The sequence below is a fragment of the Sinohyriopsis cumingii genome, chromosome 7 (genome assembly GCF_028554795.1).
Source record: "Sinohyriopsis cumingii isolate HCF-2022 chromosome 7, ASM2855479v2, whole genome shotgun sequence".
Taxonomy (NCBI): Eukaryota; Metazoa; Mollusca; class Bivalvia; order Unionida; family Unionidae; genus Sinohyriopsis; species Sinohyriopsis cumingii.
Genome location: NC_142967.1, coordinates 125,917,893 through 126,044,103, shown reverse-complemented (window position 1 = coordinate 126,044,103; position 126,211 = coordinate 125,917,893). Strand labels below are relative to the sequence as shown.

Genomic DNA, 126,211 nt, shown 5'->3' with positions numbered 1-126,211 from the left:
GGAGCTGGACAGAAGGCTTGGAAAGGCAAACACCATCATGGCACAACTAACAAAGAGGGTGTGGGAAAACAATGTGCTGACAGTGCACACCAAGATCCAAGTCTACCAGACCTGCATTCTCAGCACCCTTCTATATGGAAGCGAGACCTGGAGCACCTACACGAGGTAAGAGCGCCGACTCAGCTCCTTCTTTATACGGTGCCTAAAACACATCCTGAAAATCAACTGGCAAGACCACGTCCCACACAGCGAGATCCTGCAGCGTGCAAGTACCCCCAGCATGTACTCGCTGCTAAGTAAATGCCACCTTCAATGGCTGGGACACGTCCGAAGCATGGAGGATGGGAGGCTGCCAAAGGACATCCTATTTGGACAGCTGGCCACTGGCATGAAAAGAGTTGGCCGCCCCTCACTCCATTTCAAGGATGTGTGCAAGAGGGACATGAAGGCATGCGACATTTCACCCGATGGCTGTGAAGTGCTGGTCGAGAACCGAGGCACCTGGAGACTGACAGTAAGCAATGGCATAGCAGTCGCTGATGCAAGGAGGCCAGTTGGTGGCACAGAAACATGAGAGAAAGAAGAGCGCGTTGGTAACCCAAGTATCTCAGACTTCCCAGTATGTCTGCACCAACTGCAATAGGGACTGTCACTCGCACATAGGCCTTCACAGCCACAGCAGACGATACCAACACCCCAGAGACAGACGACACTGCAAGGGCGCTATTAGCATGGTCTTTCGAGACTGAGTCGCCAATGATGATGATGACTGATCAGAAAATGAACCATAAAGCTAACACAGAAACTGTATATAAACACATATGCTGCAGCACCCCCACCCCTTGGGCCTTACATGAAATAGTGCAATGGGAAGTATCTGGCAGAATGTGTGGATAAACACACACAAGAACATTTAAAATGGATTTTAAAAAAGGGTGAATAAGTCTAAACCATGGAGACTTGCCTGAACATTCAGCTCCTGTTAATAATTACTGAGAAGTTTCATGGCAATTACAAACGCTTTTTGAAGTAGTACCCTGTACACTATTTTTCATCTATATATATTTAACATCAAAAAGGGAACACATCTGACATCAACAATAATCGTAGAAGTTTTGGTACAATTCTTCAAAAGTGATGGGACAAGTTGTGCATGCAAAAATTATATACAACAGAGTTCTGTTTCCACAAATCACAGGCCTTGGCAATGTGTCTGTTGTCTGACCAGCAATATTTTCTCATTTCAACTCTGGAGGCCAGGTGTTGACCCAATTTTGAATAAATTTGGAATATGGGGTTACACATAGCTGCCAACCCTCACAAATTTCGTGTGAATTTCACGACTTTTTCAGTGATTCACGGATTCATGCCGCAAGCCAAAAATTCACGAATTCTCCAATCCTCAATTATTTTAAATCTTTAATAAAATAACCTATTCCCTGTTAAGCACTAGTCGTGATATTCGCAGTTGCTGAAATGGTCGGGTACTGCTGGTCACGATATTAGTAGATCTACAGCCGATTAGTACAGTTAGCCCGGTAGCAAGCATTTTAGCCTATTTTAATCTATATATATATATATATATATATATATATATATATATATATATATAAGAGTAGTTTTACAAATGCTTTTGAGAGAAACTGGGGCCTAACCGGAATTTTGCTCTGTGCATGTGTCACCAACACTGATTTGAGTTACCTTTCAGCATAGCATGTAAGATCTTGAAAACGTCTTCACCACCAAGGAAAAAGAAATGTATTACTCAAAAAGTGAAGTTTAATTCGGAATATATCAAAAATTGACCGTGCATTCTCTCATTAAACATTGATATTCATCATGCTTTTTGCACTCAGTGTGCCATCGGAGAGACGATGTGAGGAAGCACATCAGTTGCAAAAAACACATAGAAGTTGGGGAAAATTAAGAATTCACAGATATCAGCTTTGGAATATTTTAAGCCATCGGCAGAAGACCTGCAGGCTACCAACGCTGAAGCATTATTTGTGAGTTTTCTTGTCGAACACAATCTACCTTTATCAGCTGGAGACCATGCTAAACATTTGTTCTGACAAATGTTCCTGGACTAAAAAATCGCTTCCAAATTTTCCTGTGGAAGAACCAAATGTGCTGCAGCTCCTGTGCATTCCTCACAGCAACAGTGACAGCGAAAGAGTATTTTCTCTAGTGAGGAAAAATAAGACGGACTTTAGGGCCTCCTTAGTTGCAGAAAATTTGTCAGCAATTTTAGTCACCAAGATCAACCAGCAGGCAAGAAGTCTCAACTGTTTAGAAAACAAATTTACGATCAAGCAGTTGAGGAAGTTCAAGTCTGCCACAGTATCATGTCTTGATAAATAAATATTTCTGCATATATGTAGTGTTTTAGTTTTATCTTGCGAACTTGATATAGTGTAGTACTGACGGTCAGAGTGGATGGAGTTATTGTCATGGTATTTTTCACTAATTCATGTCCAAATTCATGACTTTTTATCCCTATTTTCACTAATTGCGAGCCTGGAAGGTTGGCAGCTATGGGTTACATGATCAATATATCCAATGAGTTTGAATAGGAGCTAGATCTACTGATGAAACTTGGAATATAGGCTTATATGATCAGTATCTCCAATGAGTCTGAATATTAGCTACATCTATTGATGAAACTTGGAATATAGGCTTATATGATCAGTATCTCCAATGAGTCTGAATATTAGCTACATCTATTGATGAAACTTGGAATATAGGCTTATATGATCAATATATCCAATGAGTTTGAATATCAGCTAGATCTATTGATGAAACTTGGAATATAGGCTTATATGATCAGTATCTCCAATGAGTTTGAATATAAGCTAAATCTATTGATGAAACTTGGAATATAGGCTTATATGATCAATATATCCAATGAGTTTGAATATTAGCTAGATCTATCAATGAAACTTGGAATATAGGCTTGTATGATCAGTATCTCTGATGAGTCTGAATATTAGCTAGATCTATCGACAAAACTTAGAATATAGGCTTATATGATCAGTATCTCCAATGAGTTTGAATATAAGCTAGATCTATCGATGAAACTTGGAATATAGGCTTATATGATCAGTATCTCCAATGAGTTTGAATATAAGCTAGATCTATCGATGAAACTTGGAATATAGGCTTATATGATCAGTATCTCCAATGAGTTTGAATATTAGCTAGATCTATCGACGAAACTTGGAATATAGGCTTATATGTTCAAGCTCTTGAATAAAAGTGATAATGAGTAAGACCCGTGCATATTAATACGGTGATTATTTTGACTATCATAGCAGGGTTGGTTGAACCAAGGTACTGATTACTAATAAATTATACAAACCAGATTTTTAAAAAAAAATCTTACAAGATGTGCAAATTTCACTAGAACAATTTCTAAAATTGGCCAAAAACAATTAATCATGGAATTTCCTATGTATAATGATATTACTCACAAATTATTTAACATTTCTTTTTGTATTTTAAGGTTGAAAAAAATACCCCAATTATGCTTTTCTTCTGAAACATTTCAAAATTTAATTACAAAGAGAAAAAGAAACCAGAGACCTAAAGAATCTCCCCAAAACAGCATGTGAAAGTCCTGTGACTACAGACTGCAAATTAAAACTTCACCTGTACACTTCAAATTTAAAGATCTTGGATGATATCATTTATAAACAAGTTTTATCATACTAAAGCAATGTAAATAAACAGGACATAATGTTTCAAAATTGAAGCCCAGTCAGGGAATTGGTTAAATGTAATCTTATATAAGCCAGGTAAGTAATACCTAGATAACTTGGGCCTCTTGTAATAACCTGTTGGGGAAGATATATTTCATTCAGAAAACTCGAGGTCCAGAGTTAGATAAGATCCATGTGTCACACAGTCTTAAAACATTGGAGTCCAAGGATACATTTGAATGTCACAGGTTGCAGTCTTAAAACACGGGGATCCAAGGATACATTTGAATGTCACAGATTGCACAGTCTTAAGACACTGGGGTCCAAGGATACATTTGAATGTCACAGGTCTCGCAGTCTTAAAACACCGGGGTCCAAGGATACATTTGAAATGTTTACAGAGTGTGCTGAATAGTTTACACATTGGACACCAAAATGGGAGCAAAACTCTGCAAAAAAGTATCAGCATGATGAAAAGAACCTGTGTGTAGGATCTCAAGTCAATAATGTCTGCCAAGAGTTAGGGCAATTCATCAAAATGTGTGGGACTAGCTACACACACACACACACATGAATTGTCAAAGAGTACTGAAACACCACCAAAAAAGGGGCATAACTCTGGAAAAGAAAGCATTATGATTTGCACTTGACCGCATGTCAATATTATCAACCATTATGATTTCCACTTGACCCCATGTCAATATTATCAACACATTCCATGGAAAGCTGCAAAAGTAGCTGTACATAAAATAACTTTTTTGGGGACATGCATGTGTATAGTTACAATGATTTATGGACACATCTAATGCTACATGCCCTGTCAAAATTTATGGACAAGTACTACATTCATACATTTTGACAGGCATCTCACAAGGCTATCACACATCTAATGTATCTGACAAGTCCATTACATCTAGTGTACTTGACAAGTCTATCACACTGACATCTAATGTATCTGACAAGGCTATCACACTGACATCTAAGGTATCTGACAAGGCTATCACTGACATCTAATGTATCTGACAAGGCTATCACTGACATCTAATGTATCTGACAAGGCTATCACTCTGACATCTCATGTATCCGACAAGGCTATCACACTGACATCTAATTTAACTGACAAGGCTATCACAATGACGTCTAATTTAGCTGATACGGCTATCACAATGACATCTAATTTAGCTGACATGGCTATCACAATGACATCTAATTTAGCTGATATGGCTAGCTGACATGGCTATCACGCTGACATCTAATTTAGCTGACATGGCTATCACTTGTATGAAAATACTGAGGAATGAAAGAATAATAATGTTCCATAAATTCTGTCACATCCTTTAGCACCATTAAATATAAAACACATCAACTTTCATCAATCTGTAAAGTTTAGAATACCAAAGAACTCCTGGATAGTAATTAGCTCAAGGAACTCCCTAAATAATAAGTAGTTAGATCAATGAACTCCCTGAATAGTAATTAGATCCAGGAACTCCTTGAATAGTAATTAGATCAAGAAACTCTGTGAATAGTAATTAGATCAAGAACTCCTTGAATAGTAATTAGATCAAGGAACTCCCTAAATAATAATTAGATCAAGGAACTCCTTGAACATTAAATAATTAGATCAAGGAAACAATACCAATCTATTGTTTCAGTTCTTTTATTCTTCTTTTCTTTAAATAACATTATAGCCACCAAATGTTTCTGTGACTCAGTTTCCATACATATTGCAGTACTAATCATTTAGGAATTTCTAAACTGTAGCATTCATGTACAGTGAATAATGTTTTTTTTTTCCATCCAACATCATACATTTCTAAAGAGCACCTTTTTCCATCCAACAATAAATTCTACTTTTTCTGCTACATATAAATTCAAAAATAGTAAAACTAAATATGTCAAAAAATTAAAACTGATTCTCCCCATTCCCTTCCTGGTGTTGTGGTCTCCCAATAACTGATTCTCCCAACTCCCATCCTGGTGTTGTGGTCTCCCAATAACTGACTCTCCCAACTCCCATCTTGGTGTTATGGTCTCCCAATAACTGATTCTCCCCACCCCCATCCTTGTGTTTCACAATATAAGGCTACAAAACATTTGACAAAACTGCATATTCTTAATCCAACAATAAAGAAACTGCATGACACATAAATGAAGCAAATGCTCAAATTTAAATTGCATGTATGTTTTGTATATTTAATTTATATTGTGTGCTTGGCCTTGTCTGTGACTGATGGTAGAGTTCTGACCTACCTGATTTGTGTCATTTTTCTTTGAAGATGCTTACATGGATTTAAGTTCAAAACCTGGGTTTTTCCCAGAGAAACTGTGTTGTCTACCTGATTTTTGCCATGTTTTCTTTAATTTAGGTTCAAGACCTAACCTTGTTTATGAATTTGATGGAATTTTCCATTTGAATTGACCCACATTAAGGACATTCTGTTGTATCTTAGGTCAGGTGACAGTCTGTATGAAAGGATGTAGTAAACAAATTTTTCATTCCTGTTTTAATATCAGTATTTGGGAATCTATGATCAGTTTATAATTGCGTTAAGTTATAATTTGAGAACAATTATTTATTGAAAATATTCATTGGAATTACAAAGTACTCATTGACTTTTTAGACTAAAACTCTATTTTGGGATTATAGAGGATTTATTCAAAGCCATTCTGGCTTATATAATTGTAGTACTTAAAGACAGTCAAGACTTGTGGAATTCATTCAGAACATTCTATACTTTACACTTGTGATAGAATATTTAGGATATAATTTACAGTACTGCAAGTTACTCTTAAATGTTCACTTTGTACTAGATAAATATGTTTGTTGATTTTACTAAAGTGAATGGCTTTGCTTCTTTCTATTACATAGTTTAAGATCACTGAGTCACAACATGTACAACTGAATAAAAAAATATCTATGGTATAATAAATGTACAAAAACTGTCTTGTTTGTTTTTCTTTTAAAAAAATGGAGACTCATGGTCTCTCACCCATTAGAAACTATTCTTTAAATAAACATAGATGGATTTTGTCTGCAGAAGAGGAGACTCCATGATAATGTCCCATGTGATAAAAGCCTGTCTTGGGAAGTGATTTGTTTCAAACAGTATCCTTGTTTCACAGACACTTATTTTTTAACTACAGTGATGCAATTCTTGTTTGAGAGACAATTAACTTCACAATTAAAAAAGATGACCACAGCTGTCAAAAGAGTCTTTTCCTGGATCAGTATTCTTTGAAAACTGTGCCTCCATTGTCTTTTATGCAAATGACTGGGATGTTTGGTATCTCAAAGTTGTCTGCATTCAGTATGCAAGTAAATGGGAGGTCACGTGTCTAAATTTATCTGCATTCAGAAAGATAGGCTGTTATAAATATAATCCACATTCACATTGATCTGTTATGCATGTGTCCACTATAGACAAGTGTCTTCTCTCTAAAGATGTCCTTATTAAGATGGTTAGGAATGCTTTCAAAACAAATCCCTCGGTGCTGTGCATTGGACATATATCCATTGTAGAATGCCTGGGCATTCATCTTTTTCTTGATGATAATGTGGCTGAATCCAACCATTCCATCCTGTCAATTGAATATACAAATTTAGACAGCACATAGTGGCATAAATTTTATAATCTCTGAAAGGAAATAATACAAAAACATTAATGAAGCATTTATTAAGGTGCTGAACTAACCAAAGGACTAATATTTGAAACATTCATCCACATACAGTGTATGACAAGGCAAAGTCACATGAGCATTCTGGCTGATTTCAATGACATTAGATTATTTATCACAGATATTATACTAATCTAGAATCATTGATATTGGACTAATCCAGTACCACTGATATTAGACTATCTAATATCACTTATATTAGACTAATCAAGTATCACTGATATTAGACTAATCCCGTATCATTGATCTGAGACTAATCTATTATCACTGATTTTATACTAATCCAGTATCACTGATATTAGACTAATCCAGTATCATTGATATTGGACTAATCCAGTATCACTGATATTAGACTAATCCAGTATCACTGATATTAGACTAATCCAGTATCATTGATATTGGACTAATCCAGTATCACTGATATTAGACTAATCCAGTATCACTGATATTAGACCAATACACTATCACTGATATTAGATTAATACACTATCACTGATATTAGACTAATACACTATCACTGATATTAGACTAATACACTATCACTGATATTAGATTAATACACTATCACTGATATTAGACTAATACACTATCACTGATATTAGATTAATACACTATCACTGATATTAGACTAATACACTATCACTGATATTAGACTAATACACTATCACTGATATTAGACTAATACACTATCACTGATATTAGATTAATACACTATCACTGATATTAGACTAATACACTATCACTGATATTAGACCAATACACTATCACTGATATTAGATTAATACACTATCACTGATATTAGACTAATACACTATCACTGATATTAGACTAATACACTATCACTGATATTAGACTAATACACTATCACTGATATTAGACTAATACACTATCACTGATATTAGACTAATACACTATCACTGATATTAGACCAATACACTATCACTGATATTAGATTAATACACTATCACTGATATTAGACTAATACACTATCACTGATATTAGATTAATACACTATCACTGATATTAGACTAATACACTATCACTGATATTAGATTAATACACTATCACTGATATTAGACTAATACACTATCACTGATATTAGACCAATACACTATCACTGATATTAGACTAATACACTATCACTGATATTAGATTAATACACTATCACTGATATAAGACTAATACACTATCACTGATATTAGATTAATAAACTATCACTGATATTAGACCACCATTCCAGTTTGTGACTTTGTGAAATGAAGCAAATGTAGTCATTGCCAGAAAAACACTTGTACACTGGTGTTAATCTTACATCAAGTGAATAATGTAAACAAAAGTAGGTCATTGTGGCCAACAATAACCTGGGTTGGTTTATAATGAATAATGGGTTGGATTAGAATGAGTAAAGGGTTGGCTTATAATAAGTAATGGGTTGGCTTATATGAGTAATGGGTTGGCTTATAATTGGTAAAGGGTTGGCTTATATGAGTAATGGGTTGGCTTATAATTGGTAATGGGTTGGCTTAGAATGAGTAATGGTTGTTGTTGTTGTGGGGTTTAACACCATTTTTCAGCACACGATAGGCTATGCATGGCAGCCAGTATTAATGGTGGAAGAAGAACCCAGGAAAGAACCACTGACCTACGAGAAGCTACTGGCAAGCTTTCTCACATACCCACAGTGGCCAAATCCTAGACTTGAACCCACGCAGACAGAGGTGAGATGGCAATGATCCATAATGGAGAGCGCTCTAGACCACTCGGGGCCCCAGAATGAGTAATGGGTTGGCTTATAATGAGTAATGGGTTGGCTTAGAATTCAGAATGATAGACAAAACACCCTAACCAGTTTTATAAACATATCATGCCTTTACCTCAAGATCTGTTGTGATGACAAAACTTTTATATATGGGATAACCTGTAAGAAATGCATCATCTGTGTACAAGATTAGGTCACCATGTCCAACTTTGCCTAAGGTGGTTTAGAATGATGCATGGAACACTCTAAGTTCCATAGGATCATAGTTGATGAAACTGGCAACAGTGACAGTAAAACAGATCTTTCACACTGTTGTCAGACTGGACAGCTATGATGATGCTGTGGTATATATTAGTTCTTCTGTACATCATACATGACAGCTAAAAGCATGACACATATCAGTCTTAATGTATATTTATAATGGAAGAGGAAACTGAAACAATGTACATATACTAACACATGATTTCTAGGTGAGTAGTATTGCTGAAAAAGGAAATTAAATGATTCTTAAGACCCTCTGTGAACATGCTCACTCTTTATTCTTTATGTTGTACATTCATGTTCCATTAATGAGAGTTAATTTAAAAAACAAATGTATTTTTCTTAGAATACTTACTGAAATACATTAATGTTAAGAATTAAGTCTTTCTATGTCTCTACTCAAGCCCTTCAGAAAAGACAAAAAAGTTAGTCTCTTTTATCGATATATCATACATAGTTTAATGTGTCAGATATATCGTACATAGTCTAATGTGTCAGATATATCATACATAGTCTAATGTGTCATCATCAGCCACCCATCGGATAAGGCCAAGCTGACCATTGTACACCGGCGACCTCTGAAAGTTAGTTCACCATTTGAACTTCATTCTTGAATTAATACCATGGATGGAACAATATTATTATTATCATTATCCAGTCAAATGCCCTAATTTCCTATTCAAAGAATTCACAATATAAAATTATCATTTATAAATTCTTGTAGAAAAGGTTTTCATGTCAAGATTTCTTCCAGTTTTCGCATAGTCAATTTTTCATGCAGTACATTTTTACTTTCACACACACACACTTTCGGTGCAAGGCTATCTAGTCATGCAATCCCATCCTGGATTGATGCACTGAACCCCTTTCTGTGCAAGGCCTTCTAGTCATGCAATCCCATCCTAGACTGATGTACTGAACCCCTTTCTGTGCAAGGCATTCTAGTCATGCAATCCCATCCTGGATTGATGCACTGAACCCCTTTCTGTGCAAGGCTGTCTAGTCATGCAATCCCATCCTGGAGTGATGCACTGAACCCCTTTCTGTGCAAGGCTGTCTAGTCATGCAATCCCATCCTGGACTGATGCACTGAACCCCTTTCTGTGCAAGGCCTTCTAGTCATGCAATCCCATCCTGGATTGATGCACTGAACCCCTTTCCGTGCAAGGCTGTCTAGTCATGCAATCCCATCCTGGATCGATGCACTGAACCCCTTTTTGTTCAAGGCTTTCAAGAAGTGCAGGGCAGGAAATATGCTACCAAAGGTTGTTTGAGAATGGTGGGAGTAGCTTGGATTTTTCTGGAAACATCTACCACTAGGTGAAGTAATATTTGTCCTATTTAAGGGAGGTGACCTGAACCCGCCCATCAGATATATCATACAAAGTCTAATGTGTCATCATCAGCCACCCATCGGATATGGCCAAGCTTACCACTGTACACCGGTGACCTCTGAAAGTTAGTTCACCATTCGAACTTCGTTCTTGAATTAATACCATGGACTGTATAATATTATCATTATCATTATCCAGTCAAATGCCCTAATTTCCTATTCAAAGAATTCACAATATAAATTTATCATTTACAAATTCTTGTAGAAAAGGTTTTCATGTCAAGATTTCTTCCAGTTTTCACAGTCAATTTTTCATGCAGTACATTTTTACTTTCACACACACACACTTTTGGTGCAAGGCTGTCTAGTCATGCAATCCCATCCTGGATTGATGCACTAAACTGGATTGATGTACTAAACCCCTTTCTGTGCAAGGCTGTCTAGTCAAGCAATCCCATCCTAGACTGATGCACTGAACCCCTTTTTGTGCAAGGCTTTCAAGAAGTGCAGGGCAGGAAATTTGCTACCATGGTTGTTTGAGAATGGTGGGAGTAGCTTGGATTTTTCTGGAAACATCAACCACTAGGTGAAGTAATATTTGTCCAATTTAAGAGAGGTGACCTGAACCTGCCTGACAGGTCAGACCTATCATTTTCTGAATTATTGTTGAAATCAGAACAGGGTGAAGGCAGATGTATCCTGAAATCTCCAGCTGACTGAAAGAGCATTCACTCCCATGCTTTTGGATCTGGAACTGGTCAAACTAAGATGGACCACTTTGGGTTACATATGGTTGTAAAAAGATGCATCAGCAAATGACCCCAGAGGGTGCGGATCTGAAAAACTGAAGGATATAGAGAATACTCAGCATGAAGACTCTGTCCTCATCCTGGCAATGAGCTGGGCAAGACAACTAAGCCTGCCATGGATATGTCTTGACAGTAATGGACACTGTGCTGGCCAAGACAACTAAGCCTGCCAGGGATATGTCATCTGGATAGTAATGGACACTGTACTGGCCAAGACAACAAGGCATGCCAGGGATATGTCTTGTCTGGACAGTAATGGACACTGTACTGGCCAAGACAGTAATGGACAATGAGCTGGCCAAGACAACAAATCCTGCCATGGATATGTCTTGTCTTGATAGTAATGGACACTGTGCTGGCCAAGACAACAAAGCCTGCCAGGGATATGTCTTGTCTTGATAGTAATGGACACTGTGCTGGCCAAGACAACAAAGCATGCCAGGGATATGTTTTGTCTGGACAGTAATGGACACTGTGCTGGCCAAGACAACAAAGCCTGCCATGGATATGTTTTGTCTTGACAGTAATGGACAATGAGCAAGCCAAGACAACTAAGCCTGCGATGGATATGTCATCTGGATAGTAATGGACACTGTGCTGGCCAAGACAACAAAGCATGCCATGGATATGTCTTGTCTTGCTAGTAATGGACACTGTGCTGACCAAGACAACAAAGCATGCCAGGGATATGTCTTGTCTTGACAGTAATGGACACTGTGTTGGCCAAGACAACAAAGCATGCCAGGGATATGTTTTGTCTGGACAGTAATGGACACTGTGCTGGCCAAGACAACAAAGCATGCCAGGGATATGTTTTGTCTGGACAGTAATGGACAATGAGCAAGCCAAGACAACTAAGCCTGCAATGGATATGTCGTCCGGATAGTAATGGACACTGTGCTGGCCAAGACAACTAAGCCTGCGATGGATATGTCTTGACAGTAATGGACACTGTGCTGGCCAAGACAACTAAGCCTACCATGAATACGTCTTGTCTTGACAGTAACGGACACTGTGCTGGCCAAGACAACTAAGACTGCCAGGGATATGTTTTGTCTGGACAGTAATGGACAATGAGCAAGACAAGAAAACTAAGCCTGCGATGGATATGTCATCTGGATAGTAATGGACACTGTGCTGGCCAAGACAACAAAGCATGCCAGGGATATGTCTTGTCTGGACAGTAATGTGGTACCAGCTGAACCAGAGCAAAAAGACCCAGACCAGAATGCAAAGATTTGGTGACCTGGTCTTAGCGTGTTTGAGAAGGTAATTGATCACCATCAAGTTTTCACATATACTGGAAGTCATCAGGTCTCTCTAGGAACAGAAGACATCACCTCTGGCATTAGTTTTCAAACAGCTTTTTTGAAGGGCCCTCTCTTGTCTTCTGTTGTGGTGAAATGGTATCACAGATAAGCCCCAACCATGTCAGCTGATGTCTGTAGAGACCATACTCTCGGCCAAAGGTTCTCCAGTGAGATTCATGACATAAGCAATTCTGGGTTCTGCCACCAATGCAAGGAATTTTGTATTTTGGTTCAGATCAAATTCCATTAATCTAGATAGCTTGAAAATGGGTGCTACTAGATCAGAAGAGTCATCTACAGTGGTTGCCTAGTAAGGCAGCTGGGGTGGTCTCCATGTGAAGAGTTGCATAACTCCCTTACAGAAATCCATTCCATGTTGGATACTGCCTCTGATAGCTCAACAATCTTCAATGCACTTGGACGAGCTGCAAACAAGATTGAGGGAGGTAGCAAAATGTTTGGAAAGAAAGAGATAAGATTCCTCATTGTTCAAAAGAAAACTAAGAGAGACATGACAGTAGTCCAGCCATATCCAAAACTAGAACTGAACTGACAATATATTTCTGAAGAATGTCATCCAGGTATGCAAATAGCAGGTAAAGATGAAGTCAACCTAAAAACAGTGACAATTGATGGTCTTCATGAAAGGCAATAGGCTGAAATTGAGTCTAAATGGAGTGCATGTTACTGCTATGTGATTCCTTGTACATGAAACAGAGGAATCTGTGTGAAGATATATGGGAATACAAAAGTAGGCATTGGTAGAGTCACCGACTTGGAGCTTTCTACTGGCTTTGAGCTTTATTATCAGTCTGGAGTAGTAACCCAGAGACTGAAGTCTTCAAACTGCATTTACCACCCACAATGTTAGCAAAGAGATATCTCTTTACAAAGAAAGTCCATCTTCTAAGGATTAGATGGAACATCAGTAATGGTACAGGAGGATTATGGGTGAAAGCTGGATGAACAAGATCCAAAGATCCTCCAAAAAAAACCTTTGATCATCTGCTCATTTTGGGAAAAACATGATGATCAAAACCTGACAAAAGTGAAGCAGTCTGATACCTGTAAGGAGGAGTGCAACTGAGAGTCAATGCAATGGATTTAGGAGGCTCAGGGCAGAAAAAAGTATCTTTCCTCTCTTCTTTGATTTCAAAACTAAGAGGCTTATTGCCATCTTAAGTTCAATTGCGAATGAAATGGATGCCCCTGATTGGGGTCTGATCTCTTCTTTAGCAAATGATTATCTCTCAGCTGAAGCTGTGATTGTCATTGGTGGAAAGCAAGTGAGCAAGATGCCAGTGATGTGCAAAGTATGCTAGATGTAGTTTCTCTCACTAATACTGTCAAACAGAAGATTGTACATTTCATCAATTTTTTGTAATTGCAAGAACAGAAAGGACTGATGCTTATTTACATCATCAATGGTAACAATGGGCACTTGTTCAGTGTGAAAGTTGAAGTCTAATTTCTCCATTGTGGGGTTGAAGTGAACGTGCTGGTTGAGGTTTTTCATAGAGGGTTATCCTTGTCTGGTTATTTGTTCATATCCACATACAGCATATCAAGTGAAAGGCAAGATTTGGTATTTTCCATGGGCATATCCTGACATCTAACGAATGAATATGCCATAGAAACCGGACCAATTTACTTAACTGGTAAATGGGCATCCACCTGGACTGAAGATTGCATGGGAATGTGATGGACTGACTGAACAGGTTCCCATAGTATGCCAGCTGGCACAGCTTGCTAGACTGGAATGGGAATGTGATGGTCTGGCTGAACAGGTTCCTATAGCATGCCAGCCAGCAGACCTTGCCAAGCTGGAATGGCAGGTAATACTTCCAACAGATCAAGATACACATATTCAAAATAAAGCACAGTAAATCAAGCATACAACAGGAATGATGAGTTCACAAATTTTCTTACACAAAAATTGTGTAGCCAATTTCAGTTTTCAAATAAAATGGTACCTGTATAATCAGGCCAAGAAGAGGACCAAAAATGCTGGACAGACTAGTGGTACCTGTATAATCAGACCATGAAGGGGACTAAAAAAGGCTGGACAGACTAGTGGTACCTGTATCATCAGGCCATGAAGGGGACCAAAAAAGGCTGGACAGACTAGTGGTATCTGTATAATCAGACCATAAAGGGGACCAAAAATGGCTGGACAGACGAGTAGTACCTGTATAATCAGGCCATGAAGAGGACCAAAACTGGCTGGACAGACTAGTGGTACCTGTATAATCAGGCCATGAAGAGGACCAAAAATGGCTGGACAGACTAGTGGTGCCTGTATAATCAGGCCATGAAGGGGACCAAAAAAAGCAGGACAGACTAGTGGTACCTGTATAATCAGGCCATGAAGAGGACCAAAAAAGGATGGACAGACTAGTGGTACCTGTATAATTAGGCCATGAAGAGGACCAAAAATGCTGGACAGACTAGTGGTACCTGTATAATCAGACCATGAAGGGGACTAAAAAAGGCTGGACAGACTAGTGGTACCTGTATCATCAGGCCATGAAGGGGACCAAAAAAGACTGGACAGACTAGTGGTATCTGTATAATCAGATCATGAAGGGGACCAAAAATGGCTGGTCAGACGAGTGGTACCTGTATAATCAGGCCATGAAGAGGACCAAAAATGGCTGGACAGACTAGTGGTACCTGTATAATCAGGCCATGAAGGGGGCCAAAAAAGGCAGGACAGACTAGTGGTACCTGTATAATCAGGCCATGAAGAGGACCAAAAAAGGATGGACAGACTAGTGGTACCTGTATAATCAAGCCATGAAGAAGACCAAAAATGGCTGGACAGACTAGTGGTACCTGTATAATCAGGCCATAAAGAGGACCAAAAACTGCTGTACTGACTAGTGGTACCTGTATAATCAGGCCATGAAGGAGGCCAAAAAAGGCAGGACAGACTAGTGGTACCTGTATAATCAGGCCATGAAGAGGACCAAAAACAGCTGGACAGACTAGTGGTACCTGTATAATCAGGCTATGAAGAGGACCAAAACTGGCTGGACAGACTAGTGGTACCTGTATAATCAGGCCATGAAGAGGACCAAAAATGGCTGGACAGACTAGTGGTACCTGTATAATCAGGCCATGAAGGGGGCCAAAAAAGGCAGGACAGACTAGTGGTACCTGTATAATCAGGCCATGAAGAGGACCAAAAAAGGATGGACAGACTAGTGGTACCTGTATAATCAAGCCATGAAGAAGACCAAAAATGGCTGGACAGACTAGTGGTACCTGTATAATCAGGCCATAAAGAGGACCAAAAACTGCTGTACTGACTAGTGGTACCTGTATAATCAGGCCATGAAGGAGGCCAAAAAAGGCAGGACAGACTAGTGGTACCTGTATAATCAGGCCATGAAGAGGACCAAAAACGGCTGGACAGACTAGTGGTACCTGTATAATCAGGCTATGAAGAGGACCAAAACTGGCTGGACAGACTAGTGGTACCTGTATAATCAGGCCATGAAGAGGACCAAAAATGGCTGCACAGACTAGTGGTACCTGTATAATCAGGCCATGAAGAGGACCAAAAAAGGATGGACAGACAAGTGGTACCTGTATAATCAGGCCAAGAAGAGGACCAAAAACTGCTGTACCGACTAGTGGTACCTGTATAATCAGGCCATGAAGGAGGCCAAAAAAGGCAGGACAGACTAGTGGTACCTGTATAATCAGGCCATGAAGAGGACCAAAAATGGCTGGACAGACTAGTGGTACCTGTATAATCAGGCCATGAAGAGGACCAAAAATGGCTGGACAGGCTAGTGGTACCTGTATAATCAGGCCATGAAGAGGACCAAAAATGGCTGGACAGACTAGTGGTACCTGTATAATCAGGCCATGAAGGGGGCCAAAAGAGGCAGGACAGACTAGTGGTACCTGTATAATCAGGCCATGAAGAGAACAAAAAAAGGATGGACAGACTAGTGGTACCTGTATAATCAGGCCATGAAGAGGGCCAAAAACTGCTGTACCGACTAGTGGTACCTGTATAATCAGGCCATGAAGGAGGCCAAAAAAGGCAGGACAGACTAGTGGTACCTGTATAATCAGGCCATGAAGAGGACCAAAAATGGCTGGACAGACTAGTGGTACCTATATATTCAGGCTATGAAGAGGACCAAAACTGGCTGGACAGACTAGTGGTACCTGTATAATCAGGCCATGAAGAGGACCAAAAATGGCTGGACAGACTAGTGGTACCTGTATAATCAGGCTATGAAGAGGACCAAAACTGGCTGGACAGACTAGTGGTACCTGTATAATCAGGCCATGAAGAGGACCAAAAATGGCTGGACAGACTAGTGGTATCTGTATAATCAGGCCATGAAGAGGACCAAAAACTGCTGTACCGACTAGTGGTACCTGTATAATCAGGCCATGAAGAGGACCAAAAACTGCTGTACCGACTAGTGGTATCTGTATAATCAGGCTACGAAGGGGGCCAAAAAAAGTCAGTATTTGATCTTGCATTTAAATAATCTAGTCGTACAACTTTACAATTCATCAGTATTTGATCTCGTATTTGAATAATCTAGTCATACAACTTTACAATTTATCAGTATTTGCTGTTGTGCTTGAATAATCTAGCCACACAACTTTATGATTTATCAGTATTTGAGTTGATTTTTAATTTTGTTTCTTAAAGTCCTCAGTGTAAAATCTAATGTAAGAAAGACAGAATGACTAAATCTGCAGATATAAATGGCAGGGATCTAGACTACTTGAGGGACAGATGAGGATGATTTTATGAAAATCTTGCCAATATAATGGGCAGGAATTGGGATAATTAATTAGACAAATTACAATGATTTTATGTATCTCATGCATATAAAATATGTTGGAATCTGGAATATTAAGGGAACAAATTAAGCACAACAAAAAAAGTCTATAACTTACATGGAGTATTATTAAATGAGTATATCCAAGTAAAATTGTAACTGAATACCTTGCAACGTATGAGTAGACAATTCTCCTCCTTGTCAAATACTGGCATTCCTGGTGGAAGATCAGCTATATCACAATGCCAGAATCTCTTCAAAACAGATTCAACACGGCTGACTGTTGAAAAGAAAGTGGTAGTCAGAAACCAATAATAACTTTAAAATATGTTACAAACTTGAAGCAATTTAAGACCCGAGTCTCTAGGAAAAGACTTCCCACATCGGCTCACAAGCGTTGAATTATCTCCTCATTTTGAGTTAAAACTGTCTGCCTGCAGCAGTGAAAGAGGCAAGTGCAAAAATAATGAATGTACTAAGATACTGTTGAAGGGTGTGTGTGACATACTAGCAATAAAACCCCACTGCAATGATTCTGGGTATAACGATACTCACCCGACAAGTCTTTAGGGTGTATCATATTGAGGAACTTGACAGCATGTCCATTCCATAAGGATCGAAGTGGATACTGGCAAGAAAGAAGAACATTTGATTACAAAAATTTTAAGATATTCTTAAGTGGGAAAAATTCAATGTGTATCCCACTGTCTTTATAAAAAAACTTACATTATTATTATTTCTTTCTGTCCTAAGCAAATATTTACGAAGGAAGCTGTAAAACCTTTACTAAATGATTTACAAACTATATTAAGCTAATATATACATATATTATTCTATTAAACATACTTTTCCAAGAAAATATTAAAAAATTGTGTTACCTTTCTTACCTCCATACATCAAATAATAGACCTATTATACCTTCTCTTCTGATTGTAAGAAACATTACTATGGGGATTGGCTAATTTATTATTTGCCCAAAACTGATAAAGTGTGATGGAGTGGAGGCATTATTGATCCAGGACAGAATGTTCCACCTGGCATTGATAACTTGCTTGTCATACATGATTAACAACACATGGAAGACATTATTTTTTAACTGTAGGCATCACAACTGAAATGAAACATGAAAACAGCTTTTCACACACACACCATGGTCTGGTAAATTTTAGCAGATCTGTGCTAACACAGCATTAACTGGAAGTGACAGCTACATGTAATAAATGTGGAACCCCCCCAAAAAATAATGAGGCCAAAGTTCTGTCTGATTTTTCCTAAATCAGTGGGCCAAATGTACAAATATTTTACTGATGAAACAATGTGAACTCAACTGAGTACAGATTCTAACTTAATAAAACACTGAGTGTATATATGTTTAACTTAGAACTCATTCAATAAAGTGATTTCTTCGACTGAATACATAATTTTCAGACCTTAGCCAAAACCTTACCGATACAATAAATAATGTGAACTGTTTTCACTGAGTAACTTAGTCCCAATTTGACTGATTTTAATCATGCATAAAATGAACTCTGCTGACTAGGTGCATGCTATAATGTAGCCAGATTGTACTCATGCAATAAAATGTACTGCATTGACTCTGCATATTATAATGTAATAAGCCAAATTGTACTCATGCAATAAATGTACTGTATTGACTCAGCATGTTATAATGTAATAAGACAGATTTTACTCATGCAATAAAATGTACTGCATTGACTCAGAATGTTATAATTAATAAGCCAGATCGTACTTATGCAATAAAATGTACTGCATTATGTTATAATTTAATAAGCCAGATTGTACTCACGCAAAAAAATGTACTGTATTGACTCAGCATATATCAGTAATGTGGTAATGACCATCACAATGAAATGTACAGTGCTATAATTAGCATCCCTGGAAGCAATGGTCCAAAATTTCATGATGCAAACTACACTGCAGTGGAAAAAATTGTCTCAAAAAGGGATGGGGTGGGGCCTCATATGAGGGAGGCAAAGTACAATTTTGTACAATATGAGGTGGATTGGGTAAGTTCCTCCATGAAGTCCTTTTTTAAGCTCCATAGAAGTGAGAGAGGCTATTGCATAAACTATAAAGTGTTTTTGTATGAAGCATAAAGTGCTGCTGTATGCAGTATAACATACTATTGTATGAAGCATAAAGTGCTATTGTATGAAGCATAAAGTGCTATTGTATGAAGCATAAAATGTTGCTGTATTTAGTATTTATAGGTTACTGCATTTGTATGGGAAAATATGAACAAGTTTTGGGATGGAATACTGCAATCTTGGGAGTGCAGTATATCCTTCTGACAAAACGAGTTCATATTTTTCCATACAAATGCAGTAACCTTTTTATTATATGCTCATTTTTTTTATTCTACCTAAGGTTTAATTATATAAACAAAATACACTACAAGAAACAATGTAAATGAATGAATGCCATATTCCAAACCAAATACACAAGCGCAGGTTTGTCATTACACAATGACATCATTATTAATGCGCACATAACTCTGCCCAAATAACTTTGAACTTAGTCGCGCACTTGACATAATTTTTGAAAGAAAATGGCGTGTCTAGTTAAAATTTAAATTTGCAATCATATTGTGAATGAATGCTCATTGCAACAACTTTTCCATTTGATCTAGAATGAATATATTTTGGAATTTTGCTTCAATTCGATGAAAGTTTGTGATCTTGGACTGGATTTATCTGTGCAAATTATACAAGAAATACATCGGATTGAAGTGGCGCGGGTGAAACGTGTTTATGTCTGCGAATGTGTTTATGTTTGTCATTGAATGTTTGAAATCATAATGTGGGAAAAATATGAAGTCTTTCAATTGCAATTATCAAAAAGACACTATGGAATTTAATGCTTATTTCATTTTGAGTGCAGTAAGGAGGATGCAGTTGCACTTATCATCGAAATTACAGCACAATTTCGAAATGTGTAATCCAGATTGAAAACCTATGACATGGCTCATGTAATTCGGATTTGCAGAATTAAGAAAATACATTTTGAGGAAATTCAGGATGTAAAACTGTAAGTATATTTTATTTTGCCATTCTTATCACCAGGTAAAGAAGACAGTAAATGCCTTGTTACTTGTATGTTATTTGTAAGGACCTTATTTTCCGACTTTTATATAATGTAGCTAGCCTAAATCCGTAACATTGTATCAATGCGGAATGTACCAAAACAGGTTTTTTTGCTGTCCACGAAACATGTTTTAGTTCATTCAGAAACAAATTTAAACAACCACAATGTAAAGAGCCTCTTATGCGAGTGTACATGACTTATGTACAAATCAAAAGTGCTGGCGTCTGCATCCATTGTTTGTTTACAATAGAAAGTAGTTCCTTTATGCACATGAATGCTATACGTGTATTGCCATGCACATTCAGTATCGGGGAATACTGAATGATTCTGACAATGTAAAGTTAACGGGGGAAAAAATGAGCATATAATAAAACATGCTATTGTATGAAGTATAAAGTGCTGTTGTATGAAGCATAAAGTGCTGTTGTATGAAGCATAAAGTGCTGATGTATGAAGCATAATATGCTGTTGTATGAAACAAAGTGCTGTTGTATGAAGCATAAAGCACTGTTGTATGAAGCATAAAGTGCTGTTGTATGAAGCATAAAGTGCTGTTGTATGAAGCATAAAGTGCTACTGTATGAAGCATAAAGTGCTACTGTATGAAGTGTAAAGTGCTACTGTATGAAGTGTAAAGTGCTGTTGTATGAAGCATAAAGTACTGTTGTATGAAGTATAAAGTGCTGTTGTATGAAGCATAAAGTGCTGTTGTATGAAGCATAACATGCTATTGTATGAAACAAAGTGCTGTTGTATGAAGCATAAAGTGCTACTGTATGAAGCATAAAGTGCTACTGTATGAAGTGTAAAGTGCTGTTGTATGAAGCATAAAGTACTGTTGTATGAAGTATAAAGTGCTGTTGTATGAAGCATAAAGTGCTGTTGTATGAAGCATAACATGCTATTGTATGAAACAAAGTGCTGTTGTATGAAGCATAAAGTGCTGTTGTATGAAGCATAAAGTGCTGTTGTATGAAGCATAAAGTGCTACTGTATGAAGCATAAAGTGCTACTGTATGAAGTGTAAAGTGCTGTTGTATGAAGCATAAAGTGCTGTTGTATGAAGCATAAAGTGCTGTTGTATGAAGCATAAAGTACTGTTGTATGAAGCATAAAGCACTGTTGTATGAAGCATAAAGTGCTGTTGTATGAGACATAAAGTGCTGTTGTATGAAGCATAAAGCACTGTTGTATGAAGCATAAAGTGCTGTTGTATGAAGCATAAAGTGCTGTTGTATGAAGCATAAAGTGCTGTTGTATGAAGTATAAAGTGCTGTTGTATGAAGCATAAAGTGCTGTTGTATGAAGCATAAAGTGCTGTTGTATGAAGCATAAAGTGCTGTTGTATGAGACATAAAGTGCTGTTGTATGAAGCATAAAGCACTGTTGTATGAAGCATAAAGTGCTGTTGTATGAAGCATAAAGTGCTACTGTATGAAGTGTAAAGTGCTGTTGTATGAAGCATAAAGTACTGTTGTATGAAGCATAAAGTGCTGTTGTATGAAGCATAAAGTGCTGTTGTATGAAGCATAAAGTGCTACTGTATGAAGCATAAAGTGCTACTGTATGAAGTGTAAAGTGCTGTTGTATGAAGCATAAAGTGCTGTTGTATGAAGCATAAAGTGCTGTTGTATGAAGCATAAAGTACTGTTGTATGAAGCATAAAGTACTGTTGTATGAAGCATAAAGCACTGTTGTATGAAGCATAAAGTGCTGTTGTATGAAGCATAAAGTGCTGTTGTATGAAGCATAAAGCACTGTTGTATGAAGCATAAAGTGCTGTTGTATGAAGCATAAAGTACTGTTGTATGAAGCATAAAGTGCTGTTGTATGAAGTATAAAGTGCTGTTGTATGAAGCATAAAGTGCTATTGTATGAAGTGTAAAGTGCTACTGCATGAAGTATAAAGTGCTACTGCATGAAGCATAACGTGCTACTGCATGAAGCATAACGTGCTATTGTATGAAGCACTAAGTGCTATTGAATAAGGCATACAGTGCTGTTGTATGAAGCATAAAGCACTGTTGTATGAAGCATAAAGTGCTGTTGCATGAAGCATAAAGTGCTATTGTATGAAGTATAAAGTGCTACTGCACAAAGCATAAAGTGCTACTGTATGAAGTGTAAAGTGCTGTTGTATGAAGCATAAAGTGCTGTTGTATGAAGCATAAAGTGCTGCCACATGAAGCATAAAGTGCTACTGCATGAAGCATAAAGTGCTATTGTATGAAGCATAAAGTGCTACTGTATGAAGTATAAAGTGCTATTGCACAAAGCATAAAGTGCTATTGTATGAAGCATAAAGTGCTATTGTATGAAGTATAAAGTGCTACTGCATAAAGTATAAAGTGCTACTGCATGAAGCATAAAGTGCTATTGTATGAAGCATAAAGTGCTACTGTATGAAGTATAAAATGCTACTGTATGAAGCATTAAGTGCTACTGAATAAGGCATACAGTGCTGTTGTATGAATCATAAAATGCTACTGTATGAAGCATAAAGCACTTTTGAATAAGGCATACAGTGCTGTTGTATGAAGTATAAAGTGATATTGTATGAAGCATAAAGTGCTGTTGAATAAGGAATTACGGTGCTGTTGTATGAAGCATAAAGTGCTCTTGTATGAAGCATAAAGCGCTGTTGTATGAAGCATAAAGTGCTGCCACATGAAGCATAAAGTGCTACTGCATGAAGCATAAAGTGCTATTGTAAGAAGCATAAAGTGCTATTGAATAAGGAATTACGGTGCTGTTGTATGAAGCATAAAGTGCTCTTGTATGAAGCATAAAGCGCTGTTGTATGAAGCATAAAGTGCTGCCACATGAAGCATAAAGTGCTCTTGTATGAAGCATAAAGCGCTGTTGTATGAAGTATAAAGTGCTGCCACATGAAGCATAAAGTGCTCTTGTATGAAGCATAAAGCGCTGTTGTATGAAGTATAAAGTGCTACTGTATGAAGTATAAAATGCTACTGTATGAAGCATAAAGCACTTTTGAATAAGGCATACAGTGCTGTTGTATGAAGTATAAAGTGATATTGTATGAAGCATAAAGTGCTACTGTATGAAGTATAAAGTGCTATTGAATGAAGCATAAAGTGCTATTGAATAAGGAATTACGGTGCTGTTGTATGAAGCATAAAGTGCTCTTGTATGAAGCATAAAGCGCTGTTGTATGAAGCATAAAGTGCTGCCACATGAAGCATAAAGTGCTACTGCATGAAGCATAAAGTGCTATTGTAAGAAGCATAAAGTGCTATTGAATAAGGAATTACGGTGCTGTTGTATGAAGCATAAAGTGCTCTTGTATGAAGCATAAAGCGCTGTTGTATGAAGCATAAAGTGCTGCCACATGAAGCATAAAGTGCTCTTGTATGAAGCATAAAGCGCTGTTGTATGAAGTATAAAGTGCTACTGTATGAAGTATAAAATGCTACTGTATGAAGCATTAAGTGCTACTGAATAAGGCATACAGTGCTGTTGTATGAATCATAAAATGCTACTGTATGAAGCATAAAGCACTTTTGAATAAGGCATACAGTGCTGTTGTATGAAGTATAAAGTGATATTGTATGAAGCATAAAGTGCTACTGTATGAAGCATAAAGTTCTATTGAATGAAGCATAAAGTGCTATTGAATAAGGAATTACGGTGCTGTTGTATGAAGCATAAAGTGCTCTTGTATGAAGCATAAAGCGCTGTTGTATGAAGCATAAAGTGCTGCCACATGAAGCATAAAGTGCTACTGCATGAAGCATAAAGTGCTATTGTAAGAAGCATAAAGTGCTATTGAATAAGGAATTACGGTGCTGTTGTATGAAGCATAAAGTGCTCTTGTATGAAGCATAAAGCGCTGTTGTATGAAGCATAAAGTGATATTGTATGAAGCATAAAGTGCTACTGTATGAAGTATAAAGTGCTATTGAATGAAGCATAAAGTGCTATTGAATAAGGAATTACGGTGTTGTTGTATGAAGCATAAAGTGCTCTTGTATGAAGCATAAAGCGCTGTTGTATGAAGCATAAAGTGCTGCCACATGAAGCATAAAGTGCTACTGCATGAAGCGTAAAGTGCTATTGTAAGAAGCATAAAGTGCTCTTGTATGAAGCATAAAGCGCTGTTGTATGAAGTATAAAGTGCTACTGCATGAAGCATAAAGTGCTACTGCATGAAGCATAAAGTGCTATTGTAAGAAGCATAAAGTGCTATTGTAAGAAGCATAAAGTGCTATTGTATGAAGCATAAAGTGCTGTTGTATGAAGTATAAAGTGCTTCTGTATGAAGTATAAATTGCTTTATGAGAATGAACAAGTGCACAAGATTCTGTGTTTGAACAACCATTATGACCATACAGATTCAACTAAATGAACATTACAAAAAATCTGCATAATACAGAAATAAAACATGTCTGGTTGACAATTGTTAAATGTATTTTAAATACAAGTGTACCATGTAAAAACATTACAACCCTTGCTAGAATCATTGTTGTTAAATAGTAATTTGTTTAGGCTATGATTTCCCATGATTCTTAACCAGTTTCTAAATTGGTCCTGTATAACTCAATGACTTTTAAGAAGGGTAAACATTCAAATGTAAGTCTTACAATTTCATGTATGGCTCTGTACTGACGATCAATATCTACACATGTCTGGTTTACCCAATCTATATTAGACATCACTGGAACAATCTTGTGCGCTAAAAAGAAAAATATTCATTGCTCAGACACATGAGAACAAATAAACATACACTGAAATTTGCACATATAAATGTTTGAGAAAATGAGAACTAACCACAATATCAGTGAATTATTTTCCCCGCCAACCATGGCAAGGTCAAAAAATTCCACAATAATGAAATCTATGACCTTTAAAACACAGCTGTAAGTTACTTGGAAGACACTGAAAGTAACATTGCGCTATCTTAAAGAGATTAGAGGAAAACTGCAAAAAAGGGGGTAACAAAACTGATCAGTGACCTTGATCTAAGTAACCTTGATCTTGGAAAAAAAACCTTGACTCTGATACATGAGATGTCATCAATCTGAGAAAAATAAGTAGAATTATGGTTAATCCTTGTACCTCAAACAGCTTTTTTGATATAAAACAGAAACAAAATTCTTGAAATGCTAAGATATGACCTTGGCCTTGAGGATAACACCTCAAATGTGCCATGCAACACATCTTCTACTGACAATATATAAGTATACCAAGCTTAGCGTCATCCATTTATCTTAAACAGCAGAATGGCAAATGTGACTGAACCCATAACTACTGACATGCGACCTTGACCTTGTAGACAGAACCCCAATATGACGCACAACACACCATTTAGGGACGTTATCTAGTGATACTAAGTTTCAGCCCTTCATCTTTAAACTGACAGAGTTGAAATGAAAATGCATTAAAAAATTAAACATATAACACCAAGATACTGAGAGTGAAGTTAAGAATAACCATGTGGCAAACACACCTGCCAATGATGTCATATATGTACACTAAGTTGCACTGCCTAATCTCAGACAGCACTAAAGTTAGTGAGTGGAAAAGAATGTGTGATTGAAAACAAAATGTACTGAGACATGCTGATAGGATTGAAATGTGGTAACAACCCAATATTAATGTTGATGATGCATAAGTAAAGAATGTTTAAGCCCTTAATCTGAACTGATTTAAAGTCATTGAGTTGAAGAGAAAGTCTGACAGGAAGAAAAAAAACTGAGTTTTTAACCTGACCTTAAAGATAGCCCACCTACCCCAACCCCTGATAAGGTACTCAACACAACTTTTATTAACAATAATAATTCCTTTAAAATTATAGGGTGACAGGGAAAGTGTCATGGATGTAAACACACTGAGTGTTATGTATATTTCATTTCTACTGTTTGCTTGACTTCTGTCCATGACTGAGGATAGAGGTTTCGTGTGTGCCTGATTGTATGTTAATTATAACAGATGTTTACCTGAATCTGAGTTCAAGATTTAGCCTTGATTATGACTTCTGAAGGTTATAGAAATAAATTTGTTCAACAATTTGATGGTCATCTTATTGTGTCTTAGATTTTTATATAAATCAGTCTTTGTGGAATCAATTTTAGTTTGTTTTTAGATATAATCTGAGAAGAATTATTCATTTCAATTTATTCACTGGAATTACATTGACTTTGGACCAAACCATTATTTTTGATTACTGTGAATTCATTCGAAGACATTCCAAAATTATATCAATGTGATAAACCAAGACTACTGGTACATCAGCAAAGTCAAGACTATTGGTACATCAGCACATTCAACACTTGGAATTCATTTTGAATATGTTGTACTTTTGAACATTTTTAGGATTATATGGAATTAATTCACAATACTTTAAGTTCCTCTTAAAATTTCATTTTCCAAATTAAAGAATCCAATTATTTGTTGAATTTTATGAAACTTGTTGGTTTTTGCTTTTCTGTTGATTAGTTCAATGAGTTATAACCTTGACCCTGAAGATGCCCCCTCCATGTGGTTGCTTGACGCACCTTCGGAAGGACATGTACAAGTGTGCCAAGTTTCATCCTTTAACCTGAAATGGCAGAAGTGTGATGGAAACATAAAATACTGAGCCTTGTCCTTGAAGATATCCTGCCATGTGAAATGCATAAAGCCTTCTTGCAATTGGTGCAAAAGCATAGTGAATTTCATCCCATAATCTCAAACAACTTTAAAGTTATAGTGTGGAAGGCAAAGTGTTAAGGACAATGGTAGGAAATGCACACACTATATCACCCGCTTTTCTTGACAATGTGTGGGGCAGAAAACATTAGATAAACTTTGCATATGAAAATGATTAGAAGAACTGAAAAGTTAATGCAACACAAAATTTGAGAAATTTCCATGGCTAGCCACTGTGAATCTCACACTTATTTCATTATGCAGAACACTATTATTTAAGACTCCATGCTCAATGCCTTCCCACAGATGTCATAAATCTATTTCCTTTGTGTTGTATTACAATGAAATGCATTCATACAACTTTTTCAACATCACCACCCTAACACCCAAACTCTTTGGAAATGTCAAGATAACAAGTTTTGGTGTATTTTGACCACCTCACAGGTAACTGTTGGGAAAGAACCAATGATAATACTCCCCTTGCATTAATTACCAATGAACAAGTATTTAGTTTAATAAATTTCAACTCAATAGTTAAAGGTCAAATATGAAGGTTTCTGTTAACACAGATACTACTCATAGCTAGAAGTTTTTTTAATACATTAATCCCTGGAGGTTTTTGTCGTTTTTGCCTGAAATTTGAGTAGGAAACACAGTTTGAAAGCTATTTATGAATAGATCTGAAAACAACAAATTCCAGGTGATCTTTCAATACCATACTGCCTAGTTGTGTTCGAAACATTGTTTTTCATTGGCTATTTGGCTCACGCATGAGCAGAAGGGTAAAAGTTGGAGTTCTTGGATTTTTTTGCTAAATGAAGCCATTTTTTTGTATCAAGACCACTCTTTATTCTATATGCCCATCTTATCCTACTTTTTGCAAAGTTTCATCTGTTTGCAGTTCATACCGGTTTGCCTTAGATCTGAGACCAAAAAGTCTAAAATCCTGACACAAAATCGGATTCCGACCACAGGCGAATTTTAGGTAGAAAATTGGGTTTAAAAAAAGAGGTTTTTCCCTCTGTATTTTGTAGTGCAACTAGAAATTCCAGATTATTTGGTATCATTGTAGAGCTACATCTGTCTACTTTTCTATAATTCCACCCACTTTAGTGTATCATACATGACCATGATGCTACAGAGCTCAGCAGTAGGCTACTACCTCCTGCCACGTTAACTCGTCACTAGGGATTAATGAGTTAAAACTTTTTTATCATTCTTCCAATCCTGAATATCCCATATTCACAGCCAGGAGTCACAATACCACAAGAAGTGGACAACTAAGTCACCTAAGTTAACTCGTCGCTAGAGGTTAATGTGTTAACAAGGATCTTTTTGATTTTTTTACAAGTCACCAAGGAACGGCTAAATTTGTAATTTATATGCAATGTCAATGCACAAGTGATTAAATACACAAGGAATATTCAAATTTGGTGACCTCATCAAAATGCAAAACATTAACCCCTGGAGGTTTTTGTTATTTTCACCTGAAATTCGAGTAGGAAACACATTTTGAAAGCTATTTATGAATATATCTGAAAACACCAAATCCCAGGTGATCTTTCAATAACATACTGCCTAGTTGTGTTAGAAACATCGTTTTTTATTGGCTATTTGGCTCGCACATGAGCAGAAGGGTAAAAGTTGGATTTTTTTATTTTTTAATTTTTTGCTAAACGGAGCCATTAGTTTTGTATCAAGACCACTCTTTATTCCAAATGCCCATCTTATCATACTTTTTGCAAAGGTTCATCTGTCTGTTGCAGTTCATACCAGTTTGCCTTAGATTTGAGACCAAAAGGTTTAAAATCCATACACAAAATCAAATTCTGACCATGGGCGAATTTGGGTAGAAAAAAATCAGGTCTAAAAAATGAGGTTTTTCCCTCTGTTATTTTGTAGTGCAACTACAAATTCCAGATTATTTGGTATCATTGTAGAGCCACATCTGTCTATCTTTCTATAATACCACCCGCTTTAGTGGGTCATGCATGACCATGACGCTACAGAGCTCGGCAGTAGGCTACTACCTCCTGCCACGTTAACTCGTCACTAGGGATTAATGAGTTAAAACTTTTTTATCATTCTTCCAATCCTGAATATCCCATATTCACAGCCAGGAGTCACAATACCACAAGAAGTGGACAACTAAGTCACCTGAAAAATGTCCACCTCACATTCCTATCTTAGGAAAGCGAAAATGACTTCAACCTCAGATTTTTCAGGTGTAAAATGACTGGCTGTAGCTATGACTTTTGAGATGCCCCCTCACTGTAGCCAGGAAGTTTTGGCAGTGTTATAACCCAAGACGAAATGTATTTATGCGGTGCTGATAACAATTAGCCTATGCCGACAGACACTTGCACATTAACCCTTTTCAAAGAAGGATATCACTGCTTGATTTCATGAAGTTGGGTATACTGTACAGTAATGAAAATATACAAAATTCTGTTTCAAAACTGAAAATATCAATATGTAAATAGTAATTTGTTTTTAAAAAATATATTTGGTGAACAGCTTGGAGATTTTAACAGCCATTATGTTCTTTATAAAATAATTTTGAAACTGTAAGTGAACCTGTATTGGTGGACATAGCTGCATCTATGATATGCCACTTCATTAGACTGTCTGTATGCATACATAACTGAGCAAATAGATTCAGGAAAATATAGAAGTTAATGAAAATAAAGTTTAAATATTATGTGATAGAAGATTTAGCCTAAATATTTAACCATGTAGGTCAGAAACATGGGACAATACTATGTTGTAGAATTCGAAAAAAATGCTGTGTTAAAGTTGCTTTCTGACATAATTCATTTTTGTGAAAATAAGAAATATATATATATATATATATATATAGTAGTGAAGCAAATATTATTTAACCAATGCATGTAGTTACTACCAGTACATAGGCAAATAATACCAAAAATATGCAGTTCTATTAATGGATTTTTGTAACGAAGCTAGAAAGTGAGTAGTTATATTAAGAAAATCCCTCTTTCTAAAAATAGATGCACTCACATGGTGCAGTATGTGTTCTTGGATGTGTTAGGTTGGAAAACAGTTCGATTATATCTCGACTTTAATGCTTCAGTGTGTTGTCTATGAATAATTACAGCAATGTTTTATCGGGAACAATGAAATCAGGATGAAGAGTATGGTTTGAAGTCACTTGTACATTTGCTCCTATGTACATGTTGTAGGGGTTGTTTCAAAGTTTGCTAGAAATATTTGACTGCAATTTTACATAAAAGTTTTAGAAAATAAAATAAAATAATTAAATGGTAGTTTATTAAGCATTTTTACAGACTTTCAATTACAAAACTCTAATCTTGTTACTCCTATCAATTAAAATTAATTACAATGTATAGTTTCTGCTGAGCTTTTTTAAGTCATATGAACAAAATACATTGCATTTACTTCAATCCAAACATACATATAAGACCACAAATGTGAATACAATGGGTATGAATATAAAAATTTCTATAAATGTACCAAATGTGTTGATAATATACAAATAACACAGATCGTCCAACTTGAAAAGAAGGTACTGCTTAAAACTGTTAAATGCATACTGAGAAATACAGGACAAAAGAAAAAAAAAAAGAAAACGCTGCTATATATATATATATATATATATATATATATATATATATATATATATATATATATACATACATATATATCATTTCTTGCGTTGGTCCCACTTCTCCCTGTTTAGCTTCTACTTCTACCTATTTAGCTCCCTGTTCTGTCCAAGAAAGAGAAGTAACTTCTCCCTAAAATTCAAGTCTAGCTTGACCCCTGCACAGCTATTATAAATTTCTGTTGCACTGTTTATGAATAATCGCATTTAAAAGTATGACCCTCACAAATGTTGCAACAACTATTACCTGCCCTGATAGATACAAGGAAGTGATGTATCATTCGTGATAAGAACTTGCTAACATTGTGATTGCAGATGAAGAAATTCTGAAACAGGTTGTGAAATGTCTACTCTGGAAATTTAATAAACTAAAATGCCTATTATGACACATCATATGGTAGTTGATACTTCAAAAGAAAAAAAAAGTAGAAACGTTGTTAAGAACAATACAACATAAAGTTTTATTAATTTATGTTTCCCTGTGAATATTTACAGTAAGAATTACTCTCTGCTACCTCCAAATTCAGCCCTCACTGAAAAGTTTTAAAAAACCCCAAAAGAAATGTTTTTCCATGCAGCATATGACAAAGGGAAGCAACTCTTACAGATTATCAACTTTGTACTACCTGGGGGCCACCAGTATCCAGCAAGTATCCAGCATGTAGCCAGTTTAAGCTTAAGAAAAACCTATAACACGATGCTCACATTATGGAGAAGGATGTAAGGGCTGAGAGTAAGTTGATTGGGCAAGTATTTTCTGAAAAATATAATTTACTACAAAAATTTACTTTCTCCGTTAAATATAATAGCAAATCAGAGGAATAAGTATGAGCAGGCTTGAACACCCAACCTCTACCTGCATGATGACAGCTCTGCTGAAAGATGAACTTCTACAAATGTGAACTTAGTTCAAATGAATATGCTTTTTATGTGAGGTAGATCATTGTGTAGTCCTGCCTAACATTACAATGTTTCCTCGGTGAATCAAGTGAAAGTCACAAGGTTATGTCCTGGGCTATGGCTGTGGTCTTGTACTAACCTTTAGAGATAGGCTGTTATAGGCCCCTCAGATAACAAATGAAGGCACATACTAGTTCCTGCCCCTTGCCTCTCAGCAGATCAAATGAGGAGAATGACAACTTATTTGGTGCTTGTCTAGCAATGCTAACCTGGTTTTAGAAACAAAACCAGGTTCCATCTTGCTAGAATAGTGATGAAAACCTGTTTTTGGAAACAGAACCAAGTTCCATCATTAAAATGAATGAGTTGTCAGAATGGAAATGTATATGGTTTGAATACAGGGACAACACATGCAGTTCACTCATCCTGCAAGTCAAAACTAGTGCTAAGGGGAAGCAAGTCATGTATAATAACTTCATCAGCAAAGTGGAGATTCAAACTTAGACATCATGATGCAGGAGAGGTTCCATTTGGAAACATGATGAATGGCCATGGTCTTGATATGTTGAAATTGGGTAGCAAATCAGAAAAATCCTTGTTTTTCCAGATATCATCACTTCCATGATGTCTGAAAATGTATGAGGTCATGGAACAGTATTCCTTGATTGTTATAGTGACTATTATATTGCATTGTGTCCAAAGAGAGACAGAAAAAAATTAGCTGGTTGAAGAATGGAGGCTATAAGTGGCGTGATGTAAATAAAAGTGACATCAGTCATTGAAGCCATTTTGCTGTTACAGTCCTGTCCATCCAAACACCATCCGGGCATAAATTAGAAGTTTCTCCAGACACAGATGATATAATGGCAACCTCAGTATGGGGGTCACAATGATTTTATCCACCCTAAATCAAAGAGATCACTGAACCTGGATTTGTCCTATTGGAGATGGCCAATAAGACCTATCCTGCAGTCCGTACTCCTCATTTTGTGCCAGTTTGTGTATTAGAACCACTGGAGGGAAGGCACAGAGCAAAATTCTCTCCCAGATGATTGAAAGGGCAAGATGACCCATTCATTTAGAATAAAGAGACAAAGGTTAGCATTTCTGTTGCATGTAAATCTAGCCTACCTGTAGGAAATAGTCAGATTGATCTATGTAATCTTCGCAGTCTGACATCTTTCTTCATGTAGAAATAAAAAATCACAATAAAATAGCACTTAGTTTGGTAAGAATCCCAATGAGTGACCATACACTGGACAAAAGCCACCATTTCTACTTGCAATGACCATGCAATCAATGTTCATCAACATTAAAGCTGTTCAGCTCGTTCTAGAATGATGTCATGTGTAACAGCAAATTAAGCCCAATTCCCATAAAATAATGCAAATGGTAATTTTGGAAAACAGCAAATTAAGCCTAATTCCCATAAAATAATGCAAATGGTAATTTTGGAAAACAGCAAATTAAGCCCAATTCCCATAAAATAATGCAAATGGTAATTTTGGAAAACAGCAAATTAAGCCCAATTCCCATAAAATAATGCAAATGGTAATTTTGGAAAACAGCAAATTAAGCCCAATTCCCATAAAATAATGCAAATGGTAATTTTGGAAAACAGCAAATTAAGCCCAATTCCCATAAAATAATGCAAATGGTAATTTTGGAAAACAGCAAATTAAGTCCAATTCCCATAAAATAATGCAAATGGTAATTTGGAAAACTGCAAATTAAGCCCAATTCCCATAAAATAATGCAAATGGTAATTTTGGAAAACAGCAAATTAAGCCCAATTCACATAAAATAATGCAAATGGTAATTTTGGAAAATTTAGCTATTCATTAATTTCAGTAGTAAACTTCAGTAATTGAGTGGAATAAATTTTACTGGAGGAATTTTACAAAAGGAACAAACTTTTATCAGCACAATGTTCTGCAGAAAGTTGTTGTTGTTGTTGTTGTGGGGTTTAATGCCATTTTTCAGCACGATAGGCTATACATGGCGGCCAGTATTAATGGTGGAGGAAGAACCCGGAAAACCCCGGAAAGAACCACCGACCCACGAGAAGCTACTGGCAAGCTTTCTCACATGCCCACATTGGCTGAATCTTAGACTCGAACCGCCGCAGACAGAGGTGAGATGGCAGTGATCCGTAACGAAGAGCGCTTTAGACCACTCGGCCACTCGGGGCCCCTCTGCAGAAAGTATGAAAACGAATATTTTGATTATAACTGACCTTGTCACAGCAAATATCATAAAGACTGTTGTTAAGAAATCAGAGGAAGTTGTTTTTTTGGAGTAGATGTGGTTTTCAAATTTTATAAATGTCTGCATCGAAAATGGTTATTTTTTACTATGGATTCAATAATGCGATCTAAAAATTGCTAAAAAGACCAGTGTTGCAGCTAATCTTAATTTATTCAAAGAGAGACAATACAAGTAAAGACTTTTTAAAGTTTCTGTTCAAAAAATTTAGCGAACAGATTGTATTTCAATGATGAATGTAATACAGGTCATGAAATCACTAAACTACTCTATAGTCAACACTGGTTACCAACATCTCCTATTTTGCTGATACAATTGCTTCTCTTTTCAAAAATATTTCCTATTTCCTTAGCTACAACATATATAAATTCTACAACTATGAAATCTATCTATACAACATACATAAATTCTACAAGTATGATAATTATGTATACAACATATATAAATTCCACAAGTCTATGCTATCTATGTATACAACATATATAAATTCCACAAGTCAAAGATTGCTAAGTACACAATATGTACAATTTCCATGAGTCTATGATTATTGTGTATAAATATAAATCATACTACAGACAATATTGTATTCCACTATTATGTTACAAAACTCAAAATAATCATCCTTAAAAATACCGAAAAGCCACGAAAACTGTTTATTTTGAAATGGCTGACACATTATAACATACTGGAAAGCCATAAAATCTGTTTACGTAAATATCGAAAGTAAGAAAACATTATATTTCATGCTCAGATGAAGTTGCAAAAAAATTAAGTACAATTTTCTTCCAAAGAAAGAGAAAATATTTTTATTGGCTTACCATATGTTACTCCCCTGTTTGTTTGTTCCACCTCATAATTTTCCAGTGTTGGTAAATTTTCCAAACATTCTAGAAGCTACAAATAAAAATATTTTACATAAAAAGGAAACACAGAGATACTGATAAAAAGACCATGCTTTAAGTGATATTTTACATAAAAAGGAAACACAGAGCTACTGTTAAACAGACCACGCTCTAAGTGATATTTTACATAAAAAAGGAAACACAGAGCTACTGTTGAACAGACCATGCATTAAGTGATAATTTACACAAAAAGGAAACAGAGCTACTGTTAAACTGACCATGCTTTAAGTGATATTTTACATAAAAAGGAAACACAGAGCTACTGTTAAACAGACCATGCTTTAAGTGATATTTTACATTAAAAGAAAACACAGAGCTAGTTAAACAGACCATGCTTTAAGTGATATTTTACATAAAAAGGAAACATAGAGCTACTGTTAAACAGACCATGCTTTAAGTGATATTTTACATAAAAAGGAAACACAGAGATACTGTTAAACAGACCATGCTTAAGTGATATTTTACATAAAAAGGAAACATAGAGCTACTGTTGAACAGACCATGCTTTAAGTGATATCTTACATAAAAAAGAAATAGAGCTACTGTTAAACAGACCATGCTTTAAGTGATATTTTACATAAAAAGGAAACATAGAGCTACTGTTAAACAGACCATGCTTAAGTGATATTTTACATAAAAAGGAAACACAGAGCTACTGTTGAACAGACCATGCTTTAAGTGATATTTTACACAAAAAGGAAACAGAGATACTGTTAAACAGACCATGCTTAAGTGATATTTTACATAAAAAGGAAACATAGAGCTACTGTTGAACAGACCATGCTTTAAGTGATATTTTACATAAAAAGGAAACAGAGCTACTGTTAAACAGACCATGCTCTAAGTGATATTTTACATAAAAAGGAAACATAGAGCTACTGTTAAACAGACCATGCTTTAAGTGATATTTTACATAAAAAGGAAACAGAGCTACTGTTAAACAGACCATGCTCTAAGTGATATTTTACATAAAAAGGAAACAGAGCTACTGTTAAACAGACCATGCTCTAAGTGATATTTTACATAAAAAGGAAACAGAGCTGCTGTTAAACAGACCATGCTCTAAGTGATATTTTACATAAAAAGGAAACAGAGCTACTGTTAAACAGACCATGCTCTAAGTGATATTTTACATAAAAAGGAAACAGAGCTACTGTTAAACAGACCATGCTTTAAGTGATATTTTACATAAAAAGGAAACAGAGCTACTGTTAAACAGACCATGCTCTAAGTGATATTTTACATAAAAAGGAAACATAGAGCTACTGTTGAACAGACCATGCTTTAAGTGATATTTTACATAAAAAGGAAACATAGAGCTACTGTTGAACAGACAATGCTTTAAGTGATATTTTACATAAAAAGGAAACAGAGCTACTGTTAAACAGACCATGCTCTAAGTGATATTTTACATAAAAAGGAAACAGAGCTACTGTTAAACAGACCATGCTCTAAGTGATATTTTACATAAAAAGGAAACAGAGCTACTGTTAAACAGACCATGCTCTAAGTGATATTTTACATAAAAAGGAAACAGAGCTACTGTTAAACAGACCATGCTCTAAGTGATATTTTACATAAAAAGGAAACAGAGCTACTGTTAAACAGACCATGCTTTAAGTGATATTTTACATAAAAAGGAAACAGAGCTACTGTTAAACAGACCATGCTTTAAGTGACATCTACCATGTCTTATTCAAATGTTAGAGACCAAAAAAGACTAAGATATCTGGATAGAAGCACAGATAGACTGAAATGAGTGAATGTTTCTATCTCAATGATCCCACACAGTTTTTAGTATAAAAAAAATAATAATTTAAAATTGAGATTTGAAAACATTAGCAAGATAAACTATATAAATTCACAAGACTATGATCAAGATTACACCATCGGTGGAATTACACAAGACTATGATCAAGATTACACCATCGGTGGAATTACACAAGACTATGATCAAGATTACACCATCGGTGGAATTACACAAGACTATGATCAAGATTACACCATCGGTGGAATTACACAAGACTATGATCAAGATTACACCATCGGTGGAATTACACAAGACTATGATCAAGATTACACTATCAGTAGAATTACAAAATTAATTTCAGCTCCTATACAATTAATATGTAATAAGAACAAGTGTCATTGTTGCATATCCCGTGGAAACTCAGTATTTAGGATTTACTAATGCTCTTGAAAGCATGGATGACAACTATTTTTTTGTTACAATTGATGAATGTCAGGTTTCTTGATATATACTCTAGTATCCTAATTATATCTCTCTGCACAGTTATTTCCCTTGGATATTGTTACATCGAAGAACAATAAATACAAACACATATGTACTGTCAGACAGAGCACTGTTTTCATTTAGTGACAAATATAGATAATTATGTCTTTTAGTGAAAACGTCACCATGACATGACCATCCATTCAGAAGGAGTAGTGACAGCAAGAGTCTCAAGATGGCCACTGTGGCAGTTTATTCTGGATTTGTCAGCAGTGCCATTTTCATTTAGTGCTAAATAGAAAGTCTTTTAGAGAAAACTTCATGCTGACATGACCATCCATTGAGGAGAAGTAGCCAATTTCATTAACGACCAACAAAGGCATGGAATCATGGCAATCATCCAAGCTGTTTTAGAGTGCCTAGCAATAGCCATTATAAATGGACATACCATGGTTCATCCTTTAAGATCTTCTGGTCTATGAAGAAGAAGAGCTAAATCATCACTTCTGGGTTTTTAAATTTGGGTTTGTAGGAACTAAAAAAAAATCTTGAAAACAGGAACCTCATCAAAAATAAGAAGTTTACTATTGTTATGTACATTTAATTTACATAGTTTGTTTGTTTTTTTTTTTTTTATTTCATTATATGCTATTGTACTGTAACACTGTATGTTGGACTTGACCTTGTCCATAAATGAGTTCATTTATGTTTGACCCAAATTGATTTTTTAAATTTTATTCTGTGTAAACAACTAATACATAGCTAAATTATTCTCTCTATGTTGGGGCTTAATATCAGGATCATTATTAATAGAAGTAAATATGTTTATTTGGGTCTAGGTTTTGGAATTTCCTGAGTGTAATCCAGGTTATGGTTGTTATTTTGTAAACATTATAATCATTCTAGCATTCAAGGTTATTTTCTATTAGGTAATTTTTTTAAAAACAGAAAATACTAATTGTGACCAAAGGTCAAGTAGAGAACTATAAAATGTTGTAACTGAGAGGATTATTTTGTTCATGATTTAAGTCTTAGCACAATCAAGTTGTATTTTATGTTGTGACCAGTAATTTTGGGCTGAATTTTATTTCTTCAAATTATAGAACTCAAGTAATTATTTTCTCTGGAAATACAAAAGTGCTCTGATAAAATTCTTGGATACAGACATTCACTGAAATTTCTTGTGAATTTAAACCTGGAATTATATTACTGTGATTCAACAAATGACTGTTAACACAGCAACACTTTATATATAAGCTACCACATACACATCATCGTTTTTGGATTTATTCCGGACTTATACTGAATTTTATTCAGGACTTAAAATTGCTAGCACTTGTGACTGTTATTCTTAAATTATTTTGGAATTTAATTTGCAATATCTTAAGTTCTTTTTTCTTATTTTCACCTTGTATTCTAGGGAATTAAATTATTTGTTAAATTTTACAAAGCTTGTTGTCTTGTACTCTCTTCTGTTACTTATTTTAAAAGCACAGACTCAAAACACTGTATTTGATTATGTGACAGCATGGACAATCTGATACAGACATGTAACACTGTATTTGACTATGTGACAGCATGGACAATCTGATACAGACTCGTAACACTGTATTTGACTATGTGACAGCATGGACAATCTGATACAGACATGTAACACTGTATTTGATTATGTGACAGCATGGACAATCTGATACAGACTTGTAACTCTGTATCTGATTATGTTACAGCATGGACAATCTGATACAGACATGTAACACTGTATTTGATTATGTGACAGCATGGACAATCTGATACAGACTTGTAACACTGTATTTGATTATGTTACAGCATGGATAATCTGATACAGACATGTAACACTGTATTTGACTATATGACAGCATAGACAATCTGATACAGACTCGTAACACTGTATTTGATTATGTGACAGCATGTACAATCTGATACAGACTTGTAACACTGTATTTGATTATGTGACAGCATGGACAATCTGATACAGACTTGTAACACTGTATTTGATTATGTTACAGCATGGACAATCTGATACAGACAAGTAACACTGTATTTGACTATATGACAGCATAGACAATCTGATACAGACTCGTAACACTGTATTTGATTATGTGACAGCATGTACAATCTGATACAGACTCGTAACACTGTATTTGATTATGTGACAGCATGGACAATCTGATACAGACTTGTAACACTGTATTTGATCATGTGACAGCATGGACAATCTGATGCAGTCTCGTAACACTGTATTTGATTATGTGACAGCATGGACGATGTGACGGAATAATAGTAAACTAGACTTCCCTGGATAAATGCAAACAGACAGATGCATTTGCTGAAATGTTCCATATATTTATATACCTTGTCAAGCATAGATGAAATTAAAATTTAAAAAAAAAAGGATAAGGTGAGATCACTTACCAGCTGACCCCCAAATGGGGCCAGAATGTCAGCAAGCCCAAATGCAGTCATCCTATCACTTACTGGGTACTTCCTCTGCATCAACAAGGGACCAATGTCAAAACTGAAATGTAAAACCAGTGTAGGTCATTAATGCAAGAACTGTCAATATGTTTATTTCAACAAGAACACTTTTATAATGAAATTCTAGTCCAAGAATATAAAATTAATATAATAAAATTCTAGTCCAAGAATATAAAATTAATATATGAAATTCTAGTCCAAGAATATAAAATTAATATAATGAAATTCTAGTCCAAGAATATAAAATTAATATAATAAAATTCTAGTACAAGAATATAAAATTAATATAATGAAATTCTAGTACAAGAAAATAAAATTTATATAACGAAATTCTAGTACAAGAATATAAAATTAATATAATGAAATTCTAGTACAAGAATATAAAATTTATTTATAAAGATTCCACCATAAGATCAGTCATCAGCAACAAACTCTTCTTTCACCACATCAAAATGCATTAAACAAATTTAGCACACGACGACGAGACAACCCAGTGTTTACTGTGACATGTCTCTAATTGAATGTCTAGAACAAAATGTGAATCCCTTAGTATATAATTAACCAGGCAACCTATGTTATATGTATGACATGTCTCTAACTGAATGTCTAGAACAAAATGTGAATCCCTTAGTATATAATTAACCAGACAAGCTATGTTATATGTATGACATGTCTCCAACTGAATGCCTAGAACAAAATGTGAATCCAATAGTATATAATTAACCAGGCAACCTATGTTATATGTATGACATGTCTCTAACTGAATACCTAGAACAAAATGTGAATCCCTTAGTATATAATTAACCAGACAAGCTATGTTATATGTATGACAGGTCTCTAACCGAATGCCTAAAACAAAATGTGAATCCAATAGTATATAATTAACCTGGCAACCTATGTTATATGTATGACATGTCTCTAACTGAATGCCTAGAACAAAATGTGAATCCCTTAGTATATAATTAACCAGGCAACCTATGTTATATGTATGACATGTCTCTAACTGAATGCCTAAAACAAAAATGAGAATCAGTTAGCTTTAGACTGGCTAAGCAACTCACATTATATGTGACATATGTAATGAACTGAATGCCCAGAATACAAAGATAATCATTTGACATATGGCAGACTACACAAACCATGGTATGTGTGACACATGTGTAACTCAATGACTACAAAAGAAAATCTACTAGACACACTATGATACATGTGCACTCTTCCTCCACCAGATATACTAGTCACCATGTATAGCCTATCATGTGCTGAATAACAGCATTAAACCCCAAACAACATGTTACATGTATGACATGTGTCGCTAATTGAATGTCTAAGACCTAAAAAAAAATCAATCAGCATATCACTGACTAGACAACCCATATTACATGTATGACATGTGTTTCAATGTCAATGCCTAAAACACTGAGAACTCAGATGTGTGCTGGGTGAGCAATGTTTCTCCTCATTCAACCAAAAATACGTGTTTGAAGTGATTTACTGAATGGAATGTGCTCAAAGAAATAGTTAGCTTTATTAAGTGTACTTCAAATGACACATATACATTAGGAAAGCTTGTATTGATGGTGTGTTTAAATTCTGAACATAAAACAAGGCTGAAGCAGTTGCAAGAATGGTTACATTCTAAAACCAAATATAATAAAACTGGAAGTTGCCATTACTTTCTCCTTAGTTTCTATTTTGGCCATTTGATCTGTTGACCCTATCCCACTAACTGTGTTTACTAATTCAACATAAAACTGTACAAATGTAAAGAATCTTACTGTCTGGGTCTGATTTCCATGACAGAAATGCCTGTCTCCATATCCCCATTTAGTATGGTGTGTATGATGGGTGAAGCCCCACGCCATCGTGGAAGCAAGCTTGGATGTACATTTAGGATCCCACTAAAAATATAAAAAAGTTACTGAAAAATTATGCTACTCGTCACAAGTAAGCTATTATTCATACTAGACACTGTATAAAATGACATGACAGTTTAATGCTTGATTTCTACAGTACACATGAGGTAACAGAAGCAAGTTGTCATTGTTTGCATGGCTGAAATCTCGTGCTTGATTTCTCCATCTTACCAACCACACACCTGGGGGCACCTGCGACACATTCTTGAAGCTTGCACTTCAGAATTAATCAAATTTAATGCAAGTATAAAAGGAATAGAATTTACTTTTACAAAAGTAATGAGTATGAATTTACTTTTATAAATGTGATAAATATGAAATGAATAGAATTCACTTTCACAAAAGTAATAAATGAATATAAACACAATGTAAATATATTAAATATTATGATCAGCCACAAACTGCCTGTGATAAAGTAGAGCAATTGTTCCATCTAACGATATCTGCATCTAAGCAAAACTAGAATATTTGTCCCATCATAAGATATCTGCATCAATGTGAAACTCACATGTTTGTCCCTTTACTTTACTCACTGGTATTGCTATGTGAAACCAGACTACTCAATAGCATTTCTATGTGGAACCACATTACTAAATAGCATTGCTTTGTGAAACCATATTACTCAGACACATTGCTATGGTGAACCACATCACTCAATGGCATTGCTTTGTGGAACCACCATTACTCAATGGCATTGCTATGTGAAACCACACTACTCAATCACATTGATATGTGGAATGACATTACTCAATGGCATTGCCCTGTGGAGCCACATTACTCAATGACAATGCTATGTGGAAAAACATTACTAAATGGCATTGATATATGTAGCCACATTGCTTAAAGGCATTGCTATGTGGATCCACATTACTCAATGGGATTGATATGTGGAGCTAAATTATTCAATGACATTACTATGTGATCCTGCACTACTCAATGACATTGCTATCTGATGCTGCATTACTCAATGACATTGCTATTTGATGCTGCCTTATTCAATGACATTGCTATCTGGAATCACATTATTCAATGACATTGCTATCTGGAATCATATTATTCAATGACATTGCTATCTGGAATCACATTATTCAATGACATTGCTATCTGGAATCACATTATTCAATGACACTGCTATCTGGAATCATATTATTCAATGACATTGCTATCTGGAATCACATTATTCAATGACATTGCTATCTGGAATCACATTATTCAATGACATTGCTATCTGGAATCACATTATTCAATGACATTGCTATCTGGAATCACATTATTCAATGACATCGCTATCTGGAATCACATTATTCAATGACATTGCTATCTGGAATCACATTATTCAATGACATTGCTATCTGGAATCACATTATTCAATGACATTGCTATCTGGAATCACATTATTCAATGACATTGCTATCTGGAATCACATTATTCAATGACATCGCTATCTGGAATCACATTATTCAATGACATTGCTATCTGGAATCACATTATTCAATGACATTGCTAAACAGAACTGCACTGCTCAATAAGGAGCCGCATTTCTCAATGACATTGTTAGCAAAGCCAAAATTGCTATGTGGAGCTGAGGTAGCTCTGAAGCCTTCGTGTCAGACTTGTAATCTATGAGTCATGGTTCAATACCTGCCCAGACCAGCCTGGGTCAGCTGGAACAAGCACTTAACTCCCATTTCATAAGCATGATATAGCTAACAATGTGCTAAAACTGCCATTATAAAATTATAATCATCAAATGATATAGCTAACAATGTGCAAAAACTGCCATTATAACATTATAATCATCAAATAATATTGCTATGTGGTAAAACTGCCATTATAACATTATAATCATCAAATAATATTGCTATGTGATGTTGCAACAGTTAGGCAAATGATTATATCATATCACAAAACTCATAATACTGAGTATTAATTAATAACACACACACACACACACACACGGTTTTCAAGTTCAGCAAATTTAAATATTAATGAAAATATCTAAGTTTCTGCCACTTACTACACACAGATTAAGCAGACAAGGAATTTAATTAATAAGTAAAAATATTAGAACTCTTCTATTTTTCTTTCATTAAATGTCTCTTTTACAAAGATCACAGCAAACTCACTATGGAAACATATGTATAACGGAATCTGGGATCAGGTGGCCAAATGATATCACTACACCCACATCATACTGATCTATCAAAGACTTGACAGGCCAGTCATAAACACGAAGCCCCACTTCTTCTGAATACTTTCTTACTGGAGTCTGCAAGAAATCATGGACAATGCATTAACTTACTGTAGACTAGTAAATTTCTAGCTCAAAAACAACTTTGCTTGGAAAGGTATCATTATTAATTTACATGCAGTATACAGGATCCTGTTTTAGGTCTGATTTCTATTAATAGTGTACACAAACTTTTATCAGTTGTATATTGAATAATGCAGTTATTTATTACACTGATCAAACTACAGTATTTCTTGCAAAAAGCCAATGCTTGATGAAAAGACAATCATTTACAGTAATACCTCGAACATTCATGAGGTTAGGTTCCAGAACCAGTTGCGGATCGGGCAGAATCGTGAATGTTTGGTACGAGTCACTAAAAATGCTAATAAATGCTTATTTCTAGGGTTTAAACCCTAAATATGACCCAAATCATGCTCCCAAAGCACTTTAATTTCATTTAAAAGTTAGCTTAATACATTACCCTTAAAAAGAGAAATAAATGGTTGACGTAAAAATAGAGTACAGTATCGCCTAATGGGTATTTGCCACACTAGCGCATTTACAGTACGGTACATGTATACTAATATTACCTCTATACTAATTTATTGGCGCCGTTTTCTTTTGCACTCAAAGTAAGGTAAAACCAAGTAACGAATGAGACTGTAAACTTAATGACTGATGTTTTCTTTGTCATTGTCAGGAAGGTAAACTAGGTAAACTTCATATGTCACAGAAGTCATATAACGAAGGTACAACTCAATAAAATAAAGAAAACATGTACGTAGAGGGTACCAATGAAAATTTTGCGAATCCGTGAATTCACGAATCCAGAAACGCGAATGCACGAGATATTACTGTAATTTTACAAAGTCTGGACATTTCTGTTAAAGTAAGAAAACCTACAATCTTTTAATAACTTTTCAATGTGAGCCTCATGGAACTGACAAAGGAACAACACTGTACAATACACAGGAAAACACTGTATAGAACACAGGAAAAACACTGCATAGAACACAGGAAAAACACTGTATAGAACACAGGAAAAACATTTTACAGAAAACATGAAAAACACTAGAACACAGGAAAAACACTACAGAACACAGGAAAAAACACTGTATAGAACACAGGAAAAACACTGTATAGAACACAGGAAAAACACTGTATAGAACACAGGAAAAATACTGTATAGAACACAGGAAAACCACTGTATAGAACACAGGAAAAACACTGTATAGAACACAGGAACAACACTGTACAGAACAAAGGAAAAACACTGTATAGAAAAAATACTATACAGTAAATTAGAGAAAAACAGTATAGAACACAGGAAAATATACTGAAAAGTAGACAGGAGAAAAACTATATAGAACACAGGACAAATATTGTATATTACAGTCAAAATACTGTGTAGAACAGTCAAAATACTGTACAGTACATGGGAAAATTAATGTATAGAACACAGGAAAATAGTGAATTGAACAAAATTTCCCCCAAAATGGATTGTGTGTGTGTGATTTGGACTTTTACATAGGTGTAACAATTTTTCAGACATATCACTACGATGTCTGCAGTGTGGCAGTTTATAGTGATGTCTATCACTGAGGCATCATGCCGCAGACATGTAGCAGGATGACCCATTCAGTTACATTATTGTGACACCAGGCAGATCAGTCCTAACACTAACCTCTTAATGCTGAGAGCCAAGCAAGGCAGTTGTTAGTACCATTTTTGTAAGTATTTGGTATCACTCAGCAGGGGATCGAACCCACAACTTCCCCCATCCAAGGCAGATGCTCTAACCACTAGGCCACTGGAGTGGTTCCCCAATATGGAAGAAAAGAAGTAAAGCAATGACAATTTGAATTTGTATTGGTCATTTTACAATGGACAATCAATGCCTGACATCCATAAATTCACAACAGTAGTGGTTGAAATGACACTCATTGCCACAACTTATGCAGTATTAAGTCACTATCCCATAACTTATGCAGTGTTAGGCCACTATCCCATGACTTATGCAGTGCTAATTCACTATCCCATGACTTATGCAGTGTTAGGCCACTATCCCATGACTTATGCAGTGTTAAGTCACTATCCCATGACTTATGCAGTGTTAGGCCACTATCCCATGACTTATGCAGTGTTAAGTCACTATCCCATGACTTATGCAGTGTTAAGTCACTATCCCATGACTTATGCAGTGTTAGGCCACTATCCCATGACTTATGCTGTGTAAGGTCACTATCCCATGACTTATGCAGTGTTTTAGGTCATTATCCCATGACTTATGCAGTGTTAAGTCACTATCCCATGACTTATGCAGTGTTAGGCCACTATCCCATGACTTATGCAGTGTTAGGCCACTATCCAATGACTTATGCAGTGTTAAGTCACTATCCCATGACTTATGCAGTGTTAGGCCATTATCCCATGACTTATGCAGTGTTAAGTCACTATCCCATGACTTATGCAGTGTTAGGCCACTATCCCATGACTTATGCAGTATTAGGCCACTATCCCATGACTTATGCAGTGTTAGGCCACTATCCCAAGACTTATGCAGTGTAAGGTCACTAAAGTGTTTGAACTATATTGTTTGAACATCTGATGAATGACTGTCAATTGTTTGCACTTTTTCGATGTTGGCTATACCAGATGCTCCACATAGGCTGAAATGAAATTAGTAGTCAACTGGAGTCTCTAACATACATAGACAAAACTTTGTACATGTTTTGATATTTGCTGGTATAAATAGCAAGTACGTTAGGGGCCAGGAATAAATTGAGGCAAATTCATGTCTGATGGGGCCAGGAATACACTAAGGTAAATTCAAGTCTGATAGGGGCCAGGAATATGTTGAGTCAATTTCAAGTCTGACAGGGGCCAAAAAAACATACAGGATGATTCAAGTCTGATAGGGGCCAGGAATACATTGAGGCAAATTTAATTCTGATAGGGGCCTGGAATACATTGAGGCAAATTCAAGTCTGACAGGGGCCAGGAATACATATAGGACGATTCAAGTCTGATAGGGGCCAGGAATACATTGAGGCAAATTCAAGTCTGATAGGGGTCTGGAATACATTGAGGCAAATTCAAGTCTGACAGGGCTACGAATACAATGACAATGACACTAATTCTTTTTCTTGACTTGAAGTGAAACACACATACAGTTTTGTATTTATTACGTATCCTCTTTGACTCTTTCCAAATATTTTAATTTACACAGCATGAATGCATTTCTTAATAAATTGTTTGTATACAGGGTAGACTTTTGATGCCACTTGTACAGAATCGATTTGTTATGTTCTTAGAATATCAACATATGGGGGCCCTGAGTGGCTGAGTGGTCTAAAGCGCTCACTATTCCAGATCACTGCCATCTCACCTCTGTCTGTGTGGGTTTGAATCCAGGGCTCGGCTAGTGTGGGTATGTGGGAAAGCCTGCCAGTAGCTTCTCGTGGGTCGGTGGTTCTTCCCTGGGTTTTCCAGGGTTCTTCTTCCACCAGTTATACTGGCCGCCATGTATAGCCTATCTTGTGCTGAAAAATGGCGTTAAACCCTAGAACAACAACAACAACAACATCAGAACATCAGTAAAAGCACCCAATGATTCTAGACTGGGTGTGTGATATGGAAACTGAACTTTATATCAAACACTAGATACTGTAATAGACCCTAACCTGCCACCACATTCTGCAGCAGCAAATCTGGTTCTATTATGTTAATGGCTGGATAAGCAGCATGCAGTCACTGATATGGTACATGTATTGCCTGATATGGTGCATGTATTGCCTGATATGGTGCATGTGTTGTCTGATATGGTGCATGTATTTTCTGATATGGTACATGTATTGCCTGATATGGAGCATGTGTTGTCTGATATGGTGCATGTATTTTCTGATATGATACATGTGTTGCCTGATATGGTACATGTATTGCCTGACATGGTGCAAGTGTTACCTGATATGGTACATGTGTTTCCTGATATGATACTTGTATTGCCCAATATGGCATATGTGTATGTGTGATTTGGATTTTTAACGTACCTTAAACAATTGTTCAGTCATATTGCTATTATGCTTGCAGTGTGGCAGTTGCAGTGATGTCTAGCACTGGGGCATCATGCTGCTGACATGTAGCATGATATCCCACCCATTCACATTATCCTGACACCAAGCCAACAAGTCCTAACACTAACCTCTTAATGCCGAGCGCCAAGTGAGGCAACTGCTTGTAACATTTTTATAAGTCTTTGGTATGACTTGGCCAGGGTTCAAAGCCCATGACATCCATATCCAAGGTGGGCACTCTAACCACTTAGGCCATGGGAGCAGTTTATGGCACGTGTATTGATTGTTATGGTTAATGTATTACTTGAAATGGTGTGTATTACTTGATATAGTGCATATATTACTTGATATGGTGCATGTATTACTTGATTTGTTGTTGTTGTTGTTGTAGGGTTTAATGCCATATTTCAGCACACGATAGGCCATACATGGCAGCCAGTATTAATGGTGGAGGAAGAACCCAGAAATAACCACCGACCCAAGAGAAACTACTGGCAAGCTTTCTCTCATATCCACATTAGCCGAATCCGAGACTAGAACCCATGCAGACAGAGGTGAGATGGCAGTGATCCTTAACGGAATGCACTTTGGACCACTCGGTCACTTGGGGCCCCTTGTATTACTTGATATAGTGCATGTATTACTTGATATGGTGCATGTATTGCCTGATATGGTGCATGTGTTGCCTGATATGGTGCATGTATTGCCTGATATAGTGCATGTGTTGCCTGATTTGGTGCATGTGTTGCCTGATATAGTGCATGTATTGCCAGATATGCTGCATGTGTTGCCTGATATGGTGCATGTATTGATTGATATAGTGCATGTGTTGCCTGATTTGGTGCATGTGTTGCCTGATATGGTGCATGTATTGCTGGATATGGTGCATGTGTTGCCTGATATGGTGCATGTGTTGCCTGATATAGTGCATGTGTTGCCTGAAATAGTGCATGTAATACCTGATATAGTGCATGTGTTGCCTGATATGGTGCATGTGTTGCCTGATATTGTGCATATATTACCTAACAGTTGCTAACAAATAGTGCTTGGCTTATGACAACAAAGATTCCAGTTTTAAACAATCTTGTCAAGGTTTTTTAAAATCTTGTCTATACCCTAGAGATGTGAACTGAAATTCAAATTTACAATACAAGAAGATAGGAAATATTAAGCAAATCTTTTAATAATCAGAAAATCTGTTTCTACTTACTTGGCCTCTATTGGAAACAACTTCTATAATTTCAACCAATCTACTGGACTGGCAAAACCTAAAACAAAAAATTACTATAAAATTACCTGATTTCATGAATGCATTGACTAAATTTTAAGATAGATTCAAAGACCATCAGGGTATTTATTTGACCCATAAGGATAGTCACTGAACCTCAAACTGTGTCCAAAAGTGCTAGATAAACAGTAATAACTAGCTTTGCTGGACTCTCAGTGCTAAAATCATGAGAAAAACAATGATCATGCCTCTCTGCTTTTACATCGGCACTTTTACTGATTTGTTATAATTGTTAATGTACATCATTCACTCACTCGTATTCCCTTAAAACCTCAACTCCACTCACTTGACCTTGTAGCCACAACTCCACTTGCATGGCCTAATAACCACAACTTCACTCACATGACCTTGTAACCACAAATCAACTCACATGACATTGTGACCTCAACTTGACCTATACTGCCTGAGTGTTACCATATTTGATATATGAGGATCTACTCAAAAATTGATCGCATGTTGTATCATGAAGATTTTGTGGGAGTGTGGTCATATCTGATATGCTCTATAATAAGGATTAGGAGCAAGAGTAATAATATTTGGTATGTTGTATCATATGGCTCTTGAAGGAGTTCTATCATATTTGGTATATTATACCATGAGCTCTTAGAGGAAGAGTGATATTTGGTATGTTGTATTATATGGCTCTTGAAGGAGTTCTATCATATTTAGTATATTATACCATGAGCTTTTAGAGGAAAGGTGATATTTGGTATGTTGTACCACATGGCTCTTGAAGGAGTTCTATCATATTTGGTATATTATACCATGAGCTTTTAGAGGAAAGGTGATATTTGGTATGTTGTATTATATGGCTCTTGAAGGAGTTCTATCATATTTAGTATATTATACCATAACCTTTTAGAGGAAGAGTGATATTTGGTATGTTGTATCATATGGCTCTTGAAGGAGTTCTATCATATTTGGTATATTATACCATGAGCTCTTGAAGGAAGAGTGATATTTGGTATGTTGTATTATATGGCTCTTGAAGGAGTTCTATCATATTTAGTATATTATACCATGAGCTTTTAGAGGAAAGGTGATATTTGGTATGTTGTACCACATGGCTCTTGAAGGAGTTCTATCATATTTGGTATATTATACCATGAGCTTTTAGAGGAAAGGTGATATTTGGTATGTTGTATTATATGGCTCTTGAAGGAGTTCTATCATATTTAGTATATTATACCATGAGCTCTTGAAGGAAGAGTGATATTTGGTATGTTGTATCATATGGCTCTTGAAGGAGTTCTATCATATTTGGTATATTATACCATGAGCTCTTGAAGGAAGAGTGATATTTGGTATGTTGTATTATATGGCTCTTGAAGGAGTTCTATCATATTTAGTATATTATACCATGAGCTTTTAGAGGAAAGGTGATATTTGGTATGTTGTACCACATGGCTCTTGAAGGAGTTCTATCATATTTGGTATATTATACCATAACCTTTTAGAGGAAGAGTGATATTTGGTATGTTGTATCATAAGGGTTTAGAGGGAGAGTGATCATACCTGCTCATTTGTTCTTCTTCATGTTTGTAAGTTATAAATAAGCTGTTTACTGATATATGAGTTCAAGGTCTAGCCTTCTTTACAAACTTAGAATGTTCTGGAAGTGAACTTGTGACCCAAATCCTGGTCATTTCATTGTATCTTAACAGTTATTTATAAGGATGAGATAAACTAAATTATTCATTCCTGTATTAAGATCAGTCTGTGGAATCGTGTTCAGTTTTGTACAGACATAAATCAATCATTTATTCAAAAAATTATTTGTTGGAATTACAGTGCTCATTGACTTCTTGGGCTAAAACAATATTTGGGGATTATTGTGAATTCATGCACAGACGTATTTTATATCTATGTGATACATCAAGACTGCTAGCACATCAACCTTTTGAAGATTACTGGTACATCAGCACATTCAATATTGGAATTCACTTGGAACACTCTGTACCTTTGGACCTTTCATAGAACCTTATGGATTATCTGAAATTTAATTCAAATTACTGTGCGTTCCTCTTCAATTTTCACTTTGTAACTTTGAGAAATAAATTTATTGTTGATTTTATTAAACTTGTTCATTTTGCTTCATTCTGTTACTTAGTTTAAAACTATTAAGGCACAACACAAGTCCTATCATCGAGGGGAAGCCCAATCCTACCATTCTAACCTTCCAACCTCATCACCAAGGGGAAGAAAAGAAAAGAGGTTGTGAAAGTATTTTTTAAACAAGTATGAACAAATTTCCTCCCACTTAACAGGTGTATATTACCTGTTATGGATGTTCTCTGTCTTAAATAAATTTGTGAAGCTACTATGATAATGTATTTATATAATTATTTCAACAGCATGATGACATTCATTATTCATTGCTCTGAAAGTTGTCAAACATCATTATGTGTACAAATCAAATCTGGATAAATGGCTGCCTGGATAAATAATAAATTTATTTAAAATAATTTGTATATGAGGGACAATTTGTTGGTCGATACGATCAAGAAGTTTTCTACAAGTAGCATTCTAATATGCAATATTGACATTTCATTGTATTAATAAGACATACCTACAACTTCATTTTTAATACCAATAAATGCACCATATTTTATAATAATATTTCTTCAACAACACAAAACAATTCTCATATGAAGCGATTTCATATCAGTATTTAAATCTTAACTTGCTAATATTTTAATAAAACAAAGCCAGGAAATCATCCCAGTCAAAAGCGGCAATGAAAGAAATTTTTCAAATATTTAGTTTATTTACCTGTTTTCATTCAGTGCCTTCAGGGTTGCAATTGCAAAATTATCCGTCCCAAAGAAGAGTATTCTCCAGGGGGGTTTACTCCTGATGACTTGACTAGCTATTTCTATAATTGTTCTTCTATGGCACTTGAAATATCTGCATGTTAATAACATCTCTGAATATGCAGCCTTTAGAGTGTGATGGCTTCTTATACATATGTAATTACTGTGTGAGATGTTTCTTTTTCTCCATAATTTTGGTACTATATATGAACTTGAAAACGTAACACATTTTACTGAGGTTCTCCAAATACTACACTGTCTTGCTGATATAGTACAATTCAACTTAAATAATTTTGTCTGCCATTTTGTATTATAGAAAGTAAATGACTTTTGTCCAAGAATAGTTTCATTGATAAGCAATGAATCTTTGTAAGGAAGAAGAGACCTCTCTGCCACAGATTTCAATCCTGAATACATTCTGCATATACGACATGAGGCTAAAAATTGCTGGTTGTGGGTTTTGTGAAGCCAAAATTGTCTGTAAATTGGTAACTTTGAATACAGACTGCTTCCACGACAACAGACAATTAAAGCTGCCATGATGAATCCAACACTGGAAACATTACTGAAACCTGTTCCAGTAAATGGACTCTTTCATCCTGTATGAAACCTACTGCAATAAATGGATCTTTCTAATCTGTATAGAGAAGAAAAAGTAGTAAATTATAAAGTGTAAAGAAACTAGTGTTCTAAAAAGTTGAATAACATTTCAAAGCATGATTACAAAGAATACAGTCAATGGAGATGTTATAAAAAACTTCACTAGATCTGTGGAGTCATTACATATATGAGATGACAAACATTACATTAAAATGAGATGTGGAACATTACATTAAAATGACATGTGGAACATTACATTAAAATGACATGTGGAACATTACATTAAAATGACATGTGGAACATTACATTAAAACATGACATTAAAATGAGATGTGGAACATTACATTAAAACATGACATTAAAATGAGATGTGGAACATTACATTAAAATGAGATGAGGAACATTACATTAAAATGAGATGTGGAACATTACATTAAAATGAGATGTGGAACATTACATTAAAATGAGATGAGGAACATTACATTGAGATGTGGAACATTACATTAAAATGAGAAAGGAACAATATATTAAAACAAAGTAAAGAACACTATTACATTGAGATGAACACTATATTACAATGAGATGAGGAACATAATAATAAAACGAGATGAGGAACACTATAATAAAATGAGATGAGGAACACTATATTAAAACGAGATGAGGAACACTAAAAATGAGATAAGGAACACTATATTAAAATGAGATGAATACTATATTACAATGAGATGAGGAACACTATATTAAAAATGAGATGAATACTATATTACAATGAGATGAGGAACACTATATTAAAATGAGATGAATACTATATTACAATGAGATGAGGTACACTATATTAAAATGAGATGAATACTATATTACAATGAGATGAGGAATACTATATTAAAATGAGACAAGGACACTATACTAAAATGAGATGAGGAACATTAAATGAAAACTTGACAAGTAACACTATATTAAAACTTACTGCTTTCATTGAATATTTATCTTGCAAGTACAACCTTGAACCAGGGCCCCAGGTGGCCAAGTGGTCTAAAGCGCTCATCTTTACTGATCACTGCCATCTGATCCCTGTCCACACGTGATCAAGTCTCAAACTTGGCCAATGTGGGTATGCAAGAAATCTTGCCAGTAGCTTCCTGTGATTTGGTGGTTCTTACAGAGACTTTCTCTAGTTAGTCCTCCACCTCTAGTTCTTCCTCCCTCATTTTGTCTTCTATTAATTTCATATTGCAATGATAGTTTATATAGGGAAAGGGTTTTTCCTAAGTTGGGACAACTTGTAGCCCAATCCAATTATAACACATATGGACATAACATATGTTTCAACTGAAATCAATATGGTATTAAATTCAGTATATTTCAAATGACAAGAAAAGTGCTTTACTTTTAACTGCATCAATTAAACAGGTTTTGCAAAATAATGATCTCACTCTTTAAAGTATGCTTTTTGGATCATAAACCATGCCTATATTATCAAGACCACATATATACTCCACAATGGAGTATGCTTTTGGATCATAAACCATGCCTATATTATCAAGACCACATATATACTCCACAATGGAGTATGCTTTTGGATCATAAACCATGCCTATATTATCAAGACCACCTATACTCCACAATGGAGTATGCTTTTTGGATCATGAACCATGCCTATATTATCAAGACCACATATATACTCCACAATGGAGTATGCTTTTTGGATCATGAACCATGCCTATATTATCAAGACCACATATATACTCCACAATGGAGTACTTTTTGGACCATAAACCATGTCTTATTATCAAGACCACCTATACTCCACAACAGAGTACTTTCTGGATCATAGACCATGTTTTATTATCAAGACCACATATACTCAACAACAGAGTACTTTTTGGATCACCAAGTGTTCTAAAGTGCTCTCCATTACGGATCACTATCATCACACCTCTGTCTGCATGGATTCGAGTCTCAGATTCAGCCAATGTGGGTATGTGAGAAAGCTTGCCAGTAGCTTCTTATGGGTCAGTGGTTCTTTCTGGAGATTTTCCCGGGTTCTTCCTCCATCATTAATATTGGCCGCCATGTATAGCCTATCATGTGCTGAAAAATGGCGTCAAACCCTACAACAACAAATTTTTGAATCATAGACCATGCCTACATTATCAAGAACACATATACTCCCCAATGGTCATCACATGAAACCCCATGAGACACTGCATCAACTCTGTCAGGACATGTCATCTAACTCTCCACTCTCCCTCCACCCCATTGTGAAGCATATGGTTTTGAAAAATCATGTGAGCTGTACTGTACCAGTTATATTTCCTCACCATTTATTACAGTAAACATGACCTTTTTCCCTAATGGCACTGACTTCTGAGACGGTATTTCATTATTTAGAATGTTCGTAAGATCCTCAACTAGCAGAGAGTTGCCTTCCTGATGCTGGTGCTGGCTCTGATATGCCATCTAGAACATTATCTTCATAACTGGATTGAAAATCAAATGTGTAATTCTTTTGCTGAATGCTGGTCTCCACAGACAAAAGATCTTGAATGAAATTGTCTGATGTGTTTGATGCTGACTGAAAAGTAATATGTTCACTGAATGTATTTTCTGTGTCTCTTCAGAACCATGAGTGGATCCTTCAAAATCAATATTAATCATCAGGGATGGTCCTGGCTTTTAAAAAGCTGTCGCCAAAAAAATCGCCAACCTCAATATTTTGTCGCCAATTTTCAAAAAGTGTCGCCAGAACAAGTAGTGTACATTTTTTCAAGTGTTAATTTAGTCTATTAATGTAACAGGCAATGAAAATTACAAAAGATGGGTTAGTTAATACTCTAATTACAACAAGCATTAACAAAATGTTACAAAGTGTTACATGAAGATCCGTCGCGATTTTAGGGCTGCCCACTTGTTGATCGCAGTTTCAAAGTCTAATTTTTCACATCTGTACTTGTTGATTCTCATTAAATTCTCGAGAGATGAGATGCAGAGTTTATTTCTGATGTCAGTTTTTATGAGGTTCATCTTACTGAATCCACATTCACAGTCTACAGTGCTGACAGGTGACACCAGTAGTCTCTCAGCAGCCCCCCCCCACACCCTTATGGCTAACTTCACAAAGCTTGTAGTGAATTGCTTCCTAAATCCCAAGAATGATCACTGAATGCTGTATAAATTTTCTCGACAAACAAAATAGGATCTCCATTCCCACGAATGACACTTACATGAGTCAACACCTGGCAATATTGGACCGTATATATAAGCATAAATTCACACCCTATTTAGGTATTCTTTCACTCCTGTATTTTGAGAAATAAATAATTATTATTAATTATGCAAAACTGTTTTTTTTTGTTGCTATTTTTTGTTGCGGAGTTTAAGTATCTGCAGCCGTAACACGGGATTGATGGCAAAAGGAAAAGATCAATGAGTAAAATGCTGCACTGGCGACAGATATAATTGTGATTGAAATTTTTTCCATTTGCTTTGTATTTATAAGCAGTAGTCGGTACTTCAAAGGTTATCAGTTTTCTATGAAGGTTCAACAAAACTATTGTATTGGTATATGTCAAAAAAAAAAAAAAAAATAACTGAAGGATTAGCCATTCAATTAATTGTATCTGTTCTATTCGCGTCTTCAGAAGTTGGTCAGTTGCAGGTATAGTGCGGTAGCATGATTGACTGTATCACAGCATACAGTACTCAGCCCAGAAGTCAGCATAAGCAGATTATGATGTAACAATGCACTGTAAAGATGGGGTTGTCAATAAGAACAAAGGATCGTTTGTGTAACAGATTGATTCCAATGCATTGCTTAGTCAAGTTTGTGGCTTCCTTTCGTTCTGGCTTTAAATTTATTCAGTCCAAATCCATGATTGTATGTACAAATTAAATAAGCAAAAAGTCTGTCGCCAAAAAAATCGCCAGATGAGATATTTTTGTCGCCAAAAAGGAAAAAAAAATCGCAATTTGCGACATTGGCGAAGCCCAGGACCATCCCTGATCATATTTTCTGCTGAATCAAATTCTGTTTGTATTGGTTTGTGTTTTTGATACAGCAACCCAGAGAACAAACTCATTTGGCAGCAAAGTACATGTGAAATTATCCTACTTGTCTACATCATGTGATCAATCTGACTTCTTCCTTTTCACTGGACATGTATAAGTCAAGTTGCAGAACGGTTAGCACTGCATAAAGGCCTGTCAAGTCCATGCTGCCTGTCAAGTCCATGCTGACAACCTCCTGCTTCATCATGCTGAAATTTGTCTGGCATTACTGGCTGTTACCACTTTATAATTGCTTTCTTGTAGAATATAAACTTTGATTCACTGATTGAAGAATTTTGAATTGTTTTGAAATGACTGAATGATAGAGACAGGATAGCAAACTATGAAAACATAAAAAAATATTGTAAAGTGTCGCATCTGAGAGTGTCTTCTCAATGTATTCAGAATTCATCCAGTCTAAGCAGAATATGGCAAAATGAAATGTCCAAGGGAATCATGCTTCTGTTCACTGAACAATTTATCTGCTCCAGTGGACTTAATCCCGGTTGTCATCATAATCAGTGACCCAGATCTTTACTGTAAAACAGTCTGAGAAATAAACTGAGCTTCAAAACATAAATGTTTTGTGCTGTATCTTCCCTCATGTTAAACTGTTACATATCTGGACACCTACCCCACCCCACCCCTCTTTCCACTGACTGATACTCATAATTTAATTTGTAAAGAGCTCCAGCCTGTGTTCACGAGTAACTTTACAAACTTCAAGGACAGTAAAGAACTTGCATCATGGAGAAGCCACCTTGGGAGAACTCATCCCAGGTGACAGGAGAAGCTGCCCCATGGTGTTTGAAGTAGTCATCCTAATGTGTCTGAAGAAATCGCCCCAAAGATCATAGATACTAATTTGGAGATGTCACTCCATGGTAATACCAATTTGATTGATCAATTATCTTAACTGTTATTAAACTTTATGATGATTAACATTTAAAACCAGTGTTCTATAAACCTGAATAGAATAACTGAAATATGTAGGGATTACCTGAAGGCTTCATTTCATCTGTTCATTCACTAACTTCACTAACATGCATCGGCACACCACCACTATCCCAACCCCACAATCAACTGTGTCAAGAGCTTATTGCTGAGTAAAAACCGGAGAAAACCCTAACTGACTTTTGTGAAGAACTGCCACTGTTACAATATATTACAATTACAATACCATTCTCTCTCTCTCTCTATATATATATATATATATATATACACACACACATGTATAAATATATCATCTGGGATGATATCTCCAACCTCCCTGGGACAACCTCTCCAGATAAGTCGGCGCGACATTCCATGGGGCGAGTTCTCCATGTTCCTAAGCTTCGAAAATGGATAGGAAGAAAAACGGGTTTGTTACAAAGAAAATTAGGAGTCTAACCTGTAACAATATACCACAAGGGAAGACACAAGTCTGCACCCCTCGGTGGTTCCAACCCTGCTAGTTAATCCTAATTGTGTCTGCTAATTTCCAACTTATGCCAGTCATACTCAAGAATAATTCAATTTTCAAAACAGCTTGACACACTTCGTTCAGTTTGTGATATAATGGAGAAAATGTAACAACTGTTCGCCGATTTTGACATCTGGACCGGCAGTGCCGCTTGCATTCAGATAGTCTTGGATTTCATTACTGACCAAAAGGTAAGATCAGAACAACCTTGAGTCCTCAGCAAATATCATTATGGTTCATCGTGATGCATTTTAATTTTGGTGGCAAAAACAAGTATTGATTTTGGTAAATTTAGATATTGAACATATTTTAACATTTTGATAATTAGCATTATCTACACTACTATGCTTATTTTACCATGGCACAATAACAATATCCATTTATTTCCTTGATATCGTCTGCTTGTAGTTAGCGTTGAACTACAGACTCAAGGTTGTTCGGATATTATCTCGTGTGTGAGATATTCCTGAAACTTTGACTACTCATTCCGATGTCAACAGGCTATACAAGGCCGTTATCTGGATAGTAAGACATGTCACTAAAAAAAAACAAAAAACACGTGCTATGTCTTACATTGAAGGACTATAACGAACCACTGTGGGAAGAACCATTTACAGACATGACTTGCCTCTGAACAATTTTTTTTAAAGGTGGTTCAAATTAAGTAGAAGGCAAATCAAACACACAAAATGTCCAGTTAGGCCTAACCTTCAGTACTTGATTTGACCCGCACTCTTACTGTTAGCCAGCCGCTTATCATCGAAAATACGTGACACTTAAAACACCGGTCAAAATGACTGCCCGTTTGGAACAGTATGTATTTTACAGTCGATGTCAACCTGTAACAAACTTATATCTAATAAGAAGTAATATTTATACCTGTATTTAAACAATGTTGTGAAAAATATTGGCAGAAATTAATACTTAACGTGTGACCAAAACCGAACATCACGATACCATTGGGATCCATCTAATTAAAACCGACTCCGCCATTAGTCCCCAAACACCGGAAAACTCTAAGTTTGCGAATGGGGAAATCATTTAGCCTGTTCAGGTTGAATAAGATTTATTCAAAACCTATAATAATATTTTTTTTCAAAACTTAAAATCAACCAAAACTGTTTAATATCATTTTCTTTTAACATAATTAATTGTTGGATTTTTCTGCATATTTTATTTGTGAAGAACTTAAAGTTGATCAATACATTAAGTAAAACCAAATATCTAGGTGGCCTGAGCTGCATTTAGCCACAAACTCCTTAAAATAAATGCATTAATCTTTTTTGACGACTGCATATAATGAGAAAGATTTACTCAACATGACATAAGTTTGAAGGTAAAAATAGGCTACTGGGACTTTTAATGAATTGCAACTGAAATTGGTAAGAAGTAAAAAGTTAAGATTAAAATAACTTAAATCAAAGTTTGTTTACTTTATTAGCTTAGAAAGGTCTGGTACACAAGGTCTTGCCATCGCGATTGACTTCAGTCTTGGATACGTTGAAGTGATGAAAGAGGAAAGGATTCTTTTTTTTACGAAGGCTCCATTGAAGGCTTCATTCTCGACGATACCAGTGATTAAACATTTGGGTAACTGTCATTGGAACAGATGATCTTCGATAGTGGATTGATGTCCCCTGGGAATAGTAAAGGTTTTCACTTCCACGCGTCATATCGGATATTTGGCGGTTGTTCTGCTCAAAGTGTGACTGATGTGGTTTCCCACTTTATGTAACACTTTCACGCGTCGCACGTAGAATATGGCTTCTTCGATTTTGGTTTTGTACTCGTTGACATTGGCCATCAAATGGAAAGCGGTACTGCTGAGATTCAGTCTCGAGCGGATAGCCACATCGTTCAGCAAATTCTTTTCTTGCAACAACATGTCCAAATGCAAATGATCCATCAGTTCTAAATTTCATTTTAGTGCAATTTTCTTTTGACGCTCCATAAATCTCGACAAATTTTAATCGTCCCCAGCAATCGCAGTGCTGTTGAACTTGGTGTTGCCCATTGCGTCAGGTTTCCATACCAAACATGCATCCAGACGGGTGTTGTTGGCTTCTTTTCCATATGTCAAGAGATTTTGTTTTAGGTAGTTTCAGTATGGGTAAGTATCCAAGCTGATACTGATCAGTTTGTTATTGAAGTACAAATCTACTCCACTGAACAAGAAATGCATGAAATTGATGACGGGGGTTACTCTGGCGTCACCAGGTATAACGGGATCATCGCCCGTTTTGATCACTTTGACTTTCAAATACAAGTAACTGCTATTCAGATCAATGTAATCTTCGGGTTGTCCTTTGATTTCAAACTCGATGGGAGCTGAATCTGTCAAAGAGGAGACGGGATGAAATTTGACCTATTGGGATTCTTGCATCGTCATCATGGTGGGTGGCATGGCAAACAGATCCAGTTCCGACTTGGAACAGGCGCAAGTCTCTGACTGCGTCATTTTCTTTCTTTCTCGGTGTGAATTTTTTCATAAGCAAAAACGTCTAAGTCTCGGATGGTTCTTCTTTTCTTAGTCTGTCTAGCTTTATGAGTGTGAAGTCCTCTGAAGGAGTGTTTTCATCGCCTCTTTCTGCCTTCTCCTTGCTGTGGCATCATGAAAGCAGGAATGCGTCCAAGATATGTATAGGAGTTTCTCATCGGCCCAAAATGTCTTTTCCCGTTTGAAGCAAGACATTTTTGCCTGCTCTCAAAAAATCTTCTTTAGGGTTTTATTTGTTGATGACCTTTTGGAGAAATTCTTTGCCTTGCGCAAAGGCGGCATCTTTCAAGGCGTGCAACCAGCGTGTCACCATCGGTTTCAATACCGGGGCCACCGAATGAAAGTCCAATTTCAGAATATCTCCTAAACCATGTCCTCGTTGTCGAGCGACACTTCGGTACACTGGATACATGACTTATGAGTCGTTGCTGACGGGAAATTAGTGATGTGGTACAAATTCGCGCTGAACGTGATAGGTGTTTCCACCTTCCTCGTCAGCGTTTATGACAGAATTCACTTTGAAAGGAATGATATGGCCGTAACGGTACCGAGGAGTGTCCCACCATGTTGTACTCTACTACATTGGAGTACACAAACATCAAATTGAGTCCTTGGTTCAGTTCTACCGGGGAATTAAATAACTTCAAAGATTCATTGTCGAAAACAATTGGTAATTCATTTTTCTTTATAATTTTCATCCACAAAAGAACGTCCCACCGAAAATATCAAACAATCAAGGACAAAATTTAATGGACACCACCTTCTCTTTTGTAAATTGAATCAGCACGCGACATTATGCTACTCTATCTTAACACTGTCTTTTCTCCAGGGCTTTACCAAACAAAGCCTTGAACATGTCAGCAATCGTGTCCACCAAATGTATTCCACTAAAATAATAGCCTGGGGGAAATTATGATGTCATAGGTGTACGTTTTTGTTCTGGGGTTACATGTAAAAGTATTATATTCTGAATTAGCAATCAAGTAGTTTTGCACTTGTGTGTCATGAAGTTCAACCTAAAAAGTGTTATGATTTGGAAGGACATTTAAGACTTGTGTAGGGTGAATGATTTCCAACAAAGCCACTTCCCAATAGGCTTCGTGATCCATTTGGATGGCCTCAGGTAATTTGGCAGTCTAACAACACAAAATGTTGTCGGGAAACACCTCCATGGAACTGTCAACTAAAATTGGTTGTTCTTGTTCATAAATCCAGAGTTCTGCTGTCGAGGGGTCAATCGAAGTGAGAGGAGTGTCTAAAAGAGGATTATTTTCGTGGTTGTTGTTGTTGGGGTGGTGACTGGCGTTGAGCACAAGACTCCAGTTGTTCCTGTTAGAGGAGTATTTCAGGGAAGGATTGGGAAGAAGGTAACCGATGCAACTGCACAATAAAATAGTCCACAATTGTTTGTCTTGTTGCAAACTCAAATTGGCAATGGCAGCACTGATGACACAATACACCACAAAGATCTGGCAGAAAAAAAGATGATTTGCATTTTAGACACACCACGTCCACAAGGGTTGCTTTTGTAGATCTTGAAGAGAAGAACTCAGTGAAGGAGTGGTCACTGCGGTGGTAGCGGTAGCTGAGGCTGTGTTGAAGGTCATGATGATCACTTCTTTTTATAGTCGATGACTTGCGAAGCGTCGATCCAAGAATCAAAACTGGGAGAATCTCCTTTCCAATGTATTTTGACTTCTTTGACACGGCGTTTTCCCATTTTACGGGTTCTTTGTTCGATAATGTTTTCAATGTCCTACACTTCGTCTTCTTTTTTGTTCATGCGTTGTAACTCGGACAAGTAAAACGTTCCATTTAACACTTTTCCGTTCATGTCTTCCAATTTATAGACGACAGGATGATGGTCACGCACTCGTCCAGTGACAGGAAACAATTCGGTGGTCCAGTTGGGTAAGTAACCTATGTCGAAATTGCGTTGGGTTTTGCCAATGTGCTCCCAATCTCCTGCTACCAACATTCAACATTTCTTGGGGACAGCCACCGTCGGGGACGTACCAAACAGGTGCTCAAAAACAGTCACTTCGTTGTCGGAAGTCACTTCTTGGGGAGGGCACGTCCAATATTTCGATGGTAAGATTGGTTGTACGCTTCAACCAAGTGCGGTAAGACGTCGATGTACTTGAGAGTGTGTTGATGCGTAAAATAGCTCCACATGCGTTTTTTTCAACGTGCGTTGAAAACGTTCCACGATGCTGGCTTTGGTTTCGGGATTCTCGGTGATGAAAAAATGAAAGGTCATGTTTCTTTAATTCTTTCTGGAAAGCTTGGTTCAGAAATTGTGTGCCTTTCTCGGTTTGCTATCAAAGACGGTGACAACTGCCTTGTTTCTACACCAGTTTGAGAGCTCGCACTAACTCACTGCTCGATTTGGAAGTCAATGGCACGACCCAGGCAAATTTGGAAAAGACGTCGATGACACAAAACAAATATTGTAGCCACGATTGTAGTTGGCCAAATGAGAGACATCAGCTAAACCGGCTTGCTATTGATGATCGATGCTCTTCAGTCTGATGCTACTTCTGTAAAATGATCGTCGAATGGGTTTGTGTAATGTGTACGTGGCTTTTTCTTTTAACCATCGTTGCATCTGAGGTAAATGGAGACTTTTCAGATGGGTTTTGGCAGCACGATACAATTTCTGAACTCGTCCTTAAGCTACAGGATAGGCTGGATCATAGTAAATGCTAACACATTCTCAATTTTTTAATAAGTCACCAACTCTTCGCTGATACTACTTTGGAGCGAAATGGTGGTTTGGAAACGTCTTTATGAGTCCAACGTGCAACGGGAGTAGACGTCGAGGGTAGTGGTGGTAGTGGGGTGGTAATGGGATGGCTTTGGTCTTCTTTTCTTTTTTCACTTCTGGTTTCCCTTCTTTCTTTTTGGTTTTGTCTAAGGAGAAGTGGGCATCATCTGTTTAACCCAAGCGTTAAGTTCTTCCCGTTGAGGAGTGGGGGAAGGGTCAACAAGGACGCTGCAATCTTACAAGGAATGGGACAGTGTTTGAAAGACTTCTTGTACCTCTTCTTCCTCAGGCATTCGTGGGGCTACGTCTGTCTTGACCTCTGGTGATGGTGTTGGCGACGGTGATGATGGACTTTTCATCAGGGTCTTAAAATCTTTCAGAGTTGGCAGATCTGTTTAGTCTAAAGCTTTCTGGTGAGAGGTTCATTTGTTGCAATAGTTGACCGTACTTTTGCAATGTTACTGTTTCGCACAAATCGTTACAATCCATCAATGACTGCAATTCATGTTGTAATTGGGACATCTCGGTCAAAAGAGGTTCGGGAGTTAAATGCGGGGTCCGTTGTTCTTGCCAACGATGATATTCCATCCATCTTTTGTAAAACACAAAATCAAGATTTCATCTTTCTATTCGAATTCAATGGTCACGTCTGAGATCTGTTGAGTCCAGAGGTCCCCTTTCATTTTCCTGGAAGCATGGATGAAACACTTCCCAGGAGCCTCAACGTATTTCTTTGACAAGAGTATCTAAGAGAGGTAAAAAAAAATCCTCCGTGTTGGACCAACATCTTTTTCTTTTGACGGATGGGTATTTTCTTTCGAATCATTTAGCTAAGAACGTGATGATGTTTGGCTAAGCATTTTGTTTCTTCTTCTGGTGTTTAGATAAAGGTATCGTACTTTTCAAGACATTCAAACAACATTCTCACACGGTATCGATCACGTCTTTGGAGGCTGTTTGAATGATTTTTTTCGCATGGGTGGAGAAGCTTTGGATAGGATGGACAACATGTCCCCATGTTTGACTAAACGAGGAGGCATTCCCTTCCTTTTCTTTCCTTTAGGGAGTGAAGAAGGATGTTTTCTGGGGGTTGACATCTTTATTTGTCAATTCCAGATCACACACCAAAAATGCACTGACGTCAATGACTTGGCAAACTCCCTTTTATCTTTTTTGACTGTCGCTTCAGAAAAAAGATAACGATGTGTTTTCCAAAATTTCCTCTTTGGTTGCTCCTTTTTTTTTCTTTAGACGACTGTGTCCTTTCTGGGGGGGGGTGACGTCGATGCTTGGCTAAGCATTTTTACGGATGCCGAGAGTGTCCTTGTCCTTTTCCTTTCCTTTTCCTTTTGGACAGGAGAACGACGATGGTGACGGTGTGTGCTTCTTTGAGGGGACATCGATGGGCGTTCAGAAGCACAAAAACACTGATCTCCATCCTTTACTGCTGGTCTTTTTGTACTGGAATTCATCTCCACTGACTGTCGTTACGTTGTATCAACGTAATGACAGGTATCACAGATGATGGAGGGGTTCGCCACGGACTAAATCGGGACAGTTCTTGATTGGACAAATCCAGTATACTCTGTAACATGCCCGATCTCTCTTGGACTTTGATTTTGGGAGCAGGTACGTTGTGAGCAGCTGCCACTGCAGCTAAAGGAATGGGAACTCACCGCTAGAGGTGAAGTTCTTTGAGATGCGGGTTTCCGTTGTTTCATCAAAGGAGGAAGAACGGGTGTCACAAATTGGGTTTGGCAGGCATCATCAGCAATGGAGAAGTAGAAGAACCCGAGGCTACTAGAGATGTGGTCACCGTCACTGCAGGTCATGGTTTGCAAATATAAGGTTGCATCCTCTACGAAGTGTATATCTTGCTGGTAGAAGCTGTTTTCTCGGGAATTTCTTTTTCTGGGGACTTTCTTTTCTTTTTCTGTCCGTTTTTCATTTCTGGGGATATGACCTGATATTGACATTGTTGCCCTTTTTCTTTTGGATTTGTCGGGCTTTTTTCGTAGTGGCTTTGTTCTTGGGGAGGACTTTTGGGTCATTAGGATCCCATTTTAAGAGAGAGCGAATGATGACACCTCCTAGAAAACCGCTGCCTCCAGGTTTCTAAATGATTTGCTCTTTGCTTTGAGTGTCGATGCGAGGATCGGCCAGTTGCGTCAAGTCTTCTTCGTTTCTCTCAAAAAAGCGTTTGATTTAATGGGGAATGTGAATGATGCCTTTCAGTAATTGACGTCATAAGACTTCTTTGAGACTGGCTTCTAAGACGAGCACGTATTTTGGGATTGTTTTCGCGACTGATGCCATACAAGGCACAACTCAATTTGACGGGAAGATGAGACCGAAGGGACGTCATATTGACGCTGTATGAGACTTACCCAAAGTGTCCGAGGTTTTTATATATTTTTTTTTATTAAGTCGAGGTGAACTTGTACACGACAGGCCCTCAGTCTTGGCACCAGTGGTGAAACAGATGGGTATGAAATCGCAAATAATTGGGTGTGGTAGGTTTTAAATCCACGAGTAAATAGGCCTGTAGGGTTTGAGTGGCATCGTCGTACGCATTAGTCAGCCACGGCTTTCCTAACTATTTGGCTAAGACTTGCACTTGCGATTTATCTCTAGGGTTTTAAAAGAAGACCGAGTAATGAGCATTGAGACTGATGGTGCGATAGGCTTTACTTTGTTGAAAATGACACTGACATACGATGATGCCCTTTGCACGTAAACCACAGTTTAATTTCTTCTTCGTCTTCTCCTAACATGTTGTCGAAGATGACCAGATGGGTTTGGCTGGGTCAGACACGATCCTGTCGTCTTCGTCAGGAATGCCTTCCAAAAAACGATGGAAGAGACTTTCTTGCAAGAGGCTGTACGCCGATTGACACTCTTTGTTACACCACACGATCCGTTGAGGTGGACATCGATCAAATAATGTTTATGTTCGAGCAAACGTTTGACAAATTCAGTTTTGCTTGAACCGCTTGGTCCGGCAATTAACATGTTAAAGGGATGGCGAAGACAGAAGGCCTCCTAACTAGCACGATCTAAATGTACATCGATGACATTGAAAGTGGATGAAGAGAGAGAAAAGTATCTATTGTGTACGAAATGTCAATTTTGACAGGAAAACAGACAAGACAAGAGTTTTTATACTTTTTTCAGGACACGTTTATTTCAAGACAGGTTTAAATGGAATAACACAAAAGAAAAATACATAAAAGCCAAATGGTTAAGTACAACGGTAAAATACGCATCACAACGATCAAGGTGGAATATAAAGAAGTCACTGTACAACATGTTTTTTGGTAACTAAGGTATCCTAGGGACAGTGTGTAATGTTCTTACAGTCTCTACGATCAGTAAACTCACATAGGGGTCCTCCCGGAATGGTTTTTCTGGAATGTCCATGACAATCCTGTCCTGAAGGGAGTGGTTGTCCTCAGCGTCGGGTACTTCTTCTTCTGACACTGTCACTAACACAGGTTTAAAAGTTACTTTTTTCACTCGACGTTTGAATTGAGGATCACAACTCTTGGGTATAATTGGTCACTTTTTTGGTCTAAGCCTCAAAACCCCAACTTTTCTAGTCACGTAAATCTTCCAGTGAGGGTGCAATTCACAAGCTACTAACACATCGTCGTATAGATCTTCAGTACCTAAATGTTTATGAATCTTCTTTCCGGTAGAGGTCGAGAAGTATCCAGATGAAAGCGCAAGGCTTTTAATGGGTCTCTCGTGGACATCTAAAGTTACCACTTTCATGTTTTATTTTGTGGTAGGTACTGCTCGTCAACAGTCCACAAGGAATCGGCTGGTAAACGAAATCCCAGAAAGGAAGTCACTAAGACACACACCACACGTCGACCCCAATTCATGGGACACAGTTCATGTAATAAGTGTTGGTAATCTTCCACCGCTTGAATACTCTGATTGATTTCCTTCAACGGAATCTGTTGTATCACCACTGATAAAGGTCGTGGCATGGTAGCCCGTTTTAATACCTCTTTATTTCGGAGACAATAAGTATACTTTCTGCACAGAGATGATCGCACTCCAGTGGCGGATCTAAATGGTTTTGTCACTAACTTGCACATCACACACCGTTCAGAAGTTTCCTCTTGAACTAAGTTTACGTTGTGTAAAAGATTTTGGTAATCCTCTAACTGTTCCTCTGGAATTCGTTGCAGAAAGTCTACCTTGTAGTAAAAAGAATGAGTCACAACAAACCAATCCTTCTCGCCCAAATCCACTTTAACATTGTCTGACCACTGGAACACTTTCATCTGAATCAGTCCTCTTATAGCATTTAGGTACCAGTGGTTTAAACATCAGTGACGTAACGGATAAAATTGTTCTTTGAGATGAACTTGTATTCTGACCAGCTCTCGGAAAATGCGTTCTCTCAACTCCACAGGCAAACCACAAATTTCTCTTCCTGTTGTTGTTGTTGTTGTGGGGTTTAACGCCATTTTGTCAGCACACGATAGGATATGCATGGCGGCCAGTATTAATGGTGGAGGAAGAACCCGGGAAAACCCCGGGAAGAACCACCGACCCACGAGAAGCTACCGGCAACCTTTCTCACATACCAACATTGGCCGAATCCTAGACTCGAACCCACGCAGACAGAGGTGAGATGGCAGTGTAAAGTATTCATTATCATGACAGTCAGTATTTATACTCACGTTGGTGTCACATCTAATTGTCCTTATTTTATTTAAAATCTTCTACTAGAGCGAAAGTAATGTTCATAGTGGGTAATTTCTGACCACTGCCATTCAGGGTAACAGTCAAGAATTGGAATACAATCTTCTGATGTAAACAGTCTAAAACGGAATAGTCAGACTAACGCAGACATGATCCGGAAAAATTTGACGAGTTTGTTGACTTTTGTCAATTTCCTCTTGTGAAATTCTCGGCACAAAAGTTCCTCAGCCACCAATTGAAATTTTGCTTCGGCAGGTCCCTGCCAAACTTCCTTGTAGATCTCTTGCAGTTCGTTTGGTAATCCATGAATATTACTTTTTTATGGGTTTTAAATACTGGTCTAGGTGTTATCCAATGTTTAGCTCCTAGCGAATATGGTTTCTTAAACGACATGGTATGCCATTTAAATGACTAGGTCCCACTAAAGGTAGGTAGTGACAGTTCGGAGACCATCGATCATGTTCCAGGTAAGCCGAATCTTTCTGCTCCCACTCGTGAAGTGACACCGCAACTAAAGCACCTGACTTTATCCCCTTCGCACAAGTAGAAAAATCCGGCTCTGGCTAATTCTTCGGGGGTAGGTCCTCCCATATATTTAGGCCATCTTACTTTGAAGGTTTGGAATCGACCTTCAAAGTCGCAGTATTAAGGCAAACGCACAGGGCACTAATGTTCGTCTTTCACGGGCTCATTTCGATGAAGGTAGGGTGAAATCCGCGGAAGTTTACTTAGGGTTCGACGACATCCGTAGGGTGGTAGACGCATAGTCTCGTATGGAAGATAACATCCACCATGAAAACCAGTAAAGAGTCCACGATAGCGAGTGTCATCGCTTTCGCGTCCATCAGGTTTGACCTGCACTGCAGCACTTTCCATGGTAGGTGTTGTGATAGTAGTAGTCATAGCAAAGTTCCCATGATGTCCTACTAAAGTAGTCATAACGAAGTTCACATGATGCTTTACTGCATCGCTGAGGTCACAGCGTACGACATTGCTCTCACCGCAAGGCAAAGCATCACACTCCACTTAAGAATAACCGAACATGAATGATGCCTATTTAAAAGTATTCATCTATCTCGCTTGGACTTTGTAGTTACAATAAACTATCGGTCTTGGACTATATCCCATTTTAGATGTTGACCAATATCACCGTGACCGTGCTGTAAAGTGAAGTGGTTGGGAAACCGAACTCTTCTGGTACACGATTTGACTTTTTCTAAAGGTCGACTGACGATTTGGTGTATGCGTAAACGTATAAACTTGTGCAGTTCGTAGGTGGTCACTTTAAAGTTTCCATCCAACCCAGACTGCAAAGCTTGTTTCAGCACGCGAAAATTCACCACTCGATTGGTGCGATAATTGAGAGTCAATCCTTTCACTTTATACTCCATGTGCATTTCTCCTTATGTCTCCCAGGATATCGTAGTCGGGGTGCTCGTCTGTCCATACTCCTAAAGGGTCTCCTTAGATATCAGGGTAACAGTGACCAAGGCGATCGATGTAGATGCAACTATCCGTGTCAAAATACAACCCATGATCTCCTAGCAGTTCTAAAACTTCAGACAATTTTAAGCGAGCAGGGGCTGTCACGTAATCCGCAATGATGACATTTCCAAATTCGTCGGCTTCTACAAAGTTCAGTTCTTCCTCGTAATTAACCAGGATCATGTCTTCCCGAAGGACATGCACGTGTTTCATGTATTTGGTTTTGTCGCGAATCATCTGGAAGTAGCCGGAAGGTTCTGTCAAATACTCCGTCTTGGGTAAACACGGTCGTTGTGCCATTTTTGCCCCACAAACATTTCAACATCACTTTGGCAAACGATCGCATACCTTCGTTTTTCTCCACGTTGTCTAATGTGTTGCACTCCCGTTCCAAGTATTTCTCTTTTTTAATTTATTTCGGTCTTCGGGAGTGTGGCACCAGGAAGGATAGCCGCTGAATTCTGTTTCAGTTTCAAAAAGGCATCCATGTAGCCTGCGAAAAAGCCTTTCTGAATTTGGTCACCCTTGTGGTACTGTTCTGTCATGGGAAAGTGGTAAATTTCTTACATTTCTAACAGTTTGTATCCCAGGTACAGAGCTTTAAACAATTCCACGTTGACATACGATCCGGTCAAAGCGTGTTTTTTCTGGGTGTGCTGACAAGGTCCATGTTGGTTGCACGTTTCGGCATTAGTACGGCACAAAGGAAACATCAGTTTCGTGGGAGGCAAGACTTTGCACTTGATCAATCCTCCGTATTGTTGAATGTTGTCCATGTCAATGTGTTCCATCAGCAATTGCGGGTGCCCTGCGACAAAAGTGACAATATTTGCACACGTAAGGATACAGAGAATACCTAGTCAGCGTGATACAGAAACAGGTGGAATTCGTCCGTGGGTTCAGTGGGTCCACCAACTTGTAAATTTCCACGATAGGTTTAAACTCGAGATCGGTTTTCAAACAGTGATCCCACTCGTGTTCCCACATATCCACCACTTGTTATCCTTGCTATTCTAACTTCAAGCGCCGCTGACAAGTGGCCTCATACAAGTTTTCCATGATTCGTTGTAAAAACTGTTTTTAGTGTCACTTTGAGCATAGCATATGATATATCCGTGAAGTAAGTGTCCATTACACGATCTTGGAGTGCGTTCTAAGTCCAACCATACACCCAATACATTCCGATGGTCTTTTCGGATCCCCCATTGCAGGCATGTTGGTTAAATTTATCTTCCTTGTCGCACAAGTATGTAGCCAGCGTAGGGCTTTGGCCGAGTATTGACGTTTGACACAGTTCGTCGTTTGAGGGCTTATGACAGCCAAGTTGTTTTCGGGCATGAATCTTTGGTGGTACACTAAGGAACACTCTTTGGAAATGGTGCAGTCTTCTGTCAATGGATCGATCCCTCCTTGAACAGTTCTCAACATTTTCCACAGCAACGTAGTAAAATGTCCACGTTGGAACGACAATACTGTAACATTTCTTCCTCCAAGGTGTGGGAGTGGTACCAAGCGTAGAAAGTTTCTTGTTGTTCGGTGCGCACGTTTTCGGGGTCGTAGCAGTGAGCCTCAGGGAAATAGGGTAGAACGGCATGTTGATTGGCCTCAGTATCGAAACAGTGCGGAAATAGCCTTTGGTCATTTCTTCCATTCCAAAAGTTTCAGGCATTCGACTCAAAGGCATGTCCAAGTCACTCATCGAATCTTTAAACTGCACTTGTCACACTTGCATGGAAATGATTATGGCTCCGTTCAAAGTCACTTTAGGATGTTCGGTACTTTGTTCCTATTTTCTCAAAAGAATCTATCTATCGTATCCCCGAGAAATTGTTAGCCACCACCGTGGCATGGCGATGACAATCTCCGTAATGGTCGATGTCCTCTAGGCTCCACGTTTCGTCGATGGGGTCTAAGATCCATTGTGCGAATTTTCTTCACGTCCGTCAGGAATCTTGCTACAGTGAGTGCAATGACTAAAACTAGGCTCTTGGATGCACTTCTCACACACTCGATGAGCCACGAATAAATTAGAAATCTGAATGCCGGTCTCTTGCATGAATTCGAGATCGAAAAAAAAAATGAAATTCCCTTGCTCCTGGTCATCGTCTTCCTCTTGATGTTTGGAATAGTATTTTTGAATGTAGCTTTCGTGTTCCAAGTCCACGATTTGGCAACAAATGTGACATCTTTTCTTTCCTTGACAAACGTGTAACTTGGCACTTTTGGTACGTATGCCTTGTCCATAAGTAGCGCCCAATCTCAGGAGTTGACAAGCACTTTTCTGCTGAGAACCTTGTTTCTTCCTATGTTATTGGTAACAGGTAGGGCTGACGAAAATGCGCTCACAAACTAGGCAATGCACTCATTCTTGTCCTTCGTGAAGACAGGGCTGAGAGGCCAAACATCCTGTGCATTTCGATCCACAATGCTTGTGTTGCTCTTGATTGTTATAGTCATAATCAAATTTTTCACAATAATAACCCTATCCCAGGAATGCAGTGATACTGGTGAGGGTATCAAAATGTCCATAATGATAATAGATGTGAATGTATTTTCCATCCTTGAAATGTTTGCCTCGAAATAACAGAGGTCCACGCACTTCTTGATGGTGCACTTTAAATGTGTAGCGTTGAGTTAGGACTTCTTGCAATTTTTGCATTTCAGGAATGCCACAGGGTGTGTCTTTGGATATCCCCACTTGCTGTAAGAGGAGTTCTGCTTAACTTCGTTATTTGGCTCGGTTCGATTGTCGAATGTTCTCACAGGCTCTTTTCCATTCTACCGTGTCATTCTTATCGGCATAGGTTTGTCCTACGGCGATGGCACGGACTGAACACATCTTGTCTTGAGGGTTGTTAATTCGGATGAAACTCTTTTTGGTGCTGAGAAGTTCGTCCGCTAATAACACCTTTTTGCATCCTGTCCCTTGGGGGAGAGAAACATGGGTGATGAACAGTGTCGCTTTTCCATCGGTGATATGAAACTTGTCGTTGGATTGTTGTACGTGTTGAATCTTGTCGAAGACTTTGGAAGATGTCAGTTCTGCCGGGCTGCTAAACTCGATCCAAATGGGAGACTTAATACGGTCGTTATGAATGGAAAGTCTCAAGCGATCGTCTTGTTTGGCTTCACGTTGTCTTTTCAGTGTGGTTAACAAAGAATCCCACACCACAGTGATGAACCCCTCTGCTTTCCCCAACGGTACTTTGGACTTGAAATCTTTAAATTTCACCGTGCACGTGTAAGTCGTAGATCTAAATTTTCTAGAGGAACGCTGTTCCGTCTCTCGAATGTGTAGTACTTTTCGGGTGATACTGGTAAATTTTGGTTGGGTGTAGGCTCTCTGGGTCTGGATTCTGGCTCACTAGTGTCATCTTCAAAATCACTAGCATGAATTGGAGCCAAGACTTTAGCTACTGTGCGAGGCGATAAATCACGTTTCTGCCTTTTACTTTCTTCTTTCTCCGCGAAATGATGCGATCATTTCATCTTGACTGCAAACAAATGTCTACATTTTAAACGCCATGTTCCCCTATATTCATGTGACACCAGTGTCTTCCCTTTCAGTATTTATTTCACTCTCAAACCGACCAGAACGATGGAAGGGCCCACACAGATCGAACTTCTGATGAGAGCTATGAGGTGTCATACGAAAGTTTTCTTCAGAACAAGCCGAGGGACTACTCCCCCTCATTCGAGATAAAAGTCAAGATACTTGCTTTATCTTTAAGAAGAATGGGCATTGGGCATTGGGCTACAAAGTGTCAAGATCGTCAAAAAGGCAAGACAGGTGTCAGAAGAGAAAAATATCAGGATACCTGTTATCATTGTCAAGAGAAAGTACATTGGTTTTCAGAATTACCTATAAAACAAACATGAGTAAGAGGTAGAGAGGGGTTTAGAACAGAAATAAGCGATTCCCTCGCAAAAGGAAGTATCCAGACATGTCCAGAAAGATAAAAAAGAGAAGAAAATAAGACGAGAAGAAAGTGAGGAAGAAGAGGATGAAAAACCTGTGAAAGTGAAGAAATTCAAAAAACAGAGAGAGAGAGAGAGAGAGAGAGAGAGAGAGAGAGAGAGAGAGAACAAAAATACACAAAAGTCTATGAACTTTTTAAAGCGTTGTGTTTTGATGTTGCATTGTAAAATTTGTATCAGAATAGTCCAGACAGTAAACGCAAGTTTCTCTTGGTTTTTGATTTTTATAATCATAATAAGAACCTACGCTCACGCACTCACGCATACACATATCATGGGCAAAAAGGGACTTTAAGTTTTAATTGATTTTGGCAAAAAGGATGCTATCTCTTTTCGAGAGAGGTGACTGGCCTTGAAAAGGACCGTTAAAAAAACAACTCAGGAACGGAAAGCAAGCAGCTTTGACTGCCTTAAGCCTTTGACATGGCCAAGACCTACTTCTGGACTCGCTCGTGTCGATGATGATTTGGTAGAAATCACTAGGGTGGGTATCTCAGGTGTAGTAACAGGGTTGGGCTGTTTGGTTCGGGAAGGTCTTTTTCTCTTGGGTCGTAATAAAGAAGTCTAATACATTTGATTCAGACTCCTTAACTCTGTTAAAATGTCCAAGAGTACCTTCACCATTTGACTTTCACTGTCCTCCTTCTCTCCTAAACCTGGTTTCTTCTTTGCTGCAGCCTCTTATTCATATCGTTTCCTTCTTGCCTCTTCTTCTTGCTGTTGCTGTTGAAGGAGAAAAGCTTTTCTGCTTCTTTCTGTTGCTGCAACAATTTCTCGAAATCTTTTTTCTGTCTCTATTTAAATCCTTGACATGTGGTAGAGAAGGAGAAGGTGGCGAAGGTGCTGGTAGCGGAACAAATTCTTGCAAAGAGAGAAAATCCATAAAATCCAAATTAAAATTGGTCTCTTCTGGAAGTAAGTCTGTGTTGACTTTGGTAGCTGCTGCTATGCCATCGTCTCCACAGCTGGTGCACCCCTATTCATCGTCTTCTTAGTTTCCGTCATATATATATATATATATATATATATATATATATATATATATATATATATATATATATATATATATATATATATATATATATATATATATATATTGGGAATGTGATGTCACAAGGAGCTCTCTTCGGATTGGAAGACAGACTCCGTACTGTGACTGAATTTTGTAAAGTGTATTGGGATTGGTGAAACACCTCAATCTGTTTCGATCTGCTCTTCCACTATAAATAACAGCGGTTCACTACAATCGCTTCAACTGTTCTCGTTACAAGATCTGGACTAACGTTGAATCATCTACCCTCGTATTGTCAATGCTGTTCCATATGGACTTACCTATGTATGCCAGATCATCACGGACAATCATCCGGATCACCGATACGAGCATTTGGAAAAGAAGAATATATGTGGAGAGACAATGCTGTCTGAAGTGAGTCCTCATCTACGGTCCAGAAGTCAGAAGAAGTTTGAGGAAGAGAAGTCATATCCAATGTCCTCTATGTTAAGGGAATTATGTTAACAAACGAAAAGAAAACAACACAAAGGCCCTTTTCAGGACCACTCGTACACCTCCTAAAGATTAGCTTTCTTGTCAAAAAAATTATTTTTGGGCAATTTTATAGTTAAGATATAATAGATTGATGTTTATCAATATCTCTCTCTCTCTCTCTCTCTCTCTCTCTCTCTCTCTCTCTCTCTCTCTATATATATATATATATATATATATATATATATATATATATATATATGTATGTGTGTGTGTGTGTGTGTGTGTGTGTGTGTGTGCATGTGTTGTATGTGTTGTATGTGTTATATGTGCCTATGTCTATATCTCTCCTGTATTTGTCTCTCCTAGAGTAGTGCATATTCAGGTCAGCCCCTTGCTACATTGTTACCAATGTTCAGTACTATGACGTCACCTCACTTGTTCCATTCCTATTATCACTATACAACAACCCCACTTTCCCTTGAAGCTATGCAGGCCCAATATTCCCCATGTTCAATCCCCATTGACCCTAAAACCTTCCCAGGGTGATCTGAAAAGTCTTGACCCTAAACGTTCCCATGGGGTCTGTAATGTATTTTCCCATTGACCCTATGGTATCCCCTATTACTACTTATATCAGAGAGATGTAATATTGACCAACCAGCCTAAAAAATATTGTACAATCAGCCTTACATATATCTTATACATGTAATATTGTACCATCAGTCTTACATATATCATATGCACATAATATTGTACAATCAGCCTTACATATATCATATTATAATGTAATACTGTACAATCAGCCTTACATATATCATATTATAATGTAATATTGTAAAATCAGCCTTACATATATCATATGCACATAATATTGTACAATCAGCCTTACATATATCATATTATAATGTAATATTGTACAATCAGCTTTACATATATCATACACACATACTATTGCACAATCAGCCTTACATATATCATACACATATAATATTGTACAGTCAGCCTAACATATATGATATACATGTAATATTGTACAATTAGCCTTACATATATGATATACATGTAATACTGTAAAATCAGCCTTACATATATCATCCACATGTAATATTGTACAATGAACCTTACATATACCATACACATATACTATTGTACAATCAGTCTTACATATATCATATACAGTTAATATTGTACAATCAGCCTTACACTCCCTTTTGACTTGAGTACACTACTCCTTTATAATGCTCTACATGCTGTACTTAAGGACATCATATTATATACCATAGATAGTAATGACATGTTGTGTCAAGCTAAGGACACCATATTATATACCATGGCTAGTAATGACATTTTGTGTTAACCTAAGGACACCATATTATATACCACATAGTAGTGACATTTTGTTTCAACTTAAGGACACCATATTATATACCATGGATAGTAATGACATTTTGTTTCAACTTAAGGACACCATATTATATATCACAGATAGTAATGACATTTTGTGTCAACTTAAGGACATCATATTATATATCACAGATAGTAATGACATTTTGTGTCAACTTAAGGACACCATATTATATATCACAGATAGTAATGACATTTTGTTTCAACTTAAGGACACCATATTACATACCATGGATAGTAATGCCATTTTGTGTCAACCTAAGGACACCATATTATATACCACAGATAGTAATGACATTATGTTTCAACCTAAGGACACCATATTATATACCACAGATAGTAATGACATTTTGTGTCAACCTAAGGACACCATATTATATACCATGGATAGTAATGACATTTTGTGTCAACTTAAGGACACCATATTATATATCACGGATAGTAATGACATTTTGTGTCAACTTAAGGACACCATATTATATATCACAGATAGTAATGACATTTTGTGTCAACTTAAGGACACCATATTATATATCACAGATAGTAATGACATTTTGTTTCAACTTAAGGACACCATATTACATACCATGGATAGTAATGACATTTTGTGTCAACCTAAGGACACCATATTATATACCACAGATAGTAATGACATTATGTTTCAACCTAAGGACACCATATTATATACCACAGATAGTAATGACATTTTGTGTCAACCTAAGGACACCATATTATATACCATGGATAGTAATGACATTTTGTGTCAACTTAAGGACACCATATTATATATCACGGATAGTAATGCCATTTTGTGTCAACTTAAGGACACCATATTATATATCACAGATAGTAATGCCATTTTGTGTCAACCTAAGGACACCATATTATATACCATGGATAGTAATGACATTTTGTGTCAACTTAAGGACACCATATTATATATCACAGATAGTAATGACATTTTGTGTCAACCTAAGGACACCATATTATATATCACAGATAGTAATGACATTTTGTTTCAACCTAAGGACACCATATTATATACCATGGATAGTAATGACATTTTGTTTCAACCTAAGGACACCATATTATATACCATGGATAGTAATGACATTTTGTGTCAACCTAAGGACACCATATTATATACCATGGATAGTAATGACATTTTGTGTCAACTTAAGGACATCATATTATATACCAGGGATAGTAATGACATTTTGTGTCAACCTAAGGACACCATATTATATACCACGGATAGTAATGACATTTTGTTTCAACTTAAGGACACCATATTATATACCACGGATAGTAATGACATTTTGTTTCAACTTAAGGACACCATATTATATACCACGGATAGTAATGACATTTTGTGTCAACTTAAGGACATCCTATTATATACCACAGATAGTAATGACATTATGTTTCAACTTAAGGAAAACATCTTAAATCTGATAGGAAAGTTAAGGTACATGCATTGGGAAGGAAACCTGGTGTATTGATTTGATAAATTGACTATCATTGACAATTATTTAAATTGAAAATGTTAGCAAATAATGTTGAAACTTGTCAATAAATGACAGGTAAAATACTCACTTTAAAAAAGGGTTCATACATGATGAATTTTATTGACAAGCATCCTCTATGCAAAGTGCCACCAAGGCATGCTTCATTAAGCTGCTCAAGTGGACAATCTGCCATAGTTGAAAATAATTTTCCTTTACCTGTATTTGATATTTCTTCTTTGCAAACTTTCATACATGTTTGCTTTAAAAAGCTAGAGAAATAGTTGAAAATAATTTTCCTTTACCTGTATTTGAAATTTCTTCTTCACAAACTTTCATACATGTTTGCTTTAAAAAGCTAGAGAAATAGTTGAAAACAATTTTCCTTTACCTGTATTTGATATTTCTTCTTTACAAACTTTCATACATGTTGCTTTAAAAAACTAGAGAAATTATCATTAGAGAAAAGCACCTGTATTTCAGAAAGTTTCTGTAGCAAGGATTGGTCGATGAGAAAAATTCTTTTTGAAGCAGAGATTAATTAATCTATGGCAAAAATTCTTTTTATATCAGAGACTGGTCTACAGGAAAAATTCTTTTTGTATCAGAGATTGTTCTATGGGAAAATTATTTTTTTAGCAAAGATTGCTCTATGGGAATTTTTTTATTTATGTATCAGAGATTGGACAATGGGGAAAAAAAATGGAACCTTGTACATTCAGTTATTTTATGCGGCAATCAACATTTGTCCTTTATGAAAGAATTTAAATACATTAACCAGACATCTGAGACCTTGATTGTTATTTGTTAGTAAGGCACTTTGAAATGGCATGGAGTCAATTATATTTATCTAATCCTAGCATTTTAATATCATGGCCACCCATCTCAAACAGGCATCCCAAAGTGATATGATATACCCATGTGTAACCTTTTAGTTGTGAATACTTGGGAAGTATTGATCCATGCACTTTCATATTCTCTGTATAAACACTGATCCATTCACCTTCATATTTCCCTGTATAAACAGTGATCCATGCACCCTTCATATTTCCCTGTATAAACAGTGATCCATGCACCCATCATATTTCCCTGTATAAACAGTGATCCATGCACCCTTCATATTTCCCTGTATAAACAGTGATCCATGCACCAATATTTCCCTGTATAAACAGTGATCCATGCACACATCATATTTCCCTGTATAAACAGTGATCCATGCACCCTTCATATTTCCCTGTATAAACAGTGATCCATACACCCTTCATATTTCCCTGTATAAACAGTGATCCATGCACCCATCATATTTCCCTGTATAAACAGTGATCCATGCACCCTTCATGTTTCCCTGTATAAACAGTGATCCATGCATCCTTCATGTTTCCCTGTATAAACAGTGATTGATGCACCCTTCATATTTCCCTGTATAAACATTGATCCATTCACCTTCATATTTCCCTATGTAAACAGTGATCCATTCACCTTCATATTTCCCTGTATGCTCTTTGCAGAAACTACACAACATCATTTGCTTTCCTATTTCAGCTATTCATTTCACTTTTCCTGGATTTCTGGTAAATTTTTGCATCCTATTTCATGTTAGTTTCCCCCAATTTCTGGTACTTTTTCCCTCTTTTTCCCATGATCATATACAGACTTATTTGTCATCATCTAATTTCTGACATTTCACGACTCTGCACCTTGCAAGAACTTTCACTTCACAATACAGTGACAATTATCAACAAGGATAAAAAAATAAAAAGTTATTCTGTAAAATTCTGCATTGCCAATTCAAGCGTCAAAAAAACCTTTTCTGGCTGGTCAAATTCTGGCACTAGCCACATACCCTAGATCATTTTATATCCTCTGTATTGAAATGAGTGCATTGGGCCAGGGTAACAGAAAAAATCAGTGTGTATTGAATATAGTGCACTGGGCCTGGGTACCTGGCTAGATTTGTACCAAACGTAGTGCATTGAGCCAGGGCACCAGGCTAGATCAGTACTGAAATTAGTGCATTGGGCAAAATTAGTGCATTGGGCCAGGGTGCCAAAGAAAAATCAATATGTATTGAATTTAGTGCATTGGGCCAGGGTACCAGGCTGAATTTGTACCGAATGTAGTGCATTGGGCCAGGGTACCAGGGTAAATCAGTATTGAAATTACTGCATTGGGCCACAGTACCTGGCTAGATCAGTATTGAAATTAGTGCATTGGGCCAGGGTACCAGGCAAGATCAGTACTGAAATTAGTGCATTGAGCCAGGGTACCAGGCTATGTCAGTGTGAATGCTGTTCTGACAGCAGCATTCTTTATTACTAGAACAACAAACATAGCCATTTCTGATGTGGGCATTCACTGTACCTTGTCAGGTGCATTGTCTGGAGAAGTACTCCATTAACACAATATATCAATTGACCAGGAAAGAAATGCCATCCTAAGAATAATTATATTGCTAACACAAAATTTCTTGTCAAATCATAAAAGTGCATGAAGTTTTACTTGCTATGTATATTTAATTTCTATTGTGTGTTTGACATTTGTCCATGACTGAGGAAGGAGTTTTGGTGTGTACCTGCATTTTATCATGTTAAGTTATAAATAGGTTATTTACTTATATCAGAATTCAAGGCCTAGTCTTATTTACAAGTATAGAATGTTCTGGAAGAGAATATTAGACACACCACACCCTGGTCATTTTATTGCCTTAAAATCTTATATAAGGTTTCGATTTTAAAAAATGTATTTCATTCATCCATTAAGTTCAATCAATGTAATTATTTACTGTTGTGTTCAGATATAAGTTGAGAGGAATTTACTTCAATTATTCATTTGAATTACAAAGTGATCATTTACATTTTGGATAAAATCACTATCTGGGGATTATTGTGAATTAATTCAAAGACTGTCTGGATTATATCACTGTGATACATTAAGACTGTTTGTACATAAGCTCACTCAAGACTTTTGGTACATCAATGTTGGAATTAATTCAGAATACTCTAAATTTTTGAATTTGTGTTACAACTTGAAGGATTATTTAGATTTAATTTACAATACTGTAAGTTCCTCTTAAATTTTCACTTTGTGACTTAGGAAAAAGGAAAAAGTGTATTTATTTTAATCAACTTGATGGTTTTGCTTTTTTCTGTTATTTCATTTAAGAGCCCACACACAATGAGCATGTGCATCTATGTGTGTGTGTGTGTGTGTGTGTGTGTGTGTGTGTGTGTGTATGTGTGTGAGAGAGAGAGAGAGGGGGAGATGAAAACAAAGACATTTTCAGTTCCAGCATAGATTTTTATCAACTAAACAAATCCTAGGACATCTAAGTCTGATACAGTACATATAACTCTAAAGCTGAAACATTGAAAACCAAAATATTCCTTAGATTTAGCAATGTATACATGTATACATATATAAATCGGCACTACAAAAGTTGGTATAATTCACAAAAATAATGATACATTCTCTCTTTTGTTTAGAAAAAATGAGATGATTAAAAAATGTAGCACAAGTCTAAAGAATGTTCTTTAACAAGAACCTACACTGGAAATTTTAGTGTTCATCTCTGGAAAAAAAGAAAGATTTTCTGAACGGAATATTACTCATTTCTTTGGACACTCTTTGAACTTTTTCTTCTTACTGACCATAACAAGACTGAATGTACTGTAAACTTTTTTCATCAGAATACATTTCTGTGGTTTTGCAGAAAGAAACACTATTTGTTGGTACCTAAATTCTTGGACCAAAGATGGGGTTTCCTATTTTGTTTCCATAGAATGATCAATATCCACTGATTCTTCTGCAACTGTGAAATAATAAAAATTGGTACCCCATAAAATTAATGAACAATATTCCAAAATCAAAGGATTGAGAATAGTGATGGTTTTGAGTGTTCATGTGATACTTTCTGACACAAGATATGAAGGAAATAGTTCAGAGTTAATGCCAATGACATATGTTTTTACTGTCGTAAATGTAGTAATCTAAAAGAATCTTTATAATATTTGTCTATATCTTTATTTATATGTATATGTAACCAGAAAATTTATCTTAAAATTTAAAAGTATTTAAAGAATTATGATGATCTGCTTTTATGAGCAGTTTGTACAACTGTGCCATGCATTACCATCAGTGGAACAATATCCAAGGGAAAGAACTACAATCAGGTCTGATCATTTACACAAATTTGAGCAACCTCAGTGGATCTCAAGTTTTGTTACTAATGTTGGCACAACCAAAAAGCTTATTATTGTTATTTGTAATACAAACTATATTTTGTAAAAGAGACTGGACACTATGCCATAAGCATGAGGAAAGCTTGGAGGGATCCTCCATGCCAAAAAAATGACACCTCATCTTGGAGGGATCCTCCATGCCAAAAAATGACACCTCATAGGCAATTTAATCAATAAATATAAAAACTATTTTAAAAAAATTTAATTCCCCATCTTGGGGGGGTATTTAGTCTTGTCCATTCTAGAGTAAAGAAAATATGAGATCATTGATCAAAGTGATAGCAAAGGTTGTTATTGACATTAATTCAATGTTTCATGGGACACCTATGGAAGAATAAACTGAACCATTACAATGTATATAACACATAAAATATGTGCTTCTTTTGTTCAGAGACATTGGAATTATAGAATAAGACACATACCTCCCTTGAAGAACAAAAATGTTTCTTCCTGACATGATTTTTATTAAAAAATACACATACTCTGTATTTTGGCCTTCATAAAATTCTGTAAAAAAGTGGATATGCTCACTTTAAAATTAGTGAAGGCCATATGAACTTTTCGACAGTGAAATTTACCTTCCAAAGTTGTTATGTTTATGCTTTCAAAACAATCAACAGCATATAACAGACATATATTTAATTAAAGCAAGGAATGGCAGTAAGCAGAAGAAAAAAAAGAAGTCAAAATCAGATGAATTTAAATACAATAATAGTTGAACTATCATTTTAGTTGGATCCAAATAAATTCATGTCTTGGACTTACATTTTGAACACAAATATGTACCTATTTGTGCTACAAAAATACTAGTAGGGCTGTGTTCAATGATATAGCTTTTTTAAACATTTATACCATTTATCCAAATGTTACATTAAACTACTTAAAGGCTTTATTTAGGAACTTTTACATCTCAGATTTTAAAACATTTATGAAACTTGAATTACAGAGGAACAGAAAAATCTTTAATAAACGAAAACTGTGTAACTCTTCTGAAAAGCAAGTAATGAAGACTCGGAAATATTTTTGCCTTTTATGAAGTATGAAGCAATCATCCTACACTTCAATATGGCAAAATGCCTTTCCATGAATGAAAACTAGATAGCAGTGGTCTACTTTTGACAATATACTGAATCACTGGTAAAGATAGAGAAACCTATCAATAAAGAACACTTAAGAAAACACAATATATTGTCAGTAATGGTTGAGTGCCCTTTATATAGAGATAAAATATTGAAGTTTTACTAAGGGATGGGGTTTATAAATGTCAGTCTTCAAGATTTGGTGTCCTCTGTATGGCAATGTCCACTATGGCAGGTACTACTATGTATATCAAGTAGTACCAATGCTAACTAGGTAACATTGCCTTCTAAATGGCAATATCCACTTTAACAGGTTTCACTGGGAACATCCAAAAGCAGTAACTATGCTAACTAGGTAACAGGGTCCTCTACATGGAAATGTCCACTATTGCAGGTTTTGCTATGTATATCCTAAAGTAGTACCACTGCTAACTAGGTAACAGTGCTTAAGAATATAACTGACATCTTGAAGAGTAAGACCTGATACCAAATGTTTTTGGGAAATCAGCATTCACATACCAAAAGTTTTGGGAAATTGTCAATCACAAATCAAAAGCTTTTTTGGGGAAATTAGCATTTACACACCAAACGTTTTTGAGAAATTGTCATTCAACATAATGTTTTGGGAAACTGGCATTCACATACCAAAATGTTTTGGGAAACTGGCATTCATATACCAAAAGGATTTGGGGAAACTGGCATTCATATACCAAAAGGATTTGGGGAAATTGGCATTCACATAGCAAAAGGTTTTTGGGAAATTGGCTAAAGTCTCTTAAGTATGCTAAAATCAACAAATTTCTTTTTGACATTTTACAAGACTGAAACTCAAATAGGTTATTCAATGCCATATGCAAAAGTCAAAGGCACTAATTGGCACTGCCAATATGTACATAAAACTCAGATGATTACTTCAAACGTAACCTGCTTAACCTGTGGTAGTTTTTATGACGTGGGGCAGGAAGGAGAAAAAGATTTTACATTCTGCAAAGATGGGTTTCATTCAGATAATGTAATCCACTATGATAACATAGATTATTGAAAGCCAAAATGAGAAACACACAGAGATGTGCTTTTGTCCCTAATGTATTTTAATTGGGTAGATGGGGGAAATATTATCATTCAGACTTGAATAAAAAGCTCACAACTTTAAAGAAAGAAAAAAAAAAGAATCACAAAAATTTATAAAATATTGTGAAATTAGACTTAAATGATCCATGTTATAAGTAAAGCTGCGTTTATTTTTCATGCAATGATAAAATATGCATTGTACCCTGTACACATAGGGTAAGATATCTGCAGTGCGACGTTCACAAAGGACAAGTCTATTGTAAGCAAAAATAGAAGGTTATCTGAAATTAATAAGAAATCTTCCCTTCAAGTTGTTAAATTATACACCATAAGTAAATAAAATACTTTATTTTTTTTAGTGAAAATAAATAATTTTCTAAACATTTACAGATCTGCTTACTTGTATAGATAGTTTCTTAATGATTAAAACCTAATTCACCTATTTTCTTGTTTGCAACAGAATTATCTACAGCAATGTCAGGTCCAAGAAGTCTTACCCAGTGTGTATGGTAGAAAAGTATGTATATACACATATACATATAACGAACACATAAATACAAGTATGGCACATGTATTTAAGTCAGAGACATCACCAACACTGATTGGCAAATTATTTGCCTGATAAGACAACACAAAAAATAATTACTAATGAAATACTACTAATCTTAAGCACCAATCAATACCTATAAAGATCTATTTTCCTATTGCACAATCATGCAAAAAAAATGATATACATACATCATTTGGTTAATATTGCATGCAGAAACGCATGTCTATATTTACACATCTAACTGTATGCAACAGGAAGAGTTGTTCCTTTCGCAGAAGAAAAAGCTACAATCATTACAATTCTAGAGAGAAAAAAATCTTGACAGCAAAATATTGCAAGAGAAAGAATTATTTACAAATTATGCATGTAAACTAGTTTTGTTTATTTTTCTATACCTGCACTCAATCAGTACATATAATTTTGATAATATGATTACAGATGATGTCACAGAGCACAAGTGCATAAACCCAAAAGTAAATGTCTTATCGCATAGTATGCATATCTGCTGTAAAAACAAACATATTAAGAAATATGGACTAAGACATAACGGAAAAATCCACCCAATAGGATGAATAAATGAAATGAAATATATTGCTTTGTACTGATGAAAATGAAGAAAAAAATGCATAAAAGATAAAAAATATACATGTGTAAAAGGAATGTCTACCTTAGAGACAAACAAATTAAGCACATATTTGAACACTAATAATACCAACCAAATTCAAAGCAGAAAAAGCACCACTTTCAAGTGAAAATTGATCCATGTAAATACACAGAATTAACAAATCCATGGGTCCCCACAAAAAAGAAACAAATCTGATACAACAATCTGCATTTTAATGGGAGTCCCTCAAATTAACCATCGCTCTACCAGTTTAAATGATTTACAGGAATCCCTAAGAAATGTCATTATCCCCCTCCTTGTATTCTTTTTTAATTGCTTAGTAGTGGAACTCTCTCAAGCCAAATTTAATAGCATAAACCCTTAAAAAAACCTACAATTACTGAACTGGCTTCATTCAAGTTTTTTGTCAGATATATCCAGAAAGTGGGTCTGATAAAAAATAAAATCATACTTGTTTGTGTATAATGGTTACAACACATTATAAGTAAAGTTCTTTCACACTGAAATAAATGTCCAAATGCTATCAAGTCATTTAGTGAAAAACAGCAAATAAAAGGTCTGGTGAAAATTCACTTGTGTACATACAAGCCATTACGTTCAAAGAACAATCAAAATGAAAGCAGGTCTGTTTTTCAAACATTTAAAATAGTGTGAAACACAGTAGCGGTCAGATCTACCAACTAGATACTGTAAAGTCCATCATAGTCATGGAGTGCTACATGGATTTCATGACTGATATAAATATTAAAACCCAAAACAGTGATTCATCTGAGGAAAGAAAAACTTGTTGAAACATTAATTAAAGTAATTACTTCCGGGAAGTGATTAATTAGGACCTCATGTCAGTACTACCATTCAGTTAATTAGGACCTCACGTCAGTACCATCATTCAGCCAGTGCAGTAACAACAAGAATCTTAAGACGATCTCTATGGTTGCCATGTTGGAGGTAAGATCAGAATTTCAATCAGGACCATCTACATACTGTTATAGTCTTGTAGTGAAAATGTTAATATTGATACAACCATCATTCAGGAGAGGAAGCCATAAAAAAATTCTAATCATCAAGGCAGCCATTATGAAAGCTAAATTGGCATCACTCAAATAGAGGACCAACTTCCCAACTGCAAGTGTTTTAGTGAAACCCCATGTCTGATATAATGATCCATTGAGAACAAGGTAAAGAAAGGTTTTCCAGATTGCCATCGTGGCAGATGTGTTGAAGGTCAGACTGTAACATGCCTATTTGGGACCAACATATCTATTTAGCAGCATCTATCAGTTAGGAGTGGTACCAATAACAAGATTTTTAACATGGCAAAAATAGTAACCATGCTAGATGCAAAATCTGCATCATTTTCATTTTGAGCCATGCAAAAACTTCAATTAGATATGACCAGCTCCTCTGGAAAGGTAGCCATAACAAGATTTTCAAGGCGGCTGCCATTACTGCTACATCAGTGGATACCATTTTCATTCTGGATCAACAAGACCCTGACATCAATGTGTGTGTGTGCTTGCAGCTTTATGGAAATCCTTCCAATAGCTTAAAAGACTTAGTTGTAACAAACTTGTGCTACTGGACAGTGGAACAGACACTGGACAACACTCCTACTGGACAAAAGACCAGTACATAAGCTCTTCTAGACTTGAAGACCTAAAAATGTGAAAATTGAGTAAACAGCTGTAAAAACTACTAAAAGGATGAAAATGCTCATTAACAGAAAAGATAATTAAATGCACATAAAACTTTGACTAATAGGCAGATCATAAAACACTGTAAATAAAACAAACAAAATGGTCTATTATATGTAACATGAAAAGAACAAAGGATCTTTTTATACCAACAATGCACTCTTGAAACAACCAAGTAATTGCATAAAAATGTTTGCAAATGTTAGAATATGAAAAAAGCTGCAAAGATTCAAAGAAACACTGTGATATTTCATTTCCTTCATTTGCTGGAAGGAATATATACTCTCGTTCTAATGTTCCCTCATACCAAGCTTTTCTGACATATTCATTAATGAACATATATATTAAAAATAGGTAGAAAATAACTACTCTAAATAAAAAGAAATTGCAAATTTATCCTTTCAAGTTTCATGGTAAAATATTATAACATTCAACTTTGTCAGTATAAAGACTGCTAAAATGTTCTAAGTTAGAACTCTTACCTAAAACCCAAAAGGGAAACATTACATAATTATAAAGGTCGAAATATTTAAGCATCCAAATTGTCACTCATCAGACCTGCAATATTTTCTCCCAAAATTATTCAATGTTTGAAATTACAAACTTTGGATGGAAATATACATGTGTGTAAATTATATGTACCAGAAGTCAGCTTTTTGGGGAGGTAAATATATATGATACAGCCATATATTCAAGAGAATACTATACTGTGTTACTGCTGAAATTTATCTACAACATATAACAAGTTCATTTGTTATAACAAACTTTCTTTTCTTAAGCTTGGTCAAACAATACACTTACTATAAACGGGAGTTCATAATATGAAAGTTTGGTCAAACAATACACTTAATATAAATGGGAGTTTATAATATGAAAGTTTGGTCAAACAATACACTTACTATAAACGGGAGTTGATAATATGAAAGTTTGGTCAAACAATACACTAACTATAAATGGGAGTTCATAATATGAAAGTTTGTGGATTTGAATGTATTTTCTTAAGCAAAATATGAGAAAAAAGTTCGGTTAAGTTACACTTAACCCAGAATGTTTACCATTTTTTTATATAGAGACATTTTTTAACGTGTCTAGTTCATATTCACATAAAAGCAGGAGAAGTACTTTCAAATTATCCTAATATCATGGCACTGAGTGGTGGATTTGTATCAAGTAAAAATCACAAAATGAAAACAAAGATATGTTTGCATACATTAAGCTCTATTTTAAAGCCTATAGTAAAACTACAAAATAACAAGGGTATAAGAACAAAGCAACACAACCATTTTTGGGGTGACAGTCATGGTACATCATCACAAATAGATACATGCAAAAGAGACTTTCTGCAGGTATAATATATTTTAAACAAAAACAAAAACCTACTTCAACCAACAGAATCGGGTGCAAAAAGTACAAAGAAGAATAAAAAGTACAATGGTATACTTCCAGTGAAAGATATTCCATCTCTAACATTAGAGATATTTACAAAAGACAACATATTCTATTGAGACAGGAATAAAAAAATATGGCACAGATATTTGTAATGCAACAAATATTTTGACTATTGTTAAAGGCAGAAATGGACAGTTAGAAAATCTGTATGGGGTCATTAAAATGGGCAGTTAGCAAATCTTTATGGGAACATTAAATGGACAGTCAGAAAATCTTGTTGGGATCATTAAAAGACTATAGCACATACTTTTCTTAGTTATTAACAGGGTTGCATCTGGAGTTTTACAAATTTGGGCAATTTTTGGCCCAAACATCTTGATAAAGTGAGGCCAAACAACTGAGGTAGGGGTCTCTGTGTTCATTATGAACATCATGTATTGAGAAATTCATCATTAGGTTGCTACCTATATGTAACTCTGCAGACATTGCTTTATCATCTCAAATACTTTCAGACTATGTTAAAGAACAGCAACTAATGGCCTTAATGTTAAAGAACTGCTACTAATGGCCTTAATGTTAGAGAACAGCAACTAATGGCCTTAATGTTAAAGAACAGCAACTAATGGCCTTAATGTTAAAGAACAGCTACTAATGGCCTTAATGTTAGAGAACAGCAACTAATGGCCTTAATGTTAGAGAACAGCAACTAATGGCCTTAATGTTAAAGAACAGCAACTAATGGCCTTAATGTTAAAGAACAGCAACTAATGGCTTTAATGTTAAAGAACTGCTACTAATGGCCTTAATGTTAGAGAACAGCAACTAATGGCCTTAATGTTAAAGAACAGCAACTAATGGCCTTAATGTTAAAGAACTGCTACTAATGGCCTTAATGTTAGAGAACAGCAACTAATGGCCTTAATGTTAAAGAACAGCAACTAATGGCCTTAATGTTAAAAAACTGCTACTAATGGCCTTAATGTTAAAGAACAGCAACTAATGGCCTTAATGTTAGAGAACAGCAACTAATGGCCTTAATGTTAAAGAACAGCAACTAATAGCCCTTATGTTAAAGAACAGCAACTAATGGCCTTAATGTTAGAGAACAGCAACTAATGGCCTTAACGTTAAAGAACAGCAACTAATGGCCTTAATGTTAAAGAACTGCTACTAATGGCCTTAATGTTAGAGAACAGCAACTAATGGCCTTAATGTTAAAGAACAGCAACTAATGACCTTAATGTTAAGAACAGCTACTAATGGCCTGAATGTTAAAAAACAGGAGCTGATCGTCTTAAAGAACATCAGCAGATGGTTTTAATTTAACTTTTGTTTTTAATCCTTCTGATAATAAGAATTGCATAAATCCATCTTATGCCCCTAAATATTGTATAAAGAAAACATTTAAAGCATGAATGGATCATAGTATTTTGCAAGCATAAACATGACACTTGCATTCAAAGTCCATATCACATACACATTTCTGACAGGAAAAATTTTAGTCTCCACAAGTAACATTCCGGTTTCAATGAAATGCTGTTTCAAAGCATAGATCAAGCACATAATAAAAAGAAAGAAAGATCAAAGATTAGTGAATGTCAAATTCAGCACTCTCTGCACAGTTTTCGGTTATTATAACTTTTTTTGGTCACCAAAACACATACCTTTAAGCAAGGCAGCAGAATTTACTTTCACACAAACTGTCGATCAAAATCAACTATTTGAATTAAAACAGGCATTTTGGCAATAAAAATGAAATAAATTATTTTGACACATACCAATCAAAATAGGAAAGTGAATTCGTTTAACCCATCAGTCATCAGGAAAAATGCCCAGCAAACTCAATGCGGGCCAGAAAAAACACATGGGAAATACTGTTTCCCAACTTCCTTGTTCTGCACACCAAACACTTCAGACCTTCTTTGGAAATAGCTCTCTCATGTGGAATCAATATAAATTGCTAACACTGCTTAATTTTTGTGCTCTCTTGAATCTACCTGGTCTATATTTTTTTAATATTGTCAGGAACTGCACATCATCAATGCAACCCTGTACAACTATATTTGGAAACTGGAGAGATCCAACGCCATTACAATTTAAGAACATTTAATTCACCAATTATCCTTTCTAACTAGCCTTGTGCTCTTAGCAGTCTATCTTCTTAAGAAATTGTTGAATCCTAAATATTTGGCAAAATATTCTGCATTTAGGTCCAAGTTACAAATAAAACATCTGAGACAAAAGGCTCAATATACATAGAGGAAACAAGGTGGATTTGTAATCCAGGAACTTCTAATATGGCACAAAAGTATTATTCCATAGCTATACAGTATTTCCAGTCTTGTCTGCTTCAGTTTGTACAAATAACCAATCCTGAAATCTTATCCAACATATTGGCCTCACTTTGTCTTGTTTGCAAAATATAGATGCACTTAAGTTCTACCACAGATGTTCCTGAACAGTTCAGTGAGAAAAAAAATCAAATGTGCAGACACATGTGAGGAACATTAGTAAGAATGGAAAACTTGTATATGCCCTATTCCGAGATAAAATGTACAAGTCAAAACACAAAATAAAAACATAAATTCAATTGTATTTCATGTTACTAGAAACTAACAGCCACATTCCTTTCCCAGGAAAGAAACTATGCACCAAAGGGAATAAAGCTCCCCAAAAGACTGTAGAAATGCTTACTGGTAATGTGAATATGTCAATAAACTATTCAAAAGTAACAATGAAATTAGGCACCAAAGAAATAACATTTTAAGTATACTGTTTCCAAACATTTAAGTAAACTTGTGACTGTTAATTAATACTTACTTCCTACATTCACACATTCATTTTCTTAATGTGAAGGACACACACAAATATGCCATAATAATGACTATGCCAGATTGACATAAATGGACATTATTTACAGGTTTTTAAATGTTTTATGCATTGGGCTTGAGATCAAGTTGCAGACTGCAGCAATAGATAACAATGCAGTAGATAAATTGTGCTTTGGAAATAATGCTTGCTGTGCATCATTCATACGGCACTTTAATATTAATAATTTTTGTATGTAAAGCATTATGAAGATATTTCATCATTACTGATACTTCTGCAGTTTGATCATAAATCTTGACTGTCTAGAAAAAGTTATAATTTTACTCTCTATTTAATACCTGACTGAGTCTTAATCATCAAGAAGTTTATCACAAGTTTGTGAACATCTCAAATGCCCTAGTGACCAAGACTAATTAAAGGTGAATTCAAATACAATGCTCTCTTGGAGTGATTCAGTTTTATTCCAAATCAGCACAGAATGGCTGGTACTTGTCTCTGTCAGTGTACAGTAATTAAATCGGTCATTATAAAATGTTGACTGTAATTACAGCAAAAGCGATACACATGCTAATAAGTACTTAAAATTAAATTATGCATACTTACTAAGTACTTAAAATTATTTTTTTTCCAATAATTTCAGTGCATGTAAATATTTATTTGTGTTTTTATTAATAACACAAATATACTGCTTATCTGGAGCTATATAAAGCAATGAGAAGCAATCATGAATAACAAAATGGCCATCTACACAATAGATATGTGTTACAATATATTTCATGTCAAGGTACATAAACAAAATCTTTGGTTTTGTAATTTTTTTTTGAAGAAAAATAATGGCAAACTATTGATTGCAAACTAAAAAAGCTATACAACATTTTGTATCAAGTAAATAAAAAAGTATATACAAGTGTACCGCTTGTGCAAAAAAAAAAATCATCAACAATTGCAACTGTTAACTTTCTCAAAAGTCAAACTGATTTCAAAATATATATCACTGGTCCTTTACCCTTACCCAACTGTAACCAAGTTTCATTTCTGCTTGCAATATTTTATGGCAACCAAATTCCATCTTTATAGTTGCAATACCATACAATATGATTCTTTTAAGGACCATGTCTATGTGGGTACTTCACACCTATAGTCTGTGCAAAATACATGACAAAAAAATGGACTGGGCATATTGCTCCATAAAATGGGGTTCAGGATTTTTTACTGAATCAATTAAGTTTTATTCCCATTGCAACATCCATCATTTTCAAATTCAACCCCAAAACTAATACCAACACACTTATTAACAATAGAGCTAACTCTCTTTACAGTAAAACCAAGTTAGGTTCCAAACATTTTGTCTTAGTACTGAATGTGACACTGACAAGATCATTCCTTTAATGTACAGGGGTCTTCACCTTACCGGGTTCAAAACAGCATCTACAAATAATGTACAGTGTTACTGTCTTCACCTTACTGGGCTCAAAACAGCAGACGCAAAACATGCAGATGGAATATTTCTTTTCATCCTATGGCTGTTCCATTTAAACATACATGGTACCCCTGGAAGGCAATTTGTAAAAAAATATATGCCAGAGTACTTTGATCTCACAGTTCTTATTAAAATGATAAGAAAATTCTAAATTGCATCTATGGGTGAGTACATTACATTAAAAGTGCCTTTCCTGGGACCCATGTATGTTTTAATGGAACAGTCCTTACTGGGCTCACAACAGTATATACATAAAATGTTGTTGTTGTTGTTGTTGTGGGTTTTAACGCCATTCTTCGGCAAACGATAGGCTATGTATGGCGGCCAGTATTAATGGTGGAGGAAGCATCTGGTTAAACCCCGGGAAGAACCACCGACCCAGAAGAAGCTACTGTACATACAATGTAGATGGGTTATTTCTTTTCATCTTACTGGGCTCAAAACAGCATATACATAAAATGTAGATGGGTTATTTCTTTTCATTTTACTGGACTCAAAACAGCATATACAAATGTTGTAGTGTGGTTACTGACATGACCTTATTGAGATGGAAACTTATGTACTAATGAGAAGAATGAGTCAGAGGTATAAATCTATATTACCATACTTCCTTAAATTTCCTGCATATCAGCTGACATTTAAAATATTCAGTGTCATAACAATAAAATATTTATCAGATGCCATGTTCCTGGTAAAAATAAAATCCCTAAGAGGGAAAATATTGCAAAGAACAATATATAGTGGAAATAAACAATTGATTCACACAGACTTCACTGTCAAAAGTTAAGTTTAATATTACTGTACATACTCATAGATAAGTCTGGTCTAAATGGAAAATGGCATGAAGCCAGATCTGCTGTCACATAGAGTTTTTGTTTGTTGCAGTTGTACCCGATTTGTAAGTCAGAATATATCATATGTTATAATAATATTTACTTTATACACATTTGTTCCCATCAATTTTCAATTAGAGCCTGAATATTCCAATGCAATACATAACTTCATACAAGAATATACAACGCCCTCGCAATTCCAATATTATTGTTGTTCAGTGGTATAATAGCCCTTTGGATCCCAAAACAGACCTTTCTTTCATGTATATACTCTACTATCATATCATACATATACAATATAAGACCTACACCATAATGTGTGTAACCTAGTTCAATATAATAGTAAGCATGTTGTGGTACAGAATTTAATGTAATAAAATCTCTGTTACATCTCAAATTGTTCACAAATTTCATTAATGTTACCCATATTACCTAATTCTGAAACAACTGATTAGGGTCAATTTAATTCTATAATAATGGAGATAGTTCCTAATTGGTATTGTGTAAAAAATAAACATGTTTGGTTTAGCAAAAGATTTAATGCAAGTTCCCAATGGGATCTATGTCCTACAAATATTGCAATATCACAAGTATGTAAGAAAGGAGAAAATGGACTCTGGTTGAAATATAACAATCACATGACAATGGACACAAATGAAATCTGTTTTTTTTTCAACAAGAACAGAGGCAACAAAATCTCAAGTTCTTCAAAATCAGTTGCAATGCTGTTTCAATATGAATTTCAAACACAATACCATGTAAACTGAAATTGTTCACTAAGTGACAATTATATATTTTAACTATTATCAAGAAAAGTTTGCAATATTTTCACTCTCTTCTTAACTGTAAATAATTAAAAAAAACAGCTTCAAATCCTGTTTCTTGATATACTAACATTTTCTACAAATGTAACACCTATTTCTAAACAACAAATTCTGTACCATGTGTATTCAATGTTAGAAAACTGACAAATAGCAGTGCATTGACCGCAATGAGATCCACTGTGAAAGAAAATGTGCCTGTGCTAAATTTCAACTATTTCTGGCAACTGATAATATTAATTTCACAGTCCTGGTACAAAATACTAAATCCTGATTATGTTTTAATTTCAAAGTCCTGGTACAAAACACTAAATCATGATTATGTTTTATGACCATATGCTAATTTATTTCATGATGCTTATTTCTATCCTTCCAGATAAAAACTAAAATGCATTTTTAATAATTATATAGTGATATCTAATTCTAAATATACAAGAACTATTTAGAAGAAAAAAAACATGCCTATAACTGTGTCATTATTAATTTTGATAGCATTTATAAATTCAAATCAAGACAACTTTTTAACATGTGTTAAAATAATTTCTTTTTTAAACTTGTCTTTAATGTGTAAAACATTAACCTCAACCTACAAACTACATGTTAAAGCCCAGTCTAAATATCTCAACCACAACAGATCTCCTTTGTCAGTGAGGAGTTGTGTATTTTGGAAAGAAAATTCTATGAATTCAAACTACAATGAACAAAAAGCAAATTTTGGCAAAAAAATTTAAAACTAATAAATAAGTAACAGCATAAATTTCATAGCACTATTCTGTGTTTAAGAAAGGTTTACCTGCTAACAAAAACAAACATGGGTGTTCCATACAACCCTGTCAAAACAACTGGCCATTAAATGAAGAAAAATAAAATAAATTTAAATTATCAATCTTAATTTAGCACATGTCTCTTGTTATGAAAAGGCTGCATGTTATTTATTTAATATGGCTTGTCAGATGGCAGTTGAACTCAATGCGATCTTTGCATGATTTCCGGCATATGACACATTTGAAAGGGTCGTTGTCATGGGTATGGAAGCCATTATGGAGTAGGTATAGAGTACAGTCTTCAAATATGATATGGCAATGTTCACACTTGTACACCTTTCCCTCCGACAGGAGATAGGTCACCATCTCTTGGTCCCGTGACAGGTTCTGTGGACTTTCCTCTATTCTAGGAGGTGGAGCCTCCTCCTGGTTGTGAACTGGCTGCACCTCGGAGGTGTCAGCATCAACAAAGTAGCCTGCAAAAGAGAGACATGCATGTGACATGGATGTGACGTAAAGTATATAAAATGTTTTTTCCCCTTCAAGATTATCATTATCAGCTGCAGAATTGTCCATAGACTGTTTCAGGAGCCTGCAGCATGCCTTCTTCCACAGGTGGTGCCATATCCTCTCAAGCGTATTCCTTACCCTCAACAGGTGGTGCCCTGCACACTCTGGGGTGCGCCTTGCTTTCCACAGGTGGTGCCTTGCACCCTCTGGGGTACAACTTGCCCTCCATAGGTGGTGCCCTGTACTTTCTTGGGTGCACTCTGCTCTTCTTGTGGGAAAATATATTAAATCTCCAGAAAAATAAAACTCGGCATATGGCACCATTCAACATGTGCATTTAGATAATAAATATAGAGTTGTAACCAAATATATATATTGCATAATTCTGAGTACAGCAGCAGTCTGGGAGCAACTGCAGTGATTTACCAGGCAGCCTGAAAAAATCTGCTGGGCAACCAGTTTTTTTTATGATAATTGCCCAAAGGTAAACACATATTTTCTGAATTTGTTTACCTATAAAGTGTATTTAAGATACACCTCTCCCTTAATAACTTATGCACAATGGGGTCCAAAAACAAAGACCGCACTATAAACAAGGGTATGAGTTACAGAGCGACCTCCCAAAATAATCGCTAGACACCCAGAAAACCATGGGGATTGTGTAAGGGATGGGAACTGGGCTGTTTAAAAACTAAATCCTTGTTTTATAATTGTGTTAAGAATAGTTGTCAGTAAACGCTTTTTCAAATTAAGTTGTTTGTTATTTTGTATAAATTAAATTTATTTTCAAAATATCCAACATTTGAAAGATCATTAACATTATTCCAAATGGTTTCGACAACAAACCATGTGTACAAGAAAACATTTGTGTATTGTATCACTGCATTTTGTTTTGTTGATTAGCCTGGTTTCTGGAGAAGAATATAATATTGTTCTGTGAAGAAGCGAGTCTACGGAGCAAGGAACCAAACTAACATTTGATACACCACCAAGCAAGATTTCTTTTTTCAAAAGCAGCAACAAATATTTCGTGAGAAAATCATCTGTGTTGAAATTGAATTTTCGTATTGTTCAATTAGTAAAATATTGATGCAGTGAATTCATTGCAAGTAATAGTGAAACTTCTTTACATTCTTGAGGGTATCTCTCAATGCCAATTCTGGAATTCTCTGCAATTTGTTCTATGTACAATTATCCATATCGGTGAAACAAAGTTGTTTATTTTACAAAGTATTCACTTTGCTTGGTTGCTTTGTTATCTCTGATCAGTTATGATTAAGCTCGTCAGTTTAAGGTACCATAGTTTAATTATATTACATACACAATAACTTTTATAACTGTTTGATTGATCAAATGAAATGAGTTCGCCCAACACACAACCATGTCTGCTGGATCTTAAGCTTGTAAGATTTGCATGACTTTTCTTTTATTACACCTCCTTTACTTGATTTATAAGATATAATTAATGTGACAATAGAAAGGATGCCAGCTTTTAATTTGTTGCAACTATACAACAAATTCTGCTAGTCAGATATCAAAACATGGTTGACACCTAACTAGGTTCTCAGAGAAATGCTTATGGACATAGCTGTTACGGTAGATTGACACATTTTACGTTTAAACACACGTGGACACATTGCATTTATGATGATTACACTTAAAAAGAACTAAAACAGAGAACAAAAACAAAAAAATTTCTCTTGATAAAAAATATTTAATTGGAATCTATTTAAGTAGTGCCTCCACTAGGTGACATTTTCATTGATCGAAATTTCCTTGAATATCGTTAATTATGGTGTACTAAAAATTTTGTTAGAAAGAAAATGTAACAAATTATATGACTTTTTATTAACTCTTTACCTTCTGCAAGTACTTGCTGCCCTGGCTACTAAGCCTGATTAGCAGCCTGCCTTCTAGCAGCTGTTTGTAGGCTGAACCCCAGAGCATCATAATAGCTGCCTGAGTGAGAACTTCTTGAGTTATTTACATGCTGTCTACATTTTCTGTATCAATTTTGTCCCATGCAAACTATGTAATTTAATGTAAAATAAAAATTTTAAACACTTACCAATGTTTTGTGCCACTCATTTCCACCAACAAGTACATATATAATCCACAGGAATCAATGTTTATATTCACATATAATTTTAAAAAAAATATCTCAATGTTATGTGTTTAAAATGTATATTAGATTACTTTTCTCACCACTATTTTGCACACCAATGTGTCCACTATTTTATTGCAAATTTGGTAATTTTTTACGATACTGCCTGAAGCACATAAAAAGAAATCTATCTCCCTTGCATTTTCTTCTAAAATAAATGCTGGCCCTGTAACTGCTGTAAAGTCGTCCACATTTACCGGTCTCACGTGTTCCGACCAGATTTGAATGTCTCGCATTTCAGATAAACCTGAAATGTCAGGTGTCAAAACAGGACTTATACTAATGTCCAATCCTTCATCTTGAATCTGGTTAAAATCAATATCATCACTCTCAAATCCTTCAAAACTTCCATCAGAATCGGCGTCGGAATACATTAATGTTGACATTTTGTTTTACTGTCACCAGTGACCTCGTTTTCAATAGAATATCCCGCTTATATGCTGTAAAACTACTAATAGAATACGTTCATCATTTTATGTAAAGACTATTTTCATTGGCTAAATATTATAAAAGAGAACGGATGTTTGTAATTTCATCCAATACAAAGCTTTAATATTAAATGTGTATATGCGTATCTGGGGTTTCCCAACTCTTGGCCGGAAACGCATGTATGAGCCAGCCAGGACAGAGAGAGTATTATTAGCAGCTTGTATATGCGTCTCTGGGGTTACAAGGCTATTTTTATGGTCGCATATATGCGTCAGCAGAAGGTAAAGAGTTAAAGGTTGATAATATCATAATGTTGATTAAAATATCCAGGTCTCATCTATCGTTTTCTGCAATAAAATGAACAATGCTGTATTTACCATATATGTTGGGACGTCGTATATGTTGGCACACAATAGATTAATTTTAACAGTAATTTTTTGTGAACTGAATGTTCTGGGACCATGCTTCTTTTCGAGCTGTAAGTTGTGGGACACCTTTTAAAGCATTCGAAAATTACACATTGGAAAATGCAATCCAAATAAAATTTTATTTTGAAAAATATAAAACTGTGTATTTGAGATAAAACTCTTTAATCCACTGCAGCAGCATCTCATCAACACAACCATTGTCCTGCACACATATACGATCCATTCTTTTGGTGCCTGAAAAATTTTTTTTAGCTTTCTCATACTGAAAAATATTTTTAAAGGCAACATATCAACTGAAGCAAAAACTGCAAGGACTAAAGTTTTGACCCCCATCTTATCGCCCATCTGTCCTGGAATGCAATCAAGGTACGCTAGAATTTCATCCATGTTAATGATCATATTGTCGGCAAAAATCATCTGCTTCTCTTCGGCCTTCACAAATTCATCATATGATTTGATTTTCTCCAAATCTTATGGCCGATGTTAGTTCATCATATCCATGCACGAAGCACTATATTGTGCCTCTTTAAAAACTGTTCCATAGTTTCAATTTATTTTCAAAATTACTGTAAATGCCAACAAAAAGGAACCCAACTTAGCTTCCATATCTTGGCCATCTTTGTATATTCCAAAAAAAATATATAAAAATCGGCACATTTAAAAGAATGCAGTCTGCTTCTGAGGTCAGCTTGTTTTGCAATAAAATAACCTTTGTATTGACAGCCTTTAAAACAAAAAACAAAAACGGCTTCAGAGTAACCAAAGTTGGCTTGCTTTGTAATAAAAATAAACTTTCTCTTTGATGTCCTGTTGGTTAGATCAAAGAAGTTGTTTACTGCTCGCTTCCAGTTGTGTTAATTCACCACCTGGGCTTCTATGTGCTTGGCATCTGTAGTAATAATTAATACTAAAGAGCATTGATGTCTGCGGGTAAACAGTAATGATACTTTTGTAACCCATGCTGGCAAAAAGATTGTCACTTGCACTCAGGTGAATGTGTTTTCAAATAATAATTTTTATTTGCGAGATACTATCATACAGTAGACCTGGATATAATTCAATCTTGATTATTTTACACCTAACACCATGTCATGTGTGAATGACAGTTGTCTTCAAGATATTGGTTATTTCCCTCTTTGCGATTTTGTTGGATCCAGTTTTCAGATGGATAAAATATTCAAACCTTTAAGCAAAACCAAACATAATTTGTTTCTCAATGTTCTTGTCAATGAACGTGGCATGTGTTATCGGACATAAGCGATACATGCTACAGTATGAAAGCCTATGCTACATATATGGATTTCATGGATGAATTTCATTCTTTAATGGTTGTGTTGGAAAAAAGGAATAAATGATAACAATACAAGGTTAGTTTCTTTCTTTTTATTATCAAGTAAGTGTATTGTTTATCTATTTTATTGCAACATGCGTTGGGGGAAAAGCAAATGCACTACAAATTTATTTTGTTTCTTAAGTCTTGTGACATATGACCTAGGTGAAAATTTTTTCACCATAAGTTCTGGGACTGGAAAAAAAATAATTATTTTATCATGTCCCAATATATACAGTAAATATGGTATATAAAAAATTCAATTACCAATTTTGATCAAAATTTTCTTTAACTTCAACAAATAGGGATACATTTTTAAAAATATTTTCTGGTTTATAAAAATGAAATCCACGCCTGGCCCCCGGATATAAGCAGGTTCACAAGTTATCAGGGCACGAGTTATCGCGGGAGTGGTGTAACAGTGAGAAAATAAAGTCAAAAGTATTGAGAACAATAACACCTTGGTGGTTGAAATGATACTAATTTATATAGACTACTAATGGTTTGGAGAGTTGGTGTGGTACTAATTTACACAGGCTACTAATGATTTGGAGAGTTGGTGTGGTACTAATTTACACAGACTATTAATGACTTGGAGAGTTGGTATGTGATACTAATTTGCACAGACTGCTAATGACTTGGAGGGCTGGTATGATACTAATTTATACAGACTATTAATGACTTGAAGTGTTAACATGAAACTAATTTACATAGACTACTAATGACTTGGAGAGTTGGAGAGTTGGTGTGATACTAATTTACACAGACTACTAATAATACATATTGGTGTGATACTTATTTACAAAGACTACTAATGACTTGGAAAGTTGGTGTGATACTAATTTACAAAGACTACTAATGATTTGGAAGGTTGGTGTGATATTAATTTACATAGACTACTAATGATTTGGAAGGTTGGTGTGATACTAATTTTCATAAACTACTAATGACTTGGAGGGTTGAAGTGATACTAATTTATTTAGAATTAGATGGAAGAATATAACTCATGATGTATTCATCATCATTTCTAATACTGTAAACATACTGTTCTAAATAACCTTTATGACATTTTCAGAATTTTCTTTTCTCTAATATGCAACATGAAATTTATATTCACATCTGAAACATTGAGGAATTGGTAGTTTATTGTGATGATTACCTCTTAAAGTATTTTCAACTATTTGTTTCAAATACTACTAGTGGACTGTCGAAGGAAGATATATACAATCAGATCTACAGTAGAACCTGTCTTAAACAAACACCTATCCTGCCAAGAAAATCTATGGCCTCTCATGTTACGATACAACAAAATTTTAAAAGCAGAAAAATTACCTCCGCTAAGTCGTCTCATTGGGTGTTTCTGTTTGCGCCCATTTGAGGAGTTCATGGAGGAGATCAATTTTCGATTCAGATTCTGTCGACTGATGCTGCTGTGTTGATCATCCGAGTGAAAATCATCATTTGGTGATCGCGACTCTGTGAAACTAGAGTCCTCAGATGGGGTTTTCTGGCTCTAAAATATAGTTGTAGCAGGAGTTATTTCATTATTAGAACTCAGAACAATAAAGATATATATATATATATATATATATATATATAGTAAAACCTGTTATGAGAGACTGCCCCTTCTGCCAACAAAAACTGGTCTCTGAAGACAGGTTGTTTCTCATAGCAGGTTTGTACAAAAATACCAGTTTCCAAGGTTAAGTTCCAGAACAATTTAAAGAAAACTAACCACAATCACTGTACATATTCTATTCTTTATTAGAAGTTCTTGCTAAAATATTGTATGCATTTATATAGCAATAAAGATATACTTCCATCATTAAACATGAAATCACATTTACATTTGAAGATCACAAGCACATGCATTAGCATAAAAAAATCATGTCTGATTTACTCCTTTTCCTTTATAACACCCTAAACTTTGTTTTACCAATGTTTAAACCACTATTTTGCGAGTGGTCTGCTCTTTTTCACTTCTTTCAGTTGCAATAATTATTTTCTCCAGTGTTCAAATTTGTGTCATTTTAGTTGGAGGTTCTTCCATTGTTCTTAAGGTACTTGGTGTTAACTGGGTCCTACTTGTAGCTACAATAAGGCCAGGAACCAGGCTGTGTGTATTCTACAGGTATTTTATTCTGATTTACAGGAAAATAAAAAGACACTATGAGGATACCTAGAAAATTTACAGTACCGGTAGCCTCTTTTATTTTTTGCATAAGTCATTAGATTATAGAAAGCTTGGTGGAGTTTATCCCTGTTTTTGCAATGTGGTCGTTCAAAGCAGAGTCAAAATGCATATTTTGCCAAGATATCATGCTAGCTGGTCGCGTTCACTAGGTGGTCGCTTATGACAGAGCGTTTATATAATAAAATCAATTCATGCCTTATGATTGTGGTCAGAAATGACAGGTGGATGCTCATAGCAGCAGTTGCTTATAAGTTTTTACTGTTTATATATGTATAGTCTAAAGTAATCCATAAAAGTAATATTTAAACGAGCACTTAAAATTCATCAAACTGGCACAGGTTCAACTCACAGACCCCCATTATCTAATACATAAAGAAAAGTATGTGTTCATAGTGAATTTTTCAGTATGACAATTACTTTAACTTGCATCAGTTTTTCACAACAAAATTCAGTAGGGCTGATTTACATACATGAAAACTCAGAAATTATTGAAGATTTCCTGTGGTATACTTTATGCTCACTGTATAATTTTCTTTGCAAAACTGTTTTTGTGATAATTAAAACTGAATAATCCCTTTCCTTGTTCTTTATTTTATATGAAACAGAAATTGCAACCACCTTTTTTTTAGTCAAACATCTCCAGTTCACAGCATTACGATACGTCAATGAGTAGTAAGCACTGATTTATCAAACACTTTCTAAATATTATCACCATCTTCAGAAGAGTCAAGTGAACTTTCTAAAATTCCAGGATAATTGTAAAAATGTTTCAAGCATTAGGTGCAGGAGGAGCATGAAGTTAAAAGACTGAGATGAGTTTCTGAGTTTCATTTAAACTATTTTTCCCAAAGTAAGGGGAAAAGATCAATGCTACAGAAAAACCAAAATATACTATGTACAAGTGAATGAGAAATATGGAGCACTAAATCAGATTTTCATGTTACGTGTTTAGGCTGGAATAAACAATAACACAAGAATGGGCGAAAACAACAAGCTTTGAAAAATATAATAAATTATTTTCCTGGAAAAATTCTGTAAAATGAAAAAATAAATGAACTTATGGTTTTAAGAATCAAATCCAAAAATAATCCAAGAATAATCCACACATACAATTTTAGAAGTCCTAATAAAAGGTTCTAATGATATCAAGTTCAAGTCCTGATGAAGAATCCAAGATGGAAGACGATGGTGTATACTGTAACATGTAGTGTGATGAAGTCTACAGTTCCTGGTAGAAACAAGAAATATCACTCTGGTTTTGGAAATCTGAATAGATTTTTTATAAAAGCTGTCTTTGTTCAAGAATTTCATATGAGCACACATATTTTTCCAGGAAAAAAGAATTAATCCTTTTAAATCCAAATATCTTCAAATAACTTGAAATAGCACAACATACACTTTCCGGTGTAATAGCCCAACTAACTGAGAATATTTCTCTAAAACAGGTTATATCGTATTCTAAAATGCAGTTTCGAAAATGACCAAGTTGCAAAAATTGAAAGGGGGGTCATGTGATCATGTTTATATCACGTATGCCTAACATGACCCTGATGAAAACCAATCATTTTACTCTAAGAAAAGGAAAAAGAAATGTTTATTCTTGAATCACATAGTCCAATCATTACCTCGACAAAAACCAATCATTTTAAAATAAAAATAGAACTTATTTACATGGCTGCTACTAATTTAGAAGGTCAGGATCTAGGTCAACACCTGGTGTTTACTAAACAAACAGTGTAGGTCAAACTATTTTCTGAAAAAAGTACAAGTTCCTAGTGATCAGAGCTACATTATTTTGACATATAATGAAATTTTAAAAAAAGCAACAGATTTTAAAACTTACAAACAATTAAATCAGACATAATTAAATCAAATATACGTAACATAGATCAATATAAAAAGTGAATGATTGCAGCAGAAGAAGTGGCAGTGTAATAGGTTGAGGATCAACATGTGTCTCTCAAAGTGACTGATGCTCAACTGGCCAAAAGAAAATTTCCAGGAACTGAAGATAAGGCCATTTCTTCCATATAGCTGCTAAGTGTTCAAACCATCATTTCTTATATACTTCACAGATAACAAAACTTTCATAATAGCTGCTGTAGCGTCCAATTAGCATCATTTTCATTGAGGACCAAGTATATATTGTTACAACTATATGGTCTTAAACTAAGTAACAGAAAAAAGCAACAAGTTTTGTAAAATTCAACAAATAATTTATTTCCCTAAAAAGAATTTACACTACTGTAAATTAAATCCCAAACAGTACTAAAAGTTTTAAGACAAGTCCAAATGTATAAAGTTCTAACTGAATTCCAGTGGTATTCCAAATAAGTTCCAATATAGAATGTGGTAATGTGACTGTAGCCTCAAACATGGTAATGTGCAAATTGCCTAAATTGTGCTGATGTGCCAAGTATTTTGATACATCACAATAATATAATACAAATATGTTCTTGTCTGAATTCACTGTAGCTCCAAATTAATATTTCTGTTCAATAATATTATTGATGAGCACTTTGTATTTCCAGTGAATAATAATTTAAATAAATAATTCCACCCCCCCAAAAAAATATTGACACAACAATAAACATGTTTACCTCTATTGATAATTATCCTAATACTTAATCTACACTCACTGAGAAATAATAGCTATGTATTATGTTGTTTACAGAATCAATGTCTCTAGTCAGGTAAACAGTGAACTTGATTTTGGACAAAGTCAAGAACAGAATATAAAACGTATGAAACATATAATCATGAAGAAAACCCAACAAATAATACAAATTAAATGTACATAACAATATCAGAAGTTATTTGGTGAAAACCCCATGTCAATGTGACCATCCATTCAGGGGATGCAGTGAAGACAAGATTTTCAACATGGTCACCATGGCAGCTATGTTAGATGTGTGAATGGCATCACTTTCATTGCAAACTAGCAAGGCAGTAGAATAAGTCATTTGATAAAAGCCTCATGTTGTGTAGCTATCCATTAGGGAGGAGTAGAGATAATCATGGGCAAAATGATATATCAATCTTTTGATCCTTTCTCCATATTAGTACCCATATTGATAGAAGAGGTGAAGAGTCGATACAAAACAATACTTGTCCTATGTAAGTTACTTCAGCCTGCCTCACCTATGAATAAGTATAGTTGTTACCCTTTTTATTCCTTATACATGTATTGAGAATATATCTGAACTGCAGAAGGCACATGCACTCGTTTCTGCCAGCAAAAAGGAAAAACTATTGACAACACCAATCTTCTCCTACAAATTAACACAAGATGACTAACTTAAAATCTGCCCCTCCCCCCCATTCACCAGTTCCATCATAACTAATTTATACTAGCAGCATGTCCAGCCACTTAAAATGTAAAGAAGACACTCCAGATTTGTTCTCCAAACATGACTCAGTTACTTTACTGATTACTGATTAACCACTTCTGTGCAACGTTTTTCAGTTGTTTTGCATCTTGTCTACATGAAGCAAATTTGATGGCTACAATTCTAATGTGTCATCCAGTGAAATTTGTTACAGTTAGTTCTGACTGGAGCTTATTTCCGTTCAAGTTATGGGTAAAACAGTAACCACCAATCAAAACTAATTTTATTATGTTCACTTTGTGACAGTCTTTAACTACTGTCATCCAAACAGATACAAAGCAGCAGAGAAACTTCCTGCTGAAGTGGCTCTTAAATAATTTGTTAACTACTTAAATCATCCAAAGGAAGCACAAATGGAATATCTCCTTTTATGGTGACATATTTAATCAGCACCTCAATATGCCAGCATGATTTAAAAGGAAATTACCATTGAACTAACAAGGAGGTAGATTCCAAACCATACAACTTAGAAGGAGAGTGGATGTTATGAATAATTTCCTTTTTACAGACAGAAATGACTGGCTGTCACCGTGGCAGGAAGTAGAATAGGAAAGATTTGGTTGTTAGTCATTAGTAGATCTGACAACCCTGACGAGTCCATCTCAGTAAGGCAGCTGATTTTATTCCTGTAAGATTGACCAGTTTTCAGTAAGGTGTAACAAAATATCAATAACTGCTATTGTAAAGCTGGAAAAGGTAATTAAAAGTTTGATGCATCGACGATACACATTATGTTCAACTGAAAAGTTTGTAAAGTATGCACAGTCTTTATTTATCACTAGTACAATTGCACAAACTCTAGTTCCAAACCCTATGAAGCTCAACTGGCTTCTTACAATCTCTCAACTTCACATAATTCTTGGAAATTCTTTTCCATTTCACACGATGACGGCAATCATATCTCCCGCCATGAGTCATACTCAAATTGGCATGTGATGTCCAATAAACATAATTGTGTCCTTTCCAACTTTTATTCACAAGGATCTGAATACTCCTTTTTATTCTTCTGTGTTGATTACAAACATTTTTCTACAAGTTTATTTTCCCTTTCATCTTAAACATACATTTCTTTCTGGACGCTATTTTTAAAAACTATAATCAACATGAACAAATAGGTGCAGTTTAACTCACTAACCCCTGGTGCCGCGTTTACATGTCAGGAGGTAGTAGCCTACTGCCGAGCTCTAGAGCGTCAAGGTCATGCATTTTTTGCACCCAAATTTTGCCCGTGGTCAGAATTCGATTTGTGTCCGGATTTTAGACTTTTTGGACTAAATAAATAGACTTTCTGGATCTACGGCATACCAGTCTGAACTGCACACAGACCGATGAACCTTTGCCAAAAGTAGGATAAGATGGGCACTTGGAATAAAGAGTAGTCTCCATAGCAAAATGATGGGACTGTTAAGCAAAAAAAAAAGAAGAAAGAACTGCAACTTTTACCCTTCTGCTCATGCGTGAGAGAAACAGCCAATGAAAAACGATGTTTCTAATTTAAGTAGGCATTAGGTTAATGGTAAATCACTTGGAAGTCGATGTATTCAGAAATAGACCACAAAATGTGTTTCCTATTCTCATTTCAGGTGAAAACGACAAAAACCTCCAGGGGTTAATGAGTTAAAGTGTCTGGGGTGCTGCTGTAAAGTTAGTCTGGTTCCCTGACTAATTTCACTAATTCTAAAATGAAACCCGGATCTAAAAACATAGATGAACCAATTATCTGGATTTTGTGGCAATGATCATTTTTCCCTAGTTTTTGCTTGTATGAAACAAGTCTGTATTTTAAGGGTAATTATTGCAAGACTTACGGCAAAATTGTATGAGTTGGCAGGTCTGCATTAGAGGTGCGTGGTATTACCAGTATACAGGTTTAACGCAGTATTTTATTGTGGTTATATGGTACTTTTTTAGTAGTTTCCGACAGAAAGGAATGTATGTAAATTGCTGAGGAACCTTGTTACGGCTTTAATGATATTAATAGCACATTTTCATTATTCGTGACAAAATAGTTTTAATATAATTATCTTTTTCGTACAAAACAGTTATATATGTCACAAATTAATGATGAGTATTACATATATATAGTAATTATATTTATGATCAGTCAATCACATGTCTGATACCTGTCACATATGACAATGCGGTGGCCAAATGAAACATTATGAAACATATTCAGGCCAAGTCGAACTTTGGCAATATTTTTAAAAAAAGTCCACCAAAGAAACCAAAAACAACACATGGCATGTTTAGTTATTATCTAGCAGATGTGAATGTGTAAAGTGTATATATTCATTTGTAAGATTGTAAATCTTACTACAAGTTTTATGTCTATTTGCTATCTCTGATAAATATCTTGCCAGCATCCCAAAGTTTCCCCAGCGTACTATATCAATAGTGTAGCTAGAAAATTTTAGGCTTCACTATCAACACTTCCTCTTTTTATCAATAGGCTCTAATTTTGGCACGTGTTTCACATTATCACATATTGTGTAAGTTTAATCATCCTGCTTTCTGATTACAACATACACAACAATTAAGATAAACATGGCAATTTCATCTACTACAATGTACTAGCCATTTAATTGGGGGGGGATGTGATTTTCTTTGGAGCTGAAATATTTGTTTCTTTTATTTCAAGATATTTTTTTAATTACTATCATAAATATAATATCTGGTGTATTTTGCTATAAATCAGAGCAAGATTTTTTTCCATCTATGTAAATTAAACAAAAAAGTGTAAGGCTAGTGTGCCAGAGCACTAAATTATTAGTCCCTAATATAACTGCAGTATACCTTGGTACATTTTCATGGTAAATTTATAAATTCTACAGTACAAAATATTTCCCAGCTCTGTTAGTAATCTCTGTTTCCACACTTGGACGTATTCCTAACAATATTTTTTTTTGCATGAGGAAACCACAAAATCGATTTCTTTTTAAGATAACACCAACATGCCTTCCAATATAAGAAAAGATATGAAACTGGTAATAACACGTTTTTAAAGCATTCAAGTGGGACAAAAGGGAGTAGTAATAGCCTTAATTGTACGGGCTTAATTCTCATAGAGGAAAGGTCTTTTACAGTGAGGGACTGACAGGCTCTCTAGATAGTGAGTTCAATCCAATTAGCAATGGTGCTTGCAAAAATATCAGCAGAACCCTTAATAGGTAGGAAGTGATACTTCTAACCTTTTTTTTTCTCCCTACTGAAGCAGATAAACAAAACTACAAGACCCTAACTGGGTAGAGAAGGCTATCTTGATCATTCCAACACTGATATGGCTGGATGTCAACAAGAGGAAGTGGAGCTACCAAAGGAAACTGGATTTTTGCTAAAAAGCCGTTCCCACTAAGAGAATCTAACTCATCATTACATCTAAACTGTAAAAAATTTTTTTATCTACAGACAAAGCATGGAGTTCACTCATTCTGCTCACATACACTTAGGAGTGCAAGAAGACAGTTTTAAGGGTCAGAATATCAAAGGAAGTTTCAATGAACGATTCATTTGGGGGTTTTTACGTCAAAAAGGTTTATAAGAGATTCCATCTTGGCATCAGTGAGCAAGATACCAGCCTCTGTAGTTCAAAATACTTGATAAGATCAGAGAACTTCAGCAGGCTGGACAGGGTTGCCCTATATCCTTTTATGGTACAGATTGACATTCCCATGAACTGAGCAGTGGATGTCCTGACTATCACTTTAAAGATCATTCTGAAGAATGGAAAGATGTATCTGAACAGACAGCCCCACCCCAAACTTAAGTATCCATGCCCCAGTCCTTTTGATCCAAGACTGGAGAGACATAAAAGGCTGTGTGTTGTTCAGTCTCAATGGAGGTCTCTGCCACATTTTTTTTAAAGAGACTAGCAAGGGAGGATGCAATGGCTTTTTCTTATCTGGGACTGTAGGGCTTCAACCTAAACAAAATTTTTGGGGAAGGACACAGCGGATAGTCTAGATGAGTGCACGTTTTGGCCGCCTTGATGGATCAGGAGAGGCTGCAAGGGACATGTCTCATTTGTCCCACAAATCATGCAATACTACTGAAAGAACGTGACCACCAAAGAATTAAGTCTCCAAGGCAAGATGTGGAGCAAAACCAGTTACAAAACCATGTCCATGAGCAAGGTTTGCTTTGACATCTTCACAACTGCATCCAGAAGGCACCACTGGAGACAAAGTCTCTTCTTCAGGAGACTGAAGGAGGCTACCAATACATACAAAACTATAGTTACAAGAGTATGAGCTTCAAGATCCAGAAACTACAGGGTCTTGACCAGGATGGTGCATCAAAAATCCCCACTAGAGGCTCACCAGCATTCAAGAGAGGGTATTACACAGGTAAAGAAGCAGACTGAGCTCTACAGCTCAAAGCCAAGACCAAAGGTCACAGCACTTATGGGAAGGGACAGACTACCCGTTTTGTTGCCTGGCAAACTGCTGGTTCCTAGAAAACTTTGCTGCCTTATCAAACTTTAAAGATGCAAGTCAAAATGGCAAGTGACCCAGAGGGAGGAATTATCATCTTAATGTCTCTCTTCATTTGAGGATGAAGACCTGGAATTAGGGGGATCCTCGCTTCTCAACTCAAAGTAGTGGACCTTTAGGAGGGCAAGAATGCCTCTCAACCATCACAGGCAACAAAATGGAGGGTGTTGGTGCTATTTACCAATTTCTGTTCCCGTACCAATGATGTAGCTCCATTAACTGGTGACTGGTGACTAGTCAAAGACTAGTCACCAATTAAAAGTCGCAGTACTCTGTCAGAAGTAGATAGACTAAATACCAATGAAATTCCCAGTATTCTGTTGGAAGTAGGGTAGCTCATCCATCAGATCATTACTGCCTGACTAGTCTTTGACTACCCTACTTCCAAAAGAATACTGCAAATTTTCAATGGCATTTAGTCTCTCTATTTCTGATAGAGTACTGCAACTTTTCATTGGCATTATGTCTCTCCACTTCTGATATAGTACTGCAACATTTTACTGGCATTATGTCTCTCTACTTTCAACAGAGTACTACAACTCTTCATTGGCATTATGTCTCTCTACCTCCAAGAGTTCTACGACTTTTTATTGGCATTATGTCTCTCTACTTCCAACAGAGTACCATATCCTCCTGTGATTAAGGAGTGTAAAGGGGAAGATGTTTCTTCATCCCTTTAAGTGTGTCTATTCTCAGCGAGGTTCCAAGCATAATCTGGCCATAAACAATGAAATGGACAGCTAAACATTTTGCAACATTTCTGAAATGAAACGTATGTACTGCCAAAGCAGGTACTCTCTGAATGGGCAAGAAAAAATACCAAATAGTTGCTTTTTTTCCAAATGTAAAACCAAACTAGTGCTAAACAATTATGGCATGCAACAATTATAACTGTACCAACTAAGCGAGCAAATATGTACTGCCAATGCAGTGTTATAAGATTATTTAGATGAAACATTTATAATTGTACTGCCTATAGCAATTACTTTAATTATTCAATATCCAAAATGGATCAACTATGGGAATTAATCGTTCAGATCTGCGAGCTTGTAGAATTACTTACCCAATGCAAGAATATAGAAAAGTGCTGCCAAAGAACATGCCAAAATAAAATTGTGTCGCTGCAATAAAGGTGTAATTAATATCCCAACATCACTGGAAAGGAAGAATTGAAAATAACGCTAGATCACTACCATGTGATGTCTTTTAAACTTACCAGAGACCTCAAATCACAATAAAAATTGACAAGGACTGAGGGGGAATCACGCAATCTTCCCAAAACAACTTTTTTAGCAACATGAGTCGTTCCCATGGTATTCCTCCCTTCTCAAAGACTCATCCAGCAACCATTTTGGTGATGAAAACACAGTAGGTTGGTTTTATAATTCAATTTATTTTAAAAATTATCCATTTTCATATAAATTTTTAGCAATATTGTGCTTTTAGGCCAACCAAACAAATGTATATTTCATACTGCACTGATTTTAAAATTAGCTGTTGTTTCTAAACATTATATATATTATAAGGATTAGTATATATAATGTACTATGCACTTTAGTACTGGGCTAAAACCAGCTCAGCTAGATGCACAAATCAATTTTGGAAATATGGGGGTGGGTGGGATTTTTTGGGGCGTGGGGAGTGCTAAGGTCGGCAACGGAAAACAGTACTGGTTCGATGACTGGAAACATATTTTTGGGTCCCTTATTTAGTCAGATACAGATATAGGTACAAGCCAATCTTTAGATCACAATTTTCTTCACAGAAACGTCTTTCTCAGAAGTGCATTCGGACCCTACTGTATCTGAAGCACTTTCAAGATTCAGCACATTTGCTTTCCCATGCTGACTCAAGTAACTGTAATGCATACATGCAGCAACTCCACCAAAAATGTGTACCATTCTGGTAATTCAGTACTTGACTGTGCAGGTACTGATCCCTTATGCACTGAAGGGACTCATGGCTGCATCACAGCATACCATACCTGAATCAGTCAGAAGATTAAATTAACAAGATGCTTTTACATTCATACACAAAGAAATGCATATTATTGTATAAGGACAACAAAATGGGACACGCAAATTTAAAACTGAAAATCAAATCAAAGTACCAAAGATGGTGCAAGATGGACATTTTTTGCGGACACTGAAAAAATATTGATGTATTCCCATTACAGCACAACATAGGAACACAGGGAATTATTTATATACCAGATGCAGAATTGGGCGGGCATGAAGTTGGAGGAAAGAGCTACTGGTAATGTCTCTCTTTCAAAAGTTTTTGGACAATTTGTTTCAGTCATTTTGTTGATTTTGCTTTTTAATACTATCTGCAAGAAAAAAAAAAACAAAGAGGGGAAAAAGTATAAGGGCCAACAATTAGAAACAGGGACTGTCGGCTGACCAAAACCTTTTTTTTTTGTTGCCTCATTGCAACTTTTCTAAATCTGCCAAATCACTTGTCAGAAGTGCCTTTGCACACATCAGAAACTGGTTATAGGTATATTTCCAACAAGTGTTGTGATATAATAACTGCAGCAGGAATTACTTATTCACAGGACATTTACATTAACTGTATTTTTTGCTGTATCATAATTCAAAAATTTAGTATCCTACCTGATTTATTGCTTCTGAATCCTCTTCATTTTTACTGAGATCTAGTCGGGAAATGGTAACTTCTGATGGAACCTCGGGAGTGGAGAGTGATGTGTGGGAATCAGAGCTGTACTTCCTTGACCTTGTTGTTGTACTGACCTCCTCAACACCATTACCTTTATTTGAGATTTGGTAGCCACCTGGTGGCGAACTACAGTGATTACCACTGGGGGAAGTTTGTCCTGATATGTTTCCAGCATGTTCTATGGAGTCTATATAACTGGCAGTTGTACTCATTTCAGCTGTTGGTGATGGTATCGTTGTTTTTGTTAAAGAAATAGGACTGGTCTGTGGTGACAATCGTGGCATCATCATATTTGGTAAGGAAGCAGCTATGGATGTGCCCATGTTATAAGGTATATCTGACCGAGCATCTTCATTAGCTTCAATGTCTACATCGTGTTCAAATTTCCTTTTGATTTCATCCTGTAATGCTAGAAAGCTCATACTCTGGGAGGCCAAGGAGTAAGTAATAGGAACCTGCGATGGTGGGAAAGGAAGGGGGAGGGAGATATTTGGAGATGAATATGTGGGATGATTAATCATGTGTTTTTCTAGATCCTCTAGAGATCCAAATGTAGCAGAGCACAATAAACACCTATGCCATGAGTTACCAGTAAGCATGTCCCTTCGATGGCGTCTCTCATGCATTCTGTAACTACCACACTGTGCAAAAGTTTTTCCACAAAGTTTGCATTCATAAGGTTTTTCCCCCGTGTGTACCCTCTCGTGCGCTTTCAGCGTTCCTATCTGTGTGAATGATTTGCCACATACTCCACATCTATGTGGCCTTTCACCACTATGTATTTTTTTGTGCATGGACAAACTTGCTGGGGTTGAAAAAACCTTCCCACAAACTCGACAGGCAAGTGCTGATGGATCTGTTTTGGTCCTCCTTATCTGTGGCATTATAGGTATGGAAGGATACGTATTTTCATCCTTGATCATAATTCCCTCTGTCAAGGCTGTCTCAAGCTGACGGGAATGCATTCTTTCATGTTTCTTCCAATTACTGGCATCGCTAAATGGTTTCCCACAGACTGAGCATTGGTAAGGTTTTTCTCCAGTGTGTAGCCTCTCATGTGCTTTTATGTAACTTGACTGTGCAAAGGTTTTTCCACAAAATCTGCAGGCAGGTTTAACACCTTCATCACTGCTGACACTTGTTCGATTATTGTCTTGACTGCTCATGTCGATCCTGATCCTTTCCCTAACGTTGTTTGTGTAGTCAATACTGTTGAGAAAGTTCTGGATCTGATTAATCAGCAGATTTTTCTCACTGGGATTGAACACAAGATTCCGAATAGCATTTGAGGACTTTCCATATGACTCAGCCATTAACTCTGTGTCAGTCATACTGCTGCAGCTATGCTAAGACCCTCGCCCATCCATGTCCTTCGATCAGCAGTCAACAACCTGAAGAAGACAATAGAGCCAACTTAAAATTCTTTTACACATTGAAAACATTGTAGTGCACAACTTTAACAATGCAAGCTTTTGTCACACTGTTGTACTGAACCAGCCATATGCATTTAAAATTAAACATCATATTCTGAAAGATACCGTGGTGAGAAGACTGAGGTGTTAAAGGTGTCTGACTACTCTGTGGTCCAATTAGCTGAATGTTTGTCAAAGTCATCAGTGTTTCCTACGCAATATGTATAAATTCATACTGTAATATTCTTCACTATCTTTCTCTCAATTTTCACAAACGTTTCGCTTTGAAGCAATAATTACTTTGTATGAATACAGCATTAAAATTTTCAAACAAAAATCTGATTTTATAGACCATGCTAAAGCAGTAGGTGTGATTAACGTATGATTTGAAGATTCATCAAATGCATGCAATATTATAAAATAGACAAATATCAAAGAGGATATTCTCCTTGATTTTTTAAAAAAAATGAACCATACAAACAATATGAATGTGCTCAATCAGAAAACTGATGACCAGGGCTACATTTTCACAGTGTCTAAAAACTGCTGACAAAAGTACGAAAACATAAAGTTCAAGAAAATAAAATGGAGATTCTGGAAAGTATGAGCTCTCCAGGCATAAGTGCAGCAAATAATTATGTAAGATTTCACCAAATATTTTGTTTCCTGACTGCAAGGATCCAAACTTGTAACCTATTACTCAGCATATTTCTTTCTTTCCAAAGCTTTATTCAGATTATAACTTTATACACCTTTATCTGGGCATTCATGCCTAAAGGATATACTGAATGCCTGATGCTAGCCATTCATGCCACCAGGATAGACTGAATGCCTGATGCTAGCCATTCATGTCTGCAGGACATACTGAATGCCTGATGCTAGCCATTCATGCCCCAAGGACATACTGAATGCCTGATGCTAGCCATTCATGCCCCCAGGATATAATGAATGCATGATGCCAGCCATTCATGTCCCCAGGACATACTGAATGCCTGATGCTAGCCATTCATGCCCCAAGGACATACTGAATGCCTGATGCTAGCCATTCATACCCCCAGGATATACTGAATGCCTGATACTAGCCATTCATGCCCCAAGGACATAATGAATGCCTGATGCTAGCCTGAATGCTTGATGCTAGCCATTCATGCTCCCAGGATATACTGAAAGCCTGATGCTAGCCTGAATGCCCCCAGGATATACTGAATGCCTGATGCTAGCCATTCATGCCTACAGGATATAATGAATGCCTGATGCTAGCCATTCATGTCCACAGGATATAATTAATGCCTGATGCTACCCATTCATATCCCCAGGACATACTGAATGCCTGATGCTAGCCATTCATGCCCCCAGGACATACTGAATGCATGATGCTAGCCTGAATGCATGATGCTAGCCATTTACGCCTCCAGGACAGGCTTCACCCCTCCCCCATTTCCTATGTGTACATACATTATCAGCAGACCCCTCCCCATATGCATTTGGGTTAACCACCCCTCCCTCTCCATGTGTACGTACTAAATGGACAGCCCCTTGAGAGAGAGTCAAACACATTATCTAATAGTAGCTGGTTCGATACCCACACAGACCAGCTTATGATGGCTGCCTTAACGTGTCCTTGTGAAATGCACTTAAATCCAGATACACTGGTATGATGTAGCCAAGACTGTGTTGAAAGTGCAATTAAACCCAATAAAGAACAAGCTCCCAATTTCCTGGCATGATATAGCCAAGACTGTGATAAAAGTGCAGTTCAAACCAATAAATGACAATGACAATGCCAACTCCCTCAGGATTGGATACCACTAATTAAAGTGATTGTTTGTTACTGGATACCACTAATTGAAGTGATTGTTTGGTATTTGATACCACTAATTTAAATGATAGTTTGGTATTGGATTTCTCTAATTGAAGTGATTGTTTGGGCTTTGATAGCACTAACTTAAGTGATGCTTTAGTACTGGATGCCACTAATTGAAGCTATGATTTTGGTATTTGATACACTACTTAAAGTGATAATTTGGTATTGGATACCACTAATGGAAGTGATTGTTTGGTACTGGATACCACCACTTGAAGTGTTAAGTTTGGTACTGGATGCCACTATTTGAAGTGATAGTTTGGTAATTTATACACTACTTGAAGTAATAGCTTGGTATTTGATATGACTACTTTAAGTGATAGTTTGGTATTTGATACACTACTTTAAGTGACAGTTTGGTATTTGATACACTACTTGAAGTGATAGTTTGGTATTTGATGCACTACTTGAAGTGTTAAGTTTGGTAATGGATGCCACTAATTGAAATGATATTTTGGTATTGGATACCACTACTTGAAGTGTTCCGTTTGGTACTAGATACCACTGCTATAAGTGATAGTTTGGTATTTGATGTAACTATCTGAAGTGGTCATTTGGTATTTGATATAACTATCTGAAGTGATCATTTGATACCACTATCTGAAGTGACAGTTTGATATTTTATACGCTACTTGAAGAGTTTTGGTATTTGATACCACTACTTGAAGTGATAGTTTGGTATTTGATATAACTATCTGAAGTGATCATTTGGTATTTGATACACTATCTGAAGTGATAGTTTGGTATTTTATATGCTACTTGAAGAGTTTTGGTATTTGATACCACTATCTGAAGTGATAGTTTTGTATCTGATAGCTACTTGAAGTAATAGTTTGGTATTGGATGCCACTACTTGAAGTAATAGTTTGGTGAATCAAATGAAATAGAATAATCAAGCTGCTTATCATGAGTTCCATTAATTTTCTGTTTTGGAAGTTCTAGGTGTCCATGGTTGGAAATTTGGAAGTTCCATACATAAATCCTGGAAGTCCCACAGTACACTTACTGGGAAACATGCATAAATTTAATACAATTTAGGTCATATTTATGTGGAAAAAGATATTAGAAGACAAAATAAAGAAATGGAAATTTCTAACAAATATTATATATTTGTATGCATAATGGTGTTTAGCAATATTTAAAAAGCTTCTGGGAAAGAGAATGTATCCTTACCAGAACACCAAACCAAATGATAATTATATAGCATTTATGACTTGCAGTCTGATCCTTATATTAAGAGTATATAAAGAATGTTAGTGACAGAATGACACTTTATTGATACTAATATATTGAGTATAAATAACACTTTATTGACACTAGTAAACTGAGTATGAATGATTCTTTGCTGATACTCATATATTCAATTTAAATGGCATTTTACTGATACTCATATACTGAGTACAAATGGCACTTTATTGAGACCTGCATACTGAGTATAAATGGCACTTTATTGTGACTTGCATACCGAGTATAAATGGCACTTTATTGTGACTTGCATACTGAGTATAAATGGCACTTTATTGTGACTTGCATACTGAGTATAAATGGCACTTTATTGTGACTTGCATACTGAGTATAAATGGCACTTTATTGTGACTTGCTTACTGAGTATAAATGGCACTTTATTGTGACTTGCATACTGAGTATAAATGGCACTTTATTAACACTCATATACTGAGAATATTGATACTGGTATACTGAGTACAAATGGCACTTTATTAATACTCATACTGAGTATGTCACTTTATTGATACTGGTATATTGAGTACAAATGGCACTTTAATGACTCATATATTTAGTATAAATAGCACTAATGATATTCATATTCTGAGTATAAAGGGCACTTTACTGAGATTAATATACTGAGTATAAATTGAAAAACTGGAGCTAGGATTCAAAGAGTTGTATGTCATGTGATAAATAAGCCAACTAGAGATCTTAAACAAGATAGCTCATAAGGATCCTAATAACTGAATACCATTAACTTATATATATATATATATATATATATATATATATATATATATATATATATATATATTAGAGGCTGACCGAAATTCAGTTTTGGTTTCGGCGCCGAAAGTTGGCAAATGGCCTCTTTCGGCATAGTTTGTTTTGGCCGAAGCCAAAAAATTAGCATTCAGTTTTGGCTGAAAATGATATTAACTTTCAGTCATCAGCCGAAGATCTATTTTAACTTTCAGAATGCAACGCTAGTGCTGCGTCTATTACTCTGCTTGTCGGCCGGTCAGTTGGCGCTAGGCAATTCTAGGCACTGTTGCATTTCAGTCTACTCGCATGTTGAATACAGAGATTTCGAAGTCTGACAATATTGATAATTTCAGTTAGTTAAACTGTAGCGAATTAATCTGTGTGAAGTAGAAAATTGAAGTTAATAACAAACGGATTAGTTAATCACCGCAAAGAATGTCGAAAAATGCAGTGTGGGATTACTTCACAAAAATCGATTCTGATGCAAGCAAAGCGCAGTGCAAAGAATGCAACAAACTGTTATCACTTGGCAGCGATAAACCAAGACTTCAGACAGTTTCAGGCTTGAAAGGTCATCTGGCCAGCTGCCACAAGGAGCTCCATGGTACATATCTCAAGAGGTCCATGAACGATGGAGCAGAGCATGCCTCGAAAAAGATGATGGAAGAGAAAGTGACTAAACATGCATTACCGAATTTTGTGCAGACATCCTTCACATCAATAGTCGAGAGCAGAATGGTCTGGCCTGATGATCACGTTGCAGTTCAGCGAATTAATAAGTGCATCATGGACTTGATCATTGTCGACGTTACCCTTCTCAGTTGTTGAAGTGTAGCACTGCATCATGACCCAGGCCTATTTAATAAATCTTGTCTTCGGCAAATCGGTTTATCTTTCGGTTTCGGCTGAAGGTGTAGATAAACTTTCGGTTTCAGCCAAAAGTCAATTTATAACTTTCGGTCTGGTTTCGTTTTCGGCCGAAACCAGAAATTTAGTTTCTGTCGGCCTCTAATATATATATATATATATATATATATATATATATATATATATATATATATATATATATATATATACACATACATACATACACTGGTTTCATGACAACTTTCCAAGGTCTATTTAGTCTGGTTATGATTTTTCACATATCTTAAATTACACAAATTTCTTACTTGTTACCAAATACAGACTTGAATAGGTAAGATCTACTCCTTTATAAAATTAATTTGCTTGTCTAACAAAGGCATCTATATTATTCAGCTAGACTAAGCAGTGCCAGTATCTGCAGAGCTGAACGTGACTAGTGTACTCTTTGAAGTCTGCTTCCCAGTAAGACTTTTAAATATTCATCTATGCTTGCCAGAAATGGTGTGTAAGCTCAGGTCCAATTTATACATTCTTTAGCAAGATAATGACAGTGATTTTGCTGAGTGTCAGTGGCAGCAGATATGCTGACTGGAACTAAATGCAATGCCTGTGTACTCAAGGTTGACAAGATACTGGTGTAATGTGATTTGGCAAGGTTTCTTTATTGGGGAATGCAATTTTAACTAATCGACAAAAATAAAAGATATGTCTGAGTACCAGCATTTTTATGGCAATCTTCCATGTGGTTTAGGAGAATTAGCAGTAACAAATTTGTGCTAATGGAGAGATATGTGTCAGATAACTGGCCATCCCATAATCTCAGTATGATCTATGACATGTAGACCTAAAAATACACAAGATTATTTTAATAGCTCTGCCAGATCTGTGAGACATCTAGACATCATATGCTTCAACATCATGCCAGTCAATGAAATTCACTATTTTCAGTTTTCTAAACCAATTCTCTTTATATTACTTATTTCAGAATCATTCAAAAGTGGGCATTAACTTTTACAAAAAGGAATTAATGAAAAGCAAACATTTTTTTTCCAAAGTGAAAGCATGGATGGGCCTCCAATAAAAACATTTAAAAAAATGTATTAGGTTAGAAATGATATTGGAATTTTATTTTTTATTTAAGTGACAAACATTTGATCTTAAAATTATCCCTCTAGGTAGCTACATTATTGTACCCCCAAAGAGCTCCATATCATCCATTGATTTTTATAGTTAAGAATCCACACTAATCCACCTGTAGACTAATTATTGTCTAATTAGGTAATCCCATTACATAATACTAGTCCCTTATAGAAATTAGACTTGCAAATGCTTGTCTCAGCACACCAACATATGGTACTGGAATCTTCATCTTTAACTTGACACAATGAATGCCTACCATCTAGTAGTACACTTTCATATTGGTCAGTTGAAGAAACTGAAATGGCTGCAGAGCATGTGACAGTTGTTTCTGTTGGCTAATTTTAGCAAAAGGAATACAGCAAGAATGAATAATCAAATGAATTGTAATTATTGTTGCATATTAAGAAAGCTTTTATGGTAATAACTAGGCAAAAATTTCCTGGTATAAAGTTTGCATTTACCAGGCATATTAAGCACAGGAAAAAAGTACTGGATTCAGGTAAAAATTGAACCTTAGTTATGTTAACTCAGATCAGGATAAATCTGTATATGTTTCTGGTCAGGGGTGGGTGGCCAACTACAAGAAAGCTGACAGACAACAAGACATTTCAAACATATTTTTATATAGTCTGGACACTGATTTATCAGGCTACAAAACAACATAAGAAAAAGAAATTGCTATCATTACTATAGTAGTCTCAAAATGATTAAATAAATGTGTAAAATTTTTTATGACATTTTCCACTGAGGAGTTAAAGTACTGTATGTAATTAGGACAAACTACTTACAAACTGGTTAATAGTGGCCACCCATGCAAAAAAAAAAAAAAACTGGGCATCATGCTCATGTAATTTCTGTACACAGGTTCATCTTTCAAAATTGCCCAGAATACCATTATTGTTATTAAGGTTATGATATCACACCTGTTTTCTGTGCATTATTAAACCAAGTCATAAAATACATATACATGTATATGTTGTTCTCACCTAAATTTATTTTCCATAAGATTACTTTAGCCTATTAGCTTTAATCATGTAAATAAAATCATCAATGATTTAAAATAATCACTGTGTTTTTGTGGACCATGACATAACATTAACTTCACTACTGATTGACAGCCCACTCATGGCTGTAAAACAAAGGATAAATTCTATGGTAGGCCAGCTTGTATAAATTAGGATTGGAAACAGCTGTTCGAGTTCTGGGTTAGCAAGTTTCTCAGCTTGCAGAGATCAAGACAGTCAGCTTAAGTGAAAGGCTGCGATGAACAAGAAATCAAAATTGTTAATCTGGATCACTAAAACCCTGGCATTGCTAATCATCTGAAGAAGTGAAAAGTACAATGAAAGACTTTGTTTTATAAGAATTATTATCTGGTTTGAGTTGGCATTCTCTTTAATGATTAAATGATCTGTTTACTGAGTGCCTACCAACATCCTATGCTTCAAAATGTACACTAAATATTCATGGTGCAAATGGACAGGTGTTAAACCACTGTATGAGTGGTTATACTCATCAAGAAAATTAGTGACTATAATCAAAACATGCCAACTTGCCTTGTGTACTGATGATAACAAATGTGATAGTCTATTACTATTAGGCTAGTAATGATGAAGTGGAAAAGGTTGTGATTGCTGACTCAGTGAATAATCCAGAGCTATATACCAATGTTATTTTAATAACATCATTGTTGATGAATATGCAGTACAAACATCTGGAAGTATATGCAAGGACACCAATGAAATGGCAGAATAAGATAATGACAAGAATGGGCATCATTGCAAATATGATCAAAAGAGACTACAAAAATAAATTAATATAAATGGCTTATGTGTGAGTTAAGATCTCCACCAAGTATCTGAGATAGATGGCCGTAAACACTTTCATAAATAAATTGTCCCCGTAATCAAACAATTCAAGCTAACTAGTTCACATACTAGTAGAGAGATATGTGAAATCAAAATGGAAAACTGGTTCCTCAGAAGCAAAGCAAACTGGCATCTTTGAATAAGGTGTTCTGAAAAAGCTAGAAAATGAACTAAAACTTTTTGTGAGTTTTCTTTGTGAAATACAGATGTTATTGTTTTGAGTTGATGGTAATAAATAATAAATGTTGAAATAGAAAAAAGCTGGCCTTCAGATATTAGCAGGATTAGTGAAATTTAGGCAAGATAAACTAAATATTTAGTGCTGTGGATCAGTAAGAAACAAATCCTACTTCTGAGCCCCCAAATCATACCTGGCTTCAAAGCAGATAGATACATAAGAGAAATAAAAATAGAAAAAAATACTGTTGCAATGGACACACTGAAAATATGATTTTTTAAATAAATAAAATAAGGCAGATTCATTTATGACTGATTTTTTTCTCACTAAAACCAGTTAGTACAGTTGGTAAAAGAATGTACAGCAGTACATAGGGACAATGCCTCGAGTCTTGTAATGTAATATTTCTAATTCTAAATGGTCAATTTCAGTCTTTTGATATATATTTCTATGTCAAAATAGTCAATATCAGTCTTGTGGTATAACATTTTCTATGTCAAAATAGTCAATATCAGACTTGTGGTATAACATTTTCTATGTCAAAATAGTCAATATCAGTCTTGTGGTATAACATTTTCTATGTCAAAATAGTCAATATCAGACTTGTGGTATAACATTTTCTATGTCAAAATAGTCAACATCAGTCTTGTTGTGTAACATTTTCTATGTCAAAATAGTTAATATCAGTCTTGTGGTATAACATTTTCTATGTCAAAATAGTTAATATCAGTCTTGTGGTATAACATTTTCTATGTCAAAATAGTTAATATCAGTCTTGTGGTATAACATTTTCTATGTCAAAATAGTCAATATCAGTCTTGTGGTATAACATTTTCTGTGTCAAAATGGTCAATATCAAGTTCGATCCATTGCAATATATTTTCAATGGCAACCTTTTGCAAACACGCATCACATCTGTTCTGTTATGATATAAATCCTATAAGAAAATAATAAAAATGTAGAACTGAAAATTATATAAATTAATGTTAAAAGTAGTATTTACATTGATGAAATGAAACATCTTGGGTGAAACTAAACTCTGGTAAAAATGACTGCATGTCAAACTGCATTTGGTTTTAAATTTCCCGTAATAACAGTCAATAATGTACATTTGCATGAAGGCTACCTTTATGATAATAAAGTTCACTATAACATGGGGATTTTTCTTCGATGTAATTATAATCTGACTATACATCCCCGTTTGTTTGTACCCCCCTACAGATTTCAATAATGAAAACCTTTAATGTGATCAAAAGTGCAAGAAACTTAGTCAATTCATTCACTGATACAATTTCTAACCTGACTGTGAGTAGTGTCCCTAACACCATCATCTTCTGTGTGTTTCACGCTTAATGGAAGTTTTCAATATAATAGACAGACATGCTTGAGATCCATTTCCAGTTCCTGGACAAGTCAATTTCCAGCAAAGGGGTGCGTGCACGATTACAGATGTCCATACATTATGTAGCCTGCTTCCGACATTTACACTGTCGAATCAAGCAAAGGAAAAGAATGACAACAACAAGTTTGCCTTTCATGTGGATTTAACAAGTGGTTTAGTTTCTATGTTCATGTGTGCAAAGGGATATAATTCCAAATTCTCAATGTAATAGTAATTTACAGAATTATCCGGCATAAGATCAACTACGTATTATGTTGTCTGACGGAAATAAACTAGCCCATAGTGTACACAATATGGCACCATGTTAGTATGGAAAGTCTGTTAAGCATGAATGGTGCAGGGGATGCCAGTGTTATTGACATTTTGGTCACAGGTTTGAAATAATAAATCAATGATTCAATTGACTTAGTTCTGTGCACTTTTTATCACCCTAAACATTTTCGTTATTGAAATCGGTAGGGGGGTACAAACAAACGGGGATGTTTAGTCAGAATTTAGTGTACCAGTACATGATACATTCAAGGAAAGTCACAAGGCAGCATCCAAAATCTACTTATGAAACTACTTGTATCCACGAAAAGACACAAAAAGCGTTAGTGAAAGTTGCATATTTCAGGGTTTCATCGTATCTGATGATTAAAGTCACTAGGTCGAGATAAATGTAAAACAAAATAAGGCAACCGATTTCATGCAGCTCGCACATGACAAGATGACACCTCAACAAAAGATGCTCTGTGCATACAGGATGGGAAGTACAATGCATCGATTCAATTTTGATAGAAGCCTTTAGAGCTTTGACATCACAACTTAATGATCGATTTTGATCATATTTATCTTTAAAGCCCCAAGAAAAGGCATCTCTTACGCTTTTATACGTTGCATTGTTGAAAATTTGTTTACCTATTTCTGTCAAAGAATCCTTTGTGGTTTCTTAACCACTACATGGCCGCTAGATGGCGCTGCAACAATGACACCTGCAGCTTTACTTGACATAAACCACTCAATGATTTTGAGACTGGAATACGCATTTAATTCGTGCTTGATGTCTCATGTACATTTAAATGATTCAATTTATGAATGTGTCTGGAACTTATATGACTGAATATCTAGATTGCTTCAGGATATACGCGACTCTTAATGATATAAGCGATATGGATGCTGTCTAACGTTTTAAACGATATACGTCGTGCACGGATTATTGCGAAATACAACTACTAAACAGTTCTTTACGAACAACTCAACGATTAACAAGGCAAATTTTAAAAGATTGCTCTTAAATATTTTAATGCTCCAAATACTCAAGAATATTGTCATTTATTCGTTTTCTTTATGGAAAGTAAAACATTATCTGTTGCAAACAGACTGCAAACAAGATGGCTAATTTAGTGACTAAGGTGTTACTGTAATTTAGGGCTACAGTGGAACTTGGTCAGCATTCTCTATCATTAGACGTGTTCATAACCATGACTAAATTCCACCACAATCTTTCAGAAGTATAGAGGGACGATATGGGGACGAATGGGACCCTGGGTTAAAAAAATTACCACTCGACGGTTATTTTTAAATGAAACCTTATGGTAAAAGGGAATTGCATGTTAAAAAGTACACAAGGGAACGGTAATGTTATAAACGTCCATAGGTTTAACATTTATATGACACGAGTAGATCAATTTGAATTAACGTTATCTTTAAAATGACATTTCGATATGACGACATGGGGAATGTTAATGATACAACTTCATTGACTGATCAACATCTGCAATTACTAATCAAAACGCCGTTTGGACTGAAAAAAGGTAGTCGTATTCTGACCAATAGATATACTTACTTACCAACATGCCTTAGAAGTGACCAAGACCCAAACATCTACTGACCAACACATATACTAATCAAAACGTTTTACTGACCAATACTTACACTTACTAACCAAAGAAAAAGGATAGGAGCGCTAATGCATACACAATCATACAATAGTAGTGAAGGGGGGCACCCTACGTACAATGGGAATTAGCATTACAGACCCCCTTGGGCAAATCTACGTACAATGGAAATTTAACATGGAGAAAAATCGTGGGCAAATCTACGTACAAGGGGAATTAACATGGGAATAAATTGTGGGCCACTTTACGTACAAGGGGAATTTAACATGGGGAATAGAGTTTGGGCTTGTTTAGGGACAAGGGGAATGGAACATGGGATTTTTTTTTTTTTAAAAAAAAAATTTTTTTAAAAAAAGGGGTAGGCAATTGAAAGGCTATCTCTTTTCGAGAAATATGGCTGGCCCTGAAAAGGGCCTTGGGTTTTCTTCTTCTTCTTCTGCTTCTAATTTCTTCTTTTCCTCCACCAACTTCTTATTTTCTCAC

At 35.9% G+C, this 126,211-nt stretch overlaps 2 protein-coding genes across 5 annotated transcripts; both read right to left on the bottom strand.

The window, feature by feature from the left end:
• Nucleotides 1-5,342: 5,342 nt before the first annotated feature.
• On the bottom strand, nucleotides 5,343-59,300 carry LOC149796080 (methionyl-tRNA formyltransferase, mitochondrial-like). Of its 3 annotated transcripts, none has more exons than XM_089965992.1 (11): nucleotides 59,228-59,300; nucleotides 52,146-52,823; nucleotides 49,296-49,353; nucleotides 43,906-44,048; nucleotides 41,642-41,764; nucleotides 39,801-39,903; nucleotides 35,051-35,126; nucleotides 25,375-25,466; nucleotides 18,221-18,293; nucleotides 17,833-17,945; nucleotides 5,343-7,280 (listed from the first exon to the last, which is right to left on the bottom strand). In XM_089965992.1, the coding sequence occupies exons 2-11, from the start codon at nucleotides 52,724-52,726 to the stop codon at nucleotides 7,089-7,091; spliced, it is 1,554 nt and encodes a 517-aa protein (XP_089822118.1). In that variant the 5' UTR covers nucleotides 52,727-52,823; nucleotides 59,228-59,300; the 3' UTR covers nucleotides 5,343-7,088. The 3 variants fall into 3 exon arrangements, with proteins under 3 accessions (XP_089822118.1, XP_089822117.1, XP_089822119.1); XM_089965991.1 differs by having other exon boundaries at nucleotides 59,178-59,293; XM_089965993.1 differs by lacking the exon at nucleotides 59,228-59,300 and having other exon boundaries at nucleotides 52,146-53,445.
• A 22,115-nt stretch (nucleotides 59,301-81,415) lies between these two features.
• Nucleotides 81,416-124,801, bottom strand: LOC149796079 (uncharacterized). 2 transcript variants are annotated; one of them, XR_016422483.1, is made up of 5 exons: nucleotides 124,749-124,801; nucleotides 113,062-114,516; nucleotides 101,706-101,886; nucleotides 93,075-95,988; nucleotides 81,416-93,020 (listed from the first exon to the last, which is right to left on the bottom strand). XR_016422483.1 is itself a non-coding variant. In XM_089965990.1 (4 exons), the coding sequence occupies exons 2-4, from the start codon at nucleotides 114,454-114,456 to the stop codon at nucleotides 95,681-95,683; spliced, it is 1,884 nt and encodes a 627-aa protein (XP_089822116.1). In that variant the 5' UTR covers nucleotides 114,457-114,516; nucleotides 124,749-124,801; the 3' UTR covers nucleotides 81,416-95,680. The 2 variants fall into 2 exon arrangements, 1 of the variants encoding a protein (XP_089822116.1); XM_089965990.1 differs by having other exon boundaries at nucleotides 81,416-95,988.
• Nucleotides 124,802-126,211: the final 1,410 nt, after the last annotated feature.

Coding starts and splice junctions, on each gene's coding strand:
- LOC149796080 (XM_089965992.1), bottom strand. CDS start 52,726: ATGGCAGCTTTAATTGTCTGTTGTCGTGGAAGCAGTCTGTATTCAAAG. Junction 41,765..43,905: donor GTTATACATATGTTTCCATA/GTGAGTTTGCTG, acceptor TTATATTTTTAG/TGGGATCCTAAATGTACATC. Junction 35,127..39,800: donor CCCCATTTGGGGGTCAGCTG/GTAAGTGATCTC, acceptor TTTTATTTGTAG/CTTCTAGAATGTTTGGAAAA.
- LOC149796079 (XM_089965990.1), bottom strand. CDS start 114,456: ATGACTGACACAGAGTTAATGGCTGAGTCATATGGAAAGTCCTCAAAT. Junction 101,887..113,061: donor ATTCAGAAGCAATAAATCAG/GTAGGATACTAA, acceptor ACTATATTTTAG/AGCCAGAAAACCCCATCTGA. Junction 95,989..101,705: donor AATGAGACGACTTAGCGGAG/GTAATTTTTCTG, acceptor TCTCTTTTGCAG/GCTACTTTGTTGATGCTGAC.